General features: G+C 48.9%; 1 protein-coding gene across 5 annotated transcripts; it reads left to right on the top strand.

The window, feature by feature from the left end:
* The first annotated feature begins 16,645 nt into the window (after positions 1-16,645).
* slc5a1 (solute carrier family 5 member 1) lies at positions 16,646-76,953 on the top strand. Of its 5 annotated transcripts, XM_060844085.1 has the most exons (13): positions 16,646-16,750; positions 23,854-23,959; positions 43,899-43,979; positions 48,665-48,885; positions 55,160-55,295; positions 58,680-58,787; positions 61,159-61,309; positions 64,221-64,389; positions 69,569-69,784; positions 70,239-70,347; positions 73,553-73,560; positions 75,320-75,330; positions 76,346-76,953. In XM_060844085.1, the coding sequence occupies exons 1-13, from the start codon at positions 16,655-16,657 to the stop codon at positions 76,536-76,538; spliced, it is 1,605 nt and encodes a 534-aa protein (XP_060700068.1). In that variant the 5' UTR covers positions 16,646-16,654; the 3' UTR covers positions 76,539-76,953. The 5 variants fall into 5 exon arrangements, with proteins under 5 accessions (XP_060700068.1, XP_060700066.1, XP_060700067.1 ...); XM_060844083.1 differs by lacking the exons at positions 73,553-73,560; positions 75,320-75,330 and adding an exon at positions 75,484-75,525 and having other exon boundaries at positions 70,239-70,297; positions 76,313-76,953; XM_060844084.1 differs by lacking the exons at positions 73,553-73,560; positions 75,320-75,330 and adding an exon at positions 76,250-76,255 and having other exon boundaries at positions 76,339-76,953.
* The last annotated feature ends 55,547 nt before the right edge of the window (positions 76,954-132,500 follow it).

Genomic DNA, 132,500 nt, shown 5'->3' with positions numbered 1-132,500 from the left:
CATTAAGTGTATAAGTCCTGCTGAGATTTGCTTTCCCAAAATGTAGCACCTCGCATTTATCTGAATTAAACTCCATCTGCCACTTCTCAGCCCATTGGCCCATCTGGTCCAGATCCTGTTGTAATCTGAGGTAACTGTCTTTGCTGTCCACTACACCTCCAATTTTGGTGTCATCTGCAAACTTACTAACTGTACCTCTTATACTCCCAATAACTTTAGCAACAATGTCTCTGTAGCTAATGGAACTTCTCTTTAATTGCTATCGTGAAATAAACTACTCCCTGTTTAGATAAGAGCCTGCTGTTTAAACATTCTAGTTGCTCTTTATCTCAAGCATAAACCATAGCAGGCTCTTAGAAAATTTGAATGTAATCAGGCAAAGTCAACATGACTTAGTGAAAGAGAAATCACTTTCACTAATCTATTATAGTTTTTTGAGGAAGTGAAAAGTAATCTGTGGTTAGATGTGGTGTGTTCGGATTTCCAGAAGATATTTGATATCAGAGCTGAAAATGTGTTGCTGGAAAAGTGCAGCAGGTCAGGCAGCATCCAAAGAGCAGGAGAATCGACGTTTCAGGCATGAGCCTTTCTTCAGCCTTTCCTGAAGAAGGGCTTATGCCCGAAACGTCGATTCTCCTGCTCTTTGGATGCTGCCTGACCTGCTGTGCTTTTCCAGCAACACATTTTCAGCTCTGATCTCCAGCATTTGCAGTCCTCACTTTCTCCTCGCAGATATTTAATATCATCAAAGGTTAGCTAAAAGGAAAGGAACGGTAGACATTTCTGGGTCTGTAACAAGTGGACTGTCACCGGGATCATCACTATCAATAAGGGACCAAAACTGGGATTAAATTTACTGATGACACAATGATAGGTGTGAGCAGAAGTTGTAATGAGGATACAAGGACCTGCAAAGGGATTTAGATATTTTAAGTTAGTTGGGAAAATAAGTGACAAAGTACACTTCAGAGGATGTGCATGGCAGAAGAATTGCAATGTAACATTTAATTAAGGAGAGAGAGAGAGAGAGATAGAGTGACAAAGGATTTCAGAGGTACACAGGGATGTGGTTTCCTGGTATGTGTTATCCATTGCAAGAGGTATTGAATACAAAAGTAAAAATGTTTTGCTATCTCATGTTTTTGATTCATTCATGGAGTGTAGGTGTCACTGACAGGGTCAGTTTTTATTGGCTGGTGGGAAAGTGGTGGTGAGCTGCCGTATTGCAATTCAAAATCTCAATATTGCTTTGGTCGACATTGTTAAGAAAGGACTGGGCAAGGCAGCATCATTGGGAAATCTGAACACTGAGGAGAGCGGAAAGGTCAAACAGGAAAATGAAACCTGGTGTCAGACATCCCTCTCACAGTGTATTCTATGATACCACAGTGTCTGAGCTCTCTGAGGGGTCAAATATATGCCAATTGTATGATATGTACTGGGTGGGAAGCATAAGGGTTCAGTTAGAGCACAGTTCCTGCTTCTCGTGGTGCTGACAGTAACACTGGCCCTTGATAATCCACCAGCCCCCAAGGTAAGATTTCCACCTTAATCGGGAATCTTCATAAACGCAAACACATCGATGAGGTTCGGAAAAAGGCAAGCAAAGAGCAAATTTCAGAGGATGACCAAGCTTTCCCTGTTGCAGTGGTATTGTGGGAATGTCACTTGCAAGCTGCAGTCCCATGCTAATGTCCTGGAGGGCATGGTGTCAAATCCCACCATGGTGAAATTGGAAAGATCTGAAACTAAAAGTCAGCTAGGAGGTGACGCAGTGGTCAGCACTGCTGCCTCATAGCGCCAGGGACCTGGGTTCGATTCCAGCCTCGGGTGATTGTCTGTGTGGAATTCACACATTCTCCCTGTATCTGCGTGGGTTCCCTCCTACAATCCAACGATGCGCAGGTTCGGTGGATTGGACGTGGGAAATGTAGGGGGGGTGGGTCTGGGTGGGGTGCTCTTTGGTAGTTAGGTGTGGGCTGAATGGCCTGTTTCTGCACTGCAGGAATTCTAACAATACATTTTTTTATTAATGGTAGCCATGTATTAATCGCGGTGGATGCAGCTTAAAAGAGGAATTCTGCTATCATTACCTGGTCTGGTGACTCCAGACAAGTCAAATCTGAAATGGCCAAGCAAGCCATTCAGTTCAAGGGCAGTAAGGCAATCAGGGCTGATTCACATTCTACAAATGAATAATAAAAACATACCACGTTAACAGCGGGAGGTAATCACAGTCATTAATATGATAGCGATGATTTATTGACACTTGTACTCTGTAACGCACAACACGATAAAATACAGTGGAAAGCTTCAACCACCTCAACCACAGCCAGGAGTCCCCACTCCGGGCCCTACCACAGCCAGGAGACCCCTCTCCGGGCCCTACCACAGCCAGGAGTCCCCTCTCCGGGCCCTACCACAGCCAGGAGTCCCCTCTCTGGGCCCTATCACAGCCAGGAGTCCCCTCTCCAGGCCCTACCACAGCCAGGAGTCCCCTCTCCGGGCCCTACCACAGCCAGGAGTCCCCACTCCGGGCCCTGTCACAGCCAGGAGTCCCCTCTCCAGGCCCTACCACAGCCAGGAGTCCCCTCTCCGGGCCCTACCACAGCCAGGAGTCCCCTCTCCGGGCCCTACCACAGCCAGGAGTCCCCTCTCCGGGCCCTATCACAGCCAGGAGTCCCCTCTCCAGGCCCTACCACAGCCAGGAGTCCCCTCTCCGGGCCCTACCACAGCCAGGAGTCCCCTCTCTGGGCCCTATCACAGCCAGGAGTCCCCTCTCCAGGCCCTACCACAGCCAGGAGTCCCCACTCCAGGCCCTACCACAGCCAGGAGACCCCGCTCTGGGCCCTACCACAGCCAGGAGACCCCACTCCGGGCCCTATCACAGTCAGGAGACCCCTCTCCGGGCCCTACCACAGCCAGGAGTCCCCTCTCTGGGCCCTACCACAGCCAGGAGTCCCCTCTCTGGGCCCTACCACAGCCAGGAGTCCCCTCTCCAGGCCCTACCACAGCCAGGAGTCCCCACTCCGGGCCCTATCACAGCCAGGAGTCCCCTCTCCAGGCCCTACCACAGCCAGGAGTCCCCTCTCCGGGCCCTACCACAGCCAGGAGTCCCCTCTCCGGGCCCTACCACAGCCAGGAGTCCCCTCTCCAGGCCCTACCACAGCCAGGAGTCCCCACTCCGGGCCCTATCACAGCCAGGAGTCCCCTCTCCAGGCCCTACCACAGCCAGGAGTCCCCTCTCCGGGCCCTACCACAGCCAGGAGTCCCCTCTCCGGGCCCTACCACAGCCAGGAGTCCCCTCTCCAGGCCCTACCACAGCCAGGAGTCCCCACTCCGGGCCCTATCACAGCCAGGAGTCCCCTCTCCAGGCCCTACCACAGCCAGGAGTCCCCACTCCGGGCCCTATCACAGCCAGGAGACCCCACTCTGAGCCCTACCACAGCCAGGAGTCCCCACTCCAGGCCCTACCACAGTGAGGAGTCCCCACTCCAGGCCCTACCACAGCCAGGAGTCCCCACTCTGGGCCCTACCACAGCCAGGAGTTCCCACTCTGGGGGCAACCACAGCCAGGAGTCCCCACTCCAGGCCCTACCACAGCCTGGAACCCCCGCTCTGAGCCCTACCACAGCCAGGAGTCCCCGCTCCGGTTCCTAACACAGCCTGGAACCCCTGCTCTGAGCCCTACCACAGCCAGGAGTCCCCACTCCAGGCCCTACCACAGCCAGGAGTCCCCACTCCAGGCCCTACCACAGCCAGGAGTCCCCTCTCTGGGCCCTACCACAGCCAGGAGTCCCCACTCTGGTCTCTCACAGCCAGGAGCCCATGGCTCCGCTGAAGTTGCTGCCTCACCAATACAGGATGACACGGACTAAAAACCAAACTTAATATGGAGTCGTACCAACTTATTACCCCTAAATACTGTGCAAGGTGTGTACCTCAGCAATTGTCACAGCCTCCATGATATGATCTCACAGCAAGTGGGCGGCACGGTGGCACAGTGGTTAGCACTGCTGCCTCACAGCGCCTGTAGACCCGGGTTCAATTCCCGACTCAGGCGACTGACTGTGTGGAGTTTGCACGTTCTCCCCGTGTCTGCGTGGGTTTCCTCCGGGTGCTCCGGTTTCCTCCCACAGTCCAAAGATGTGCGGGTCAGGTGAATTGGCCAAGCTAAATTGCCCGTAGTGTTAGGTAAGGGGTAAATGTAGGGGTATGGGTGGGTTGCGCTTCGGCGGGTCGGTGTGGACTTGTTGGGCCGAAGGGCCTGTTTCCACACTGTAAGTCTAATCAAGTAACTGCTCACCAATAAATGCTGATAAACCTGCTCATCTCGGATTCCCAAAAGCTTCGACCTGGCCGATGCCAGTGGTGCAGTGGTGACAGGATTACCGGTCAGCTTAGATGTCAATGTCGTCTCAATTCAAACTTTACCCACTGTCGTGGAAGGGACCACCAGTGACACAATCGAATCAGTCAACGTACTCAAACACACACCTAACCAGGTGGATTTGACACAGTTAGCACTTTTGAGGGTGTTGCGGACATGCGTCTTTAAAGATGATGCATCCCCAAGTCTTGGCCCTGTGAAGGTGAATGGTCAGGGGATGTCTCAAGCAGAACGGAACAAGGAGGAGTAAAATCCACCACACAGAATGGGATAGCTCCATCATAAGCATTTGAAAGGGGAACCATACAGAATTCCGAGGTTCGACGCATCTCAACATTAAAGGAGCCCACGTCAAATTCCAACCCTGGGAGATTAAATCCTCCATGTTCTGAAGCTAGCTTCTTGCCCAAGTTAGAGAACAGCATTGTTGCTGGTCTGTCCACTTAGCAGGAGAAAGTGAGGACTGCAGATGCTGGAGATCAGAGCTGAAAATGTGTTGCTGGAAAAGCGCAGCAGGTCAGGCAGCATCCAAGGAACAGGAGAGTCGACGTTTTGGGCATGAGCCCTTCTTCAGGAAGAAGGGCTCATGCCCGAAACGTCGATTCTCCTGCTCCTTGGATGCTGCCTGACCTGCTGCGCTTTTCCAGCAACACATTTTCAGCTCTGTCCACTTAGCAGTGGAGACCCAAGCGCTCACGACCTTTCAGGTGCTGTTCGGATAGTATTTTTACCTATGGCTTCCATTTGACCTCTCAGTTCACCAAGGCCTAGTCCAACAGGAGATGGAAACAAGTATTGAGAACATAGCTGGCTGTACGTTTCTAATGTTTGTACATCACTGTGGAGGGTAAGACAACAGCACAGGGGCGATAATGTTTCACTGACCGACGGCAGTGGTATGATGACAAGCACTGGAATTTATCTGTTCCTAAGTCGCACGTCTAACAAAGAAATGTTGAGGGGGGGCGAGGGATTTTCTCATTGGTGTGAAGAAGGATGAGCAGTGACTTGTTAGAGGTGTACCAACTGGTGAGAGGCGTAGATAGAGTGTGTAGCCAGAGACTTGTTCCCAGGGTGGAAATGGCTATCACAAGGGGGGCATAATTTTAAGGTGAATTGGATGAAGGTTTAGGGGAGATGTCAGAGGTGGGTTCTTTACACAGATGGTGGGTGCATGGAATAGACTGCCAGTGGTGGTAGTACAGTCAGATACGTTAGGGACATTTAAGTGACTCTTGGATAGGCGCATGGAGGATAGTACAATGAAGGGTATGTAGGTTAGTCTGAACTTAGAGTAGAATAAAAGGTCAGCACAACATTGAGGGCTGAAGGGCCTGTACTATGCTGTACTGTTCTATGTTCTACGTTCTGTGTTCTATGCACTATGTTCTATGTTCTGTGTTCTGTGTTCTATGTACTATTTTCTACGTTCTGTGTTCTATGTTCTACGTTCTGTGTTCTATGTTCTGTGTTCTATGTACTATGTTCTGTGTTCTGTGTTCTATGCACTACGTTCTACGTTCTGTGTTCTATGTTCTGTGTTCTATGTTCTGTGTTCTATGCACTATGTTCTATGTTCTGTGTTCTATGTTCTACATTCTGCGTTCTGTGTGCTATGTTCTACGTTCTGCGTTCTGTGTTCTATGTACTATTTTCTACGTTCTGTGTTCTATGTTCTACGTTCTGTGTTCTATGTTCTGTGTTCTATGTTCTACGTTCTGTGTTCTACGTTCTGTGTTCTATGTTCTACATTCTGCGTTCTGTGTGCTATGTTCTACGTTCTGCGTTCTGTGTTCTATGTACTATTTTCTACGTTCTGTGTTCTATGTTCTACGTTCTGTGTTCTATGTTCTGTGTTCTATGTAATATGTTCTATGTTCTGTATTCTATGTTCTACATTCTGTGTTCTATGTTCTGTGTTCTATGCACTATGTTCTATGTTCTACATTCTGTGTTCTATGTCCTACGTTCTGCATTCTGTGTTCTATGTATACATTCTACGTTCTGTGTTCTATGTTCTGTGTTCTATGTTCTGTGTTCTATGCTCTACGTTCTGTGTTCTATGTAACACGTTCTACGTTTTGTGTTCTACGTTCTGTGTTCTATGTACTACGTTCTATGTACTATGTTCTATGTTCTGTATTCTATATTCTACATTCTGTGTTCTATGTACTATGTTCTATGTTCTGTGTTCTATATACCATGTTCTATGGACTATGTACTATGTTCTATGTTCTGTGTTCTATGTTTTATGTTCTATGTTCTGCGTTCTGCCTTCTGTGTACTATGTTCTGTGCTCTATGTTCTATGTTGTACATTCTGTGTTCCATGTTCTATGTTCTGTGTTCAATGTACTATGTTCTATGTTCTGTGTTCTATGTTCTGTGTTCTATGTACTATGTTCTATGTTCTGTGTTCTATGTACTGTGTACTATGTTCTACGTTCTGCGTTCCATGTTCTATGTTCTATGTACCGTGTAGTATGTACTATGTTCTGTGTACTGTGTACTATGTTCTATGTTCTGTGTTCTATGTACTATGTTCTACGTTCTGTGTTTTAAGACAATGATTTGAAAAGCAAATTGAATGGGTTCTTGAGGGAACCATTGGCGCATAGAGCAGGAGAATTCAACCGAGGGAGGATGAGGCAACTATGGCTGACAAGGGAACTCAGGGACAGCATCAAAGCAAAAGGAAAAACATACAACGTGGTAAAGCTCAGTGGGAAGCCAGAGGATTGGGAAGCCTTTACAAACCAACAATCTAAGAAGCAAATAAGGAGGCAGAAGATGAAATATGAGATTAAACTAAGCGGAGATGGGTAGTGCAGATGCTGGAGATTAGAGTCTAGATCAGAGTGGTGCTGGAAAAGCACAGCAGGTCAGGCAGCATCCGAGGAGCAGGAAAATCGATGTTTCAGGCAAATCCCTTCATCAGGAATTGAGATTAAACTAGCTAGCAATATAAAAGCAAATTGCAAGAGTTTTTTTAGATGTATTAAAAAGGTGGACGTTGGGCCTGTGGAAAACAAAGCTGGAGAATAGGGAACAAAGAAATGACAGAGGAATTTAATGGGTACTTTGCATCAGGTTTCACAGTGGCAGTCACCAGCAGCATTCCAGAGCTTCCTGAGAGAGGCACGGGCCAGAGGTGAGGGCAGTGACCATCTCTGAGGAGAAAGTGTTGGGGAAGCTGAAGGTGGATAAGTCATCTGGACCAGATGAACTACACCCCAGCGTTGTGAAGGAGATCGCTGAGGAGATTGTGGAGATATTGGTGGTGAACTTTCAGGAATCAGTGGAGTCAGGGAGGGTCTCAGAGGAATGGAAAATTGCTAATGTAACACCCCTGTTTAAGAAGGGATGAAGGCAGTAGATGGGAAATTAGCCTGATCTCAGTAACAAACACAGAAATTGCTGGAAAGCTCAGTAGTCATGGTTATAGAGTCATAGAGATGTACAGCATGGAAACAGACCCTTCAATCCAACTGGCCCATGCCGACCAGATATCCCAACCCAATCTAGTCCCACCTGCCAGCACCCGGCCCATATCCCTGCAAACCCTTCCTATTCAAATACCCATCCAGGTGTCTTTTAAATGTTGTAATTGTACCGGCCTCCAACACTTCCTCAGGTAGCTCACTCCGTACACACATCATCCTCGAAATGAAACAGTTGCCCCTTATGTCCCTTTTATATCTTTCCCCTCTCACCCTAAACCTATGCCCTCTAGTTCTGGACTCCCCCACCCCAGGGAAAAGACTTTGCCTATTTACCTTATCAGATGGTTGTGACAATCACCTGATGAAGGAGCAGCGCTCCGAAAGCTAGTGCTTCCAAATAAACCTGTTGGACTATAACCTGGTGTTGGGTGATTTTTAACTTTGTACACCCCAGTCCAACACCAGCATCTCCAAATCATCACTGCCAGAAGGCAGAGAGTGGGGATAAAGGGGTCTTTTTCAGGATGGCAGCTGGTGCCTAATGGAGTTCCGCACAACTATTGGGACCACAATTATTGACGTGATACGTGAACCATCAGGACTGAGGGCATTGATGCTTCGTATGCAGATGGCACAAGGATAGCTGGAGGGACAGGTTGTGTTGAGGAAGCGGGAGACTGCAGAAGAACTTGAACAAGTGGGAGAGTGGGCAAAGCAGTCACAGAAGGATATGATGTGGAAGCGTGTGAGGTTATGCACTTTCGTAAGAAGATTAGAGGCATAAGCTATTTTCTAAATGGGGAAAGGCTTCAGGAACCTGAAGCGCAAAGGGACTTGGGAGTCAATTCAGGATTCCCTTCAGGTTAACATGCAGGTTCAGTTGGCAGTTAGGAAGGTCAGTGCAATGTCAGTATTCACTTTGGGAGGGATGTACTGCTGAGGTGTGTAAGGATCGAGTCAGACGGTATTTGGAATACTGTGAGCAGTTTTGGGCCTACGGAAGGCTATGCCGGTGTTGGAGTGGGTCCAGACGGGGTTTACAGGAATGATCCGAGAGATGAAGGAGTTACTTGTATGGGTAGGAGGGAGCAATGTTGTGATCCCATTGACTTGCCTCAGGACCACCCACCCCTGACTGAGAGCTGGGCTGGAAAACCAGAGAGTGACCTTGCTACCCACATGCCAACTGAGACCCTGAGGTGGGTGTTTAACACTCATGTGAGGAAAGGGGCAGGCAGACCGGGCAGAGGTGGGAGGGCACTGGTTCACGGGCACTCAGTATCTGTCTGAGAAACCTGTCATTGGAAAATTGGGGAGGGGAGCGGGCACACACAAGGGACTAATTCTCTGCCCTTTCATATAACATACGGGTGGCATGGTGGCTCAGTGGGTAGCACTGCTGCCTCACAGTAACAGGGACCTGGGATGATACCCGCCTTGGGCAACTGTCTGTGTGGAGTTTGCACATTCTCCCCCTGTCTGCGGGGCTTCCTCCAGGTGCTCCAGTTTCCTCCCACAGATGGTATTAGCAATAACAATAACATTAGCAAACTTGCTGATGATACTAAGCTGGGTGGCAGGGTGAAATGTGAGGAGGATATTAGGAGATTACAGGGTGACCTGGACAGGTTAGGTGAGTGGGCAGATGCATGGCAGATGCAGTTTAATGTGGATAAATGTATGGTTATCCACTTTGGTGGCAAGAACAGGAAGGCAGATTACTACCTCAATCAATTTAGGTAAAGGGGCAGTACAAAGAGATCTGGGTGTTCTTGTACACCACTCAATGAAGGTAAGCATGCAGGTACAGCAGGTAGTGAAGAAGGCTAATAGCATGCTGGTCTTCATAACAAGAGGGATTGAGTATAGAAGCAAAGAGGTTCTTCTGCAGCTGTACAGGGCCCTGGTGAGACCACACCTGGAGTACTGTGTGCAGTTCTGGTCTCCAAATTTGAGGAAAGACATTCTGGCTATTGAGGGAGTGCAGCGTAGGTTCAGGAGGTCAATTCCTGGAATGGTGGGATTACCTTACACTGAAAGACTGGAGCGACTGGGCTTGTATACCCTTGAGTTTAGAAGACTGAGAGGGGATCTGATTGAGACATATAAGATTATTAAAGGATTGGACACTCTGGAGGCAGGAAACATGTTTCCGCTGATGGGTGAGTGACGAACCAGAGGACACAGCTTAAAAATACGGGGTAGACCATTTAGGACAGAGATGAGGAGAAACGTCTTCACCCAGAGAGTGGTGGCTGTGTGGAATGTTCTGCCCCAGAGGGCAGTGGAGGCCCAGTCTCTGGATTCATTTAAGAAAGAGTTGGATAGAACTCTCAAGGATAGTGGAATCAAGGGTTATGGAGATAAGGCAGGAACAGGATACTGATTAAGGATGATCAGCCATGGTCATATTGAACGGCGGTGCAGGCTCAAAGGGCTGAATGGCCTACTCCTGCACCTATTGTCTATTGTCTATTGTCCAAAAATGTGCAGGTCAAGTGAATTAGCCATACTAAATTGCCCATAGTGTTAGGTGCATTAGTCAGGGATAAATTGAGGGTCAATATGGACTTGATGGGGTAAAGGGCCTATTTCCTTACTGTAGGGAATCTAATCTAATGTAAACCACTTCCCAACACCTGCACACCATTTCCTTTCCCTGGGATGTAATGGTGAATCCATACTAGTGAACCCAACACTAATAAGGACGATGAACTTAGAGCATGAATCAGTGCTTGGAGCTACGGTATTGTGGCTGTTACAGGGATTTGGATAGCACAGGGGCAGGGATGGCTGCTGGATGTTCCAGGGTTTAGATGTTTCAAAAGGAATTGGGAGGGAGGTAAGAGAGGTTGGGGGGGGGGGGGGGTGTGGCATTGTTAATCAGGGCTAGTATCAGCTGCAGAGAGGGAGGATGTTGAGGAGGGTTTGTCAGCAGAGTCAGTCTGGGTGGAAGTCAAAAACAGGAAAGGAGCAGTCACTTGATTGGGAGTTTTCAATAGATCCCCCACTCGCAACAGAGACACAGAGGAGCAGACTGGGGGACAGACAGAGTCATAGAGGTGTACAGCATGGAAACAGACCCTGCGGTTGTGGAAAGGTGCAGAAGTAACAGGGTTGTTGTTGTGGGTGAATTCAACTTCCCCAATATTGATTGGAACCTCCTTAGTGCAAATAGTTTGGATGGAGTATATTTTGCCAGGTGTGTCCAGGAAGGATTCCTGACTCAATATGTAGATAGGCCGACTAGAGAGGAGCCATATTGGATTTGGTGCTTGGCAACAAACCAGGCCAGGTGTCAGATCTCTCGGTGATAGTGATCCCAACTCCCTGACCTTTACTATAGGCATGGAGGGGGATGGGAGCAGACGGTATGGGAAAGTATTTAATTGGGGGAGGGGGAATTACAATGCTTTTAGACAGGAACTGTGGAACATAAACTGAGAGCAATATTCTCAGGGAAGTGCAGGGCAGAAATGTGAAGGTTGTTTAGGGAACACTTGCTGCAAGTGCTGGATAGGTCTGTCCCACCGAGGCAAGGAAGGGATGGTAGGACGAAGGAACCTTGGGTGACAAGGGATGTGGAACATCAAGTCAAGAGAAAGAAGGAAGCTTCCTTAAGGTTGAGGAAGCAAGGATCGGACAGGGCTTTAGAGGGTTACAAGGTAGTCAGGATGGAACTGAAGGATGGACTTAGGGGAGCTAGGAGGGGGCATGAAAAACCCTTGGCAGATAGGATTAAGGGAAACCCTAAGGCAATTTACACTTATGTGAGGAACAAGAGGATGGCCAGAGTGAGGGTAGGGCCAATCAGGGATAGTGGAGGGAACTTGTGCCTGGAGCTGGAGGAGGTAGAGAAGGTCCTTAATGAAAACTTTGCTTCAGTATTCACTAGTGAGAGGGACCGTGTCATTTGTGAGGACAGTGTGAAACAGACTGATATACTCAAACATTGTTGATGTTAAGGAGGAGGATATCCTGGAAATTTTGAAAAACATGATGGATAAGTCCCCTGGACCAGATGGGGTGCATCCAAGGTTTCCACGGGAAGTGAGGGAAGAGGTTGCTGCGCCTATGGTGATGATGTTTACATCCTCACTGTCCACTGGAGTAGTACCAGACCATTTGAGGGTGGAAAATGTTATTCCCTTGTTCAAGAAAGGGAATAGGGATAATCCTGGGAATTACAGACCAATCAGTCTTACATCAGTGGTGGGCAAATTATTGGAGAGGATTCTGAGAGACAGGATTTATGATTATTTGGAAACACAAGTTTGATTCGAGATAGTCAGCATGGCTTTGTAAGGGGCAGGTCATGTCTCACAAACCTTATTGAATTCTTGGAGGATGTAACAAAACACATTGATGAAGGTAGAGCAGTGGAAGTGGTGAACATGGATTTTAGCATGGTATTTGATAAGGTTCCCCTGGTAGGCTCATTCAGAAAGTAAGGAGATATGGGATACAGGGAAATCTGGCTGTCTGAATACAGAATTGACTGGCCCCCAGAAAACAGAGGGTGGTGGTAGATGGAAAGTATTCAGCCTGGAACTTGGTTATCAGCGGTGTTCCGCAGGGATCGGTTCTTAAGTTTGCCAATGACACGATGGTTGGTGGAGCTGTGGATAGTATGGAGGGCTGTTGTAGGTTGTAATGGGACATTAACAGGATGCAGAGATGGGCTGAGAAGTGGCAGATGGAGTTCAACCTGGAAAAATGTAAAGTGATTCACTTTGGAAGGTCAAATGCGAATGCAGAATACAGGGTTAAAGGCAGGATTCTTGGCAGTGTGGAGGCACAGAGGGATCTTGGGATCCACGTCCATAGATCCCTCAAAGTTGCCAGCCAATTCGATAGGATTAATAAGAAGGTGTATGGTGTATTGCTTTCATTAGCAACGTTTAAGAGCGGCAGGGTTATTCTGCAGCTCTATAGAGCCCTGGTCAGACCATACTTGAAAAACTGTTCAGTTCTGGTCACTTCATTATAGGAAGGAGGAAGCTTTAGAGAGGGTGCAGAGGAGATTTGCCAGGATGAGGCCGAGACTGGAGGACATGTCTTATAAAGAAAGGTTGAGGGAGCTGGGGCCAAATCTTAATGAAGTGAAGAAGGATGAGGGGGGACTTGTTCGAGGTGTACAAGATGATGAGAGGCATGGACAGAGTGTGTAGCCAGAGACTTTTTCCCCAGGATAGAAATGTCTATCATGAGGAGGCATAACTTTAAAGTGATTGGAGGAAGGTTTAGGGCAGACGTCAGAGGTCGGTTCTTTACATAGAGAGCGGTGGGTGCATGGAATGCTCTGCCAGCAGTGGTTGTAGAGTCAGATACATTAGGGACATTTAACCAACTCTTGGATAGGCACATGGAGGAAAGTACAATAAAGGGTATGTACGTTAGTCTGATCGTAGAGTCAGGTAAAAGGCTGGCCCAACATTGAGGGCCGAAGGGCCTGTACTGTGCTGTACTGGTCGATGTTCATACGAAGCCCCGAGTGTGTTCCACGCAGGGACATAAAGATACTGGGAGGGTCTGTCAGTGAAGTCAAAATGGTGACACTGACGGGTTAGCCATCATTAACTTCAAAATCTGGGCCGCTTCCGGTAGATGGCTGGATTTTAAATAATAGTAAAAGCATAATTCATGTGGGAGTGTACCTGCAGGTGTGTGCCTGAACTGTAACCCTGTTTCTTTCCCCCCTCAGATTGGAGCCTCTCTGTTTGCCAGTAACATTGGCAGTGGCCACTTTGTCGGATTGGCTGGGAACGGTGCAGCTGGAGGGATAGCCACCGGAGGATTCGAATGGAATGTACGTACCCATTAGATTTTCTTCAGAGAATCCACGCTATCAGTACACTCAGTCATAGTTAACCCAGAAACAGGCTGGGACAGGAGATAAGAGGCTGTAACCAAGATAGCCTGATAGTTCCAAAGAACAATGAGTCATAGAATGTTAGAGATGTACAGCATGGAAACAGACCATTCAGTCCAGGTCATCCATGCCAACCTGATATCCTAACCTACTCTCTTCCCATTTGTCAGCATTTGGTCCACATTCCACTAAGTCAAAACGTGTGGTGCTGGAAAAGCGCAGCCAGTCAGGCAGCATCCGAGGCACAGGACAGTCGACGTTTTGGGCGTAAGGTCTTCATTGGAATGAAACATCGATTCTCCTGCTCCTCGGCTGCTGCCTGACCTGCTGTGCTTTTCCAGCGCCACACTCTCAACTCTGATCTCCAGCATCTGCAGTCCTCACTTTCTCTATAACCCTCCAAACCTTTCCTGTTCATATACCCAGTCATTGGCTTTGCTCAGAGATAGCAAGATGGTGGAGGATTCAGTATTTTCTGATCTCTTTAACGAAGCGCTGATTGACGTTGGGAGCAATGGCCGTCATTGCGGCCCTGCTGATGGGCATTTTCCAAAAGTGAGCACACCAATTAGAGTGGTCAGGATATATGACATTCCACATTCCCCAGACCACTCCCAATCAATGTCAGCACTCAGGCCTCTCAGTGAGATATCGATGAACAGGATGGTGAGGTAAAGTCAGAACCAAAACACTGAAGTGAATAAAGTCTGGTTGAAGATTTGTAGCTCGGGTGTCCGTTGTTGTGGTTCTGTTCGCCGAGCTGGAAGTTTTTGCTGCAAACGTTTCGTTCCCTGGCTAGGGAACATCATCAGTGCTATTGGAGCCTCCTGAGAAGCTTCTCAGGAGGCTCCAATAGCACTGATGATGTTCCCTAGCCAGGGAACGAAACGTTTGCAGCAAAAACTTCCAGCTCGGCGAACAGAACCACAACAACTGAAGTGAATTTTCACACAATTCCCTGTGGATTGTAACAATCCTGATTGGCCAGCTCAGGGTTGTATGTGACCTTTAAACTCTCACATCTGAGCATTGGCACATCATAGAATCCCTACAGTCTGGAAACAGGCACTTCAGCCCATCAAGTCCACATCGACCGTTCAAAGAGTAACCCACCCAGAACCATCCCCTGTGGGCGGCATGGTGGCACAGTGGTTAGCACTGCTGCCTCACAGTGCCTGAGACCCGGGTTCAATTCCCGACTCAGGCGACTGTCTGTGTGGAGTTTGCATGTTCTCCCCGTGTCTGCGTGGGTTTCCTCCGGGTGCTCCGGTTTCCTCCCACAGTCCACAGATGTGCGGGTCAGGTGAACTGGCCATGCTAAATTGCCCGTAGTGTTAGGTAAGGGGTAAATGTCGGGGTATGCGTGGGTGGCGGGTCGGTGTGGACTTGTTGGGCCGAAGGGCCTGTTTTCACACTGTAAGTAATCTAATCTAATTATTCTAAATTTTCCACTGACTAACACCTAACCTACACATCCCTGAACACTGTGATGCAGCAGTGCTAACCACTGAGCCATCATGCTACCCCAAGTCTTAGATTTTTCTTTCTGTGGAATGTGACCATCGCTGCTAACGCCAACCGTTGACCCTTGAGCTGAGTGGCTTGTTGGGCTAAGACTCCGAACCAGAACTGGCAGATTCCTGTTCCTAGTTGGACCTGAGGGAAACAAAGCTGTCATCACTGAGACTGGATTCCCATTCCCAGATCAATTCATGAAATTCCACAAACTGCCCTGGTGGGATTTGAACTTCCAGACCATTAGCCTGGGGCCTGTCAGTCTATGTGCCCAATGACAGTCCGACTGGGCCACCATCGGCCCCCTTCAGGTGGTGTCAGCCCACCCACTCCCCCCCACCCAGCAACGCACACTCTCCTACTCCCCACCTTCCCTTCACCGCCTCACCATTGACCCTTGCCCCCCTGCTGACCAGAACAGACAGGCCACACCAAAAACAACAGGAACGGCTCTCAATGAAAGGCCTGAGATGTAGCTCTGGGTAACTGATACTTTAAACAGTTTCACAGTCTGCAAACCAAACAACAAAGACCGGGGATGGGGGGTGGGGGGGGGGATAGGCGACGGTCAGAGAGAAACACCAGAGATTGGGAAGAATCTAGACACTGAAAACATGTTAGGGCTTACACATTAAATAAAAACATAATGAACAATTAAGCAACAAAGCAAACCACAGACTGAGCTCGTTCCTACAAATGTTTCTTTATTCATTCATGGGATGAGGGTGGCACTGGTCAGGCCCAATGTTTTTTATGCCCAGAGTCACCCACATTGCTGCAGGTCGGGAGGCGAGAGTAGCTTCCTTCCTTAAAGGTTAGTGAATTCCAGAGGGCCGTTTCCCATGACAGTTGACGATAGATTCACGGTCATCATTCGACTCTTAATTCCCCCATCTGCCGTTAGCTGGGTGAGCAGTGCAACAATAATACCACAAGCCCATTGTCATCACGACTTCTCAACCAGACGAAACACGTTGGAAGTTAGTTTGGAACTCGAGAAGGCGATCTAGAACTGGCTGTGAGACTCGATCTGCTGGGTCTCATTATTTCTGCAAATTAAATTACATTCTCTGAACCCATAAATGTTTCCAAATGGTATATTGCTGCCATTTTGTTAGAAGGAGTTGAAGCAGAAGCCACAACACCTTCAAAGTTCAGGACAGAAATAAAGATGGATTAAACAGGGTACCTCATTTGTTTTTGAGTGCAGGGATTCCTATATATCAATACAATCGTTATGTCCATTCGGCAGTACTGTAACCTTTCATTGCTCTCCCTGTACCAGGCCCTGGTCATTGTCATTATTCTGGGATGGCTGTTTGTACCAATCTACATCAGAGCTGGGGTGAGTAGCTTCTCATTTTGATCCTTTCCTGTGACGGTCTTGTGCTGTGGTATTTTCTCCTGACTGTCTCCTCTCCTCAAGGTGGTGACCATGCCAGAGTACCTGAAGAAGCGATTTGGAGGGAATCGGATCCGGATTTATCTCTCTGTGCTCTCGCTTTGCCTCTACATATTCACCAAGATATCGGTGAGTTCCCAGCCCCGTCCTTGAACCATGCTCGAGCTCAGTAAGTTGGGAAGTTTGATGGTTAAACGGGGCACGAGCAAACCCTGGGACACTGCGCAGGAACAGGAGATTGGGCTGCACCATTATCATTTTCATGTGACATAGGCCAGGCCATCCCTAATGGTGCAGAGGGTTGTAAAGAGTCAACCACATCACAGTGGACCTGGACTCACTGTCCTCCCCTCAAGGACATGAGTGAACCAGATGGGTTTTGACACGGTCACCATTAGGTCAGCTTTTAACTCCAGATTCTTGTTTATTGGGTTTAAATTTCTCCAGTTGTGACAGTTAGAATCCAATCCAGGTTCCCACTGTAGGGCAGGACTCCACTGCTCCATCACTGCCTCCCCATACTGCCAACCCACCTTCCTGCTCTGCTATATTCCACACTCGGAGCAGGGGAGTATTGACAGGGAAAGTTGCAAGATCCATCCCATATCACAGCCTTGCGCATGACTGTGCACTGAACCTTTCAGCCCCCCGCAGGAAATGTGTCAAGAGGAAGGATTGGCTTCCACTCATCCACCAATCAGGAATGGAGGGCAAAGATTTAAAGTAATTAGTAAAAGTGGGATGAGGAAGAACTTTTTCGCACAGTGAAGAGTCTGGAATGCTTTCCCTGAGGGAGGGAAAAGGCCTTGAGGTGAGATATTTATTCCAGTGTAGAAACAGGCCATTCGGCCCAACAAGTCCACACCAACACTCTGAAGAGTAACTCACCCATTCCCCGATTACTCTACATTTACCCCTGACTAATCCACCCTAACCTACACATCCCTGAACACTATGGGTAATTTAGCATGGCCAATCCACCCTAACCTACACATCCCTGAACACTATGGGTAATTTAGCATGGCCAATTCACCCTAACCTACACATCCCTGAACACTATGGGTAATTTAGCATGGCCAATCCACCCTAACCTACACAACCCTGAACACTATGGGTAATTTAGCATGGCCAATTCACCCTAACCTACACATCCCTGAACACTATGGGTAATTTAGCATGGCCAATTCACCCTAACCTACACATCCCTGAACACTATGGGTAATTTAGCATGGCCAATTCACCCTAACCTACACATCCCTGAACACTATGGGTAATTTAGCATGGCCAATCCACCCTAACCTACACATCCCTGAACACTATGGGTAATTTAGCATGGCCAATCCACCCTAACCTACACATCCCTGAACACTATGGGTAATTTAACATGGCCAATTCACCCTAACATACACATCCCTGAACACTATGGGGTAATTTAGCATGGCCAATCCACTTAACCTACACATCCCTGAACACTATGGGTAATTTAGCATGGCCAATCCACCCTAACCTACACATCCCTGAACACTATGGGTAATTTAGCATGGCCAATTCACCCTAACCTACACATCCCTGAACACTATGGGGAATTTAACATGGCCAATTCACCCTAACATACACATCCCTGAACACTATGGGGTAATTTAGCATGGCCAATCCACCCTAACCTACACATCCCTGAACACTATGGGGAATTTAGCATGGCCAATTCACCCTAAGCTGCACATCTTTGGACTGTGGGGGGAAACCCACGCAGACAATGTGCAAACTCCACACAGTCGCCCGAGGCTGGAATCAAACTTGGGTCCCTGGCGGTGTGAGGCAGCAGTGCTAACCACTGGGCCGCCGTGCCACATCGGAACCGTTATGTGATTGTGCAACAAAGTGAAATGGCGAGTTACTCTGCAGATCCACTCAGGGGCAGACGTTTAATAATCACGTCGAATATAAAATGGTAAGTGTAAGAGTATAAAGCACGAATGTGAGAATTTGGACTGAATAGTGTTGAGGGTAAAATAACTCCCCAGAGATCGGTTTCTGGTCTTTAAGATCCCCTTTCTTTACACAGGGAGAGTCCTTGACACTCATCCAGCTCCTTCAGAGCCAGCTCTCAGAGTGAACAGGATGTCTGACCTGCCTGTACTTACCTGTCAGCCAGGGCTCCCTGATTAGACCAGATGAATAAACCCCAGTCAGGGAACCCATGTTCTATGTCGTGCACCTTGCTGACTGTGTTACAATCATGACACAGGGCATCGCAACGTCTTTTAGCTGAGACTGCTCTCAGGAGGTGAAGGAGCTGGAGTAAGATCCACAATGGGGGGCCTGTGTGTATGGCCAGAGAATAGCATGAACTTGATAACCCCTCAGCCTGGGCGGCATGGTGGCTCAGTGGTTAGCACTGCTGCATCCCAGCGTTAGGGACGTGGGTTCGATTCCAGCCTTAGGTGACTGTCTGAGTGGAGTTTGCACATTCTCTGCGTGGGTATGGTCCAGTTTCCTCCCACAAAGATGTGGGGAGCTAGCTGTGGTAAGTTGCCCATCACATGCAGGATAGATGAATTAGCCATTGGAGATTCAGGAATAGGGTGTGGGTCTGGGTGGGATGCTCTTCAGAGGGTCACGATGGGCTGAATGGCCTACTTCCACACTGTAGGAATTCTATGACAGGTCAAACAGCTTACTTGTGGCATTAACGTGCGAGAATAAGACCCTGAAGGAATTCAGTGGTTTGTTTTGTGACCAGATTGCTCACATTCCTTGAACATTCCTCTGTATCTGTGCCACCTTCTCCATCCCCACCCTAAGGCCTTCCAATTCTGGCCTCCTACTGTGCTCCAAGTTCACGTGACCCACCACTGATGGCCATCCCTGCAGCCACTGAGGTCGCCATTAGCTAACCGAAGCTTCTCACCTCTCCCTCTCCCTTCTCCCTTAAAATCTGCTCAAGATCCGAACGTTTTGTTCTCACTGCTCTAACATCTCTGTCTCGGTGAAGTATTTTGTCATCCCCCTTTCACTCTGTGAGAGCTGCGTTATTGTCGCTGCTGTAAATGACGACGCAGCATGTTTCACAGATTCCCTTCCCCGTTGCTAAGTCTTTGTCAGACTTCAGCTCACTCAGCTCCTTGAGCAGTGTTTGTTTGAGCTGTCAACAATGGCTGGAGTGATCAGCAAACAGTGCCAAGGCCCATTTGTGTCACTGCTGCACACACTCAACTTTATGGCTCCTGTATTTGCTGACAGGTATAATAAGGTTTAAATCTTCCAGAAGGGGTGTGGTATATAAATCAGTGGTTAACAAAGTTTCACAAGCAAGGGCACAAAGGTCACAGATCCTATTCGGAATGCTGCCTCGCTGTAATAATATTAATAATGATAATTACTTTCAGTGTGACTGTAGTGAACAAGTCACGACTCAGCCATAAATGGCCCATACACCAACTCCTAACAGTGCAAGCAGTGGAGACTCATCACATCCAATCTGTGTTCGTTTTGCTTCTGTTTACTCGCTGGGCTGAACTCACAGGATCCTGACAGTGTGCAACCAGGCTATTTGGCCCATCATGTCCATGCTGACCCTCTGAAGAGCACCCCTCCCAGGCCCCCCTCTATAACCCTGCATTCCCTGCAGCCAACCCTCCTTTGGACTGAGGGAGGAAACCGGCGGATATACGCACGCACAATGTGGTGTTAACTCGCCGGAATAAAACTTCAAAGGAGTTCAACTGTGTTTTTTTAAATCAGAAAGCACAAGTTCCTTGAACATTCCTCTGTACCTGTGTGACTTCTCCAGCCCTCTAAACCCCCTCCCTAAGATATCCAATTCTGGTTTGCTGCCGTGCTCCAAGTACCTTTGACCTGTCATTCAAGTCGTTGAGTACGCTTACAACCAAGATAAACAGATTCTAGAGTATCAAGGGTGACAGGGAGAAAATGGGGTTGAGGAACCTATCAGCTGTGATTGAATGGTGCAGCAGACTCAATGGGCTGAATGGCCTAATTTCTGCTCCTGTGTCTATGGTCTTAATGTGCAAGTTCCACACAGGCAGTTACCCAAGGGTGGAATTGAACCTGGGTCCCGGTGTTGTGAGACAGCAGTGCTAACCACTGAGCCGCCTCTGAATTGTCTGCAGGAAATGTACGCACTAATTTCAGCTTCACCCAGAGTACTGGGCACAGATTTGGTCTCCTTATCTCAGGAAAGATTGTCCCGGAGGGAGAGTTCCCAAGGTGCTGGGACTGTCCTATGAAGAGAGATTCAGGCCTGTATCCTGTAGCAGTTTGAAGAATGGGTGGCTCAGTGGTTAGCACTGCTGCCTCACAGTGCTAGGAATCTAGGTTTGATCCCAGCCCTGGGGTGACTGCCCTGTGTGGAGTTGTATGTTCTCCCCTGTGTCTGGTATGGGTTTCCTCTGGGTGCTCCAGTTTCCTCCCACAATCCAAACATGCGCAGGTCAGGTGAATTGGCTGTGCTATATTGCCCATTGTTCAGGGATGTGTAAGTTAGGTGCATTAGTCAGGGGTAAATGTAGGGGAATGGGTCAGGGTAGACTTGTTGGGCCAAAGGGCCTGTTTCCACAAGGTAGGGATTCTATGGGTAGCAGAGATGCGGGTAAGATATTTCCCCTGAATGGAGAACCATTTAAGAAGGAAGGGGCTGCAGACATGAGGAGATTTTATTTTAAATCAGAAGGTGATGAACATTTGGAATTTTCTACCACAGGGAGATATGGAGGCTCAGTCTTTGAGGAAGTTTCAGACAGGCTGAGAGATTTCTGATGACCAGTGGGAAAAGGGTTATGGGTAAAAGTGTTCAATCAGCTCTGGCCATATTGAATGGTGGACCAGGCTCGATGGCCCACTCCTGTTTGTACGTTTGGAGGGATATGAGCCGGGTGCTGGCAGGTGGGACTAGATTGGGTTGGGATGTCTGGCCGACAGGGACAGGTTGGACTGAAGGGTCTGTTTCCATGCTGTACATCTCTATGACTCTATGACTCTGTGTGGGTGCCAAAAAATGGTCTGCATTTTTAAGAAGCATATACCAGCACCAAGTTCTCCCAGATTGGTTTTAGTACATTGAGGAAAACAGCAGCAATCTGAGGGGTATGTACCAATCAGGGAGGCCATTGGCCTATTCTTCTCATCCTTATTATCTCTCTTCCCAATATCTCTCTCTGACCTTTCTTTTCTGGTCATTCATGGGATGTGGGCATCACTGGTTGGGCCAACATTCATTGTCCATCTTTAATCAGAGTGGTTAGAGTCCTAGAGACGTACAGCATGGAAACAGACCCTCCAGTCCAACCCGTCCAAGCCGGCCAGATATCCTAAATTAATCTAGTCCCATTTGCCAGTATTTAGTTCATATCCCTCCAAACCCTTCCTATTCATATACCCATCCAAATGCCATTTACATGCTGTAATTGTACCAGCCTCCACCACTTCCTCTGGCAGCTCAGTCCATACACGTACCACCCTCTGTGTGAAAAAGTTGCCCCTTATGTCCCTTTTATATCTTTCCCCTCTCACACTAAACCTATGCCCTCTAGTTCTGGACTCCCCCACCCCCAGGAAAGGACCTTGCCTGTTTATCCTATCCATGCCCCTCATAGTTTGATAAAGCTCCATAAGGCTCCCCCTCAGCCCCCAGCACTCCAGGTTGCCCTGAGGAAGATGGTGAGCTGCCTTCCTGAATCACTGTTGTCCTTGGGGTGCAGAGGGACTCGTGGTAATGTAAGGGAGAAAGCTGCAGAACTCTGATGGTGAAGGAACAAGCGATGGGGTCTGACTTGGAGGGGAACGTGCCATTGATGATGTTCCCATCCATTTGCAGTCCTTGTCCATGTCAGTGATTGAGGTCATGGGTTTAAAATGTGCTGGAGAGAGAGCCTTGGTGTGGTACTGCTTCAGTGTAACAGCTTCAAACCATTTCCACATCCCTCCATACTCACCAGCGCTGTGTATCAATCACAAACGTATTATCTTATCATTTTTATTTATTCATAGACAGGATGTAAGTGTTGCTTGCAAGACCAGAATATATTGTCAATACTTATTTGCCCTTGAGAGGGCAGTGATGAAAAAACATGAGTAGAATCCCTGCAGTGTGGAAACAGGCCATTCGGCCCAACAAGTCCACACTGACCCACTGGAGAGTAACCAACCCAGATCTATTCCCCTACCCTATTAGTCGATATTTCCCCTGACTAATGCACCGAGCCTACACATCCCTGAAGGAGCAGGAGAGTCGACGTTTTGGGCATGAGCCCTTCTTCAAGAATGATTCCTGAAGAAGGGCTCATGCCCGAAACTTCGACTCTCCTGTTCCTTGGATGCTGCCTGACCTGCTGCACTTTTCCAACAGGTGTAACCCAGTCTTGTTGACTTTGTAACCCAAGTAGACGGGGGTTTGGAATATACATTCTCTGTTTCTAAGGTGCATGTGAGACCCATCTAAAGACTGTGGCCAACTTCTCTGAGTGCTCCTTATTGATCTTGCCTGTTATTAGCACACCTTCTCAATAAATAGTGGCCTGGGATAGACCTTGTAAAATGGTCTCCACCATCTGCTGAAGGACTGCACAGGCTGATGAGACCCCAAAAGCTCTCTCTCACATAATGATACAAACCCTTATGGGTATGAATTGTAGTACACTTCATGGAATCCTCACCTAACCACATCTGCAGTTAACACATGTCTCATGTCCAGCTTGTGTGAAGGACAACTCTACCCACAACCATCACCCCCCCCCCACCCCACCCCACCCCTCCCCACCCCTCCCCAGCCCCCAGGTTTGAGCACAGGGTGTTAGAGGTTAGGCATTTATTCCAATCACCAATTCATCGCCACCAAGACATTTCAAGGATAATTAGGGGGTGGGCAATAAATGCCGACCCAGCCAGCGACGACCACATCTCATCAGTGAATGAAGGAAAATCAGCTTGCTCTGTGTCGCAGGGTCACACTCCTGAAGCTATCATCCTAACAGCATTGTGGGTTTACCTACACTCACACGGACTCAGTCAGGCAGCTTACTTTCTCCAGTGATCTGCGATCAGATTTCCATTTGGTAACTGTCACATATGCCAACAGCTGGTTTTGGAGGGACTGGCAGAGAGGGCATTACCCATGCGCTCACCCTCACACACAAAGGGGATCATTTTGTGACAGCAAAAGGAGAAATGTCAGAATATTTACTGAGTATCCTTTCTTCATCTGTTTCTTCCAGGCGGACATGTTTTCAGGAGCCATATTTATTCGGGAGGCACTGGGATTGAACTTGTATGTTGCCGTGGTGATCCTGCTTTCCATCACTGCACTGTATACTGTGACGGGTAAGAGCATGCATCAGGAGAGATCGGCTCTGTAAACCTTGACTTCTCCGCAGTCAGCGAGGATAATTAAAGGTTAATCCCCCCCAGAGTCAGGAGGAATGGGGGTGGGGGAGGTGTGGCAGGGGTAGGGAGAAGTGGAGATGCTTTTTGGTGATGCTGATCCTGTAATCACTGGCAACCCGATGTGAATATTAAGCAGATTGAAGGTGTAGGGGCAGTGGGAGGCGGACAGATGCAATCTTGCACATGGCGTGACATGAGGCGTTCGGCGAGATGGGGCACGGATTCATCAGAATGGTGTTTACCCATTGAGGGGAGGTGGGCCAACGTTTCTTACCCATCCCTAATAGCCCTGGGAAAGTAGTGGTGAGCTGCCTGACTGAGTCCGTGTTGGTGTAGGTAAACCCACAATTCTGTTAGGATGGAAGTTTAAGGTGTGTGACCCAGTGACAGTGAAGGAGTAGCGACATATTTCCAGGTCAGGATGGTGATTGGCTTACGGGGGAACTTGCAAATGGTGGCATTTCCATGCGTGTCTTGCCCTCTGGTTGTTTGTATATGTTCTAGTTGGTGGGTGTTACAGTCGGTGCGTGTTATATTGGATAGTGTTCATTTAAGAGGTGGGTCAAATGACATTAGTGAGTCATTAGCCAGGTTCATGGGCTTGTCCAGACTCTTACAGAGTCCACGGTTTCAGAATAAAACATTCCTGTTGAGTTCCAGCAAACAATGAGTTTGTCTGTTCTTTAATTCTGACTGGAGCCAAGTAATTGTGCAGTCCAGAATAGTTGTGCGTTTGGAAGGTGCTGGCGAAAGAGAGTTGATGAATTTCTAATGCCTCTGATTGATGGTAAACTCTGCTGCTGCTCAGTGTTGGTGCTGGAGGGACTGGATGCCTGTAGATGTAGTGCCAGTCAAGCAGACTGCTCTGTCCTGGATGGTTTGGCGCTCCTTTGTCAGACGTTGGGGTAGGAGTACCCATCCCTCTCTTTCGTCAACTCAAGTGTCTCCGTCTCCATGGGGGTCAGGTTCAAATGAGCGGCTTGTCTCCTTCGATCTTCACACTTTGTTTATTATTGGGGTTCCCTTTACTCCCCCAGGAGAAGGGGAAGGGAGCGTGAGGAATCCCTTCCTGCTGACCCTAGCCCCTGGGATCAGTTTCCATGCACCGCGGTTCTCCCCAGCTTACCGGATGGCATGAGGAAGGTGGATGTGGGGAAGCAGATAGCTGGAACAGCGATGCAGCTAGAAACCCATGGTGAGGGGACAGTGTGTACGTCATTGACCATCTGATGCCTCCACAATGTCTCTGGATTGCACATCAGACTCACCGCTCGGGGACTGAGGAGGTTATTCATTCCTCGCTCTCTCTGATGAGAGAGCAGCGCTATGGTCTGGTAAGACTATGCTGACTTGGATGGTACGGTGGCTCAGTGGTTAGCACTGCTGCCTCACAGCGCCAGGATTCTAGGTTTGATTCCAGTGGAGTTTGTACATTCTCCCCGTGTCTGCGCGGGTTTGCTCCGGTTTCCTCCCACAGTCCAAAGATGTGCGGGCCAGGTGAATTGGCCATGGGAAATTGCCCAGAGTGATAGGTGCATTAGTCAGGGGTAAATGTAAGGGAATGTGTCTGGGGGCTGCTCTTCGAAGAGTCAGTGTAGACTTCTTGGGCTGAAGGGTCTGTTTCCATACTGCAGAGAATGTAACCTAGTATGAGTATGCATGTATCTGTGAGTATGTGCCAAACTGCACGTGTGTGTGTGCATGATTCTATCTCAGGGTGTGGGGTATCTGTGATAGTGGCTTTCAATGGTTCTGTGTATGTATTGCATTCTGTAGGTGAAGCAGTTCCAGTTTCAACACAATTAAGTTCCAAAGGGTGAATTCCACACATTTGTTACAAGATTAATTCCCCTCTGCAACAGAGAGGAATGTTGCTGGAGCCCAGTGTGTGTGGAATAGCGGGGAGTAATTCGGTTAGCCAGTAAGCATTGGCTAACTAAACCAGAAAACAACATGAAACTATAAAATTATGTCAATACTATCAAGCTCCAGACAATTCCATACTGTTCCCCTTTGAGTGTAAATGTCAGAGCTTTAGGCTAATGCTGCACTGAGCTGTCATGACTCAGTGTCAGGCGTGACGCTGTTAACAGGGCAACCTCGGTCCAAATTCCAATCCTCCCACCCTATATCAGATTAACTGGTATTAACAACATGCATTTAATAATCCTTTCAGTCCAGTAAAGGCATTTCACAAGAATGTCATCAGGCAAAATAATAAGATACTGAGGGAGATACCTGGACAGGTGATCAAAGACATCGGTCATTGGGGGCAGATCTGAAGGGAATCTTGAAAGCGGGCGAGGCTGTTTACAAAGGGAATTCCAGAGCTTGGGAGCTGGATGGTGAAGGCCTGGTTCAGTAAAGATTTACAAGGATGTTGCCAGGGTTGGAGGGTTTGAGCGATAGGGAGAGGCTGAATAGACTGGGGCTGTTTTCCCTGGAGTGTCGGAGGCTGAGGGGTGACCTCACAGAGGTTTATAAAATCATGAGGGGCAAGGACAGGATAAATAGACAAAGTCTTTTCCCTGGGGTGGGGGAGTTCAGAACTAAGAGAGTACAGGTTGAGGGTGGTGCGTGCCAGAGGAAGTGGTGGAGGCTAGTACAATTGCAATATTTAAAAGGCATCTGGTGGGTGCGTGATTAGGAAGGGTTTAGAGGGATATGGGCCGAGTGCTGGCAGGTGGGACTAGATTAGGTTAGGATATCTGGTCGGCATGGGCGAGTTGGACTGAAGGGTCTGTTTCCGTGCTGTACATCTCTATGACACTATGACTGGCAGCCAATGTATTGAGGGGAAGGAAGTCAGACTATTGGTGATACAATATACATTAGCACCATCAGTTAGGACCAGGGCTGGGAAATCAGGCTCGGTTCCTCCTTCAGTTTATAACTCGGTTCTCCCTCTTTGAAAGCACTCATGCATAAATAGGCAAAGACGTGAACTAAATCTCACCCTCATTTTATACTCTGACCTGCTGGATACAGGTTTGTTCACATTCAATGAATAACACTGGTGATGTGACGTGAGTCCATGTTGCAGCCAGTGAGTGCTCCAAGGGAAGGTGTTGTGATATGGTGAATAAGGTACCTGCCTCTGGGACTGTGATCTGGATTCAAGTCTCACACCATAGCAGAGAGATCTACACCACAGGATAAAGGCCCTGTGGCCCATCGTTTCTGTACTGGTCAAAAACAACCCCCTAACTATTCCAATCCCATCTAGCACTTGGCTCATTGTCTTCTAGGCCTTGGCATTGCAAATGTATATCTAGATACTTCTAAAACGTTATGAGAGTTTCTGCCTCCAACACCCTTATAGCAGTGGCTTCCACACTCCCACCATTCTCTAGGGAGATAATAACTTCCTCACATCTCCTCAACCTCTTGACCCTTACTTTAAATCCATATCTCCGGTCAATAATTCCTCCATCAAGAGGTTTCCGCTCATCCCTTACAGTTTTACACATCTCAATCACAGCCCCTCGCAACCTCCTCTGCTTGAAGGAAAACAACCCCGGTCCGTCCAATCGCTTTTCATCAGGTGGAATAGGGTGGGGGCACTTGCAGCACAGGTTGGTACCTGGGATTTCGATGTTGTGGCCATTTTGGAGACATGGATAGAGCAGGGACAGGAATGGTTGCTGCAGATGTTTCAGTAAGAACAGAGAAGATGGTAAAAGAGGGGGAGGTGTGGCATTGTTGGTCAAGGACAGTATTAAGGTGGCAGAAAGGATGTTTGAGGATTCATCTATTGAGGTAGTTTGGGCTGAGGTTAGCAACAAGATAGGAGAGGTCACCCTCTTAGGAATTTTCTATAGGTCTCTGAATAGTTCCAGAGATGTAGAGGAAAGGCTAGCAGAGATGATTCTGTATAGGAGTGAGAGAGACAGGGTAGCTGTTACAGGAGGCTTTAACTTTCCAAATATTGACTGGAAATACTATAGTTTGAGTACTTCAGAAGGGTAAATTGTTTGTCAATATGTGCAGGATGGTTCCCTGACACAGTATGTAGACAGACCAACAAGGGACGATGCCACATTAGATTTGGAACTGAGGAATGAACCAGGCCAAGTGTTCAATTTGGAGGTAGGTGAGCATTTTGGTGATAGTGACCACAATTTGGTTGTGTTTACTCTAGCGATGGAAAGGGATAGGAATATACCACAGGGCAAGAGTTATAGCTGGGGGAAAGGCAATTACGATGCGATTAGGCAAGATTTAAGATGCATAGGATGGGGAAGGAAACTGCAGGGGAAGGGCACAACTGAAATGGGGAGCTTATTCAAGGGACAGATACTGCATGTCCTTGATAAGTGTGCACCTGTCAGGCAGGAAGGAGGTGATCGAGAAAGGGAGCCATTGTTTACTAAAGAAGTTGACTCTCTTGTCAAGAGGAAGAAGGAGGCTTCTGTTAGGATGAGACATGAAGGCTCAGTTAGAGCGCTTGAGAGATACAGGTTAGCCAGGAAGGACCTAAAGAGAGAGTTAGGGAGAGCCAGGAGGGGACATGAGAAGTCATTAGCAGATAGGATCAAGGAAAACCCTTTCTATAGGTATATCAGGAATAAAAGAATGGCTCAAGAAAGATTAGGGCCAATCAAGGACAGTAGTGGGAAGCTGTGTGTGGAGTCAGAGGAGATAGGGGAAGCCCTAAATATTTTTCATGCACATTGGAAAAAGACAATGTTGTCGAGGAGAATACTGAGATACGGGCTACTAGACTAGACAGGATTGAGGTTCATAAGGAGGAGGTGTTAGCAATTCTGGAAAGTGTGAAAATAGATAAGTCCCCTGGGCCAGATGGGATTTATCCTGGGATTCTCTGGGAAGCCAGGGAGGAGATTGCAGAGCCTTTAGCTTTAATCTTTGTGTCGTCATTGTCTACAGGAATAGTGCCAGAGCCTGGGGGACAGCCAATGTTGTCCCCTTGTAATGAAACAATTACAACCCTGGTAATTATAGACAAGTAAGCCTTACTTCAGCTATGTGTAAAGTGTTAGAAAAGGTTATAAGAGATAGGATTTGTAATCATCTCCAGAAGAATAAGCTGATTATGGGTTGTCAACATGGTTTTTGAAGGGTAGGTCATGACTTATTGAGTTCTTTGAGATGGTGACCAAACAGGTGGATGAGGGTAAAGTGGTTGATGTAGCGTATATGGAGTTCAGGAAGGTGTTTGATAAGGTTTCCCAGATAGATTATTGCTCAAAATACGGAGGCATGGGATTAAGGGTGACTTTGTGCTTTGGATCAGAAATTGGCTAGTTGTAAGAAGACAGAGTGGTGGTTGTTGAGAAATGTTCACCCTGGAGTTCAGCTACTAGTGATGTACCACAAGGACCTGTTTTGAGGCCACATCTGTTTGTCATTTTTATAACTGACCTGGATGAGAGTGTAGAAGGATGGGTTAGTAAATTTGCGGATGACACTTAGGTCGGTGGAGTTGTGGACAGTGCTGAAGGATGTTGCAGGTTACAGAGGGACTTGGAAAAGCTGCAGAGCTGAGCTGAGAGGTGGCAAATGGAGTTTCATGTGGAAAAGTGTGAGGTGGTTCACTTTGGAAGGAGCAACAGGAATAAATAGTACTGGGCTAGATTCCTAAAAGTTACCACCCAGGTTGATAGGGTTGTTAAGAAGGTATCCAGTGTGTTAGTTTTTATTGGTAGAGGGATTGAGTTTCAGAGCCATGAGGCCATGCTGCAGCTGTACAAAACTCTGGTGGGGCCACACTTGGAGTATTGCATACAGTTCTGGTCACCGCATTATAGGAAGGATGTGGAAGCTTTGGAAAGGGTGCAGAGGAAGTTGCTGGTATGGAGGGAAGGTCTTATGAGGAAAGGCTGAGGGACTTGAGGCTGTTATCATTAGAGAGGAGGAGATTGAGAGGTGACTTAATTGAGACATATAAGATAATCAGAGAGTTAGATAGGGTGGGCAGGGAGACCCTTTTTCCTCAAATGATGATGGCTAGCACGAGGGGGCAGAGCTTCAAATTGAAGGATGATAGGTATAGGACAGATATCAGAGGTAGGTTCTTTATTCAAAGAGTAGAAGGGATGTGGAACGCACTGCCTGCAACAGGAGTAGACTCGCCAACTTTAAGGGCATTTAAATGGTTATTGGATAGACATATGGATGAAAGTGGAATAGTGTAGGTTAGATAGGCTTCAGATTGGTTCCACAGGTCAGCACAACATCGTGGGCTGAAGGGCCTGTACTGTTCTATGTTCTATAACTGAAACTCCCCAGCCCAGGCCACACCCTGGTAAATCTCCCTTTGCACTCTCTGCAGTGCTATCGCATCTCTCACATAATATGGATTCCAGAACATCACACAATACTCTGGCTATGGCCTAAGATCTGTTTTATACTGTCCTAGCACAACCACACTGCTCTTAAACCCTGAGTGATGTGGTGGCTCAGTGGTTAGCACTGCTGCCTCACAGCGCCAGGGGCCTGGGTTTGATTCCAGCTTCAGGCAACTGTCTGTGTGGAGTTTGCACATTCGCCCCGTGTCTGTGTGGGTTTCTCCTGGTGCCCTGGTTTCCTCCCAGAGTCCAAAAGTGTGCAGTTTAGGTGGATTGGTGATGGGAAATTGCCTGTAGTGTTCAGTGGTATACAGAATAGGTGGATTATCCACAGGAAATGCAGGGTACCTTAGGTAAGGGGATGGGTCTGGGTGCAATGCTGTCTGGATGGTCATTGTGGACTAAATGGGGTGAGCGTAGGATTCTATTAACTCTATACCTCAACTAATAAAGGCAAGTATTCAAATGGCTTCTTAACCACTTGTTTCCTCTTGCCCTGATACCTTGAGGATTCAGTGGGGCATGCACACCAACATCCCTCTGATCCTCAGTACTTCCTGTTGATCATGTATTCCCTTGTTTGTCCTGTCTATGTGCATCACCTCACATTTATCTGGATTGAAAACTGAACACCCGGGCTCAGTCTTGAGGCCAGTGCCTTATCTCTTGGAGCTCCGATGTTTAAGGTCTTGATGTTCAAGGGGGAGTTGCATTCATCATGTGTCCTAACGGGTTTAGTATCAACCTGCAGACCCTTCTGGTATCCGCTGGTACAAGCTACAGAGCTTCGTTTTCAGCCAAAAACACGTGGTAGCTGGAGACAAACAGCTTGCCCCATGTTACAAACCCCCAGGTTCACTGTGAGGAACAGGCAGAGTGTAGCTCACTCCCAGCCAACAGTGTTCGGGATGAGTGACAGGTTAATTTGGCCTTGGCTCATTTGATCACAGCAGCCTCGTTGTTCTGTCGGGTTGAAACTATTTTGAACACAATGCCTGCATTCAAACCCAGCAGCAATCGATCTATCACACACTGGCTCCCTCACTCAGTTTGTTAACTTATTAATGCAATGCTGTTGGATATGGGTCTGAAAGGGTTAATTCCTGACTGAGTGCTCGACCCAATGTGCTGACATCGTCAGGGCTTAGGGCAGAGTAAGGCAGGTGGGAGATGGATCAACACTGACCTCCCAACAGTCTTTGTAGTAATCTGGAACCGATTCTTATAACCTGTGTAGAGATGCAATTCTCATTAAAACACACGCACTTGGCCACGTAAACAATCCACACAATTGAAAGATACAAAAGATATGACTGATTTGGAAACATTTTCGAACACTGTGGGAGTGTAGGTTTCAGTACGAGCACAGTGACACTCGAGAAACTTGACCTCATCCAGGTCAAACCAGCTCCTTGATCGACACCACACCCTCAAGCACCCCCTCCCCCCACCACCGGTGCTCAGTAGCAGCAGTCTGTACTGTCTACAAGATGCATTTCAGACATTCACCAAAGATCCTCAGACAGCACCTTCCAAACCCACCACCACTTTCACCGAGAGGGACAAGGGGAACACCACCCCCTGCAAGTTCCCCTCCAAGCCACTCACCACCCTGACCTGGACATATTCTGTTATTCCTTCACTGTCAGTGGAACAGTGTCCTGGAATTGAAAAACGTGTTGCTGGAAAAGCGCGGCAGGTCAGGCAGCATCAAAGGAGCAGGAGAATCGACGTTTCGGGCATAAGCCCTTCTTCAGGCAATTCTCCTGCTCTTTGGATGCTGCCTGACCTGCTGCACTTTTCCAGCAACACATTTTTTCAGGCAGCATCTGCAGTCCTCACTTTCCCCTCGTGTCCTGGAACTCCCTCCCTCACTGCGGTGGGTCAAGCAGGCAGCTTCTCAAGGGCAACAAGGGACAATAATAAATGCTGACCCAGCCACATCCCACAAAAAGCAAGTCCGACCTCCATGATGTCCCTGTTGTCTCACTCCTGCTTCTGCCCTGTTCTTTACAAGAGATACAGCTCCAGTCTGAGTCTGAGTCCCTGTGGCTCCTCACAGGACCTTGTTCTTCATGTACAACTTTCCACCATCACTCATGGCGTCCCCCACCACCTCCCAACCCCACCCCCCACCCCCCCCACCCCCTCACCTCCTCTCCCCACCTACACATTCTAGGGTTTCTGTGATCTTCGAGTGTCAAACCACTGAGAGATCCAACAGCCCTTCACAGGACAAGATGGGGGGGGGGCGGGTGTGGGGGTGGTTGTTGAACGTGAGGCACCTCCCTTTGAAGCGATGGCTGAGTCTGATCCATTTCCTGAGAGATTCTCCCACTGTTGTTACTAACTGCGAAGGTTTTCAGGGTCTTTATGAATTAAGGCTGAAGCTGAAAAGAACAACTCTCGGAGCAACCAGAGACAAATAAAGATGCTCCCTCTTCTGAATGAAATGTCAATGAGTATTCAATCACAGAAACCTGATCGTTAAACCCAGCTTATCCTCATGTTCAAATCAGAAGATGGAGGAACACAAATAGGCCGTTCAGCCCATCAAGTCTGTGCTGCCATTCAGTGAGATCCAATGATTCCTTCGACCCCCATGGGCTCTGACCTTTCGGATCAGCCTTCCCTGTGGGACTTGACCAAGGCCTTACAGAATTCCACATAAACGACATCAACTGCACTGTCCTCATCAATATATCCAGTCACCTTTTCAAAAAACTCAGCTAAGTCACACAGGATCTCACACGAACAAATCTGTGCTAACTGTGATTTGGGCCCTGGGGATTTGTCCCCATCTAACACCACCTCCTTATTAATCTTTACATATTCCAGAACCTCACCATCCCCACTGAAATCCCCGGCTACAATGTCTTTCTCCTCTGTGAATACCGATGGGAAATATCCATTGAAGACCTCACCCAAACTCAATGCTTGGATTCCCCCTAATACATCCCACCCTTTCCCTAGTAATCCTCTTATTCTTAGGATAATTATAAAAATATAATTATAAAAATTATATAAACCACTATAAATACTGGAAGAAACATCAAAGCAGCGCTTCACAGGAGGCTCCAATAGCACTGATGATGTTCCCTAGCCAGGGAACGAAACATTTGCAGCAAAAACTTCCAGCTCGGCGAACAGAACCACAACAACGGGCACCCGAGCTACAAATCTTCAACCAGACTTTAAATAATTATAAAAAGCCCTGGTGTTTTTCACAATGCCATCTGCCAACGATATTTCATAGTCCTTCTTCACCCTCCTAATTTCCGCTTTAAGTAAATGCTTCAACTCTCAATAGGTTTGAAGGGCCAGTCCTGTTTGTAATGCACTGTACCTGACATATGCTCCCATCTTTCTCTTTAAGAAATTTTCCATATTCTGTGATATCCACGGTCCCTAGACCTGCTGCTGAACACACTGAAATCTCACTATCCTACTTTTAAAAGGCTCCCACTTGCCAGTGTAGATTTACCTGCAATAGCTCCTCCTAGTCTAGGCCAGATCCTGTGTAATACTATTGAAATTGACCTTCTGCCAATTTAGAAACTTAACTTCTGCACTGCCCTTATCCCTTTCCCACAGTGGTTTTGAAAGTTACGGTCACCATTCCCAAACTGCACACCCACTGAAACTTCGACCACTTGATTGTCTTCATTTCCTTGCAGTAGGACTCACACTGCTCCATCTCTAATGGGGCTATCTACACACTGACACAAAACTCTTTCCTGGGTACACTTCAACAAATCCACACCGTCTAAACCTATGGCAATCCCAGCTAACTTTAGGAAAGTTGAAGTCCCCGACAACTATAACCCTGTTTCTCTCAGATCTTTCTATGATTAGTTTACAAATCTTCCTCACAGTGTTAGGAGGCCTGCAGTATAATCCGAGCAATGTATTTGATTAGATTACTTACAGTGTGGAAACAGGCCCTTCGGCCCAACAAGTCCACACCGACCCGCCGAAGCGCAACCCACCCATACCCCTACATTTACCCCTTACCTAACACTATGGGCAATTTAGCATGGCCAATTCACCTGACCCGCACATCTTTGGACTGTGGGAGGAAACCGGAGCACCCGGAGGAAACCCACGCAGACACGGGGAGAACGTGCAAACTCCACACAGTCTGTCGCCTGAGTCGGGAATTGAACCCAGGTCTCAGGTGCTGTGAGGCAGCAGTGCTAACCACTGTGCCACCGTGTCGCCCAAATGTACTTAATCCTTTGACAATGTCCTCTTTCATTCCTGCCATGATAGGTTCCTTTATCAAGAATGCAATGCCCCTACCTCTGTCGCTTCACTCCCTATCCCTTACATACCCTGGAATGTTGAGCTGTCAATTCTGTTCTTCCTTCAACCACACCTCTGTGACAATATCATATTCTCACGTGCTCTAAGTTCATCCACTGACTCACTCAGGATTCTTGCATTAAAATTGGTATGGTTTAGCTTCCCCGACCTCCCATGTGCCTTATCCACCTTCTGGAATGCCCTGGCCTTCCTTCTGCATCTGACTGGACCTTGCTCCCAGCTCTCACTCTGGCCCCTCTGCCCAATCAGTTGAAGACCTCCCTGACAACATGAGCAAACCCGCCAGCAAGGTTATTGGACCCATTGTGATTCAGGTACAACCCATCCAGTTTGTACAGGTCCTGCCTACGTAGTTCAGAGACTAACCCAATGACTCAGAAAGAACATCTGCCTTACTGCGCCATCCCTTTTGCCATGCATTCATAGCAACCGAAGAACATAAGGAGCAGGAGTAGGCCATCTAACCCTGGGCTGGCGCTGGGTGGCTCAGTGGTTAGCACTGTTGCCACCCAGCACCAGGGACCCGGGGTCAATTCCTGTCCTGTGTGACTGTCTGTGTGGAGTTTGCACATTCTCCCCGTGTCTGCGTGGGTTTCCTCTGGGTGCTCCGGTTTCCTCCCACAATCCAAAGATGTGCAAGTTAGGTGAGTTGGCCATGCTAAATTCCCCATCGTGTTAGGTGCATTCGTCAGGGGTAAGGGGTCTGAGTGGGTTGCTCTTCAGAGGATTGGTGTGGACTTGTTGGGCTGAAGGGTCTGTTTCCATACTGTAGGGAATCTAATCTAATCAGTCAATAAGATCAGGCTGATCATGTTGTACACTCAGCACGACTTACCATCAACTTACCTGCCTGCTCACCACAATCTTTAATTCCTTCACTGATTAAAATCTATCTATCTTTACCTTAAAAACATCTTCATTGAAAACCTATCTTCCTCTATTTGGTAACACTTGGCACTATAAGTTACCTGGAGATTGCAACCTGATTAGTTTACTTACAGTGTGGAAACAGGCCCTTCGGCCCAACAAGTCCACACCGACCCACCAAAGCGCAACCCACCCATACCTCTACATTTACCCCTTACCTAACACTACAGGCAATTTAGCATGGTCAATTCACCTGACCCGCACATCTTTGGACTGTGGGAGGAAACCGGAGCACCCGGAGGAAACCCACGCAGACACGGGGAGAACGTGCAAACTCCACACAGTCAGTCGCCTGAGGCAGGAATTGAACCTGAGTCCCTGGTGCTGTGAGGCAGCAGTGCTAACCACTGAGCCACCCACAAATTAGTCTCGTCTTTACACACTTCCTAACTCTCAAAACTCCCGTTGCAAAACTTCATTTCTGTTTGACCCAACTCAATGATTTTCGCTGTCGAATACTCTAAATGTTTTACTTTGGAAAGATTTGTTCAATTTTCTTTCTCCTTCCCATGAGAGATTTCCACTCACCGACTCAAACTTTAACCCGAAGGGAAGACAGGGCAGCCTCTGTATCATTTTGAAAATGTTCAGAGCAGCAAACAATGGCAGGGAAAGGAACCAGGAGGAGAGGAGATGGAACTGCACAGAAAATCAATCACGGTTCCTAAACAGCCACACAGCTCCCCTCAAACCCTGCTCAGTCAGTTACTCATTCACAGCTGGCACCTGAGATAGTTTCCAAGCGAACATCAGTCACAGTTAACAATATCCTACTGAGATCTTCGAATTAAATCAAATAATTAAATCAGGTCAACGTAATCAGAGTTAAATAGTAGCTTTGAGTTTAAAACCTTTCTGTCTTATCAAACTTCAGTATAACCCGATGAGAAAAGTGGTCCAATTCAGTATGCAATTTCCACCAAACCAAACTCTCTCATCATCTATTCCTTCAGACACCAACTCACTGACCCCAATCCTGAGCCTCACTCTCTCACTGACCCCAATCCCGACCCAATCCCGACCCTCACTCTCTCACTGACCCCAATCCCGACCCTCACTCTCTCACTGACCCCAATCCCGACCCAATCTCGATCCTCACTCTCTCACTGACCCCAATCCTAACCCTCAATTTCTCACTGACCCTAACACTGACTCTCACTGTCCCCAAACCGGACCCTCACTCTCTCACGGACCCCAATCCCGACCCTCACTCTCTTACTGACCCCATTCCTGACCCTAACTCTCTCACTGACCCCAACACTGACCCTCAATCTCTCACTGACCCCAATCCCGACCCTCGCTCTCTCACTGACCCCAATCCCGACCCTCACTCTCTCACTGACCCCAATCCCGACCCTCACTCTCTCACTGACTCCAATCCCGACCCAATCCCGACCCTCACTCTCTTACTGACCCCATTCCTGACCCTAACTCCCTCACTGACCCCAACACTGACTCTCAATCTCTCACTGACCCCAATCCTGACCCTCACTCTCTCACTGACCACAATCCCGACTCTCACTCTCTCACTCACCCCAATCCTGAGCCTCACTCTCTCATTGACCCCAATCCTGACTCTCTCACTGACCCCAATCCTGACCCTCACTCTCTCACTGACCCCAATCCTGAGCCTCACTCTCTCATTGACCCCAATCCTGACCCTCATTCTCTCACGGACCCCAATCTCGATCCTCACTCTCTCACTGACCCCAATCCTAACCCTCAATTTCTTACTGACCCCAACACTGACTCTCACTGTCCCCAAACCGGACCCTCACTCTCTCACGGACCCCAATACTGACCCTCATTCTCTCACTGACTCCAATCCCGACCCTCACTCTCTCACTGGCCCCAACACTGACTCTCAATCTCTCACTGACCCCAACACTGACTCTCAATCTCTCACTGACCCCAATCCTGACCCTCACTCTCTCACTGTCCCCAACACTGACTCTCAGTCTCTCACGGACCCCAATCCTGACCCTCAATCTCTCACTCACCCCAATCCTGACCCTCACTCTCTCATTGACCCCAATCCCAACCCTCACTCTCTCACTGACCCCAATACTGACCCTCACTCTCTCACTGATCCCAATCCCGACCCTCACTCTCTCACTGACCCCAATTCTGACCCTCACTCTCTCATTGACCCCAATCCCAACCCTCACTCTCTCACGGACCCCAATACTGACCCTCACTCTCTCACTGACCCCAATCCCGACCCTCACACTCTCACTGACCCCACTCCGACCATCACTCTCTAACTGACCCCAAACTCAACCCTCACTCTCTCACTGACCCCAATCCTGACCCTCACTCTCTCACGGACCCCAAACCCGACCCTCACTCTCTCACTGTCCCCAATCCTGACCATCACTCGCTCACTGACCCCCAAACTCGACCCTCACTCTCTCACTGACCCCAATCCTGACCCTCACTCTCTCACTGACCCCAATCTTGACCTTAACTCACTGACACCAATCCTGACCCTCACTCTCTCACTGACCCCAACACTGACCCTCACTGTCTCTCACTGTCCCCAATCCGGACCCTAACTCACTGACCCCAATCCTGACCCTCACTCTCTTACTGACCCCATTCCTGACCCAAACTCTCTCACCGACCCTAACACTGACCCTCACTGTCTCTCACTGACCCCAATCCCGACTCTTACTCTCTCACTGACCCCATTCCACCCTCACTCTCTCACTGACCCCAACACTGACCCTCATTCTCTCACTGACCCCAATTCTGACCCTCACTCTCTCACTCACCCCAATCCTGATCCTCATTCTCTCACTGACCCCAATCCCGACCCTCACTCTCTCACTGTCCCAATCCGGACCCTCACTCTCTCACTCACCCCAATCCCGCCCCTCGTTCTCTCACTGACCCCAATCCTGACCCTCACTCTCTCACTCACCCCAATCCTGATCCTCATTCTCTCACTGACCCCAATCCCGACCCTCACTCTCTCACTGTCCCAATCCGGACCCTCACTCTCTCACTGACCCCAATCCCGCCCCTCGTTCTCTCACTCACCCCAATCCTGACCCTCACTCTCTCACTCACCCCAATACTGACCCTCACTCTCTCACTGACCCCAATCCCACCCCTCAATCTCTCACTGACCCCAATCCTGACCCTCACTCTCTCACTCACCCCAATTCTGACCCTCACTCTCTCACGGACCCCAATACTGACCCTCACTCTCTCATTGACCCCAATCCCACCCCTCATTCTCTCACTGACCCCAATCCTGACCCTCACTCTCTTACTGACCCCAATCCCAACCCTCACTCTCTCACTGACCCCAATCCCGACCCAATCCCGACCCTCACTCTCACACTGACCCCCTTCCCTCCTCATTTCCCATTAAATCCTTCGTTTTCCTCTGGATAAACTTGTAGAAGTTAGGATCTAGGGCAAGGGAGGTTAGATCAGCGATGGTGGAGTGATTGTAACTGGAGTTAGTCAGGTGACCAAAGGAGAGAAACACAGAAAAGATGATGGAGTGTAACAGGGATCCAGAGAGAAAGCGAGATGATGCTTCTTGTATATTCCCAAACAATCTCCACTCTGTGTTTTGGCCCGGGTTTGACTGTTTCGATTATCTCAGCTCAGATTTCCAACTATTATGACAACACTTGTTGACACACAATATGCAGCAGCTAAAAAGCAGACATTGTTCCCCAATTACTGACTCCATTTCTCTCCCTGGTAACAATCTAAGCTGCCTTTTTGCAACCTCAGTGTTATATTTGGCGCTGAGATGACCTGCTTAGCTCATATTACCAGCATCATTAAATCGCCTATTTCCACAAAGAATCATAGAATTCTGACGGTCTGGATGGAGTCTCTTCAGCCCATTGAGTCTACCCCCAACCCTCCAAACAGTATCCTAATCTGATCCACACCCCCACTACCCTATTTGTGTACATTGATTAATATGCATGAGATCCCCCTGACAAGATCCTGCTCTTTATCTTCAATCTTGTTCTTTGTTCAGTTGACATGACCAACAGCAACTTGCCCACGACGCCACGAGATTCTGCAATTGCACAACATCATCATTAGTTACTTAAATAAAGTCTTCATAAGCAGAAAGTGACTGTAACTAAGGCTCACTGGTGAAATCTTTCTCATCTCTGTTGATGAGGGAGGAGATGTCCTCTCCCCAATCACACCTGAAGAGGTGAAACACAGAAACATAGAAAATAAATGCAGGTATAGGCCATTCGGCCCTTCGAGCCTACACCACCATTCAGTACAATCATGGCTGACCGCGCAATCTCAGAATCCCACTCCTAGTTTCTCTCTATACCCCTAGATCCCTTCAGGTGCAAGGGTCATGTCCAGCTCCCGCTTGAATGTATCTGACAAACCTTTCCCAACAGCTTCCTGTGGGAGAGAATTTCACAGGTTCACCCCTTATTCTTAGTTAAAAATCACACAACACCAGGTTATAGTCCAACAGGTTTAATTGGAAGCACTAGCTTTCGGAGCAACGTTCCTTCATCAGTTGATTGTGGAGGACACAGTTGTAAGACACAGAATTTATAGCAAAAGCTTACAGTGTGATATAACAAACAATTAAGGTATTTGTCAATGTATAATTTCAGTTACATCACACTGTTAATGTTTGCTATAAATTCTGTGTAAGGATTGAGCCTTCCACAACCACCTGATGAAGGAGCGTCACTCCAAAAGCTAGTTCTTCCAATTAAACCTGTTGGACTATAACCTGGTGCTGTGTGATTTTTAACTTTGTCCAGCCCAGTCCAACACCAGCATCTCCAAGTCATGACCACCCTTATTCTTAGGCTGTGTCCCCTAGTTCTGGACTTCCTCAACATTGGGAATATACCTCCTGGCATTGAGCCTGTCCAGTCTGATCAGGGGTTTATATGTTTCTGTGAGATTCCCTCATTTGTCTCAATCCCAGTAAAAGCTCCGTCGATCCACTCTTTCCTCATATGCCCGTCCTGGCATCCCGGGATCAGTCTGGTGACCCGTCACTGGGCTCCCTCAATAGCAATGTCCTTCCTCAGACTAGGAGGCCAAACCTGCACACAGTACACGGGGTGTGGCCTTCCCAAGGCCCTGTCTAACTGCAGCAAGACATCCTCACTCCGATACTCAAATCCTCTCACTGTGAAGGGCCAGCATGCCATTAGCTTTCCTCAGTGCCTGCTGCCCCGGCGTGGCAACCTTCAGCGACTGTCCCACCATGACACCCAGGTCCCACTGCACCTCACCTTCTCTTAAACTGACAACATTCACATCAGAATCTGTTTTTGCGACCAAAGTGGAAAACTTAAGACCCTGTCCAAAAGACAGGAATCATCTTATTGACAGCAAAATTGCAGATTCAAATTATTATATCATGCTTTTTACTTTGGCATTATCAGCAAATTTGGAAACACCTTCCCCCAGGCCTCGATCCAAATCACTCATCTACCGAATTGTCTTGGAAAATAGCAACATGGGGAACAGTGACCATACAGTGTCTTGTATCTGTTCCGTGGGTCAGGGCTGATCAGGAGGTCATGCCTGACAAATTTGTTCGAATTCTTTGAGGAAGTAACAAGCAGGTTAAACCAAGGAGAACCAATGGATGTTGTCTACCTGGACTTCAAGAAGGCCTTTGACAAGCTGCTGCACAGGAGACGACTGAGTAAGATAAGGGCCCATGGTGTTAGAGGCAAGGTGCGAACATGGATAGAAGCTTGGCTGTCTGGTAGAAAGCCGAGAGTGGGGATAAAAGGGTTCTTCTCAGCTGGTGACAAGTGGTGTTCTGCAAGGCTCAGTGTTGGGACAACAACCTTTCACTTTACAACATGAACGATCCAGATGGAGGAACTCAGGGCATTCTGGTGAAGTTTGCGGACATACAAAGATAGGTAGACTGACAGGTAGCATTGAGGAGGTGGGGAGGCTGCAGAAGGATTTGAACAGGTTCGGAGGGTGGGCAGAGAAGTGGCAAATAGAGTACAATGTGGGAAAGGGTGAGGTCATGCACTTTGGTCGGAAGGATAGAGACATGAACTATTTTCTAAGTGAGGAGAAAATTCAGAAATCTGAAGTGCAAAGAGATAGCCCAATATTCTCCCAAGGGAAACTTGCAGGTTGAGCCAGTAGTTAGGGAGGCAAATGCAATGATGGCATTTATTTTGAGAGGACTGGAATATAAAAGCAAGGGATGTACTTCCGAGGCTCTGTAAGGCTGTGGTCCACATTTGGAATATTGTGCACAGCTTTGGGCCCCATATCTCAGTAAGGGTGTGCTGGCCCTGGAGCATGTTCAGAGGAGGTTCATGAGAATAGTCCTAGGAATGAAAAGCTTAAGATATGAGGAACATAGGAGGACTCTGGGTTTATACTCAATGGATGAAGAGGGATCTAACTGAAACATACAGAATGAAGGGTGATCTGATTGAATGACCTGTACAGAGTGAATGTTTGGAAGATGTTTCCCTTGGTCAGAGAGACTGGAACCCAAGGGCACAACCTGAGATTAAAGGGAACAGAGATAAGGAGAAACCTCTTCAGCCCGGGAGTGGAGAATCAATGGAACTCACTGCCACAGAAGGCTGTGGGGGCCAGGTCACTGGGTGTATTTAAGTGATACAGATAGGTTCTTGATTGTCAAGGTGATCAAAAGATACAGGGAGAAAGCAGGAGAATGGGATTGAGAAACGTATCAGCCAGGATTGAATGGCGGAGCAGACCTGATGGGCTGAATGGCTTAATCTTTGCTCCTGTATCTTATGGTCTTATGGACACATTGCTCACCTCAATTCCTCAGAGAAACCACTCTTAGCTCTTACTCTCCGATGTGACCCGAGCCAGTCAACTCCAAATTACTATCCTTCCCATTTTTCTCTTCCTCTTCCCATATCAAATCCCTCATCCCATTCCCTCATCTCACGTTTTTCCCAAATCCAACTGAAAGACCTCAGTCCCACAGCCCTAATATCCCTGAGTGCACCATCAAAATGCAAAACTAGTGTCAAGAGGAATCAGAGGGCCATCTCTCTACTATTTGGAGTCAGACCAGGCAGTTAGGCAGATGGCTGTGGTTGTTGGAGATCAGTCATCTCAGCTCCAGGACATCTCTGCAGGAGTCCCTCAGGGTAGTGTACGAGGCCCAACCATCTTCAGCTGTTTCAGCAATGACCTTCCCTCCATCAGAAGCTCAGACATGGGGATGGTCACTGATGACTGTACAATGTTCAGTGGTCAGCATGGATTGGTTGAACAGTAAGCTGTGTTTCTGTGCTGTATAACTCTATGACGATCTCCCACAAACTGCTCCAGGAGACTCTTGTGTATAATACCTTGTCAAAAACCGTCTGAAAGACCATGTACCACCTCAATCTCCCCCCGCTGCCCACATCGATCACTTCCTCCACTTTACCCAAATTGTTTTTCTCAATATTTTCTGGAGTTTAGTATTCCTTGTTGCCTGGTAGTGGGGCAGATCGTGATTTGCAGGAGGCTTGGTTGTTGCAAACATGACCAGATGTACAGAAGCAGGAGTAGGCCATTCGGCCCTTCGAGACCAAAACTACTCAAAATGCACCAACTGTGATCTTACCAAGGCCCTGGACAACTGGAGCAATGCATCCCTGCTCCTGTATTCCAATCCATTTGCTATGAAGGCCGATGTGCCAGTTACCTTCCTCATCACCTCCTGCACCTGAAATGCTGACTTCCAGTGACTGAACATGGTCAAGACGCATGATGTCCAAGACTGGACTTGATGGGAAATGTCCAGAAAGTCATTGTGCCCCAAGATATGATCTCCTGTTGCATCTACATGGTCATATTAACCTTTATTTACTCTGAGATGTGGTTAGAGGCATTGATTCATACAGCACGGAAACAGACCCTTCGGTCCAACCAGTCCATGCTGACCATAATCCCCAAACTCAACTGGTCCCACCTGCCTACACTTGGCCCATAGCCCTCCAAACATTTCTTATTCACCTACTTATCCAAATGCCTTTTAAACATTTTCCACCACTTCCTCTGGCAGTTCATTCCCACACGTGAACCACTCTGTGTGTAAAAACATTGTCATTTTAAAATCTTTCCCCTCTCACCTTAAAAGTATACCTCCTCGTCTTAAAATCCCCGACCCTGGGGAAAAGACCTTTGCTCTGCACTTTATTATCTATATCCCTCATGATTTTACAAACCTCAATAGGGTCACCCTGTGCTTCTGTTACCACTGTGACAACATGAATGGTCTCTTTGTCCTCGTTGTTTCATTATTAATGGAAAGTTATTCTGTGTGTTGCTGGCAGGTGGCTTGGCGGCTGTGATCTACACGGACACGTTGCAGACCATCATCATGGTGGTGGGGTCCTTCATTCTGATGGGTTTCGGTGAGTCAACTGCTTCACTGCCCGCGATGTTAATGTATTGCCTCATTCCCTCGCAGCTCCCAGCTCACAGTCTCCATAAAAGGAACCAGAGACAAACATTCCCATACAGCTGACAAAAGGGGAGGTCGAATCTCAGGCCTTTGCTCCAAAGTCGTTTTGTACAGAGCGTAGAGGACTCGGTCAGGAAGGTGGCTCTTTCCCCATAGGACACACTGCCTTTTTCTCTTCATGTTTCCGGGGGTAATGGGCCAGACCAGCACCTGTCACCCCTCCCGACCTATCCTTGGACTGAATGGCTTGCTCGGGCACCTCACGGGGCAGAGGAGAGTTAACCATGTTGCTGTGGGCTTGGGGTCACACGTAGGCCGGGCCAGGTCAAGGCAACATGTCTCCCTCCTCAAAGGCCGCGAGTGATCCAGATGGGTTTTTACAATAATTGGTCATAGTTATCCTGGTCACCATCACTGAAGTTATTCCAGATGTCCAAAGTGAATTTTAATTCCAACAGTTGCCATTGTCATTCGCCTTCCCCCAGTATTCAATCTAAAAATAATCCAAACGTGTGAAGCAATGGTGGTGTCCATTCTATGCGCTAAATCAGACAGAATTACCAGCAGCAAGCAAGGACGTTTTGACTTGCTTATTCTTTCAATTGTAAATGTCTCCAAGGTAACCATCTCTACCAACCGCTCCAAGTCGTTTGAATAAGACATTAAGCCAAGTAGATCTTGACTCAGGTGGACATAAAAGAGACTACAGCATTAGTTTGAAGAGGAGGCAGAGTTCCTTCTGGTGTCCTGACCTAATTCTATCCATCAATTAACACTGCACAGACCTATGAGCGGAGGAGTCGGGAGGACATGTTGAGGTTGTACAGGATGTTGGTGAGGCAGCATTTGGAATACTGTGAACAGTTCTAGTTGCCCTGCTATAGGATAGATATTATTCAATTGGAGAGGGTTCACAAAAGATTGACAAGGATGTTACAGGGACTGGAGGGCTTGAGTTATAAGGAGAGATTGGTACATTTTCACTGTAGCATGTGAGGTTAAGGGGTGACCTTCTAGAGGTTTATAAAATCATGAGGGATATAGATAAGGTGAACAGCCAAGGTCCTCGCCCTAGGTTACTTTAAGACCAGGGACATACTTTTAAAGTGAGAGGAGAAAGTTTTAAAAAGTACATGAGGGGCAAATCTTTTACACAAAGGTAGTTCATGTGTGGAATGAAGTGTGAATATGAGGACAGTTACAATGTTTAAAAGACATTTAGATAAGGAGGTGAATGAGAAATGTTTGGAGGGATATGGGCCAAGGGCAGGTAGGCGGGACTAGTGTAGTTTGGGGATTATGGTCAGCACGGACTGGTTGGACCGAAGGGTCTGTTTCCGTGCTGTGTGAATCAATGACTCTTATCTCAACAACAAAGGTACCTAGTTACTAATTCATTGCTGTTTGTCGGACTTCGCTCTGGACAAATTGCCTGTTGTGTTTCCTGTGTGATACAGTGACAGACAAGTATTGTCTGTAAATTCTTTGAGATGTCTTGAGATTACAACAGGACCTTTATAAATATATTACAATCCCAGGCTATTGTTTTGTGGATGTGAGTTTGAATCCCACCACGGCCGATGTTATTGAATTCAATTTTTAATTGAATGAAAGTCTCCTCATTCAAGAAAATCACTGCTCTGATGGTGGCTCCAATTCCCCTGCCATCATCTGTGAGTGATCATCTCCGTAGCAACGGCTAGTTCTGGGTGGTTTAGGAAGGTGGGAGTGTTCTCTTGGCTTCCATCAGCCAGGGTCCGGGGCTGGAGCTGGGGGTTTCCATTAGCTGTGATTGTCTGTGATTTAAGAGAGTTTGGGATTACAGTTACCTAATACAGGCAACTGCTGATTTGTAGCAAGTTTCTGATAGTTTATTAAAACTTGTTAAGAAGCAAGAGTTTAGATGTGATACATTGGTTAACTTTTTTGGAATGGCAGCTGGTGACGCACGGTGTCCCGCAGGGTTCAGTGTTGGGGCTACAGCTGTTCACTTTATATATGAATGATCTGGATGAAGGGACTGGGGACATTCTAGCGAAGTTTGCCAATGATACGAAGTTAGGTGGACAGGCAGGTAGTACTGAGGAAATGGGGAGGCTGCAGAAGGATCTAGACAGTTTGGGAGAGTGGTCCAGGAAATGGCTGATGGAATTCAATGTGAGCAAATGCGAGGTCTTGCACTTTGGAAAAAAGAATACAGGCATGGACTATTTTCTTAACAGTGAGAAAATTCGTGAAGCCAAAGTACAAAGGGATCTGGGAGCGTTCATCGAGGGTTCTCGCAAGGCTGACTTGTAGGTTGGGTCTGTGATTAAGAAAGCAAATGTAATGTTGCTATTTATCTCAAGAGGGTTGGAATATAAAAGCAGAGATGTGCTTCTGAGACTTTATGAAGCTCTAGTTAGGCCCCATTTGGAGTACTGTGTCCAGTTTTGGTCCCCACACCTCAGGAAGGACATACTGGCACTGGAGCGGGTCCAGCGGAGATTCACACGGATGATTCCTGGAATGGTAGGTCTAACATACGAGGAACAGCTGAGGATCCTGGGATTGTATTCATTAGAGTTTAGAAGGATGAGGGGAGATCTAATAGAAACTTTCAAGATAATGCATGGCTTAGAAAGGGTGGATACTGGGAAGTTGTTTCTGTTAGGTGGAGAGACTAGGACCCATGGGCACAGCCTTAGAATTAGAGGGGATCCATCTAGAATGGAAATGAGGAGACGTTTCTTCAGCCAGAGAGTGGTGGGCCTGTGGAATTCATTGCCAAGGAGGGCAGTGGAGGCTGGGACGCTAAATGTGTTCAAAGCAAAGTTAAAAATCACACAACACCAGGTTATAGTCCAACTGGTTTAATTGGAAGCTCACTAGCTTTCGGAGCGACGCTCCTTCATCAGGTGGTTGTGGAGGGTTCAATCCTAACACACAAATTCTGTGGAGTTGAAATGCCCATCAGCCATGATTGAACGGCAGAGTGGACTCGATGGGCCGAATGGCCTTGCTTACCCTCCAATATCTTATAGTCTAACAATTAGAGGTGGCCTCACTAATGCCAGAGGATAAAACAGACTATTGACATGGAATGTGTTGTTCTTGTGCTCTCAAACTGAGGTTTTAGAGAATTCTTCGCTGAGTCTCCTTTGTAGTCTCGGGATGTACAGGCTCAGTGGGTTAGCCACGTGAAATGCAGGATGACAGGGTCTTGGGTAGGGAGGGTGGGTCTGGATGGGCTGCTCTTTGGAGGGTCAGTGTGGACTCAATGGGCCGAATGGCCTGCTTCCACACCGATGGAATTCTATGATTCTGGTCCGGCTTCCATTCCCAGCACTCTGGGAACGATCCTGCCGAGAACTCCTGGAAGAGAACCTTTCCACTGGAAGTACTTAGAAAATTCCGTTTTTAAGGGACTCCAATTTCCAACGCATTCCATCGTGGATCACAGCTCAAAATTCAGAGCTGTGTTCCTGCTCTTTGCTCCCTGGTTTTTCCATGTGGCCAAATCACATGTCTCATGCCTCAAGTCAGGAAAATGCTTGAGGCGAGTCTGGAAAAGCACGGCCGCTCAGGCAGCATCCAGGGAGCAGGAGAATCGACACTTTGAGCATAAACCCTTCACCAGGATGTTTATGTTTGAGGAAGGTATGCTCGAAACGTCGACTCTCCTGCTCCTGCCTGATCTGCTGTGCTTTTCCAGCTTCGATTCAGATCTCCAGCAACTGCAGCCCTCACTTTCTCCTCGTGAGGCTGGGATATAAAGACCAGACACAGTGCTGCTGTCAGTCTCCATGGTGACCGTGTGACTGGTTGCATTTAGCCCACTGTCAACATAGAGCGGAAGATGGTGGTCCCATTATCGGTTGTGTTCCTCAGGAAATTGCTGTCAGTGAGAGCAGCAAGTGTCAGACAGTTTGAGGGAAAGCGAGGTGCAGGCTGCCCACGAGTGCGCCCGCCAGGTCAGATTTCAGGCCCGGCCTACTTTTGATTCCTGGCCTCATCCCCGCTTATCCTGAGAATAGCAACTGGTCGGCTAGAATCATTTGGAGGTTGGCCCGTGGGAATGTCAGAGAGAGAGTCAAATGGAAAAGTGGCTAAAAGGGTGAAGAGGCCATCGTGGACAAGGGAGGTTTGGTGAGAGATTCGGGCCTACCTTCAGCTGACAGGAACACCACGGCAACCATATTGTTCAAGCCTGAGTTAAAATCTTAATGGACTCCCAGATCTCATACAAATTTGGTCTGTATCACCAAATTAGATTTTAGATTTAGACTTCATTGTCATATATGTACCAAGCACAGTGAAAAGTTTTCAATCCCACCAGACTCTGCACCATTTTAGGTACAAGTACCTAGTAACAAAACCTTCAAACAAGGCAGAAAGAAATAAGGAACAAAGTTAAAAGTTAAACATTACGGGTCGCTCTCAGAATAATATAAAGAAATAAAGTTAAAAGTTAAACATTATAGCAGTTAAAATGGCAGGCAGAAGGCTTCCAGAAAGATTTAATGGACTTGTTTCTGCTGTGGAGGATGGCTTAAAATTATACTCCAGTCAAGGACTTCCTTATTTCTGTGCTGTCACCAATCGAGAGAAGCTTTTGCGTTGCCAAGAACTAAGGTTGGATATTTTGTGTTACAGCATTCAATGAAGTGGGCGGCTATGACACCATGAAGGAGAAATATATGAATGCCATCACTAGCCAGACTACTGCTCCCAATCTGAACATCAGTGCAAAATGTTACACACCCCGTCCAGACTCTTTCCACTTGTTCCGAAATCCCATCACTGGTGATATTCCTTGGCCAGGCCTGATCTTCGGCCTGTCAATCCTGGCAATCTGGTATTGGTGTACCGATCAGGTGAGAGATAGTCACACCAGATGCTAAGTTTCTCATTCCTTTTGGCTTTGTTCCCCATTATTTCTGCCGCTTTCTTTTTATTCCACCTTTGTGATCAAGTGTGTAACTAAGATGGCGTTAGTCATGTCAGCGGAGGCAAGATGGCGCTGACACAGCGAAGGGGACTCATGTCTGGCCATCACGCTCATGCCCCATGGTGGAACATTTAACAAGAAGGGCTGTAAAGTATGCACATTCTCCCTCTATCATCATTCTTCTGCCTTAATATTCTATGTTTTGGTTTATTTTTCTGTGTTTTAAGATGGCTGCCAGACTGTGGCAACACTACACAACACTTTTCACTGCATTTTGTAACAAGATACATATGACTCTAAAAAATCAAATCAGACAGGTGAAAACCACATACACTGTGTCGATTTTAGCTATGACTGAGTCTAGGCATTGGACCCTTCTGTAAAGGTCGCTCCATAACTGGACCCGGCGTTTAAACATTGCAAAAAAAAACTGTTAGTGTAATGGTTGTCCTTTTTGAACAACGCTTTTAGATTCTAATATTTCATTCAGTGTGATCTTGGCAAGTTGAACGGGCGTCCAATTGCATAGGAGAAAGTAAGGAGTGCAGATGCTGGAGATCCGAGTCAAAATTCCTGATGAAGAGCTTATGCTCGAAACATCGACTCTCCTGCTCCTCGGATGCTGCCCGACCTGCTGTGCTTTTCCAGCACTACACGTTTTGGTCAATTGATTAGCACATGCTTGATAATGTGGGTGAAATGTGAGGTAATCACTTTGGCAGCAAACTAAGAAGATAGATTATGATCTGAATGACTATAAATGGAGAGGGGTATCCATGCAATGAGCCCTGGGCGTCGTTCCACATCAGCCACTGAAAGGAACATTGCAGGTGCAGCAGGCAGTGAGGAAGGAAATTAATGTGTTGAACTTCATAGTGAGAAGATTCAAGTACAAGAGCAAGAAGCAAAATCACTGTGGGTGGCATGGTGGCTCAGTGGTTAGCACTGCCACCTCCCAGCACCAGTGTCTCAGCTTCGATTCCAGCCTCGGGTGACTGTGTGGAGTTTGCACATTCACCCCGTGTCTGCGTGGGTTTGCTCTGGGTGCTCTGGTTTCCTCCCACAGTCCAAAGATGTGCAGGTTAGGGTGAACTGGACACGCTAAATTGCCCGTAGTGTTAGGTGCATTAGTTAGAGGAAGGAGGGTTGGTGTGGACTGGTTGGGCTGAAGGGCCTGTTTCCACACCGTAGGGAATCTAATCTAACATCTTGCTGCAATTGTACTGGGCCTTGGTAAGACCACACCTGGAGAACTGTGTGTAGCTTTGGTTTCCTTAGAGAATCCCTACAGTGTGGGAACAGGCCATTTGGCCCAACAAGTCCACCCGACCCTCTGAAGAGTAACCCAACCCAACCCATTCCACACTCCATTACTCTGCATTTACCCCTGACTAATGCACCTAAATTACACATCCCTGAATACTATGGGTAATTTAGCATGACCAATCCACCCTAACCTACACATCCCTGAACACTATGGGTAATTTAGCATGACCAATCCATCCTAACCTGCACATCCCTGAACACTATGGGTAATTTAGCATGGCCAATCCACCCTAACCTACACATCCCTGAACACTATGGGTAATTTAGCATGGCCAATTCACTCTAACCTACACATCCCTGAACACTATGGGTAATTTAGCATGGCCAATTCACCCTAACCTACACATCCCTGAACACTATGGGTAATTTAGCATGGCCAATTCACCCTAACCTACACATCCCTGAACACTATGGGTAATTTAGCATGGCCAATTCACCCTAACCTACACATCCCTGAACACTATGGGTAATTTAGCATGGCCAATCCACCCTAACCTACACATCCCTGAACACTATGGGTAATTTAGCATGGCCAATTCACTCTAACCTACACATCCCTGAACACTATGGGTAATTTAGCATGGCCAATCCACCCTAACCTACACATCCCTGAACACAATGTGTAATTTACCATGGCTAATTCATCCTAACATACACATCCCTGAACACTATGGGTAATTTAGCATGGCTAATTCATCCTAACCTGCACATCTTTGGATTGTGGGAGGAAACCGGAGCACCCGGAGGAAACCCACGCAGACATAGGGAGAATGTGCAAGAGGAAAGATGTTCTGACTCTGGAGGGAATGCAGTGAAAGTTTATCCGACTGAATCCTGGGATGGCAGGACTAGGGGATGAAGACAGACTGGGATCAGTTCGGACAACATTCACTCGAGTTTCGAAGAAGGGGAGGGGGTTGAGATTTCATCAAAACCTATAAATTTTAATGACTTGACAGAGTAAACACAGGAAGGATATTCCCAACAAACAGGAAGTTCAGAACCAGGGGTCACAGTCTGAGGATTCAGGGTAGACCATTCCAGACTGGGATGAGGAGAACAGTCTTCATCCAGAGAGTGGGGAGCCTGTGGAATTCTCTGTCACAAAAAGCAGTTGAGGCCAAAAATAGATAAGTCCCCTGGGCCTTATGTGGGATTTATCCTCGGATTCTCTGGGAAGCCAGGAGGAGATTGCAGAGCCTTTACTTTTAATCTTTATGTCATCATTGTCTACAGGAATAGTGTCAGACGACTGGAGGAAGCAAATGTTGTCCCTTTGTTCAAGGAGGGGAGTGTGGACGACACTGGTAATTATAGACCAGTGAGCCTTACTTCGGTTGTGGGAAAGTGGTGGAAAGGATTAAAAGATGATTTATAATCATCCAGAAATTAATAAGTTGATTAGGGATAGTCAACACAGTTTTGTGAAGGGTAGGTCGTGCCTCACAAACCTTACTGAATTCTTTGAGATGGTGACCAAACAGTTGACTGAAGGCAAAGCAGTTGATGTGGTGTATATGAATTTCAGGAAGGCATCTGATAAGGTTCCCCACAGGAGGTTATTGTACAAAATATGGAGACATGGGATTGAGAATGATTTGGATCAGAAATTGGCTAGCTGAAAGAAGACAAAGGGTGGTGGTTCATGGGAAGTGTTCATCCTAGAGTTCAGTTACTAGTGGTGTACCACAAGGATCTGTTTTGGGGCCACTGCTGTTCGTCATTTCTATAAATGACTTGGATGAGGGTGTAGAAGGATGGGTTAGTAAATTTGTGGGTGACACTAAGGTCGGTGGAGTTGTGGATAGTGACGAAGGATGTTGTAGGTTACAAAAGGACATAGATAAGCTGCAGACCTGGGCTGAGAGGTGGCAAATGGAGTTTAATGTGGAACAGTGTGTGAGGTGATTAACGTTGGAAGGAGTAACAGGAATACAGAGTACTGGGCTATTGGTAAGATTCTTGATAGTGTAGATGAGCAGAGAGATCTCTGTGTCCACGTACATAGATCCCTGTGAAAGTTCCCACCCAGGTTGATAGGGTTGTTAAGAAGGCATACGGTGTGTTAGCTTTTATTGATAGAGGGATTGAGTTTCTGAATCATGAGGTCATGCTGCAGCTGTACAAAACTCTGGTACGGCCACACTTGGAGTATTACGTACAGTTCTGGTCACCACATTATAGGAAGGATGTGGAAGCTTTGGAAAGGATTCAGAGGAGATTTACTAGGATGTTGCCTGGTATGGAGGGAAGGTCTTATGAGGAAAGGCAGAGTGACTTGAGGCTATTTTTGTTAGAGAGCAGAAGGTTGAGAGGTGACTTACTGGAGACGTATAAGATAATCAGAGAGTTAGATAGGATGGACAGTGAGAGCCTTTTTCCTTGGATGGTGATGACTAGCACAAGGGGTTTAGCTTTAAATTGTGGGGTGATAGTTATAGGACAGATGTCAGAGGTAGGTTCTTTATTCAAAGAGTAGTAGGGGCATGGAGCGTACTGTCTGCAACAGTAGTAGACTCGTCAACTTTAAGGGCATTTAAATGGTCATTGGATAGACATATGGATGAGAATGGAATAGTGTAGGTTAGGTGGGCTTCAGATTGGTTCCACAAGTAGGCACAACATCGAGGGCCGAAGGGCCTGCATTGGGCTGGAATGTTCGATGTTCTGTTGTTTTCAAGAAGGAGTTTGATAGAATTCTTAGATCTAAAGGGGTCAAAGTCACGGGGAGAAAACAGGAACAGAAGACTGAGTTGGATGATCAGCCATGATGGTATTGAATGGTGTAGCATGTTCAAAGGGCTGAATGGCCTGCTCCTATTTTCTACATTTTCATGTATTATGCAAGTGTGTTTGTGGAAAGCGTATCAACATACAAAGGCCAATAACAGGTGAGGATTGTATTCGCAAGATGAAATGAATGCGAGATCAGTTATTACTTACCTCCACCACTTTAGGTGGGAAGGGGAAATACTTTTGCCCGTTGTTTGTTTGTCTGTGTATAATATATCCCAAATCCTAACGGACAAATTTCAACAGGGCTTGTCACACAGATAGGATATTGGCCCAAGGAAAAACTGCTGACTCTGGTAAAAACGTAGATCTGATCTGGATCCTGCAATCTTTAATCCATTGACATCAGGAGATAGAGAAAATTGACTTTGCTTTCGAATGTTGTGGGTTGGTTTATGGTAACTGCTGTTGATAGTTGAAGAGCATTATGGACTATCTGAAATTGCCGCAGCTGTAAAGAGGTGAGCAGAGTTTTCAGAGCAGGTTATTGGATGGAGATTGGCCTGAAGCCTCCTCATTCAGGTCGAAGCTCTGAATGAAATTATTCGTTCCTTTAGCTTTTATTTCTTTCATGGAATCTGGGTGTTGCTGGCAAGGTGAGCATTTATTGGCTATCTCCAATGGCCCTCCTAATGAGGGTTCACTAGGTCATTTCAGAGGACACTTAAGGGTCATCACAGGAGTCAGATGTCAGCCAGACCAGGTAAGGGGAGCAGATTTCCTCCCCGAAAAGGCATTAGCGAACTAAATGAGTTTTGCAACAATCAGAGATGACCATCACAGACAACGTCTAGTTTTCAATTCCAGACCTGTTCATTGAATTTAAATTCCACAATTTTGTCACGTTCACATCCCAGGACCCCAGAGCATGAGTCTGTCCTTTCAGGATTATGAACACAGTGATATTACCAGGACACCATTATTACAGTATATCTAACAGGCAGGAAAAAGGCTCAAGAAAGAGCCATTTCATTGGGCTAAGAGTGTTGTGAATCAGTGAGAACCGTGCAGTATGTGTGGTGGGAGGCAATTTACTGAGTCTCCTCTTCATTAGTTTTAATGCTGACCTTGATGGATTTTCATTAATCATAGCTGGCCTTGGACATGGGGGTGAAAGGCAGGACTAGGACGAACTCTTTAAGGGGCAGAAAAAAACTCAGGGAAAGGGACCCAAGGGGTAAACCTTTCAGGCAGAGGGTGGTGTGTCTATGGAATGAGCTGCCAAAGGAAGTGGTGGAGGCTGGTACAATTGCAACATTTAAGAGGCATTTGGATGGGTATATGAATAGGAAGGGTTAGGAGGGATATGGGCCGGGTGCTGGCAAATGGGACTAGATTGGGTTGGGATATCTGGTCAGCATGGATGAGTTGGACCAAAGGGTCTGTTTCCGTGCTGTACATCTCTATGACTCTATGACCAACTGCTTTGCTGCATTTCTGTGTCTTATATGTCTCCCATTCCTCCACATGTCCTTCATTTCTCGGTGTGTCACCCTTTTTAAACAGCTAGACCACTCAATAACCGGTAAAGTGAGCTCACCTTGAGTGGCCACGGAGAATATCCAAAGGACAATGGAAAGCCCGACTTCCCCTTGGATTCCCCCTCTCCTTCACTATCAAAGGGGCAGCTGGGGAGTGGTAATGTCACTAGACTAACACTGAAGACCAATAATCTGGGGACATGGGTTGAAATCCCAACAGGCTGGTCTGATGGTTGCATTTTGTCATTAAAAACCCCTCCAGGCCATGACGGGAAGGAAATCTGCTGTCCTTACCCGGTCTGGACCATGTGACTCCAGGCCCACTGTAATATGGTTGACTCTGGGCAGTTCGGGATGAGCGTTAAATGCTGGCCAAACCAGCGACACATTTTGCCCAGAACCTGTAAGTTGCTGGGAGCAGACAATGGCTCCAAAACGCGAGTCTATCATTTTAGCTCCACCTTCAACCCAACGGTTCAACGGGAGCTCATGATTGGTCCAGAACAAACCAATGGGGGTCTCCAGAATGAGGGTTTTTACAAGGTTGAACGTGAAAGGCTCAGTTCCAGCAGTAACGTGCTCCTCTCTGTCACATCGCAGGTCATCGTTCAACGCTGTCTCTCTGCAAAGAATATGAGTCATGTCAAGGCTGGTTGTATCCTTTGTGGCTACCTCAAGCTGTTACCCATGTACCTTATGGTCTTCCCAGGAATGATCAGTCGGATTCTGTACACAGGTACGGATTATCATGGAATTCTTTGAGGAAGCTTTATCGGATAGCTTCCCACCTAACTTCCCGCTCTCTTTCACAAGAACAAGGAACAGGAGCAGACCCGTGACTCTGGTTTTGCTAATTTCAACAAAGTGCTGGAGACATTAATGGGACTGAAAGCTGATATATCCCAAGGTCTTAATAATCTCCATGTGCCCGATGGTGGCTGCGTCCAGAACCGGGGTCACAGTCTGAGGATTCAGGGTGGACCATTCAGAACAGAGATGAGGAGACATTTCTTCACCGAGAGAGTGGTGGGCCTGTGGAACTCATTACCACAGGAAATAGTTGATGCCAAAACATCAAATGTATTCATGGGGTGACTAGATAAAGCGCTGGGGTCAAATGGGACCAAAGATAATGAGGGGAATGCAGGATAAGGCTGCTGAGTTGGATGATCAGCCATGATTGTGATGAATGACAGAGCAGGTTTGAAGGGCTGAATGGTCCCCTCCTGCTCCTATCTTCTGTATTTCTACATCCCAGAGCACGAAAGGAGGTGCCCATGGAAATAGTGGATGCTTTAGTTCTCGTCTTTTAAAATTCTATGGATTCTAACGCAGTGTCAGCAGATTGGAACTGGCAAATGGAATTCTGTTTATTTCTGTCCTTTCTGTTGAAACAGCAGAGTGTTTAACGTAAAATCAGTTGTAGGCAAAATGCTGGAGTTTATTATAAGGGATGTGGTGACAGTGAGAACCAGTGATTTTACACAAAGTCCCCATGGATTTACGAAAGGGAAATTGTGTCTTACTAACCCACTAGAAGAGTCGTTGAGGGAGAGCCAGTGGCATTTTCAGAGAACTTCAGCTTAAGTCCCCCAACTCAGAGGGTGTGCGTTATTAGCGGGGCGGGAGGGACAGTGGTGCTGTGGGAAGAACTTTTATTTTAAGGTCACAGGTGGGCATCACTGGCTAGGTCAGCATTCATTGCCCATCCCTAGCTGACCCGGAGAAGATGGTGGGGGGGTGGTGGGGAGCTATCTTCGAGAACCGCTACAGTCCATGTTCTGTAGGCCGACCCACAATGCCCTTAGGGATTGAGTTCCAGGACTTTGACCCCGGGACACTGAAGGAACCAAAACGTACAGGTAGAAGGTCATTTATCCGAAACGCTCAGGACCAGCTGATTTTCAGAATTCGGAATTTTCAAAATGTGACAGTTTAATGGTGAAATTTTAAAAAATCTAACGTGAGAAATAGAGTTCTAACTAAGAACCTGCTGGGCCACACCCCACCCCACGGTTACATCTGAATGACATGCATCGAGTGGCTGTCGATGTGGGTTACCTGTTTGCCGGCCAAACTTGTTAATGAGAAAAAAACTTCACAAAAACATTCAGATTTCGGAGCTTTTCGGTTTTTGGATGTTCGGATAAAGGATCTTCGACCTGGATTTCCAAGTCAAAGCCTCAGAATTAGGGGGAGCAGATTCAGGACTGAATTGAGAAGGAACCTCTTCATCCAGAGGGCTGTGAATCTGTGGGATTCACTGTCCAGTGAAATGGTTGACGCGACGACAGTAAACATTTTAAAATCTTATTTTCTTGAACAATAAAGGAATTAAGGGATGCGGTGGGAGTGTGGGTAGGTGGATCTGAGTCCACGAGAAGATCAACTTGAATGGCGGATCATGCTCGAAGGGCTGAATGGCCTACTCCTGCTCTCAGTTTGTATGTGAGTGGTTTGGAGGGGAATTTGCAGATGGTGGTGATGTTCCTATGCCATCTTGAGAATGGCAGAACATGAGCCTGAGTGGGAGGTGGGTGCGGTAACAGAGATAGTGAGTGTGGATGACCTTGGACCAGGTTGCCAAGATTTGGTGAGCTCCTCTGCTCGTCCTCTGGGAAAGAAGGCTCCTCTCCACTGCACCAACCCTTTCAACCAGTTCCATTAGGGCCCCTGTAGGGGAATCATGGGACCCCATTCCCCTTCTGCAATGCATTCAGATTCCGTCCTTGACTAAGCTGGGGCAGCTTCGGAATGCCAGTGCCCACCCAGGGGTGCACAGCGGCCTTTTTAAAGATGGCATGGATGTAAGGGATGTGACATTTCAGTGGATATGGCTGAGCGAGGATCTGTTCCAAGAACAGCATGTGGTAAGATGGGACGAGAATTAGATATGGGGGACACCACGGAGGTAAGGTGGGGAGTTAATGAGACACATTTGGCGAGAAAACCCGCCAGTCCTTGTGGAGGGAATCCCTGCAAAAAGGCTTAATACAATTCCAACTCAGCCAAGAAAGGTAAGATTCGGCTCAGTATTTCAACAGGATCACAGTTGGTGATGGGCTGGGGTGTAACTTTCTTACCCTCTCTTCAGATTCAACTGTATCAGTGTTCAGTACATTCAACATGGAGTGCCCAGGTCTCCATGGGCTAAAAACAAAGATTGACAACTCTGAGTGAAGTCATTTCTCCTCATCTCAGTCCTCGTTTCATTTCTCTCTGCCGTAGCTCACTGTGACACTGCCCGACGTTGAGTCAGAGGATTGTGTCGCTCTTTGCCAACTCTGGTTGGAAATATCTGGAATGTTGACTGATTTGACCCCTGACCTCAGATTGGTAACCTGACGTGGCTATTGTACCCTGCCCTCCTGCGATGAACCTTGCAATCACAGCTGAACCTTGAGCATCAGTCCAGACAGTGCTGGCGGAGGGCAGCACTGTCAGAGGTGCTGTCTTTCATTGTAGTACTGCCTGCTCTCTCAACTGGGCATGACAGAACCCATTGCGCAGTTCGGAGGAGACCAGAAGGTGTTCGCCTCAGCATTCTGGCCAACGTCTCAACTCAATGACACCAAAAAAGAAACAAATCATAGAATCCCTACAGTGTGGAAACAGGCCCTTCGGCCCAACAAGCCCACACCAACCCTCTGAAGAGTATCCCACCCAGACCATCCTCTATTTATTTTTAGCTAACACACCTAACTTATACATCCTTGACCTCTATGGGCAACTTAGCATGGCTAATTCTCCTGACATGTACAACAGTTGTCTGTGGGAGGTAAGCAAAGCACCCAGAGCAAACCCACAGAGAGGATGTGCAAACTCTACACAGATGGTCATCCAAGGCTGGAACCTGGCACTGTGAGGTGGTGGTACGAGCCACTGAGCTACCCTGCTGCCCCATATCATCACCACTTGGTCAGATGGCTGTTTGTGGGATTTTGTTGTGCACCCATTGACCGTCACCATTGCAATTGCAATAACAACTCCAAAGGAGTGTTCCGTCAATGGGCTGTAACGCCTTGGGGTTTGTGACAGGTCCTGGCAAAGTGCCAGACGTTCGTTTTGATCACAATGGGGAAAAGCCCGTTGATATTCTCTTGATCTCAACTCGTTGCAGATGTCGTAGGTTGTGTTGTGCCCAGTCTTTGCAAAGAGTACTGCGATGCTGATGTTGGGTGCACCAACATTGCCTACCCCCGGCTGGTGGTGAAGCTGATGCCAAAGGGTGAGTCCCGGTCTGCAAAGACACAATGTAAAAATAACATGGAAAAGGTACGGGTGTGGAATTTGCTAACGGCATCGAATACGTGCCTGGGTGGACATAAGAAATAGGAGCAGGAGTAAGCTACTCGCCCCTCTGCCAGTTAATAAGGTCATGGCTCATATGGACAGTGCCTTCTACCCCAGGTCCCTGATGGCACGGTCTCCCTACGTTCCTTAGACCAGGGTCCTCCACCAAGGGGAGGTGATGGTGTAGTGGTATTAACACCAGCTTGTTTATCCAGCGACCCAGCTAATACTCTGAGGGCACGGGTTCAAATCCCATTATGGCAGAGGGTGGAATTTGAATTTAATGTTTTTTAAAAAAAAATCTGAAGTCTCATGATGACCACAAATCTGTTCTTGATGGCTGGGTTCACTAATGCCCTTGAGGGAAGGAAACTCCCATTTGTAACTGGTCTGGCCTACATGTGACTCCAGGCCCACAGCAATGTCGTTGACTCCTCAGGTGCCCTCTGCGCAATAAATCCTGTGCTGCCCTCATTCCATGAATGAATAAGATGATGGAATGGAATGCCCAATGATGGGTGAAGGTGACCAATTGAAGGAAAGTCCTCCACATGAACTGGAGGATTTGGACAAGTGATGGTGGGAGTGAGTGAGCCACAGGCTGAGAACCTTGGTGCACCTTTTCAAAGGGTCAACGAGACTGATTCCTGGGATGGCAGGACTGACTATGACGAGAGCCTGGATTGGTTCAGGTTATATTCACCGGGGATGGGGGACAATCTCAGAGAAACCTATCAAGTTCCACCCTGTGGAATTTGTTTTAATTCATTCATGGGACAGACCAGCATTTCTTGCTCATCCCTCATTGGGCAATTGAGAATCAACCACATTGCTGTCAGTTTGGAGTCATGCGTAGGCCAGACCAGGTGAGGATGGCAGGTTTGCTCCCTGAAGGACATTAATGAACCAGAGGAGCTTTTCCTGACAGTGGATTCGTGGTTACCATTTGGCTTGTAATTCCAGATTGTCATTGTGATTCATATTTCACTATCTACAAGGCGGGATCTGAATCCACGTCCCTGGAATACTACCTGGGCCTCTGGATGAACAGGCCAGTGATAATACCACGAGGCCATCACCACTGCCTCACAGAGTAAGCAGTTGTGAGAAACAAAGATCACTCACTTCAATAATTTCAGTCCGAGACAAGATCTGAATCAGTAGTGTCATTTAGTTCACACTTGCAAGTGGGTGTGGTGTCCACTGTCCACAAGGCAGGGACAAAACACACTGAATTCAACAAATACTCGATAGTTATATAATTTGGTTCCTACATTTTTTAATTTCATTGTTCCGCCCCCCCCATTTACATCCTCCACTTCCCTAAGACCGGGACCCATTGCTCCTGTTTATCTCTTGTCTTATCCGGCCTTGTCTGTGACAAAATGCTTATTCCTGGCCTCACAAGGCCGTTTGACCTCATCCCATCCTTTGCCTTACCATTATCCACTCCCTCCATCTGTGCCGCCCCTCACAGCATCTTATCATTAAGACTCTTTTAATTGAGGTTTGTTCCTGTGTTTCTGTAAAAGTGGGAAACAGATGTTTATACCTACTGTTTGTACAGGCATATCTAGTTTAACTGCCTCCCCTCACAGCATCTTATCTATTCGTCTGTAATACCTACCATTGTTTTGCAGTCCCGTTTCTTTCTTGCGTACATTTTTAGCTAATACAAAAAAAATTATGCATTTCCTCCACATAGTTTCCATTCTTGCTGACTCAGCTCTTGGCTGAAACAATTACACACTGCAATTATAATTGCAGAAGTAACATTAATTTACCTATATCCCACACAGTTGAGGCCAAAACATTAAACGTTTTCAAGAAGGCGTCAGATCAGGCTAAAGGGATCCCGGGATAATGGAGGAGAAAGAGGGAACAGGGGATGGAGTTGGATGATCATATTGAATGGCAGAGCAAGCTCGAAGGGCCGAATGGCCTACTCCTGTTTCTGGAGTCATATGTATGGACGGATGGGTTTTTAAACATCAATTTTGCCTTCAGGTCATAATGACTGATTTTGGCTTTCAGGAAGTGTTCAAATTCTGCCAGGGACCTTAATGGGACTTGAATCCTTACCTCTGAGGGCCTGCCCTTAGAGATCCTGATGCAGTGGCATTACCAGCAGCTCCTTTGGACAGGAAGTCAGCCAGGAAATATAAAAATAGGTCAACAATTGGAGCTCTTTGCTGGAGTTTGCCTTGATATTTACATAGAGCAATGTGTAATGGTAGATGGTATTGTAAAAGGCTTGTAACAGTGATGATAGATTGTGGTCTGAACTGTTTCTTATTTTCTGTTAGGTCTGCGTGGCTTGATGCTGTCTGTCATGTTGGCATCGTTGATGAGTTCCCTGACATCCATCTTTAACAGTGCCAGCACACTTTTTACCATGGACATCTGGACCAAGATCAGACCCAAAGCAACAGAGAAGGAACTGATGTTAGCAGGAAGGTAAGGATCACGCATTCACCTTCAAATAGGCCATACTCCCAGCCTTCAGCAGGTGACGTTGTCTGAAGAAGGGATAGAGGTACAGAATGTTGTGTTGTCCTGTTCCACTTTGCACCACAAACTGTGATCGCGGGCGATGCCATCTAATAAGCCCCATTAACACGTCAGGGTGGCACTGCTGCCTCCCAGCGCCAGGGACCCGGCTTCGATCCCAGCCTCGGGCGACTGTTGGTGTGAAGGTTCCACATTCTCCCCGTGTCTGAGTGTCCCCAGATCCATTCCCCTACATTTACCCCTGGCTAATGCACCGAACCCGCACATCCCTGAACACTGTGGGGCAATTTAGCACGGCCAATTCACCTGACCTGCACTGTGGGACTGTGGGAGGAAACACAGGGAGAATGTGCAAACTGCATATAGTCAGCTGAGGCAGGAATCAAACCCAGGGCCCTGGTGCTGTGAGGCAGCAGTGCTAACCACTGAGCCACCGTGCCACCTACTATCTGCATGAATTGTCCATTAAAAGGTGTTAGTGGGGGGAGGGAAGACCATGTTTGTGGTGAACGTTGACAGCTACACCAACAGCTGGCTGGAGCCTCATTCACGAGCTGGTAAAAAACAGCTTTACCTCATTTCGGCTTGCCCTGAATCCACTGCCAGATGCATCTCAGGTGCATCACTGCATTTCCATTTTTGCTCTGTTTATACATTCCTTTCTCTTCGTCCCTTCTAGAACCTTCTCTTTTATTCTCATATGTCCTTTCACTTCTCCATTCACTCCCACTGAAGTTTGTATCATATTTGACTCCGGGATAGGTTGCTAATCCCAGAATTGTTTAGAGACAAAAAATCCTGAAGATGCTGGAATCCAGAGTAGACAAGCAGGAGGCTGGAAGGACACAGCAAGGCCAGGCAGCATCAGGAGGGGGAGAAGTCAATGTTTCAGATGTAACCCTTCTTTGTATCATCACTAAGACTGTCATATTCCACCTCAACTCATCAACCAGTGAAACCCTCATCTAGGACTTTGTTACATATTCTCAACATGATATCCCCCCGCATTCTCCACTCTTAACATACAATCAGCCAGAACAACATTTCCTGGATTAAACTCAAAGCAAGTTCCATTCCCTCACTCACTCACTCACCAGCCCTGTACTCTCTCACCCTATAAGCCCCAGTTAAGCAACAATAGAATTTTAAAATCTTCAGAGAGTCACAGAGTCACAGAGTCATACAGCACAAAATAAGACCTGACAGTCCTACTCGTACATTCGGACTAGATTTCCTAAATTAACCCAGTCCCATTTTCCAGCACTTGACCCATATCCACATCCATCAAAGTTTTACCTGCACATCCATCAATATCATTTATTGTATCCGTTGCTCCCGATGCGGTGTCCTCTACATTGGGGAGACTGGGCGCCACCGAGCAGAGCGCTTTAGGTAACATCTCCGGGACACCCGCACCAATCAACCACACCGCCCTGTGGCCCAACATTTCAACGCCCCCTCCCACTCTGCCGAGGACATGGAGGTCCTGGGCCTCCTTCACCGCCGCTCCCTCACCACCAGACGCCTGGAGGAAGAACACCTCATCTTCCGCCTCGGAACACTTCAACCCCAGGGCATCAATGTGGGCTTCAATAGTTTCCTCATTTCCCCTTCCCCCACCTCACCCTAGTTCCAAACTTCCAGCTCAGCTTTGTCCCCATGACTTGTCCAACCTGCCTAGCTCCTTTTCCACCTATCCACTCCACCCTCTCCTCCCTGACCAATCACCTTCATCCCCTCCCCCACTCACCCATTGTACTCTATGCTGCTTTCTCCCCACCCCCACCCTCCTCTAGCTTATCTCTCCACCCTTCAGGCTCTCTGCCTTTATTCCTGATGAAGGGCTTTTGCCCGAAATGTCGATTTCTCTGCACTTTGGATGCTGCCTGAACTGCTGTGCTCTTCCAGCACCACTGATCCACATCCCTCTAAACTCTTCCTATTCATATACCCATCCAGATGGCTTTTAAATGTTGTAATTGTACCAGCCTCCACCACTTCCTCTGGCAGCTCATTCCATACACGCATCACCATCTGTGTGAAAAAGTTGCCCCTTAGGTCTCTTTTATATCTTTCCCCTCTCACCCTAAATCTATGCCCTCTAGTTCTGGACTCCCTGACCCCAGGGAAAAGACTTTGCCTATTTATCCTACCCATGCCCCTCATGATTTTGTAAACCTCTATAAGATCACCCCTCAGCCTCCGACGCTCCAGGGAAAACAGCCCCAGCCTGTTCAGCCTCTCCCTATAACTCAAATCCTCCAACCTTGGCAACATCCTTGTGAACCTTTTCTGAACCCTTTCGAGTTTCACACCATCCTTCCAATAGGAAGGAGACCAGAATTGCACGCAATATTCCAACAGCGGCCTAACCAACATCCTTTATAGCCACAACGTGACCTCCCAACTCTTGTACTCAATGTTCTGACCAATAAAGGAAAGCGTACCATATGCCGCCTTCACTATCCTGTCTACCTGCGACTCCACTTTCTCTGATGAAGGGAGTGAATTCTCAGTGGACCCTCTGCTCAGAAGTGCCCTCCCAATTTAATAACTAACAGTCTGCAATTCATGAAGTTGAATAACCTGCTGTGTGTTCCAGACAAAGATAGCACGAACTGACCATCCTTCTCACTGCAGTCAGTAATATTGATGTGTTCCATTGTCCTGTTGACATCTGGCAAATATCTGCACTGCTCAGACAGGAGTGTGGTGATGCTTGGAGCAGTTACAGGGAAATCAGTCCATATTGTTCAGGGCAGCTGACAATTGCTGTGCTCAATTTGATGGTGAAGTGGCAATGGAGGAGCCTGGCATTTCTTTCATTCCTTATGATCTGTTCCTTCTGCCTCCTCAGGGTGTTCACCTTGGTCCTGATTGGGATCAGTATTGCCTGGATTCCGATCGTACAAACCGCACAGAGTGGGCAGCTCTTTGACTACATCCAGTCGATCACCAGCTACCTGGGTCCTCCGATAGCTTCTGTCTTCCTGTTGGCCATCTTTGTCAAGCGTGTCAACGAGCCAGTAGGTTTCTGCTGTCTTTTATTGATATCACATGGCCTGCGCATCTCATAGAGTCAGACAGCACAGAAACAGACCCTTCAGTCCAGGCCAACCATAATCCCAAACTGAACCAGTCGCACCTGTCTGTGCTTGGCCCATATCCCCCCAAACATTTCCTATTCATGTACTTATCCAAATGTCCTTTAAACGTTGTAACTGCACCTACATTCCTCTGGGAGTTCATTCCACACATTAATCACTCCCTGTGTAAAAAGGATGCCCCCACATCCTTTTTAAATCTTCCTCCTCTCACCTCAAAAATATGCCCCCTGGTTTTGAACTCCCCCACCCTCAGGAAAAGACCTTTGCTATTCACCTTATCTATGCTCCTCGTGATTTTTATAAACTCCTATAAGATCACCCCTCAACCTCCCACGCTCCAGTGAAAAATGTCCCAGCCCATCCGGCCTCTCCCCATAACTCAAACCCTCCGCTCCCAGCAACATTCTGGGAAATGTCTACTGAACCTTCTCCAGCTGAGCAATATCCTTCCTATCAGCCTGGTCAAGTCCATCCTCAGACTTTGTGGGAGGCGAGGGAAGAAATTACAGAGGCCCTTGCACAGATTTTTGCTGTATTTTTAGCTACTGCTGAAGTTTGGGAAGACTGGAGGGAGGCTAATGTTGTTCCATTGTTTAAGAAAGGTAGCAAAGACAAGCCAGGGAACTACAGGCCAGTGAGATTGACATCAGTGGTAGGCAAGCTGTTGGAGAGGATACTAACGGACAACATTTAGACTGTCAAGATCTGATCAGGGACTGTCAGCATGGATTTGTGTGCGGGAAGTCATGTCTGACAAATCTTTTAGAGTTTTTCAAACAGGTAATCAAGATGATAGATGAGGGTAGGGCAGTGGATGTTGTCTATGTGGACTTTAGTAAGGCCTTTGCATGGCAGGCTGTTTATGAAGCTTAGGTCGTATCGAATCCAGGGAGAGCGAGCTAACTGGATTCAAAATTGGCCCGACAGCAGAAAGCAGAGGAAAGTGGTTGAGGGTTGTTTCTCTGATTGGAGGCCTGTGACTCGTGGTGTACCACAGGGGTCAGTATTGGGACCTTTGTTATTTGTCATTTACATTAATGATCTGGATGTGAATGTACAAGGCATGATTAACAAGTTTGTGGATGATACAAAATTAGGAGGTATTGTTGCTAGCGAGGAAGGTTATCAAAAATTACAGGGGAATTATAGGGGATCAGACAGGGAAGTGGGCTGGGGATTGGCAAGTGCAATTCAACACAGATAAGTGTGAGGTGTTGCACTTTAGAAAGTCAAAGGTAGGACTTTTACAGTAAATGATAAGATCCTGAGGAGTGTTCTGGAACAGAGGGACCTGGGAATACAAATACATAGTTCATCAACAGTGACATCACAGGTAGACAGGGTGGTGAAAAACGCACTTAGCATGCTGGCCTTTATCAGTTGAGGAATTGAGTATAGGAACTGGGATGTTGTATAAATGATTGGTGAGGCCGCACCTGGAGTATTGCGTAGAGGTTTGGTCACCCTGTTATAGGAAAGACATAGTAAAACTGGAAAGAGTGTAAAGAAGATTTACGAGGATGTTGAAGGACTAGTAGGCCTGAGTTATAGGAACAGGTTGGCCAGGATAGGACTTTATTCCTTGGAACATAGGAGAATGAGGGGTGACCTTATTGAAGTGCATAAAATCACGAGGGGCGTGGACAGGATGAATGCATGTAGCCTTTTTTCCAGGGATGGGGAATTAAAAACTCGAGGGCATAGGTTTAAGGTGAGAGGGGAAAGATTTAAGGAGCACCTGAGGGGGGAACTCCTTCACACAGAGAATGGTGTGTACATGGAATGGGCTGCCAGAGAAAGCCGTTGAGGCAGGTACAATTGCAACACTTATAAAACACATGGATGGGTACATGGATGGGAAGGGTTTAGAGGGATATAGGCCAAATATAGGTGATTGGAACTAGCTGAGTGGGCACGATGGTCAGCATGGACCAGTTTGGGCTGAAGGGCCTGTTTCCATGCTGTATTACTCTGTGACTGTAACACCAGGCGACCAGGCCAGGACACACTACTCCAGAAGAGGCCTCACCAACGTCCTGACCAACCTCATCATAACATTCCAACTATTTCTCTTCGGTCTTCCTCACCCCCTTCCTCATCCACCTGATCTCAGCAATGTTTCTTTTACTGCTCCTGTTCAGACTTTCACTCTGACACCCTATTACTGCAGAAGCAAGAAAAAGGCCTGATCTGTTCAGGAAGTGAAGCAGGGGGCTCGACTGGTAGGTTAAATGAGCTTTGCATTGTCTGTAACCAGTCCCATCCCATTCAGTGCCTGCTGATCCACATTGACTCACACTCCTTGGCAGTCTGACCTCCCAATGCATCCTTCAATAACCGAGACCACAAGCTCTGGAATTCCCTCTGTCCCCTCTCCTTCACTTTCCTCTTTAAAAACATTCCTATTACCCAAAAACTTTGACTCAGAAGAGATTTACCAGGATGTTGCTGGGACTGAAGGGTTTGAGTTGTAAGGTGAGGCTGGACAGGCTGGGACTGTTTTCCCTGGAGCATCGGAGGCAGAGGGGTGACCTTATAGAGGTTTACAAAATTATGAGGGGCATGGATAGAGTAAATCAGCAAAGTCTTTTCCCCCTGGGGACTGGAGTCCAGAACTAGAGGGCATAGGTTAAGGGTGAGAGGGGGAAGATATAAAAGAGACCTAAGGGGCAACATTTTCAGGCAGAGGGTGGTACGTGTATGGAATGTGCTGCCAGAGGAAGTGGTGGAGGCTGGTACAATTACAGCATTTAAAAGGCATCTGGATGGGTATATGAATAGGAAGGGTTTGGAGGGATATGAGCCGGATGCTGGCAGGTGGGACTAGATTGAGTTGGGATATCTGGTCGGCATGGACGGGTTGGACTGAAGGGTCTGTTTCCATGCTGTACATCTCTATGAGTCTATGACTCGATGATAAGGTGAATAGCAGGTGTGTTTTCCCTAGGGTAGGGGATTACAAGGCTACAGGACATATTTTTAAGGTGAGAGGTGAAAAATTTTAAAAGGACTTGAGGGGCAATTATTTTTACACTGCGAGTGGAATGTACTTCCAGAAGAATAGTTGTTGCAGGTGCAGTTACAACATTTAAAGGATATTTAAATACCTACGTGAATAGGAAAGGTTTGGAGGGATTTGGGCCAATCACAGGCAGCAGGAACGAGTTTAATTTGGGATGATGGTCTGCATGGACTGGTTGGACTGAAGGATGAATGGCTTTTGCCCGAAACATTGACTCTCCTGCTCCTCGGATGCTGCCTTTCCCAACACCACAGTCTCGACTCGGATCTCCAGCATCTGCAGTCCCTGCTTTCGCCTTGTGAAGGGTGTGTTTCTGTGCTGTATGACTCCATAACTACGTTTTTGGTCACCTGACTGAATCTCTCTTTATGTGACTAGCTGTCAAATTTTCTCTCACGATGCTCCTGCAAAGCAGAAGAACAAGAATATGCCATTCGGCCCATCAAGCTGGCTTTGCTGTTCAATACACAATCATGGCCGATCGTTCACAGAGTCAGAGAGATGTACAGCACAGAAACAGACCCTTCAGTCCACCTCGTCTATGCCAACCCAATCTAGTCCCATTTGCCAGCACCTGGCCCGTATCCCTCTAAACCCTTCCTATTCATATACCCATCCAGATGCCTTTAAAATGTTGTAATTGTATCAGCCTCCACCACTTCCTCTGGCAGTTCAGCCCATCAAAACTGTTACCTGAAAGCAATTTTCCCCCACTATCCTTCGATCCCTTTGCATCATCGGATTTTGGTTTTGGTTTTAGTCTGTGGACATGCGTCCATCACTATTTTAAACATTCTCCGTGATTGAACTTCTGCAGCCCTTTGGGGCAGAGAATGAAAGATTTACAACTGTCTGAGTGAAAATGTTCTGCTCATTTCTGCCCGAAGTGACTTATTTTGAAATGGAGAGCTCCCCCAGTTCTGGACTCTCCAGCCAGAGGACACAGCTGACCAACATCTCACCCGTTACTCCCTTTCAGTACTTTCCCGTTGTGTTGTTCAAGCAGCTATCAAACGATGTTGTAAAGACTCATTTCTTTTTGTCTTTCCCCACTGAGTCTGATCACAAGCAGCACATTCAAGGTGAATGTTGAAGTGAGAATTAGACAGTGCATGGTGGGGGTGGGGTGGGGTGGGTGGGGGAAGCGTTAAAATGGGACACCCTTCTAGAAAGATGCCTGGAGATCCAGTTTGTCCACGCACTGTGAAGTTTTAAAATCCACGGTGCACCTTTGTTTTCCTCACGGCATCGCTGCGGCCTAACCGACAGGCCTGGCTCCCAGGCCAGGTGAGGAACATCTGGGAGAGTCACCCAACAGCACATCAGGAACCCGTTGCCAAGATGGGTTCCTCCATCCCATTGGCATCTTTAAATTTGGGAGAGAGAAGGCGAGAAAGTGAGGACTGCAGATACTGGAGATCAGAGCTGAAAATGTGTTGCTGGAAAAACGCAGCAGGTCAGGCAGCATCCAAGGAACAGGAGAATCGACATTTCGGGCATGAGCCCTTGCTTAGAAAACAAACTTGGTGTCCTGACGGAGGAGGGGCTCTCCGTTCTCCCTCGTCCATAAGCAGCGCTGTAAAGATAACCACCTTCTCCACAGAGCTCTGCTCACCTCACTTGATCTCCTGTGGTCTGAATTAAACCTGTCACCTCCACAGAGTACTACTTTCTCTGCGGTAAACGGAGAAATGATTAACTTGAATCAGGTAGAATTCTGAGAGGGCTCAAAGAGGATGTTCCATCAAAACTACAGTACCTACAACTACAAGGCATGGTCTCAGAATGACTGGAGGTGGAAATGCATTCTGACATTCAGAGGATTGTAATCTTGCCCAGAGAGGTTGGACGTTCAGTCATTGGGTGTTTTCAAGCAGAGGCTGATTGGTTTTGGGACTCCATTGGAAACAGGGGATCAGGCAGGAAAATAGAATTGTGGCCAAACACCACTTGATTTCACTAAAGTGTAGGCTCCAGCAGAATTCCTGACACGATGACAGACGTGCATACTGTGTGAAACAGGCGGCTGATTGGTTGCTCTCCCTATGATGTATTAATGTGATCTTGTTATTGTAGGGTGCATTTTGGGGCTTGATATTTGGCCTTGCCACTGGCTTGTCTCGGATGATCCCGGAGTTTGTGTATGGAACGGGCAGCTGTGTGAGTCCGAGCAACTGTCCCAAGATTATTTGCGGCATCCATTACCTGTACTTTGCCATCATCCTCTTTGTCGCCACCATTGTGATGGTACTCATTGTGTCTTTCCTGACAAAGCCAATTGATGATGTTCATGTGAGTATGGGCTTCATTACAGCACTATCCCTACCCCTGCAATCTCACTGCTAACCATGGCATGGTGGGGATAATCCATGTGTTTGAGATGATCCAACTTTATTGTGTGTTAATCAATATCTTTGGGATAATGCCTGGTTTTTGGATAATTCAGGACTTCCAGTGTGCTTGGAATGTTCTGGGATAATCAGTTGGGATGATACGTGTTTTTGGAATGATCCATGTGTTTGGAATGGTTTGTGTGTTTGGAATATTTGGGTGAGGCATGTGTCCGGAATGGTTGGGAGGAGCCAGTGTTTGGGATGGTTACAGTGCTGCACACACTGTGACACCCATGTTCCACAGCCTGAGTGTAGGACACACGCAGTTGCAGGTACTATTCTTGTTTGAAGATTTGAAAATGAATGTTTGTTTCACAGTTGAATTATAGTCATAAATGTCATTTTTATTTTAGCTTTACCGACTGTGTTGGAGTTTACGAAACAGCAAAGAGGAACGTGTCGATCTGGATAACGATGATTGGAAGAATGAAGATACTGATAGCAAAATGGATATTGATGAAGGTAACATTGCAAAACATTTTCACACAGCAGATAATGACTGTATCCACCTTCCCGGAGCTATCTCCCAGTTTGACTCCTACTTTTTTAATACCTTCTTTCTCTTTATACATATACTGTATACATACTTCCAGAACAACCTCAGTTATCTGAACATCAATTATCCGAATTTCGGATTATCCGAACAAGATCTCAAGGTCCCATAAAAACATTATCCGAACAATCAGTCATCTGAACCAAATAGTCCCTGCCCGTCCCATTTGGATAATTGAGGTTGTCCTGTGAAAATATTGTGTATATATACACGTACACACACTTACACACGCGCGCACACACATAAACAACAGACTCACACACACAGACACACACTCTCACACACAGAGACACACACACTCACACACAGACACACACACTCACTCACATATACACGCACAGACACACACTCTCACACACAGACACACACAGAGACACACACAGACACACGCTCACACACACGCATACACACACAGACACACACACACACACACATATTCACTCGCACATACACATACACATAAACACAGACACAGACATGCTGACATACACATACAGAAGACACGCAAACACATACAGACACACACTCACACACACACACTCACTCACACATACACACAGACACAGACATGCTGACATACACACATACAGAAGACACACAAACACATACAGACACACACACAGATACACAAACACATACATACGCAAACACACAGACACACACTCACTCACACACGCTGACACACACACACACACAGATACACATGCACATACACACACACAGACATGCAAACACACACAGACACATAGCGGTGGCACAGAGCTATATGTTCTGGGAGTGTGGAATAGGTTGTTAAATACATTTTACGATAACAATGTTTAAGAGGCAGCTTGATAGACACTCAAGTAGGTAGGGAATGAAGGGATCTGATCACATGGAGGCAAAAGGTTTTTTGTTTAGAGGCCTCATGAGTCGATGCAGGGTCTGTGGGTCGAAGTGACTGTTCCCCTGCTCTGCTCTGCTTTGTTTAAAGCAGATGGTGAGGTGTGAAACTGAATAGGACTCCTTTTCTTGGGAGTTGGTTTACTGACAGAATGTGACATTACTCACATCGGCCTCGAACCTACAAACACTGTAGTTGTCCAACATGCTTCATACTTGATGCGTGATTCTCCCTTCGCCACCAGGTCAGAAATGGTGGTGCTACCAAATGATTGCACAGTGTTCAGCACCATTCGAGACTCCTTCAAATACTGGAGCTGTCCGTGTTCAAACGTAGCAAGACTGGGACAATATCTAGGCTTCAGCTGATTAATAAAATTAACACCAGCCAGGGCATGAACCAGCTCCAAAGGTGGATGCCACAAATATTCAATGCCCCTGATATTCAATGGAATTATCATCACTAAATCCTGCACTAGCAATATCTTGGGATAGGATTGACCAGAGACTGAGTTGGACTAGCCATATAAATACTATGACTACAACAGCAGGTCAGAGGGTGGAATACTGCAGTAAGTAACTCACTTCCAGACTTCCCAAATCCTGTCCACAAACTACAAAGCACAAGGCAGGAATACGATGGAAGCGTACAGCTCCACAAACATTCAAGAACTAGGACAAAGCAGCTCTCTTGATCTTCAAAAGCCACTCCCTCCACCATTGACACTCAGCAGCATCCAATCGATGCACTGCAAAAATTCACCAAATCTCCAGAAACACACATTCCAAATCCTCAACTACTTCCAACGAGAAGGACAAGGGCAGCAGGTACATGGGAACATCATCACCTGCAAGCTCTCCCCCAAGCCACTCACCATCCTGACTTGGAAATATATCCCTCTTCCTTCACTGTGGCTGGGTCTAAATCCCAGAATTCCCTCCCCAAGAGCATTGTGGGTCTAACCACAATGCAAAGACTGCAGTGATTCAAGAAGGCAGCTCACCACCATCACCTCCTCGCAGGGTATCGGGATTGAGGTCACACCTTGTGTCTGCAGTCAGCTGCTTCATGCCAGGGTCAGCGATGGAAGGGAATGGTGGAAACGACAATAAAAATGAACATCTATTTATGTCTCTTTGCCCAATGAAGTGTGACACGAGAGCTGCTTTTCAGTCATTCCTGAAAAACCGAATGCAAACCTTATAATAAAACCCACCCCTATTGCGAAGTAGAATTGAACGTAACTGATGTTTTGGAACAGTCCAATGTAACAAATCTATCGAACTCCCTCGTCCTTAAATGTGAACCATTTTTCACAACACGAAGTCTGAACAAATTGTATCCAACTAAAGGAGGATTCACCATAACATTAACAATCATATCCTCCACGGTCAAATAATTTCCCAATACACTTTACCAATATTCAGGGGATAGCCTTCACATCATCAATAACAGTAGCATCCATCAAAAGCTTGAGTTAAATAGATACTATTGCCATACCCACTTGAAATCTTATCCCAAACCCAGCTTCTAGTATACCCGCCTCGCTGATCTAACGCTCTACCCTTACATCCACAAGATATCCTGCCCCTCTCCCCTCAGGAACCCAATCCGTTAGCCACCTCGCATCCTATCCCATCTCTCACCTGTTGTCCTATCCCATCACCCATGTGGCATCCTAAACCATCAGCCACCTGGCATCCTATCCCATCACCCACCTGTCATCCTATCCCATCAGCCACCTGTTGTCCTATCCCATCATCCACCTGTTGTCCTATCCCATCATCCACCTGTCTTCTTATCCCATCAGCCACCTGGCATCCTATCCCATTAACCACCTGTCATCCTATCCCATCAACCACCTGGCATCCTATCCCATCATCCACCTGGCTTCCTATCCCATCAGCCACCTGGCATCCTATCCCATCTCCCACCTTCATCCTATCCCATCACCCACATGACATCCTGCCCCTTTCCCATTTGGAACTCTATCCATTACCCATCTAGCGTCCTATCCCAGAAGCCACCTGCATCCGTACTCCCTCTCCAACTTCTTACAGTCACTGGCAAAATGGCTGCCCAAAATACAAACATCTTGCTTCCCGGAATAGAGCAGCTATTGTCGTAAAAAAAAGTAGACATATTTTCAGCTCGAGTACTGATCCTGCACTCAATGGATCCTGGCCTAGTTTCCTCGGACAGAGATGCCCAGGAAAGGCCAGACTCTTTAGTCAGATCTGTTCCAACGGTCACCACATGATCTGGACCAAATCTTGTCTTCAGTCTAACATCCAACTTCACAGATCCAATAATAGATCCCCAGGAGTGAGTTCCAGACTGGAATCTAATTGAGGGGTTTATGCACCCCCCACCTTTTCCTCCGCTACATCGATGACTGTATCGGCGCTGCCTCGTGCTCTCATGAGGGGGTTGAACAGTTCATCAACTTTACCAACACCTTCCACCCCGACCTCAAATTGACCTGGACCGTCTCAGACTCCTCCCTCCCCTTCCTAGACCTCTCCATTTCTATCTCGGGCGACCGAATCAACACGGACATTTACTACAAACCGACCGACTCCCACAGCTACTTAGACTACACCTCCTCCCACCCTGCCCCCTGTAAAAACTCCATCCCATATTCCCAATTCCTTCATCTCCGCCGCATCTGCTCCCAGGAGGACCAGTTCCAATACCATACAACCAAATGGCCTCCTTCTTCAAAGACCGCAATTTCCCCCCAGACGTGATCGACGATGCTCTCCACCGCATCTCCTCCGCCCTTGAGCCCTGCCCCTCCAACCGCCACCAGGACAGAACCCCACTGGTTCTCACCTACCACCCCACCAACCTCCGTATACAGCGTATCATCTGTCGTCATTTCAGCCACCTCCAAACGGACCCCACCACCAGGGATATATTTCCCTCCCCTCCCCTCCCCTTATCAGTGTTCTGAAAAGACTACTCCCTCCATGACTCCCTCGTCAGGTCCACACCCCGCACCAACCCAACCTCCACTCCCGGCACCTTCCTCTGCAACCGCAAGAAATGCAAAACTTGCGCCCACACCTCCTCCCTTACCTCTCTCCAAGACCCCAAGGGATCCTTCCATATCCGCCACAAATTCACCTGCACCTCCACACACATCATTTACTGCATCCGCTGCACCCGATGTGGCCTCCTCTGTATTGGGGAGACAAGCCGCCTACTTGCAGAACGTTTCAGGGAACACCTCTGGAACGCCCGGACCAACCAACCCAACCACCCCGTGCTCAACACTTCAACTCCCCCTCCCACTCCACCAAGGACATGCAGGTCCTTGGACTCCTCCATCGCCAGACCATAGCAACACGACAGCTGGAGGAAGAGCGCTTCATCTTCCGCCTGGGAACCCTCCAGCCACAAGGGATGAACTCAGATTTCTCCAGTTTCCTCATTTCCCCTACCCCCACCTTGTCTCAGTCTCAACCTCGAACTGAGCACTGCCTTCCAAACCTGCAATCTTCTTCCTGACCTCTCCGCCCCCACCCCACTCTGGCCTATCACCCTCACCTTGACCTCCTTCCACCTATCGCATTTCCAACGCCTCTCCCCCAAGTCCCTCCTCCCTACCTTTGATCTTAGCCTGCTGGACACACTCTCCTCATCCCTGAAGAAGGGCTCATGCCCGAAACGCGATTCTCCTGCTCCTTGGATGCTGCCTGACCTGCTGCGCTTTTCCAGCAACATATTTTCAGCTCTGATCTCCAGCGTCTGCAGTCCTCACTTTCTCCCTTAAATGAAAGGCCAGCCATTGAGAAAAGAGCCCACCCCCAGGGATATATTTCCCTCCCCACCCCTTTCCACCTTCCGCAAAGACCGTTCCCTCCGTGACTACCTGGTCAGGTCCATGCCCCCATACAACCCACCCTCCCATCCTGGCACCTTCCCCTGCCACTGCAGGAACTGTAAAACCTGTGCCCACACCTCCTCCCTCACCTCTATCCAAGGCCCTAAAGGAGCCTTCCACGTCCATCAAAGCTTTACCTGCACATCCACTAATATCATTTATTGTATCCATTGCTCCCGATGCGGTCTCCTCTACATTGGGGAGACTGGGCGCCTCCTAGCATAGCGCTTTAGGGAACATCTCTGGGACACCCACACCAATCAACCACACCGCCCCGTGGCCCAACATTTCAACTCCCCCTCCCACTCTGCCGAGGACATGGAAGTCCTGGGCCTCCTTCAACGCCGCTCCCTCACCACCAGACGCCTGGAGGAAGAACGCCTCATCTTCCGCCTCGGAACACTTCAACCCCAGAGCATCAATGTGGACTTCAACAGTTTCCTCATTTCCCCTTCCCCCACCTCATCCTAGTTCCAAACTTCCAGCTCTGCACTGTCCCCATGACTTGACCGGACTTGTCCGACCTGCCTAGCTCCTTTCCCACCTATCCACTCCACCCTTTCCTCCCTGACCAATCACCTTCATCCCCTCCCCCACTCACCCATTGTACTCTATGCTACTTTCTCCCCACCCCCACCCTCCTCTAGATTATCTCTTCACGCTTCAGGCTCTCTGCCTTTATTCCTGATGAAGGGCTTTTGCCCGAAACATCGATTTCGCTGCTCCTTGGATGCTGCCTGAACTGCTGTGCTCTTCCAGCACCACTGATCCAGAATCTGGTTTCCAGCATCTGCAGTCATTGGTTTTACCTCAGACATTGAGAAGCAGAGTCAGGAGGCCATTTCACACACAAACAGATTTGAGTGTGTGAGGGAGAAAATAGTTTTTTGATCTTCATGGAAGTCAAAGATTATGAGTGGGGGGTGGGGGAGTGACCTAATTTGTATGTTAAGTTTTGAAATCCGTTATGAATGTTGTGGATGCCGGGGGATGATTGGAATGTTCACCATTGAGGGGTGTTGATTAGCTGCAGACAGAGGTCGAGGTGAACTGGCCTTGAATTGAGTGGCCTCCTCCACCTTCCTCACCCACTGTGCTCTGTTCTTTTTGTCTCAGAGTCTGTCCAAGATGTGAGCTGCTGGAAGAAAACCTACAACTGGTTCTGTGGATTCGACCAGAAGACCAAAAAGCTGAGCAAAGAGGAACAAGAAGCCCTTCAACAGCAGCTGACGGACATCTCAGAGGTGCCCCTGTGGAGAAATGTCGTCAACATGAACGCCATCATTCTGCTGGCCGTCTGCATCTTCTTCTGGGCGTTTTACGCATAACACGAGGGGTCAAAGGTGACCTCCGACTGACTGACCTCTCTCAACCATTTTAACCAAACCCATGATGCACTGCTTTCACAGTCTTCACAAACGAGTGCGCTCAATGCTGTCTGATTTGTACTTCTTAAAAAACAAAACGGTGTTTCTAAAATAGACACTTCCTTTCTTATCAAACAATAGGATGAAACTGGTGGCCCAGTTTTTACAAAGAGATCTTGAGAAATTTTGAGAATCCCTGCTGGATCCTGAGGCCTTTGCTTCACTGAGCTGCAAATTTGCACACATTACGTCAGCTACAAGTTTGATGACAGCAAGCTGGCAGAAGTTTGTAAGAGGCGCTTATAGAAACAATACCTGAAGACAATTGTTTCAAAAATGGATAATTTATTATGTTTTTAAAGAAATAAGTGCAATAATAATGCTGAGAGAAATAAGATGATAATCAGAGATAATAAAGTCCAACTTTCTGTTTTCTCTCTTGTCTGTCAGATTCCACAGATTATCTCAATGTTCACTTTCACTCATTCAGAATCCCGACAGTATGGAAACACGACATTCGGCCCAACAAGTCCACACCGACCCTCTGAAGAGTAACCCACGCAGACCCATTCCCCGACCCTATTACTCTACATTTACCCCGAACTAACCTACTTAGGTTGAGTACTTCTTCATAAAGTAAACGGAAGTTGAATTTCCACATGGCCTTTCAGACTTTCAAAAGCTCTTGTTGTGTTTCACCAGTCAAGTGCAGTACATTGGAAGTGGAATCATGGCTGTAAGGTGTGGAAGTGCAGTCACTAAACTCCCACAAGTGAGTAAACACACGACTTAGTCCACAGCTGGGAGACTGGGAACAGTTTTGGGGCCTTGATCTGAGGAAAAATATGTTGGTATTGAAGGTTCACCTGGCTGGTATCATGTATGGCCTTATGGGGAGAGGTTGAGTAGACTGGGCCTGCACTCGTTGGAATTTAGAGGAATGAGAGACAACTTTATTGAAACGCACACAATGATTATTGGGCTGGGCAGGGGAGGTGTGGAGAGGATGCGCCCCTTGTGGGAGAGTCCAGAACCACAGGGCATCATCTCAGAATAAGGGGACACACATTTCAGGCAGAGCTGAGGAGGAATTTCTTCTCTCATAAAGTGGTAAGTCTGTGGAATACGTCGCTGCAGAGGGCTGTTCGGTACCTTCAAGATTGAGATAGTCAGATTTTAATTCAGTCAGGGACGAGAGAGAAACAGGAGATGGAGATGAACAGATCCAGATCCACCGTGATCTTGTTGAATGGCAGAACAGATTCATAGAATCACTGCCCCCCCTCCCCCCACTGCATTAGAACATAGATAGAACATAGAACAATACAGCACAGAACAGGCCCTTCGGCCCACGATGTTGTGCCGAACATCTATCCTCGATTAAGCACCCATCCATGTACCTATCTAATTGCCGCTTAAAGGTCGCCAATGATTCTGACTCTACCACTCCCATGGGCAGCGCATTCCATGCCCCCACCACTCTCTGGGTAAAGAACCCACCCTTGACATCTCCCCTATACCTTCCACCCTTCACCTTAAATTTATGTCCCCTTGAATTGCATTCAGAAGACATTCAGCCCCTCAAGTCCACACTGACCCGCTGAAGAGCATCCCTGCATGTCCCATGGCGAATGCACCCAGCCTGGACAATTTCCCACAACCAATCCACCTGACCTGCATGTCTTTGGATTGTGGGAAGAAATCGGAGCACCCGGAGGAAACCCCAAACAGACACAGGGAGAATGTGCAAACTCCAGACAGATAGCACCCGAGGCTAGAATCGAACCTGGGTCCCGAACACTGTGAGGCAGTAGTGTTAACCACTGAGCCACCGTGCTGCACCACGGCTGAATGGATTCTCCATTAAAGGGGATTGGTGAGACCATGTTTCTGGTGAACTTTGACAGCGACATAGACCACTGGTTGGAGCCTCATACACCAGTTGGTGAAGTGAGTTTTGGGAAGATTTGTTGCTCAGGTAGAGGTCCTGGATGTAGGTTTACTCACTCAGCTGGAAGGTTCCAGTTCACTGAACAAACCGACATTCAGAACCAGCTGTTAAAGCCAGGCTAACCACTGAGCCACCATGCCACCTTATGGGCTGAATGGCCTATTCTGCTCCAACATATTATGGTCCTAAGTATCCAAACAGTGTGGTGCACTGTGCTTTGTTAAGTGATAATGATCTGGAACACACTGTCTACGAGGTAAAGGACGTTGATTCGCAATGAAATTACACAGACATTTAAAGGCACAGACTCTCAAGGCCATTGGGAGAAAATGGTGGAGTGAGTCTGAGTGGATTACTCCTGTGTCTAGGAAAACACTCTGGTCATGGGAAGAATCTCTGGCACTAAGAGTCATCAGAGCCAAACAGCACAGAAACAAACCCTTCGGTCCAACCAATCCATGCTGACCATATCCCAGACTAAACTATCCATGTACTTAGCTGAAAATGTGTTGCTGGTTAAAGCACAGCAGGTCAGGCAGCATCCAAGGAACAGGAAATTCGATGTTTCGGGCATAAGCCCTTCATCAGGAATGAGGAAAGTGTGTCCAGCAGGTTAAGATAAAAGGTAGGGAGGAGGGACTTGGGGGAGGGCGATGGAGATGTGATAGGTGGAAGGAGGTCAAGGTGTGGGTGATAGGCCGGTGTGGGGTGGGGGCTGAGAGGTCAGGAAGAAGATTGCAGGTTAGGAAGGCGGTGCTGAGTTGAGGGAACCGACTGAGACAAGGTGGGGGGAGGGGAAATGAGGAAACTGGAGAAATCTGAGTTCATCCCTCGTGGTTGGAGGGTTCCTAGGCGGAAGATGAGGCGCTCTTCCTCTAACCGTCGTGTTGTTATGTTCTGGCAATGGAGGAGTCCAAGGACCTGCATGTCCTCGGTGGAGTGGGAGGGAGAGTTAAAGTGACTCCTCCAACGGCTCAACACTTTAACTCTCCCTCCCACTCCACCGAGGACATGCAGGTCCTTGGACTCCTCCATTGCCAGAACATAACAACACGACGGTTGGAGGAAGAGCGCCTCACCTTCCACCTGGGAATGCTCCAACCTCAAGGGATGAACTCAGATTTCTCCAGTTTCCTCATTTCCCCTCCCCCCACCTTGTCTCAGTCGGTTCCCTCAACTCAGCACCGCCCTCCTAACCTGCAATCTTCTTCCTGACCTCTCCACCCCCACCCCACACCAGCCTATCACCCTCACCTTGACCTCCTTCCACCTATCACATCTCCATCGCCCCTTCCCCAAGTCCCTCCTCCCTATCTTTTATCTTAGCCTGCTGGACACACTCTCCTCATTCCTGAGGAAGGGCTTATGCCCGAAACGTCGAATTTCCTGTTCCTTAGATGCTGCCTGACCTGCTGCGCTTTAACCAGCAACACATTTCCAGCTCTGATCTCCAGCATCTGCAGACCTCACTTTTTATCCATGTACTTATCAAAATACCTTTAAACTTTGTAACTGTGCCTTCCTCCACTACTTCCTCATTCCACACACGGACCACTCGCTGCGTATAAAGGTTGTTCCTCCTGTCATAGAGTCATAGAGATGTACAGCACGGAAACAGACCCTTCGGTCCAACCCGTCCATGCCGACCAGATATCCCAACCCGATCTAGTCCCACCTGCCAGCACGGTTCTTTTTAGAACTTTCTCCTCTCGACTTGAAAATATGCCCCCTCATCTTGAAAACCCACCATTCACCTTATCTCTGTCCCTCATGATCTTACAAACCCCCCAAAAGGTCACCTCATGACTTCCTACGCTCCAGTGGAAAATAAGGCCCAACCTGTCCTTGAAACTCAATCTCCCAGTCCTGGCAACATCTTTTCTGAACCCTCCCCAGTTTAATAATATGCCCCCTGGCAGCAGGGCGCGTTACTGAAGCAATCCCATCTTCAGCCGAGCCAGCAGCTGAGCCAATCCAATCGTGTCAGTCCGCAAGCCTCCGCTCCGAGGGAGCGAGGATTGACTGGGCTGAGGAAGGGCTCAGTGACCCTTGAACATAACTGTTGTCAGTTTTACCCCCTTTTCAGCAGGCTTACAGTTCAATGAAACGGAGTTGTGACGTGTGGCTGTTCGAACAGTCACACACCATCCAAAAGGGTTTGTATATATTCCTCATTGTCACTGATTCGATTCCCTCTGGAACAGCATATTCACCAGATAGACTGCAGCGGTTCAAGATGTGGAGGTGCTGGTGTTGGACAAGGTCAGGAGTTATCCCATCGTCCAACAGGTTTATTTGAAATCACAAGCTTCCAGAGCGCCACTCCTTCATCAGGAGAAGGGGCAGCACTCCGAAAGCTTGTGTGATTTCACATAAACCTATTGGACTCTAACCTGGTATCGGGTAACTCCTGACGTGATTCAGGAAAGCAACTCACCACCACCTTTTCCAGGGTAACTTAGGGATGGGTCATAAATGCTGAACCAATCAGCGACACCCATATCCTGGGAATATGTGACAGAAGTGCGATGAAGCAGAATACCCTTTCCTGGAAACAAATGGAAAACAAAGCTTTGTTTATATGAAGGGGAGAATAATGTGAACGCTGGAAATGTGAAATAAAAACCGAAAGGGTGAGAGAATCTCAGCCCGTGGCACAGTGGTTAGCACTGCTGCCTCACAGCGCCAGAGACCCAGGTTCAATTCCCGCCTCAGGCGACTGACTGTGTGGAGTTTGCACGTTCTCCTCGTGTCTGCGTGGGTACCCTCCGGGTGCTCCGGTTTCCTCCCACAGTCCAAAAATATGCAGGTTAGGTGAATTGGCCATGCTAAATTGCCCATAGTGTGAGGTGAAGGGGTAAATGTGGGAGTATGGGTCTGGGAGGTATACACTTCGGCGGGTTGGTGTGGACTTGTTGGGCCGAAGGGCCTGTTTCCACACTGTAAGTAATCTAAAAAAAAGGGTCTGGCAGTGTCTATGAAGTGAGAGACAGAGGTTAATGTTCCTGGTCAGCGACCCTCTATCAGCAGTTGGTTAGTGTGTTCTTTCATTGATTTCCCCACCGTGAGCTATCTATGTCCCAGTTATGTTGCACAATTGAACATTTGAGAAGCATGATGATTTTTAAGAGAATGGGATATCGGGGAGAGGTTTGGCCTTCAGGATTGTGAGGTTTCAGATTCCCAATTGGAGGAAAAAACAAACAAACTACATTAAAATGGAACATAAACAATAAAAAAAGCCACAAGATAAATTGTCCATGGTTAGGGGAATATTTACAAACCTGATGATTCACATCAATCCTGTGCAAAGAACTTATTTGCCAAAGAGTGCAATTTAACCTGAAGCAAATAAACTGCTTTGAAAAACAAATCATAAAACTATACAATAAAACAATCATTGGATGTTTACCACTTCCCGATAAGATCTCTACTGATTCCAGTTCTCTTACAGAAAGAGAAAAACCTGCATTCACGTAGCGTCTTTCCCATCCCTCTGGATGTTCCCAGTGAAGTGCTTTGAAAATTTAGTCCCCGCTGACAAATGGAGAAATGAGGCAGCTGATTTGCATACAGGAAGCTCCTGAAAACATATGATGGTAGAAAAGACATACCTCTGACAAGAGTGACATTTGGCACTCAGCGTGAACTGCTCGGCTGCTTCACAGGACAGACGATTCAAACCCATCGCTGTGTGTTTGGGGTCACATACAGACCAGGCCAGGGAAGGTCAGCAGATTCCCTTCCCTGAAGCACATGAGAAGATAGGAACAGAGAGCAGGAAGAAGCAATTCAGCCCCTCAAGCCTCCTCCACCATTTAATACGATAATGACTTGCCTCATCTCAGCCTCAACTCCACTTTCCTGCCCACTCCCCATAACCATTTAACCCATTCAATGGGGCATTGAATTCTAAAGCAACATGATCCTTTGAGAGAAATTATTCCTCCTCATCTCTGTTCAAATTCTGCCACTTAAAGCTATGATGTCTTACTCTAGACTGACCTTCAAGAGGACACATCTTTTCTGTATCTATTTGGTCAATCACCTTTAACACCTTGTACACCTCATTTAGATCTCCTCTTGTTTTTCTAACCTATAGTGAATACAGACCTAAACTAACTTCAGATGGCTACAATGATCACCTCAGCACATCAAGCCAAAATCGTGATACCTTCAATAAATAAGTTCGGTCTGAATTGAAGTTAATGTCATCAAAGTCAACAAAAGTAGTCACTCTGATCTGTAACTTCTATTCGATTGAGACCGCTTTGGAAGTCAAACATATTGGGATGAATGACTCACATAAAGAATATCCAGTTTGAGAAATAAAACAATTGAGTCAGACACAGGAATGCACAAATGAACTATATTTGAGGCAACAGCTTTTGAGCAGAGCAGGGAGAGGGAAGCAAATGGCTTTGTGACAGCAGAACTGCAATGCTTTTGTTCTCTCTGGTTCTCAGTCTCTTGAGAAACCGGGCCCAGGGAACAAAGCAAATTAAAGCCTCATCCATTCACAGGAAACTGTGAATATATCTGCAAATCTCCCTAATGCTGCGGTCGCATCGATGAAGCAACTGTCTCAGGTTAAAACCTAACATTTTGAGGATTCTAAGGACTTTTTAAAACTGATCTTTTTTCATCTTCTGCTTTGTGCTGAATGTTGTTCGCTTTTTAAAAACTTCATTCTTGTGTATCTGTGTGTGTGAGTTGGATCATTTCATCATTTTTGTTGATATTAAATTCCTCCTTTTTCACTCAAAAATCCTTGCAATTAGTTCTTTCTCTTTATTAAGAATGAGTGAACTGCATTGCATGGAAGTCTAATATAGTTGTGTGCCAAGAAGAAGGAAAAATAAATCTTTGCAAAGGTCAAATGAGAAGTTAGATAGCAGCTGATTACTACTTCCTTGTGGGGTCATATTCGGAGATAAATAAATGTGCAGTCCCCTTGGGAAATGGCAAAGCGTAGCATTAGCTGAGTGACTCTTATAATGGGCTAGCATAGGCACAATGGGCCAAATAGAGACACAGAGTTGCACAGCATGGACAAAGACCTTTTGGCCCAACCCGTCCATGCTGACCAGATATCCCAACCTAATCTAGTCCCACCTGCCAGCACCCAGCCCATATCCCTCCAAACCCTTCCTATTCATATACCCAGCCAAAAGCCTTGTAAATGTTGTAATTGTACCAGCCTCCACCACATCCTTTGGCAGCATATTCCACACACGTACCACCGTCTGCGTGAGAAAATTGTTCCTTAGATCCCTGTTATGCCTTCCACCCATTGTACTGCTCCCATTGTACAGTCCCCATTGTACAGTCCCCATTGTACTGTTCCCATTGCACTGTCCCTATTGCACTGTCCCCATTGTACTGTCCCCATTGCACTGTCCCTATTGCACTGTCCCCATTGTACTGTCCCCATTGCACTGTCCCCATTGTACTGTCCCCATTGTACTGTCCCCATTGCACTGTCCCCATTGCACTGTCCCCATTGCACTGTCCCCATTGTACTGTCCCCATTGCACTGTCCCCATCGCACTGTCCCCATTGCACTGTCCCTATTGTACTGTCCCCATTGCACTGTCCCCATTGCACTGTCCCCATTGCACTGTTCCCATTGCACTGCTCCCATTGCACTGTCCCTATTGCACTGTCCCCATTGTACTGTCCCCATTGCACTGTCCCCATTGCACTGTCCCCATTGTACTGTCCCCATTGTACTGTTCCCATTGTACTGTCCCCATTGCACTGTCCCCATTGCACTGTCCCCATTGCACTGTCCCCATTGTACTGTCCCCATTGCACTGTCCCCATTGCACTGTCCCCATTGCACTGTCCCCATTGTACTGTCCCCATTGCACTGTCCCCATCGCACTGTCCCCATTGCACTGTCCCTATTGTACTGTCCCCATTGCACTGTCCCCATTGCACTGTCCCCATTGTACTGTCCCCATTGTACTGCTCCCATTGCACTGTCCCCATTGCACTGTCCCCATTGCACTGTCCCTATTGTACTGTCCCCATTGCACTGTCCCCATTGCACTGTCCCCATTGCACTGTCCCCATTGCACTGTCCCTATTGTACTGTCCCCATTGCACTGTCCCCATTGCACTGTCCCCATTGCACTGTCCCTATTGTACTGTCCCCATTGCACTGTCCCCATTGCACTGTCCCCATTGCACTGTCCCCATTGTACTGTCCCCATTGTACTGCTCCCATTGCACTGTCCCCATTGCACTGTCCCCATTGCACTGTCCCTATTGTACTGTCCCCATCGCACTGTCCCCATTGTACTGTCCCCATCGCACTGTCCCCATTGTACTGTCCCTATTGTACTGTCCCCATTGTACTGTCCCCATTGTACTGTCCCCATTGCACTGTCCCCATTGTACTGTCCCCATTGCACTGTCCCCATTGCACTGTCCCCATTGTACTGCTCCCATTGCACTGTCCCCATTGCACTGTCCCCATTGCACTGTCCCTATTGTACTGTCCCCATTGTACTGTCCCCATTGTACTGTCCCCATTGCACTGTCCCCATTGCACTGTCCCCATTGTACTGCTCCCATTGCACTGTCCCCATTGCACTGTCCCCATTGCACTGTCCCCATTGTACTGCTCCCATTGCACTGTCCCCATTGCACTGTCCCCATTGCACTGTCCCTATTGTACTGTCCCCATTGTACTGTCCCCATTGCACTGTCCCCATTGTACTGTCCCCATTGCACTGTCCCCATTGCACTGTCCCTATTGTACTGCTCCCATTGCACTGTCCCCATTGCACTGTTCCCATTGCACTGTCCCCATTGTACTGTCCCTATTGTACTGTCCCCATTGTACTGTCCCCATTGTACAGTCCCCATTGCACTGTCCCCATTGTACTGTCCCCATTGTACTGCTCCCATTGCACTATCCCCATTGCACTGTCCCCATCGCACTGTCCCCATTGCACTGTCCCTATTGTACTGCTCCCATTGCACTGTCCCCATTGCACTGTCCCCAATGTACTGTCCCCATTGCACTGTCCCCATTGCACTGTCCCCATTGCACTGTTCCCATTGCACTGTCCCCATTGCACTGTCCCTATTGCACTGTCCCCATTGCACTGTCCCCATTGCACTGTCCCCATTGTACTGTCCCCATTGCACTGTCCCCATTGCACTGTCCCCATTGCACTGTCCCTATTGCACTGTCCCCATTGCACTGTCCCCATTGTACTGTCCCCATTGCACTGTCCCCATTGTACTGTCCCCATTGTACTGTCCCCATTGTACTGTCCCCATTGCACTGTCCCCATTGCACTGTCCCTATTGCACTGTCCCCATTGCACTGTCCCCATTGTACTGTCCCCATTGTACTGTCCCCATTGTACAGTTCCCATTGTACTGTCCCCATTGTACAGTCCCCATTGTACTGTCCCCATTGTACTGTTCCCATTGTACTGTCCCCATTGTACAGTCCCCATTGTACTGTCCCCATTGTACTGTCCCCATTGTACAGTTCCCATTGTACTGTCCCCATTGCACTGTCCCCATTGTACAGTCCCCATTGCACTGTCCCCATTGCACTGTCCCCATTGTACTGTCCCCATTGTACAGTCCCCATTGTACAGTCCCCATTGCACTGTCCCCATTGTACTGTCCCCATTGTACTGTCCCCATTGCACTGTCCCCATTGTACTGTCCCCATTGTACTGTCCCCATTGTACAGTCCCCATTGTACAGTCCCCATTGCACTGTCCCCATTGCACTGTCCCCATTGTACAGTCCCCATTGTACTGTCCCCATTGTACAGTCCCCATTGTACAGTCCCCATTGTACTGCTCCCATTGTACAGTCCCCATTGTACAGTCCCCATTGTACTGCTCCCATTGTACTGTCCCCATTGTACTGTCCCCATTGCACTGTCCCCATTGTACTGTCCCCATTGCACTGTCCCTATTGTACTGTCCCCATTGTACTGTCCCCATTGTACTGTCCCTATTGCACTGTCCCCATTGCACTGTCCCCATTGCACTGTCCCCATTGCACTGTCCCCATCGCACTGTCCCTATTGTACTGTCCCTATTGTACTGCTCCCATTGCACTGTCCCCATCGCACTGTCCCCATTGCACTGTCCCCATTGCACTGTCCCCATTGTACTGTCCCCATTGTACTGTCCCCATTGCACTGTCCCCATCGCACTGTCCCCATCGCACTGTCCCCATTGCACTGTCCCCATTGCACTGTCCCCATTGTACTGTCCCCATTGCACTGCTCCCATTGTACTGTCCCTATTGTACTGTCCCCATTGTACTGTCCCCATTGCACTGTCCCCATCGCACTGTCCCCATCGCACTGTCCCCATTGCACTGTCCCCATTGCACTGTCCCTATTGCACTGTCCCCATTGTACTGTCCCTATTCTACTGCTCCCATTGTACTGTCCCTATTGCTCTGTCCCCATCGCACTGTCCCTATTGCACTGTCCCCATCGCACTGTCCCCATAGTACTGTCCCTATTGTACTGCTCCCATTGCACTGTCCCCATTGTACTGTCCCCATTGCACTGTCCCTATTGCACTGTCCCCATTGCACTGTCCCCATTGTACTGTCCCCATTGTACTGCTCCCATCGCACTGTCCCCATTGCACTGTCCCCATTGTACTGTCCCTATTGCACTGTCCCCATTGTACTGTCCCCATTGCACTGTCCCCATTGCACTGTCCCCATTGCACTGTCCCCATTGTACTGTTCCCATTGCACTGTCCCCATTGCACTGTCCCTATTGTACTGCTCCCATTGCACTGTCCCCATTGTACTGTCCCCATTGCACTGTCCCCATTGTACTGTCCCCATTGCACTGTCCCCATTGCACTGCTCCCATTGTACTGTCCCCATTGCACTGTCCCTATTGTACTGCTCCCATTGCACTGTCCCTATTGTACTGTCCCCATTGCACTGTCCCTATTGCACTGTCCCCCTTGCACTGTCCCCCTTGCACTGTCCCCATTGTACAGTCCCCATTGTACAGCCCCCATTGCACTGTCCCCATTGTACTGTCCCCATTGCACTGTCCCCATCGCACTGTCCCCATCGCACTGTCCCCATTGCACTGTCCCCATTGCACTGTCCCCATTGTACTGTCCCTATTGCACTGTCCCCATTGTACTGTCCCTATTCTACTGCTCCCATTGTACTGTCCCTATTGCTCTGTCCCCATCGCACTGTCCCTATTGCACTGTCCCCATCGCACTGTCCCCATTGTACTGTCCCTATTGTACTGCTCCCATTGCACTGTCCCCATTGTACTGTCCCCATTGCACTGTCCCTATTGCACTGTCCCCATTGCACTGTCCCCATTGTACTGTCCCCATTGTACTGTCCCTATTGCACTGTCCCCATTGCACTGTCCCCATTGTACTGTCCCCATTGTACTGCTCCCATTGCACTGTCCCCATTGTACTGTCCCCATTGCACTGTCCCTATTGTACTGTCCCCATTGCACTGTCCCTATTGCACTGTCCCCATTGCACTGTCCCCATTGTACTGTCCCCATTGTACTGTCCCTATTGTACTGCTCCCATTGCACTGTCCCCATTGTACTGCTCCCATTGCACTGTCCCCATTGTACTGTCCCCATTGCACTGTCCCTATTGTACTGTCCCCATTGCACTGTCCCTATTGCACTGTCCCCATTGCACTGTCCCCATTGTACTGTCCCCATTGTACTGTCCCCATTGCACTGCTCCCATTGCACTGTCCCTATTGCACTGTCCCTATTGCACTGTCCCCATTGTACTGTCCCCATTGTACTGTCCCCATTGTACTGTCCCCATTGCACTGTCCCTATTGCACTGTCCCCATTGCACTGTCCCCATTGCACTGTCCCCATTGTACTGTTCCCATTGCACTGTCCCCATTGCACTGTCCCTATTGTACTGCTCCCATTGCACTGTCCCCATTTCACTGTCCCCATTGCACTGTCCCTATTGTACTGCTCCCATTGCACTGTCCCCATTGTACAGTCCCCATTGCACTGTCCCCATTGCACTGTCCCCATCGTTCTGTCCCCATTGCACTGTCCCCATTGCACTGTCCCCATTGTACTGTCCCCTTGCACTGTCCCCATTGCACTGTCCCCCTTGCACTGTCCCCATTGTACTGTCCCCTTGCACTGTCCCCCTTGCACTGTCCCCATTGTACCGTCCCCATTGCACTGTCCCCATTGCACTGCTCCCATTGCACTGTCCCCATTGTACTGTCCCCATTGTACTGCTCCCATTGCACTGTCCCCATTGTACTGTCCCCATTGCACTGTCCCCATTGTACAGTCCCCATTGCACTGTCCCCATTGCACTGTCCCCATCGTTCTGTCCCCATTGCACTGTCCCCATTGCACTGTCCCCATTGTACTGTCCCCTTGCACTGTCCCCATTGCACTGTCCCCCTTGCACTGTCCCCATTGTACTGTCCCCTTGCACTGTCCCCCTTGCACTGTCCCCATTGTACTGTCCCCATTGCACTGTCCCCATTGCACTGCTCCCATTGCACTGTCCCCATTGTACTGTCCCCATTGTACTGCTCCCATTGCACTGTCCCCATTGTACTGTCCCCATTGCACTGTCCCCATTGCACTGTCCCCCTTGCACTGTCCCCATTGTACTGTCCCCATTGTACTGCTCCCATTGCACTGTCCCCATTGTACTGTCCCTATTGTACTGCTCCCATTGCACTGTCCCCATTGTACTGTCCCCATTGCACTGTCCCCATTGCACTGCTCCCATTGCACTGTCCCCATTGCACTGCTCCCATTGCACTGTCCCCATTGTACTGTCCCCATTGTACTGCTCCCATTGCACTGTCCCCATTGTACTGTCCCCATTGTACTGTCCCCTTGCACTGTCCCCCTTGCACTGTCCCCATTGTACTGTCCCCATTGCACTGTCCCCATTGCACTGTCCCTATTGTACTGCTCCCATTGCACTGTCCCTATTGCACTGTCCCTATTGTACTGTCCCCATTGCACTGTCCCCATTGTACTGTCCCCATTGCACTGTCCCTATTGTACTGCTCCCATTGCACTGTCCCCATTGTACTGTCCCCATTGTACTGTCCCCATTGCACTGTCCCTATTGCACTGTCCCTATTGTACTGTCCCCATTGCACTGTCCCCATTGTACTGTCCCCATTGTACTGTCCCCATTGTACTGTCCCCATTGCACTGTCCCTATTGCACTGTCCCTATTGTACTGTCCCCATTGCACTGTCCCTATTGTACTGCTCCCATTGCACTGTCCCCATTGTACTGTCCCCATTGTACTGTCCCCATTGCACTGTCCCTATTGTACTGCTCCCATTGCACTGTCCCCCTTGCACTGTCCCCCTTGCACTGTCCCCATTGTACAGTCCCCATTGTACAGCCCCCATTGCACTGTCCCTATTGCACTGTCACCATTGTACTGCCCCATTGCACTGTCCCTATTGTACTGTCCCCATTGCACTGTCCCTATTGCACTGTCCCCATTGTACTGCCCCATTGCACTGTCCCTATTGCACTATCCCCATTGTACTGTCCCTATTGTACTGTCCCCATTGCACTGTCCCCATTGTACTGTCCCCATTGTACTGTCCCCATTGTACTGTCCCCATTGCACTGTCCCTATTGTACTGCTCCCATTGCACTGTCCCCCTTGCACTGTCCCCCTTGCACTGTCCCCATTGTACTGTCCCCATTGTACTGTCCCCATTGCACTGCCCCCATTGCACTGTCCCCATTGCACTGTCCCCATTGCACTGTCCCCCTTGCACTGTTCCCATTGCACTGTCCCCCTTGCACTGTCCCCATTGCACTGTCCCCATTGCACTGTCCCCCTTGCACTGTCCCTATTGCACTGTCCCCATTGTACTGCCCCATTGCACTGTCCCTATTGCACTGTCACCATTGTACTGCCCCATTGCACTGTCCCCATTGCACTGTCCCTATTGTACTGTCCCCATTGCACTGTCCCCATTGCACTGTCCCTATTGCACTGTCACCATTGTACTGCCCCATTGCACTGTCCCCATCGCACTGTCCTCATTGCACTGTCCCCATTGCACTGTCCCCCTTGCACTGTCCCCATTGCACTGTCCCCCTTGCACTGTCCCCATTGTACTGTCCCCTTGCACTGTCCCCCTTGCACTGTCCCCCTTGCACTGTCCCCATTGTACTGTCCCCTTGCACTGTCCCCATTGCACTGTCCCTATTGCACTGTCCCTATTGCACTGTCCCTATTGCACTGTCCCCCTTGCACTGTCCCCGTGCACTGTCCCTATTGTACTGCTCCCATTGCACTGTCCCCATTGCACTGTCCCTATTGCACTGTCCCCATTGTACTGTCCCCATTGCACTGCTCCCATTGCACTGTCCCCATTGCACTGTCCCCCTTGCACTGTCCCCATTGTACTGTCCCCATTGCACTGTCCCCATTGCACTGCTCCCATTGCACTGTCCCCATTGCACTGTCCCCATTGCACTGTCCCTATTGCACTGTCCCCCTTGCACTGTCCCCATTGTACTGTCCCCTTGCACTGTCCCCATTGTACTGTCCCCCTTGCACTGTCCCCATTGTACTGTCCCCATTGCACTGTCCCCATTGCACTGCTCCCATTGCACTGTCCCCATTGCACTGTCCCCATTGCACTGTCCCCATTGTACTGTCCCCATTGCACTGTCCCCATTGTACTGTCCCCATTGCACTGCTCCCATTGCACTGTCCCCATTGCACTGTCCCCCTTGCACTGTCCCCATTGTACTGTCCCCTTGCACTGTCCCCATTGTACTGTCCCCATTGTACTGTCCCCATTGTACAGCCCCCATTGCACTGTCCCTATTGTACTGTCCCCATTGTACTGTCCCCATTGTACTGTCCCTATTGCACTGTCCCCATTGCACTGTCCCCATTGCACTGTCCCCATCGCACTGTCCCTATTGTACTGTCCCTATTGTACTGCTCCCATTGCACTGTCCCCATCGCACTGTCCCCATTGCACTGTCCCCATTGCACTGTCCCCATTGTACTGTCCCCATTGCACTGTCCCCATCGCACTGTCCCCATCGCACTGTCCCCATTGCACTGTCCCCATTGCACTGTCCCCATTGTACTGTCCCCATTGCACTGCTCCCATTGTACTGTCCCTATTGTACTGTCCCCATTGTACTGTCCCCATTGCACTGTCCCCATCGCACTGTCCCCATCGCACTGTCCCCATTGCACTGTCCCCATTGCACTGTCCCTATTGCACTGTCCCCATTGTACTGTCCCTATTCTACTGCTCCCATTGTACTGTCCCTATTGCTCTGTCCCCATCGCACTGTCCCTATTGCACTGTCCCCATCGCACTGTCCCCATAGTACTGTCCCTATTGTACTGCTCCCATTGCACTGTCCCCATTGTACTGTCCCCATTGCACTGTCCCTATTGCACTGTCCCCATTGCACTGTCCCCATTGTACTGTCCCCATTGTACTGCTCCCATCGCACTGTCCCCATTGCACTGTCCCCATTGTACTGTCCCTATTGCACTGTCCCCATTGTACTGTCCCCATTGCACTGTCCCCATTGCACTGTCCCCATTGCACTGTCCCCATTGTACTGTTCCCATTGCACTGTCCCCATTGCACTGTCCCTATTGTACTGCTCCCATTGCACTGTCCCCATTGTACTGTCCCCATTGCACTGTCCCCATTGTACTGTCCCCATTGCACTGTCCCCATTGCACTGCTCCCATTGTACTGTCCCCATTGCACTGTCCCTATTGTACTGCTCCCATTGCACTGTCCCTATTGCACTGTCCCTATTGTACTGTCCCCATTGCACTGTCCCTATTGCACTGTCCCCCTTGCACTGTCCCCCTTGCACTGTCCCCATTGTACAGTCCCCATTGTACAGCCCCCATTGCACTGTCCCCATTGTACTGTCCCCATCGCACTGTCCCCATCGCACTGTCCCCATCGCACTGTCCCCATTGCACTGTCCCCATTGCACTGTCCCCATTGTACTGTCCCTATTGCACTGTCCCCATTGTACTGTCCCTATTGCTCTGTCCCCATCGCACTGTCCCTATTGCACTGTCCCCATCGCACTGTCCCCATTGTACTGTCCCTATTGTACTGCTCCCATTGCACTGTCCCCATTGTACTGTCCCCATTGCACTGTCCCTATTGCACTGTCCCCATTGCACTGTCCCCATTGTACTGTCCCTATTGCACTGTCCCCATTGCACTGTCCCCATTGTACTGTCCCCATTGTACTGCTCCCATTGCACTGTCCCCATTGTACTGCTCCCATTGCACTGTCCCCATTGTACTGTCCCCATTGCACTGTCCCTATTGTACTGTCCCCATTGCACTGTCCCTATTGCACTGTCCCCATTGCACTGTCCCCATTGTACTGTCCCCATTGTACTGTCCCTATTGTACTGCTCCCATTGCACTGTCCCCATTGTACTGCTCCCATTGCACTGTCCCCATTGTACTGTCCCCATTGCACTGTCCCTATTGTACTGTCCCCATTGCACTGTCCCTATTGCACTGTCCCCATTGCACTGTCCCCATTGTACTGTCCCCATTGTACTGTCCCCATTGCACTGCTCCCATTGCACTGTCCCTATTGCACTGTCCCTATTGCACTGTCCCCATTGTACTGTCCCCATTGTACTGTCCCCATTGTACTGTCCCCATTGCACTGTCCCTATTGCACTGTCCCCATTGCACTGTCCCCATTGCACTGTCCCCATTGTACTGTTCCCATTGCACTGTCCCCATTGCACTGTCCCTATTGTACTGCTCCCATTGCACTGTCCCCATTGCACTGTCCCCATTGCACTGTCCCCATCGTTCTGTCCCCATTGCACTGTCCCCATTGCACTGTCCCCATTGTACTGTCCCCTTGCACTGTCCCCATTGCACTGCTCCCATTGCACTGTCCCCATTGTACTGTCCCCATTGTACTGCTCCCATTGCACTGTCCCCATTGTACTGTCCCCATTGCACTGTCCCCATTGTACAGTCCCCATTGCACTGTCCCCATTGCACTGTCCCCATCGTTCTGTCCCCATTGCACTGTCCCCATTGCACTGTCCCCATTGTACTGTCCCCTTGCACTGTCCCCATTGCACTGTCCCCCTTGCACTGTCCCCATTGTACTGTCCCCTTGCACTGTCCCCCTTGCACTGTCCCCATTGTACTGTCCCCATTGCACTGTCCCCATTGCACTGTCCCCCTTGCACTGTCCCCATTGTACTGTCCCCTTGCACTGTCCCCCTTGCACTGTCCCCATTGTACTGTCCCCATTGCACTGTCCCCATTGCACTGCTCCCATTGCACTGTCCCCATTGTACTGTCCCCATTGTACTGCTCCCATTGCACTGTCCCCATTGTACTGTCCCCATTGCACTGTCCCCATTGCACTGTCCCCCTTGCACTGTCCCCATTGTACTGTCCCCATTGTACTGCTCCCATTGCACTGTCCCCATTGTACTGTCCCTATTGTACTGCTCCCATTGCACTGTCCCCATTGTACTGTCCCCATTGCACTGTCCCCATTGCACTGCTCCCATTGCACTGTCCCCATTGCACTGTCCCCATTGTACTGCTCCCATTGTACTGTCCCCATTGTACTGCTCCCATTGCACTGTCCCCATTGTACTGTCCCCATTGCACTGTCCCCATTGCACTGTCCCCATTGTACTGTCCCCATTGTACTGCTCCCATTGCACTGTCCCCATTGTACTGTCCCCATTGTACTGTCCCCTTGCACTGTCCCCATTGTACTGTCCCCATTGCACTGTCCCCATTGTACTGTCCCCTTGCACTGTCCCCATTGCACTGTCCCCCTTGCACTGTCCCCATTGTACTGTCCCCTTGCACTGTCCCCCTTGCACTGTCCCCATTGCACTGTCCCCCTTGCACTGTCCCCATTGTACTGTCCCCATTGCACTGTCCCCATTGCACTGTCCCTATTGTACTGCTCCCATTGCACTGTCCCCATTGTACTGTCCCTATTGTACTGCTCCCATTGCACTGTCCCCATTGTACTGTCCCCATTGTACTGTCCCCATTGCACTGTCCCCATTGCACTGTCCCCATTGTACTGTCCCCATTGCACTGTCCCTATTGCACTGTCCCTATTGTACTGTCCCCATTGCACTGTCCCCATTGTACTGTCCCCATTGTACTGTCCCCATTGTACTGTCCCCATTGCACTGTCCCTATTGCACTGTCCCTATTGTACTGTCCCCATTGCACTGTCCCTATTGTACTGCTCCCATTGCACTGTCCCCATTGTACTGTCCCCATTGTACTGTCCCCATTGCACTGTCCCTATTGTACTGCTCCCATTGCACTGTCCCCCTTGCACTGTCCCCCTTGCACTGTCCCCATTGTACAGTCCCCATTGTACAGCCCCCATTGCACTGTCCCTATTGCACTGTCACCATTGTACTGCCCCATTGCACTGTCCCTATTGTACTGTCCCCATTGCACTGTCCCTATTGCACTGTCCCCATTGTACTGCCCCATTGCACTGTCCCTATTGCACTGTCCCCATTGTACTGCCCCATTGCACTGTCCCCATTGCACTGTCCCTATTGTACTGTCCCCATTGCACTGTCCCCATTGTACTGTCCCCATTGTACTGTCCCCATTGCACTGTCCCTATTGTACTGCTCCCATTGCACTGTCCCCCTTGCACTGTCCCCCTTGCACTGTCCCCATTGTACTGTCCCCATTGTACTGTCCCCATTGCACTGCCCCCATTGCACTGTCCCCATTGCACTGTCCCCATTGCACTGTCCCCCTTGCACTGTTCCCATTGCACTGTCCCCCTTGCACTGTCCCCATTGCACTGTCCCCATTGCACTGTCCCCCTTGCACTGTCCCTATTGCACTGTCCCCATTGTACTGCCCCATTGCACTGTCCCTATTGCACTGTCACCATTGTACTGCCCCATTGCACTGTCCCCATTGCACTGTCCCTATTGTACTGTCCCCATTGCACTGTCCCCATTGCACTGTCCCTATTGCACTGTCACCATTGTACTGCCCCATTGCACTGTCCCCATCGCACTGTCCTCATTGCACTGTCCCCATTGCACTGTCCCCCTTGCACTGTCCCCATTGCACTGTCCCCCTTGCACTGTCCCCATTGTACTGTCCCCTTGCACTGTCCCCCTTGCACTGTCCCCCTTGCACTGTCCCCATTGTACTGTCCCCTTGCACTGTCCCCATTGCACTGTCCCTATTGCACTGTCCCTATTGCACTGTCCCTATTGCACTGTCCCCCTTGCACTGTCCCCATTGTACTGTCCCCTTGCACTGTCCCTATTGTACTGCTCCCATTGCACTGTCCCCATTGCACTGTCCCTATTGCACTGTCCCCATTGTACTGTCCCCATTGCACTGCTCCCATTGCACTGTCCCCATTGCACTGTCCCCCTTGCACTGTCCCCATTGTACTGTCCCCATTGCACTGTCCCCATTGCACTGCTCCCATTGCACTGTCCCCATTGCACTGTCCCCATTGCACTGTCCCTATTGCACTGTCCCCCTTGCACTGTCCCCATTGTACTGTCCCCTTGCACTGTCCCCATTGTACTGTCCCCATTGTACTGTCCCCATTGTACTGTCCCCATTGCACTGTCCCCATTGCACTGCTCCCATTGCACTGTCCCCATTGCACTGTCCCCATTGTACTGTCCCCATTGCACTGTCCCCATTGCACTGCTCCCATTGTACTGTCCCCATTGCACTGTCCCCATTGTACTGTCCCCATTGCACTGCTCCCATTGCACTGTCCCCATTGCACTGTCCCCCTTGCACTGTCCCCATTGTACTGTCCCCTTGCACTGTCCCCATTGTACTGTCCCCATTGTACTGTCCCCATTGTACAGCCCCCATTGCACTGTCCCTATTGCACTGTCCCCATTGTACTGTCCCCATTGTACTGCCCCATTGCACTGTCCCTATTGTACTGTCCCCATTGCACTGTCCCCATTGTACTGTCCCCATTGCACTGCCCCCATTGCACTGTCCCCATTGCACTGTCCCCATTGCACTGTCCCCCTTGCACTGTCCCCATTGCACTGTCCCCATTGCACTGTCCCCCTTGCACTGTCCCTATTGCACTGTCCCCATTGTACTGCCCCATTGCACTGTCCCCATTGCACTGTCCCCCTTGCACTGTCCCCATTGCACTGTCCCCCTTGCACTGTCCCCATTGCACTGTCCCCATTGCACTGTCCCCCTTGCACTGTCCCTATTTCACTGTCCCTATTGTACTGCCCCATTGCACTGTCCCCATTGCACTGTCCCTATTGTACTGTCCCCATTGCACTGTCCCCATTGCACTGTCCCTATTGCACTGTCACCATTGTACTGCCCCATTGCACTGTCCCCATCGCACTGTCCCTATTGTACTGTCCCCATTGCACTGTCCCCCTTGCACTGTCCCCATTGTACTGTCCCCATTGCACTGTCCCCATTGCACTGTCCCCCTTGCACTGTCCCCATTGCACTGTCCCCTTGCACTGTCCCCCTTGCACTGTCCCCCTTGCACTGTCCCCATTGTACTGTCCCCTTGCACTGTCCCCATTGCACTGTCCCTATTGCACTGCTCCCATTGTACTGCTCCCATTGCACTGTCCCCATTGCACTGTCCCCATTGCACTGCTCCCATTGCACTGTCCCTATTGCACTGTCCCCCTTGCTCTGTACCTATTGCACTGTCCCCATTGTACTGTCCCCATTGCACTGCTCCCATTGCACTGTCCCCATTGCACTGTCCCCATTGCACTGTCCCTATTGCACTGTCCCCCTTGCACTGTCCCCATTGTACTGTCCCCTTGCACTGTCCCTATTGTACTGCTCCCATTGCACTGTCCCCATTGCACTGTCCCTATTGCACTGTCCCCATTGCACTGTCCCTATTGCACTGTCCCCCTTGCACTGTCCCCATTGTACTGTCCCCTTGCACTGTCCCTATTGTACTGCTCCCCTTGCACTGTCCCCATTGCACTGTCCCTATTGCACTGTCCCTATTGCACTGCTCCCATTGTACTGCTCCCATTGCACTGTCCCCATTGCACTGTCCCCATTGCACTGCTCCCATTGCACTGTCCCTATTGCACTGTCCCCCTTGCACTGTCCCTATTGCACTGTCCCCATTGTACTGTCCCCATTGTACTGTCCCCATTGCACTGTCCCTATTGCACTGTCCCTATTGCACTGCTCCCATTGTACTGCTCCCATTGCACTGTCCCCATTGCACTGTCCCCATTGCACTGCTCCCATTGCACTGTCCCCATTGCACTGTCCCCATTGCACTGTCCCTATTGCACTGTCCCCCTTGCACTGTCCCCATTGTACTGTCCCCTTGCACTGTCCCTATTGTACTGCTCCCATTGTACTGTCCCCATTGCACTGTCCCTATTGCACTGTCCCCCTTGCACTGTCCCCATTGCACTGTCCCCATTGCACTGCTCCCATTGCACTGTCCCCATTGCACTGCTCCCATTGCACTGTCCCCATTGCACTGTCCCCATTGTACTGTCCCCTTGCACTGTCCCTATTGTACTGCTCCCATTGCACTGTCCCCATTGCACTGTCCCTATTGCACTGTCCCCCTTGCACTGTCCCCATTGTACTGTCCCCATTGCACTGTCCCCATTGCACTGCTCCCATTGCACTGTCCCCATTGCACTGTCCCCATTGTACTGTCCCCTTGCACTGTCCCTATTGTACTGCTCCCATTGCACTGTCCCCATTGTACTGTCCCTATTGCACTGTCCCCCTTGCACTGTCCCCATTGTACTGTCCCCATTGCACTGTCCCCATTGCACTGCTCCCATTGCACTGTCCCCATTGCACTGCTCCCATTGCACTGTCCCCATTGCACTGTCCCCTTGCACTGTCCCTATTGTACTGCTCCCATTGCACTGTCCCCCTTGCACTGTCCCCATTGTACTGTCCCTATTGCACTGTCCCCATTGTACTGTCCCCATTGCACTGCTCCCATTGCACTGTCCCCATTGTACTGTCCCCATTGCACTGTCCCCATTGCACTGCTCCCATTGCACTGTCCCCATTGCACTGCTCCCCATTGCACTGTCCCCATTGTACTGTCCCCATTGCACTGTCCCCATTGCACTGTCCCCATTGCACTGTCTGCATTGCACTGTCCCCATTGTACTGTCCCCATTATACAGTTCCCATCGTTCTGTCCCCATTGCACTGATGTCATTGTGTCAGGAATGATCTTGAATGCCTCTCTCAGGGAGTAGGACGACTCCCGAGCTGACAGGGGAGAAAGGGAAGCGACTGGCTGATGCTGAGTTGACTTTTCTCTTCTGAACTTGGTCATTTTATAGAGATTCGGGGAGAGGCCGCAGTCCTGCCTTTTGTTTCTATTCAGCAGGCACCCAGTTGCTCACTGTCAGGACAAAGCAGGCCCATGAATCTGCCTGGTATCCCTGTGGAACTGTTGCTCCATTCCCGCAGTCCTGCTCATTAAACTCTGAACAAACCCCGCAGCTAAAAGGTCTGAGGGCTGAGCAATTTCCGGATGTGAGTTGTCTTCGTCTGCGATTCTTTACTGCTTAATACAGACGGTTCCTGCAAATCAATGGTGCGTGATTCCCAAAGGACAATAAAAGATATACACATAAAAGGTTAACTGTATTTGCACACCGACTACAGTCTCCTGCTGAATGAGTGAGCTGGGATGTCTGACAGACCTCGCTATGAGTTCAGGCAGCAGACCATTGCCTGACCTCCAGCCCTTGGGGATTGTTCCACCTTTTACTCTGGTCACATCATCATCATCACTGCCCAGGTTCACAACAATTGCTCGCCTTTCTCGAATTCACTGGTTTGGCTTCAGCAGACCCGAAATGATTTGGAGATGCCGGTGTTGGACTGGGGTGGATCAAGTTAAAAATCACCCAGCACCAGGTTAGAGTCCAACAGGTTTATTTGGAAGCACACTAGCTTTCGGAGCGACGCTCCTTCACCAGGTGGTTGTGGAGTATATTAACATAAAACCCATAGAAATTGGAAAGGCTTTGGTTATAAACGGTTTGTGCCTTGCTATATCACATTAGGGGAGGTGAGACCCTAGTGGTGTTATTGCCGGACTGTTGTTCCAGGGATGACCCAGGTCATGTTCTGGGGGAGCTGGGTTCAAACCCCACCAAGGCTGATGGTGGAATTTGAATTCAGTATAAATCTGCAATTCAGAGTCTAATGGTGACCGTCTGAAAAACCCAGCTGGTTCACTCATGTCCTTTTGGGAAGGAAACACCCATCTGCACCTGGTGTGGCCTAAATGTAACTCCAAACCCACTGCAACGTGGATGACTCTTTACATTCCCAATAGCCATCCTCCCACCGAGTGAATTCCCAATCGGAGTCCTGCATTCAAAAAATAACCCGGAGCCCCTCAGAGTCTTCCCTCTGCCCAGATTCTGGACAGTACTTGTTCAGAAATACGAACACACATCTCTGGAGCAGGTCGGATTTGAACTTGTTTGTCCTAGTTCAGAGGTTGGGACAAGACCACTGTACCACAGCAGCTCCCTGAAAGGGATTGCAAACAGTATACCTTCTGCGTCATAATGTGAAGCCCCGTTTTGGAGTTTCTCTCTAACTCTGACACTTCAACACAGGGCAAATTCCTGGTGTATCTCATCGCAAAATCCTGATAAGGTGGAAGCAGGCGCTATGACCCACTGGGTCCACACTGACCCTCCAAAGACCATCCCACCCAGAATTTCTCATGGCTAACCCACCGAGCCTGCACATCTCTGAAAACTACAAGAAATCTATCACGGCCAATCCATCTAACCTGCACATCCTTGTCTGAGTGAGTGTCCTCCCAAAATCCCATGTGCAAACTCAACACAGGCAGTGGCCTGAGGCTGGAATTGAATGTTGATCCCTTGCGCTAAGGGCAGCAGAGTGCTAACCACTGAGCTACCCTGTCACCCAATAGTCCTTAAACAGTTTAGATACTTGTTATGTGAAAGTATTATTGTGCTGACCAATCTATTCGTCCTGATGGATTGGTTGAGTCTGGGTGTAGTCTTAGAGCAAAGGAAACAGAGAGCATGGAGGATATGAAAAGCTGAATTGTAACCAGGATTGCAGACATTTTGGAATGTTTCTCCCTTGAATTTGTTGCTGATAGGTCTATCATTAGCCTATCAGCATCAAGCACAGGAGAGAACTAGCTTATGATTGGAGCAGCAGTTTCTCATCATTCTCTTCTATTCTATTTGAGAGACGAAGAATACAAGAATGACAGATTACAAACTGCACTGAAATGCCACAGATTACAAAAAAACGTTTTAGTCTTATACCTAAAGAAACATATTAAATAGGAATGGATTGAGAAATAATGCTACCAAAAGATTTAATGTCCAAGATTGGCCAAACATAATGTGAGATTGGACAACTTTGAGAAAACAGTGCTTGAAATATAAAATAAGTTTAATTTTGAAGTAAAGTCTGAAGCTAAAAAACATACAATATAGAACCTATTAAATACAATAGTATGATATAACTGACTGAAATATCAATGAGGGTACAGATACTTCAAAGGTTTGCAAGCCTTTGATAATTACTTCAATTTAAGCGCAATAAAATTCTAGCTTTTTTCAGAGTTCAGCATGCTGGGGTATTTACCGATGATTTCTCACCTTCACTGACCTAGGAAGATCATTAATGAAATAAAGATTTGTTCCAAACAGAATTGGTCTCGGAATTACTGATGAGCCTTTGTCAGATTCCTTCCAATCAAAGGAAGATTCGACTTTCAAGAAAGTCAAGTCAGATTGGAAGCAAAAAACGCATCCAGAACCGAGGTCACTTCCAGAAGCTGTGGAGGAACAGGATACCATTTCAGAGCGCGAACCAAAAAGACAAATGTTTGTGCATGGAAAGTGGCAAACACAATGGCATCGTCTTCCTTCGAAAGGAACTGTGCTCAGAAGTTGAGATGGGCTCCTCTCATTGAGAGTTGAGACAGTCTTCTGGCTATAGTGGCAGCTGAAGTATCAGCAGCGATGAGGCAGCCTTGGCAGAGGCAATGTCTGGGTCTCTTTGACGGCGAGGTCTGCTTTAGTATGCCGACTCCCTGGTGTTGCAGCCTCGGAATGGTTTGGCAGCTGTGTAGTATCATGGTATCCAGTATTCACTTCGGAAATCAAGGAGGTGGGAATAGCACTAAAGATGAAATCTGTCCTAAAATTTATGTGATTTATTTATTTTTATAAAGTATGTAATGGTGCTGGCTTATGGCAATGTATACACGTAACAATAAATTACCAGCTCAACTAGTTTACTGTATTTTCATAAAAACTTTTAAGATAGCCAAGGCACTCTGTTTTTTTCCTAAGATTCAAACAATCCATGTCCAGCAATATTTGGTTACACCAATAGGTATCTCAGTGACGCTATTACAAGTGTCACTGTCCGATCAAACCAAGAGGGAACACCCAATGAACAGGAGAGACAGCTGCCCAGAGCATGGACAGACTGAAGCAAGTCACCCAAGGAGCACAGTTGAGATGTTGATGTCATTCCCAACCAGCCATTCTCACACAGGTCTTGGCCTCAACATCCTCAGGGCAAGAGGCCAACCACTTCAGGTCCATCCTCAGCCCACCCAGCCATCAGCAACCCAGAGATTCCATTGGGATTCCTAGAGTCCACAAGACCATAAGATATAGGAGCAGAAATGAGACCATTCAGTCCATCGAGCCTGCTCCACCATTCAATCCTGGCTGATCACTTTCTCAACCGCATTCTCCCACTTTTTCCCTGCAACCCTTGATTCCCTGAATACTCAGGAACCTATCTATCTCAGTCTTAAATATACTCAATGACCTGGCCTCCACAGCCTTCTGTGGGAGTGAATTCCATAGATTTATCACTCTCTGGCTGAAGAAGTTTCTCATCTTCCCTTTACTCTCAGGCTGTGCCCTCGGGTCCTAGTCTCTCCTACCAATGGAAACATCTTCCCAACATCCACTCTGTCCAGGCCATTTAGTATCTGTATGTTTCAATTAGACCCCCTCATCCTTCTCAACTCTGGGTTTATACTTGATAGAGTCCTCAAACATTCCTCATATCTTAAGCTTTTCATTCCTGGGACCATTCTCGCAAACCTTCTCTGAACACAGTAGATTAAATTAGATTACCTAAAACCAACACACTGCAGGGTCAGTCCATCCTTCCTGAGATATGAGGCCCTAAACTGCACATAGTATTCCAAATGTGGCCTTCTCGAGCCTCAGTGGTAAATCCCTGCTTTTATATTCCAGTCCTCTCAAAATAAATGCCATCATTGCATTTGCCTCCCTAACTACTGACCTAAGGTACATTTGCAGGTTCAGAGAATCCTGGATGAGAACTCTCAAATCTTTTTGCACTTCAGATTTCTGAATTTTCTCCCCATTTGGAAAATAGTTCAAGTCTCTGTTCTTCCGACCAAAGTGTATGACCTCACACTTTCCCATATGATATTCCACTTCTTTGCCCACTCTCCTAACCTGTCCAAATCCTTCTGCAGCCTCCCCACCTCCTCAATACTACCTGTCCCTCCACCTATTTTTGTATCATCAGCAAACTTTGCTGTCAGTTCCTTCATCTTTCTGGCTGTAACTGACTGCCATCCTGAGGACACTTTAATCCCCACTCTCTGCATCCTGCCAGACAGCCAAGCTTCTATCCATGCTAGTACCTTGCCTCTAACACCATGGGCCCTTTATCTTACTCAGCCTCCTGTGCAGCAGCTTGTCAAAGGCCTTCTTGAAGTCCAGGTGGATAATATCCATTAGCTCTCCTTGGTCTAACCTGCAGCAGATTTGTCAGGCAGAACCTTCCCCTTGACGAAGCCATGCTGACTTTGCCACACACTTCCAAGTATTCAGAAATCTCATCCTTCCCAACGGATTCCAGGAATGTTGCCCATGACTGATGTTAGACTAACCAGTCTGTAATTTTCTGTCCTTTGCCTTACTCCCTTTTTTAAGCAGGGGTGTGACATTAGCAATTTTCCAGTCCTGTGTTACCCGCCCTGATTCTAACGATTCCCGAAAAATTACCAAGACTGCCTTCGCTATCTTTTCAACCTTCTCCCTGTGAACTCTTTGGTCTAAGATGAATCTCACCTGGACGGAATAGAATACACCCCTTGGTGATGTCCACCCTCTGCCCTCCTCACTCTCTTGACTTTTTGGGATTTTCCTCATGTCTTTCACCATGAAGACGATATAAAGTAATTATTCTGTTCCTTGGCCGTTTCCTTGCTCCCCACTTCGATCTCTCCAGGGTCAATTTCCAGCAGTCCAATGTCCACTTTTGCCCTTTCTTAATCTAAAGAAACTCAGTCTTCCTCAAAGTATGAGGGGAAGCTAGCCAGTAAGATAATCTTCTCCCTCCTGATTCTTGCGTGGTTTCTCTCGGTTGGTCTTTGTCAGCTTTATAAGCCCTTCGCCACATTATATGCTCTCCCTTTCACTTTGACGCTGTCCCTGACCTCCCTGGTCAGTCATAGTTGCCTCATCCTCCCTGGAGTAAAAAGTGAGGACTGCAGATGCTGGAGATCAGAGTTGAAAATGTGTTGCTGGTTAAAGCGCAGCAGGTCAGGCAGCATCCAAGGACAGGAAATTCGACGTTTCCTGATGAAGGGCTCCGGCCCGAAACGTCGAATTCCCTGTTCCTTGGATGCTGCCTGACCTGCTGTGCTTTAACCAGCAACACATTTTCAGCTCATCCTCCCTGGACCTTGCTTCCTCTTCTTCATTCAGAATCTCTGCCGTGTCTCCTGAATTACTCCCAGAGACCCCTGCCATGACTGCTCCACTGTCTCTCCTGCTAAGCTCCTCTCCCAGTCAGTTCTCCCCAGATCCTCCTCCAGGCCTCTGCAGTTGCCTTTATTCAGCTGCAGAACTCCTTTGATTCCACCTTCCCTCTCTCAAACTGCAGAGTAAATCCAAACGCATTGACAGCCTCTCCGTTCACCAGCGATCACAGTGAGGTGAGGGTGGGGGGAGTGAGGTCAAGGGTCAGTGTGAAAGGTGCGAGTCAGTGAGGGGGGTGAGTGTCAGTGAGGGGGGGAGAGTGTCAGTGAGGGGGGGTGAGTGTCGGTGAGAGGGGGGAGAGTGTCAGTGAGGGGGGTGAGTGTCAGTGAGGGGGGGGTGAGTGTCAGTGGGGGGGTGAGTGTCAGTGAGGGGGGAGTGTCAGTGAGGGGAGAGTGACAGTGAGGGGGGGTGAGTGTCAGTGAGGTGGGGGAGTGTCAGTGAGGGGGGGAGAGTGACAGTGAGGGGGGGAGTGTCAGTGAGGGGGGGTGAGTGTCAGTGAGGGGGGGGAGAGTGTCAGTGAGGGGGGGAGAGTGTCAGTGAGGGGGGGAGTGTCAGTGAGGGGGGGAGAGTGTCAGTGGGGGGGGGAGAGTGACAGTGAGGGGGGGAGAGTGTCAGTGGGGGGGGAGAGTGACAGTGAGGGGGGGTGTCAGTGAGGGGGGGTGAGTGTCAGTGAGGGGGGGAGAGTGTCAGTGAGGGGGGAGAGTGACAGTGAGGGGGGAGAGTGTCAGTGAGGGGGGGAGAGTGACAGTGAGGGGGGGAGTGTCAGTGAGGGGGGGGGGTGAGTGTCAGTGAGGGGGGGAGAGTGTCAGTGAGGGGGGGGAGAGTGTCAGTGAGGGGGGAGTGTCAGTGAGGGGGGGTGAGTGTCAGTGAGGGGGGAGTGTCAGTGAGGGGGGGTGAGTGTCAGTGAGGGGGGAGTGTCAGTGAGGGGGGGTAGAGTGTCAGTGAGGGGGGAGAGTGTCAGTGAGGGGGGGAGTGTCAGTGAGGGGGGGGTAGAGTGTCAGTGAGGGGGGGAGAGTGTCAGTGAGGGGGGGTAGAGTGTCAGTGAGGGGGGAGAGTGTCAGTGAGGGGGGGAGAGTGTCAGTGAGGGGGGTAGAGTGTCAGTGAGGGGGGGGTGAGAGTCAGTGAGGGGGGGAGTGTCAGTGAGGGGGGGAGAGTGTCAGTGAGGGGGTGTGTGTGTCAGTGAGGGGGGGGAGAGTGTCAGTGAGGGGGGGGGAGTGTCAGTGAGGGGGGGAGAGTGTCAGTGAGGGGGGGGAGAGTGTCAGTGAAGGGGGGAGAGTGTCAGTGAGGGGGGGTGAGTGTCAGTGAGGGGGGGGTGAGTGTCAGTGAGGGGGGAGAGTGTCAGTGAGGGGGGGAGAGTGTCAGTGAGGGGGGGGAGAGTGTCAGTGAGGGGGGAGTGTCAGTGAGGGGGGGTAGAGTGTCAGTGAGGGGGGAGAGTGTCAGTGAGGGGGGGAGTGTCAGTGAGGGGGGGTAGAGTGTCAGTGAGGGGGGGAGAGTGTCAGTGTGAGGGGGGTAGAGTGTCAGTGAGGGGGGAGAGTGTCAGTGAGGGGGGGGAGAGTGTCAGTGAGGGGGGTAGAGTGTCAGTGAGGGGGGGGTGAGAGTCAGTGAGGGGGGGAGTGTCAGTGAGGGGGGGGGAGAGTGTCAGTGAGGGGGGTAGAGTGTCAGTGAGGGGGGAGAGTGTCAGTGGGGGGGGGGAGAGTGTCAGTGAGGGGGGGAGTGTCAGTGAGGGAGGAGTGTCAGTGAGGGAGGAGTGTCAGTGAGGGGGGGTAGAGTGTCAGTGAGGGGGGGAGTGTCAGTGAGGGGGGGAGTGTCAGTGAGGGGGGAGTGTCAGTGAGGGGGGGTAGAGTGTCAGTGAGGGGGGAGAGTGTCAGTGAGGGGGGAGTGTGTCAGTGAGGGGGGGAGTGTCAGTGAGGGGGGGGACTGTCAGTGAGGGGGTGAGAGTGTCAGTGAGGGGGGGGTGAGAGTCAGTGAGGGGGGGAGTGTCAGTGAGGGGGGGGAGAGTGTCAGTGAGGGGGGAGTGTCAGTGAGGGGGGGGGGGGAGTGTCAGTGAGGGGGGAGTGTCAGTGAGGGGGGGAGAGTGTCAGTGAGGGGGGGTGTGTGTCAGTGAGGGGGGGGAGAGTGTCAGTGAGGGGGGGAGTGTGTCAGTGAGGGGGGGAGTGTGTCAGTGAGGGGGGGAGAGTGTCAGTGAGGGGGGAGTGTCAGTGAGGGGGGGGAGTGTCAGTGAGGGGGGGAGTGTCAGTGAGGGGGGGAGTGTGTCAGTGAGGGGGGGGAGAGTGTCAGTGAGGGGGGGAGAGTGTCAGTGAGGGGGGGAGTGTCAGTGAGGGGGGGTGTGTGTCAGTGAGGGGGGGAGTGTGTCAGTGGGGGGGAGTGTCAGTGAGGGGGGAGAGTGTCAGTGAGGGGGGGAGAGTGTCAGTGAGGGGGGGAGTGTCAGTGAGGGGGGTGAGTGTCAGTGAGGGGGGATGTGTGTCAGTGAGGGGGGAGTGTGTCAGTGAGGGGGGAGAGAGTGTCAGTGAGGGGGGGGAGAGTGTCAGTGAGGGGAGAGTGTCAGTGGGGGGGGAGTGTCAGTGAGGAGGGGAGAGTGTCAGTGAGGGGGGGTGAGAGTCAGTGAGGGGGGGTGAGTGTCAGTGAGGGGGTGAGAGTCAGTGAGGGGGGGTGAGTGTCAGTGAGGGGGGGAGAGTGTCAGTGAGGGGGGGAGTGTCAGTGAGGGGGGGTGAGTGTCAGTGAGGGGGGGGGGGAGTGTCAGTGAGGGGAGGTGAGTGTCGGTGAGTGGGTGGGGGGTGGGGGCAGATTTCCAGTCACTCTAATCTCTGTTACCCCTCCTGTACCTGGTCCTCTGCTCCTTATTAAATTGTGATAAATTCTGGGATGGACAATCTTCCAACAACGGGCACAGTTTGATGAAGGCGTTGTCTACATCCAGCCTGGAATTTCCAAAGCCCCAGAAGCTGGTTTAATCATTATTTCTCACCATCGGTGTTCTCTCTCTCACACACACACACACACACACACACACACACACCACACACACACACACACACACACACACACACACACACACACACACACACACACACACACACTTCGTTTTCCCATCACCAACAATAATCAGTCTGTGGTGGTTCCTGGTGGGTTGAATTCTGTGTCAGGACTCTGCGCATTTGCTCTGTCAGTGTTTGTTCCCAATGAAGTTATTTTGGAAATGAATGTGTTCATAAAAACTGGACAAAGTTGTGCCAGGAGAAAGTGAGTGTAGGATTTGTAACGAATTACTTACAGCACAGTGAACAGAGGAATGGAGTGTGAGTCCGGGAGGTTGGAGGTTCCAACCCCAACACAGGATTGATTTACAACCTTCTTATTGTTCCTTCAGTGAGACCTGAAGGAAATAATGGGACCATTCTGGAAGGAACACCTCCAGGTGACATTAAGCCGAGGTTCCATCTGCCCTCCCTGAGGGTGTATCCCTCAACTCTATCACCAAATGAGGTGGAGAGCTATCTGGGGGGCAGGAACAGTTTCCTGCAGATGCTGGAATCAATCCTGAAAACTGAAAACAAATGCTGGAGGTCACAGGCAGCGTCCGCGGAGAGAGAACGAGCTCACATTTCGAGTCAAGATGATTCTTTGTCAGAGCTGGAGCGTCCTGGCCAATATTTAGACTTCACCGAAAGAGACTGACTTGTCGTTGTTGTGTGGGACAAAGTGAGAACTGTATATCAGAGTCGAGAGGGTGTTGCTGGAAAAGCACAGCAGGTCAGGCAGCATCCGAGGAGGAGGAGAGTCGACGTTTCGGACAAAAGCCCTTCATCAGAACAGTCATCATTCCTGGTCATTATTATCTGGCTGTTTGTGGGGGCCTGCTGTGCAGAAAGTAGGTGTCCTATTTGTCACAGATTGACATTTTGAAAAACATTGAGGCGGCTGAAAAATGCATTGGGCCCCGAGTTGCAAAAGGTTCTGACAGGCAGGAGAAATTTCAGGGAGAGAAGCCAACCAAGAATCACCTTGTGGCATGGTGGCTCAGTGGTTAGCACTGCTGCCCCACAGTGCCAGGGACCCAGGTTTGATTCCAGCCTCAGGTGACTGTCTGTGGAGAGTTTGCACATTCATGCAGACACAAGGAGAAAGTCTTTGTGAAAACGTGATCAGCACATTCTTGTAATGACAGCATACAACCACAGGATGTCAGTGTTGTCCACATTTTGAAAGAGGAGGTGTGTTGCACTGGGGAGTGAGTCCTTACCCTACTGTCTGCAGATGGCAGTTTGACTGAGTGATGCAGTCTCAGTGCCTTCTGCTCTCACAGCCAGAGCACAGCACCAACTCCTCACTCCTCCCGAAGCTGAGTGGGATTCAAAGGCACACAGCTGTCATTCATCTCCAGCATCAGGAATCCTCACATTCGCCTCAGAACAGAGTGGAGAGGGTGGTGCTGGAAAAGCACAGCAGTTCAGGCAGCATCCAGGAGAATCAACATTTCGGGCAGAAGCCCTTCAACTGGAACTTTTCCCATGGATTACTCTCTCACTGACACTCTCTCTCTCGCTCTCTGACACTGTCTCTCGCTCTCCCTCTGTCTATCACTAACACTGTCTCGCTCTCTCACTGACACTCTCTCTCTCTCTCTCTCACTGACACTGTCTCTCTCTCTCTCTGACACTGTCTCTCTCTCTCTCTCGCTCTCTGACACTGTCTCTCGCTCTCCCTCTCTCTCTCACTGACACTGTCTCTCTCTCTCTCTCACACAGACACTGTCTCTCTCACTGACACTGTGTCTCTCTCTCACTGACACTGTCTCTCTCTCTCTCTCACTCACTGACACTGTCTCTCTCTCTGTGACACTGTCTCTCTCTCTCTCTCTCTCACTGACACTGTCTCTCTCTCTCTCTCACTCACTGACACTGTCTCTCTCTCTGTGACACTGTCTCTCTCTCTCTCTCTCACTGACACAGTCTCTCTCTCTCTCTCTGTCACTAACACTGTCTCTCTCGCTCTCTCTCTCTCTCTGTGACAATGTCTCTCTCTCTCTCTCTCACTGACACTGTCTCTCTCTCTCTCACTGACACTGTCTCTCTCTCTCTCTCTATCACTAACACTGTCTCTCTCGCTCTCACTCACTCTCTCTCTCTCTGTGACACTGTCTCTCTCTCTCTCTCTCTCTCACTGACACTGTCTCTCTCTCTCTATCACTAACACTGTCTCTCTCGCTCTCACTCTCTCTCTCTGTGACACTGTCTCTCTGTCTCTCTCTCTCTCACTGACTCTGTCTCTCTCTCTCACTGTACTGTCTCTCTCTCTCTCTCTCTCTGTGTGACACTGTCTCTCTCTCTCTCTCTCTCTCACTGACACTGTCTCTCGCTCTCCCTCTCTCTATCACTAACACTGTCTCGCTCTCTCACGGACACTGTCAGTGAGAGAGAGAGAGAGAGAGAGACTGTCTCTCTCTCGCTCTCTGACACTGTCTCTCGCTCTCCCTCTCTCTATCACTAACACTGTCTCGCTCTCTCACTGACACTCTCTCTCTCTCTCTCACTGACACTGTCTCGCTCTCTCTCACTGACACTGTCTCTCTCTCTCTCTCTCTCTCACTGACACTGTCTCTCTCTCTCTCACACAGACACTGTCTCTCTCACTGACACTGTCTCTCTCTCACTGACACTGTCTCTCTCTCTCTCTCTCACTGACACTCTCTCTCTCTCACTGACACTGTCTCTCTCTCTCTCACTGACACTAAATCTCTGTCTCTATCTCTCTCATTGACAAACTCTCTCGCTCTCTCTCACTGACACTGTCTCTCTCTCTGTGACACTGTCTCTCTCTCTCTCTCTCTCTCACTGACACAGTCTCTCTCTCTCTCTCTCTGTCACTAACACTGTCTCTCTCGCTCTCTCTCTCTCTCTGTGACACTGTCTCTCTCTCTCTCTCTCTCTCTCTCACTGACACTGTCTCTCTCTCTCACTGACACTGTCTCTCTCTCTCTCTCTATCACTAACACTGTCTCTCTCGCTCTCACTCTCTCTCTGTGACACTGTCTCTCTGTCTCTCTCTATCACTGACACTGTCTCTCTCTCTCACTGACTCTGTCTCTCTCTCTCACTGACTCTGTCTCTCTCTCTCACTGTACTGTCTCTCTCTCTCTCTCTATCACTAACACTGTCTCGCTCTCTCACTGACACTCTCTCTCTCTCTCTCACTGACACTGTCTCGCTCTCTCTCACTGACACTGTCTCTCTCTCTCTCTGACACTGTCTCTCTCTCTCTCTGACACTGTCTCTCGCTCTCCCTCTTTCTATCACTAACACTGTCTCGCTCTCTCTATGACACTGTCTCTCTCTCTCTCACTGACACTAAATCTCTGTCTCTATCTCTCTCACTGACAAACTCTCTCTCTCGCTCTCTCTCACTGACACTGTCTCTCTCTGTGACACTGTCTCTCTCACTGACACAGTCTCTCTCTCTCTCTCTGTCACTAACACTGTCTCTCTCGCTCTCTCTCTCTCTCTCTGTGACACTGTCTCTCTGTCTCTATCTCTCTCTCTCACTGACACTGTCTCTCTCTCTCTCTCACTGACACTGTCTCTCTCTCTCTCTCTTTGTGGGCGGCACGGTGGCACAGTGGTTAGCACTGCTGCCTCACAGCGCCTGTAGACCCGGGTTCGAATCCCGACTCAGGCGACTGACTGTGTGGAGTTTGCACGTTCTCCCCGTGTCTGTGTGGGTTTCCTCCGGGTGCTCCGGTTTCCTCCCACAGTCCAAAGATGTGCGGGTCAGGTGAATTGGCCACGCTAAATTGCCCATAGTGTTAGGTAAGGGGTAAATGTAGGGGTATGGGTGGGTTTCGCTTCGGCGGGTCGGTGTGGACTTGTTGGGCCGAAGGGCCTGTTTCCACACTGTAAGTCTAATCTAATCTAATCTAATCTCTCTATCACTAACACTGTCTCTCTCTCGCTCTCTCTCTCTCTCTCTCTCTCTATCACTGACAATGTCTCTCTCCCTCTCACTGACACTGTCTCTCTCTCTCTCTCTCTCTGTGACACTGTCTCTCTCTCTCTCTCACTGACTCTCTCTCTCACTCACTGACACTGTCTCTCTCTCTCTCTCTGACACTAAATCTCTCTCTCTCTCACTGACACAGTCTCTCTCTCTCTCTCTCTGACTCTCTCTCTCTCTCTCTCTCTCTCTAACACTGTCTCTCTCTCTCTCTCTCACTGACACTCTCTCTCTCTCTCACTGACACTGTCTCTCTCTCTCTCTCTCACTAACACTGTCTCTCTCGCTCTCTCTCTCTCTCTCTGTGACTCTGTCTCTCTCTCTCTCTCTATCACTGACAATGTCTCTCTCTCTCTCTATCACTGACAATGTCTCTCTCTCTCTCTATCACTAACACTGTCTCTCTCGCTCTCACTCTCTCTCTCTGTGACACTGTCTCTCTCTCTCTCTCTCTCACTGACACTGTCTCTCTATCACTAACACTGTCCCTCTCGCTCTCTCTCTCTCTCTGTGACTCTGTCTCTCTCTATCACTGACAATGTCTCTCTCCCTCTCACTGACAATGTCTCTCTCCCTCTCACTGACACTGTCTCTCTCTCTCACTGACTCTGTCTCTCTCTCTCTTACTGACACTGTCTCTCGCTCTCCCTCTCTCTATCACTTACACTGTCTCGCTCTCTCACTGACACTCTCTCTCTCTCGCACTGACACTGTCTCGCTCTCTCTCACTGACACTGTCTCTCTCTCTGTCACTAACACTGTCTCTCTCGCTCTCTCTCTCTCTCTCACTGACACTGTCTCTCTCTCTCTCACTGACACTGTCTCTCTCTCTCTCTCTATCACTAACACTGTCTCTCTCGCTCTCACTCTCTCTCTGTGACACTGTCTCTCTCTCTCTCTCTCTCTCTCTCACTGACACTGTCTCTCTCTCTCTCTCTCTATCACTAACACTGTCTCGCTCTCTCACTGACACTGTCTCTCTCTCTCTCACTGACACTGTCTCTCTCTCGCTCTCTGACACTGTCTCTCGCTCTCCCTCTCTCTATCACTAACACTGTCTCGCTCTCTCACTGACACTCTCTCTCTCTCTCTCACTGACACTGTCTCGCTCTCTCTCACTGACACTGTCTCTCTCTCTCTCTCTCTGACACTGTCTCTCTCTCTCTCTCTCGCTCTCTGACACTGTCTCTCTCTCGCTCTCTGACACTGTCTCTCGCTCTCCCTCTCTCTATCACTAACACTGTCTCTCTCTCTCACTGACACCGTCTCTCTCTCTCTCTCTGACACTGTCTCTCTCTCTCTCTCTCGCTCTCTGACACTGTCTCTCACTCTTTCTATCACTAACACTGTCTCGCTCTCTCACTGACACTGTCTCTCTCTCTCTCTCTCACTGACACTGTCTCTCTCTCTCACTGACACTGTCTCTCTCTCTCTCTATCACTAACACTGTCTCTCTCGCTCTCACTCTCTCTCTCTGTGACACTGTCTCTCTGTCTCTCTCTCTCTCACTGACTCTGTCTCTCTCTCTCACTGTACTGTCTCTCTCTCTCTCTCTCTCTGTGTGACACTGTCTCTCTCTCTCTCTCTCTCACTGACACTGTCTCTCGCTCTCCCTCTCTCTATCACTAACACTGTCTCGCTCTCTCACTGACACTGTCTCTCTCTCTCTCTCTCTCACTGACACTGTCTCTCTCTCGCTCTCTGACACTGTCTCTTGCTCTCCCTCTCTCTATCACTAACACTGTCTCGCTCTCTCACTGACACTCTCTCTCTCTCTCACTGACACTGTCTCTCTCTCTCTCACTGACACTGTCTCTCTCTCTCTCGCTCTCTGACACTGTCTCTCGCTCTCCCTCTTTCTATCACTAACACTGTCTCGCTCTCTCACTGACACTGTCTCTCTCTCTGTGACACTGTCTCTCTCTCTCACTGACACTGTCTCTCTCTCTCTCTGTCACTAACACTGTCTCTCTCTCTCTCACACAGACACTGTCTCTCTCACTGACACTGTGTCTCTCTCTCACTGACACTGTCTCTCTCTCTCACTGACACTGTCTCTCTCTCTCTCACTCACTGACACTGTCTCTCTCTCTCTTTCTCTCTCTCTATGACACTGTCTCTCTCTCTCTCTCATTGACACTAAATCTCTGTCTCTATCTCTCTCACTGACAAACTCTCTCTCTCGCTCTCTCTCACTGACACTGTCTCTCTCTCTGTGACACTGTCTCTCTCTCTCTCTCTCTCACTGACACAGTCTCTCTCTCTCTCTCTCTCACTCTGTCACTAACACTGTCTCTCTCTCTCTCTCACTGACACTGTCTCTCTCTCTGTGACACTCTCTCTCTCTCTCTCTCACTGACACTGTCTCTCTCTCTCACTGACACTGTCTCTCTCTCTCACACTCACTGACACTGTCTCTCTCGCTCTCTCTCTCTCTCTCTGTGACACTGTCTCTCTCTCTCTCTCTCTCTCTCTCTGTGACACTGTCTCTCTCTCTCTCTCTCACTGACACTGTCTCTCTCGCTCTCTCTCTCTCTCTCTCTGTGACACTGTCTCTCTCTCTCTCTCACTGACACTGTCTCTCTCTTTCTCTATCACTAACACTGTCTCTCTCGCTCTCTCTCTCTCTGTGACACTGTCTCTCTGTCTCTCTCTATCACTGACAATGTCTCTCTCCCTCTCACTGACACTGTCTCTCTCTCTCTCTCTCTCACTGTACTGTCTCTCTCTCTCTCTCTGTGTGTGACACTGTCTCTCTCTCTCTCTCTCTCTCACTGACACTGTCTCTCGCTCTCCCTCTCTCTATCACTAACACTGTCTCGCTCTCTCACTGACACTGTCTCTCTCTCTCTCACTGACACTGTCTCTCTCTCGCTCTCTGACACTGTCTCTCGCTCTCCCTCTCTCTATCACTAACACTGTCTCGCTCTCTCACTGACACTCTCTCTCTCTCTCTCACTGACACTGTCTCGCTCTCTCTCACTGACACTGTCTCTCTCTCTCTCTCTGACACTGTCTCTCTCTCTCTCTCTCGCTCTCTGACACTGTCTCTCACTCTCACTCTTTCTATCACTAACCCTGTCTCGCTCTCTCACTGACACCGTCTCTCTCTCTCTCTCTCTCTCTCTCACTGACACTGTCTCTCTCTCTCTCACACAGACACTGTCTCTCTCACTGACACTGTGTCTCTCTCTCACTGACACTGTCTCTCTCTCTCTCTCTCTCTCTCACTGACACTGTCTCTCTCTCTCACTGACACTGTCTCTCTCTCTCTCACTCACTGACACTGTCTCTCTCTCTCTTTCTCTCTCTCTATGACACTGTCTCTCTCTCTCTCTCATTGACACTAAATCTCTGTCTCTATCTCTCTCACTGACAAACTCTCTCTCTCGCTCTCTCTCACTGACACTGTCTCTCTCTCTGTGACACTGTCTCTCTCTCTCTCTCTCTCACTGACACAGTCTCTCTCTCTCTCTCTCTCTCTGTCACTAACACTGTCTCTCTCGCTCTCTCTCTCTCTCTCTCTGTGACACTGTCTCTCTCTCACTGACACTGTCTCTCTCTCTCTCACTGACACTGTCTCTCTCTCTCTCTATCACTAACACTGTCTCTCTCGCTCTCACTCTCTCTCTCTGTGACACTGTCTCTCTGTCTCTCTCTCTCTCACTGACTCTGTCTCTCTCTCTCACTGTACTGTCTCTCTCTCTCTCTCTCTCTCTGTGTGACACTGTCTCTCTCTCTCTCTCTCTCACTGACACTGTCTCTCGCTCTCCCTCTCTCTATCACTAACACTGTCTCGCTCTCTCACGGACACTGTCTCTCTCTCTCTCTCTCTCTCTGACACTGTCTCTCTCTCTCTCTCTCGCTCTCTGACACTGTCTCTCACTCTTTCTATCACTAACACTGTCTCGCTCTCTCACTGACACCGTCTCTCTCTCTCTCTCTCTGTGACACTGTCTCTCTCTCTCTCTCACTGACACTGTCTCTCTCTTTCTCTATCACTAACACTGTCTCTCTCGCTCTCTCTCTCTCTGTGACACTGTCTCTCTGTCTCTCTCTATCACTGACAATGTCTCTCTCCCTCTCACTGACACTGTCTCTCTCTCTCTCTCTCTCACTGTACTGTCTCTCTCTCTCTCTCTCTCTGTGTGACACTGTCTCTCTCTCTCTCTCTCTCTCACTGACACTGTCTCTCGCTCTCCCTCTCTCTATCACTAACACTGTCTCGCTCTCTCACTGACACTGTCTCTCTCTCTCTCACTGACACTGTCTCTCTCTCGCTCTCTGACACTGTCTCTCGCTCTCCCTCTCTCTATCACTAACACTGTCTCGCTCTCTCACTGACACTCTCTCTCTCTCTCTCACTGACACTGTCTCGCTCTCTCTCACTGACACTGTCTCTCTCTCTCTCTCTGACACTGTCTCTCTCTCTCTGTCTCGCTCTCTGACACTGTCTCTCACTCTCACTCTTTCTATCACTAACCCTGTCTCGCTCTCTCACTGACACCGTCTCTCTCTCTCTCTCTCTCTCTCTCACTGACACTGTCTCTCTCTCTCTCACACAGACACTGTCTCTCTCACTGACACTGTGTCTCTCTCTCACTGACACTGTCTCTCTCTCTCTCTCTCTCTCTCACTGACACTGTCTCTCTCTCTCACTGACACTGTCTCTCTCTCTCTCACTCACTGACACTGTCTCTCTCTCTCTCTCTCTCTCTCTATGACACTGTCTCTCTCTCTCTCTCATTGACACTAAATCTCTGTCTCTATCTCTCTCACTGACAAACTCTCTCTCTCGCTCTCTCTCACTGACTCTGTCTCTCTCTCTGTGACACTGTCTCTCTCTCTCTCTCTCTCACTGACACAGTCTCTCTCTCTCTCTCTCTCTCTCTGTCACTAACACTGTCTCTCTCGCTCTCTCTCTCTCTCTCTCTGTGACACTGTCTCTCTCTCACTGACACTGTCTCTCTCTCTCTCACTGACACTGTCTCTCTCTCTCTCTATCACTAACACTGTCTCTCTCGCTCTCACTCTCTCTCTCTGTGACACTGTCTCTCTGTCTCTCTCTCTCTCACTGACTCTGTCTCTCTCTCTCACTGTACTGTCTCTCTCTCTCTCTCTCTCTCTGTGTGACACTGTCTCTCTCTCTCTCTCTCTCACTGACACTGTCTCTCGCTCTCCCTCTCTCTATCACTAACACTGTCTCGCTCTCTCACGGACACTGTCTCTCTCTCTCTCTCTCTCTCTGACACTGTCTCTCTCTCTCTCTCTCGCTCTCTGACACTGTCTCTCACTCTTTCTATCACTAACACTGTCTCGCTCTCTCACTGACACCGTCTCTCTCTCTCTCTCTCTCTCTCACTGACACTGTCTCTCTCTCTCTCTCTCACTGACACTGTCTCTCTCTCTCACTGACACTGTCTCTCTCTCTCTATCACTAACACTGTCTCTCTCTTTCTCTATCACTAACACTGTCTCTCTCGCTCTCTCTCTCTCTGTGACACTGTCTCTCTGTCTCTCTCTATCACTGACAATGTCTCTCTCCCTCTCACTGACACTGTCTCTCTCTCTCTCTCTCACTGTACTGTCTCTCTCTCTCTCTCTGTGTGACATTGTCTCGCTCTCTCTCTCTCTCTCACTGACACTGTCTCTCGCTCTCTCTCACTGACACTGTCTCTCTCTCTCTGACACTGTCTCTCTCTCTCTCTCGCTCTCTGACACTGTCTCTCGCTCTCCGTCTTTCTATCACTAACACTGTCTCGCTCTCTCACTGACACTGTCTCTCTCTCTCTCTCACTGACACTGTCTCTCTCTCTGTGACACTCTCTCTCTCTCACTGACACTCTCTCTCTCACACAGACACTGTCTCTCTCTGTCTCTCTCACTGACACTGTGTCTCTCTCTCTCTATGACACTGTCTCTCTCTCTCTCTCTCACTGACACTAAATCTCTGTCTCTATCTCTCTCACTGACAAACTCTCTGTCTCGCTCTCTCTCACTGACACTGTCTCTCTCTCTGTGACACTGTCTCTCTCTCAATCTGACACTGTCTCTCTCTGTCTCTCTCACTGACACTGTCTCTCTCTCTGTGACACTCTCTCTCTCTCTCTCACTGACACTGTCTCTCTCTCTCACTGACAATGTCTCTCTCTCTCTCACTCACTGACACTGTCTCTCTCGCTCTCTCTCTCTCTCTCTGTGACACTGTCTCTCTCTCTCTCTCTCTCACTGACACTGTCTCTCTCTCTCTCTCTCTCTATCACTAACACTGTCTCTCTCGCTCTCTCTCTCTCTCTGTGACACTGTCTCTCTCTCTCTCTCTCACTGACACTGTCTCTCTCTCTCTCACTGACACTGTCTCTCTCTCTCTCTCTCTATCACTAACACTGTCTCTCTCTCTCTCTCTCTCTCTGTGACACTGTCTCTCTCTCTCTCTCTCTCTCTCACTGACACTGTCTCTCTCTCTCACTGTACTGTCTCTCTCTCTCTCTGTGTGACACTGGCTCTCTCTCTCTCTCTCTCTCTCACTGACACTGTCTCTCTCTTTCTCTATCACTAACACTGTCTCTCTCACTCTCTCTCTCTCTCTGTGACACTGTCTCTCTGTCTCTCTCTATCACTGACAATGTCTCTCTCCCTCTCACTGACACTGTCTGTCTCTCTCTCTCTCACTGACTCTGTCTCTCTCTCACTGTACTGTCTCTCTCTCTCTCTCTCTCTCTGTGTGACACTGTCTCTCTCTCTCTCTCTCTCTCTCTCACTGACACTGTCTCTCGCTCTCCCTCTCTCTATCACTAACACTGTCTCGCTCTCTCTCTGACACTCTCTCTCTCTCACTGACACTGTCTCGCTCTCTCTCACTGACACTGTCTCTCTCTCTCTCTCTGACACTGTCTCTCTCTCTCTCTCTCGCTCTCTGACACTGTCTCTCACTCTTTCTATCACTAACACTGTCTCGCTCTCTCACTGACACTGTCTCCCTCTCTCTCTCTCACTGACACTGTCTCTCTCTCTCACTGACACTGTCTCTCTCTCTCTCTATCACTAACACTGTCTCTCTCGCTCTCACTCTCTCTCTCTGTGACACTGTCTCTCTGTCTCTCTCTCTCTCACTGACTCTGTCTCTCTCTCTCACTGTACTGTCTCTCTCTCTCTCTCTCTCTCTCTGTGTGACACTGTCTCTCTCTCTCTCTCTCTCACTGACACTGTCTCTCGCTCTCCCTCTCTCTATCACTAACACTGTCTCGCTCTCTCACTGACACTGTCTCTCTCTCTCTCTCTCTCACTGACACTGTCTCTCTCTCGCTCTCTGACACTGTCTCTTGCTCTCCCTCTCTCTATCACTAACACTGTCTCGCTCTCTCACTGACACTCTCTCTCTCTCTCACTGACACTGTCTCGCTCTCTCTCACTGACACTGTCTCTCTCTCTCTCGCTCTCTGACACTGTCTCTCGCTCTCCCTCTTTCTATCACTAACACTGTCTCGCTCTCTCACTGACACTGTCTCTCTCTCTCACTGACACTGTCTCTCTCTCTCTCTGTCACTAACACTGTCTCTCTCTCTCTCACACAGACACTGTCTCTCTCACTGACACTGTGTCTCTCTCTCACTGACACTGTCTCTCTCTCTCACTGACACTGTCTCTCTCTCTCTCACTCACTGACACTGTCTCTCTCTCTCTTTCTCTCTCTCTATGACACTGTCTCTCTCTCTCTCTCATTGACACTAAATCTCTGTCTCTATCTCTCTCACTGACAAACTCTCTCTCTCGCTCTCTCTCACTGACACTGTCTCTATCTCTGTGACACTGTCTCTCTCTCTCTCTCTCTCACTGACACAGTCTCTCTCTCTCTCTCTCTCACTCTGTCACTAACACTGTCTCTCTCGCTCTCTCACTGACACTGTCTCTCTCTCTGTGACACTCTCTCTCTCTCTCTCACTGACACTGTCTCTCTCTCTCACTGACACTGTCTCTCTCTCTCACACTCACTGACACTGTCTCTCTCGCTCTTTCTCTCTCTCTCTCTCTCTGTGACACTGTCTCTCTCTCTCTCTCTCTCTCTCTGTGACACTGTCTCTCTCTCTCTCTCTCACTGACACTGTCTCTCTCGCTCTCTCTCTCTCTCTCTCTGTGACACTGTCTCTCTCTCTCTCTCACTGACACTGTCTCTCTCTTTCTCTATCACTAACACTGTCTCTCTCGCTCTCTCTCTCTCTGTGACACTGTCTCTCTGTCTCTCTCTATCACTGACAATGTCTCTCTCCCTCTCACTGACACTGTCTCTCTCTCTCTCTCTCACTGTACTGTCTCTCTCTCTCTCTCTCTCTGTGTGACACTGTCTCTCTCTCTCTCTCTCTCACTGACACTGTCTCTCGCTCTCCCTCTCTCTATCACTAACACTGTCTCGCTCTCTCACTGACACTGTCTCTCTCTCTCTCACTGACACTGTCTCTCTCTCGCTCTCTGACACTGTCTCTCGCTCTCCCTCTCTCTATCACTAACACTGTCTCGCTCTCTCACTGACACTCTCTCTCTCTCTCTCACTGACACTGTCTCGCTCTCTCTCACTGACACTGTCTCTCTCTCTCTCTCTGACACTGTCTCTCTCTCTCTGTCTCGCTCTCTGACACTGTCTCTCACTCTCACTCTTTCTATCACTAACCCTGTCTCGCTCACTCACTGACACCGTCTCTCTCTCTCTCTCTCTCTCTCTCACTGACACAGTCTCTCTCTCTCTCTCTCTGTCACTAACACTGTCTCTCTCGCTCTCTCTCTCTCTCTGTGACACTGTCTCTCTCTCTCTCTCTCACTGACACTGTCTCTCTCTCTCACTGACACTGTCTCTCTCTCTCTCTCTATCACTAACACTGTCTCTCTCGCTCTCACTCTCTCTCTGTGACACTGTCTCTCTGTCTCTCTCTATCACTGACAATGTCTCTCTCCCTCTCACTGACACTGTCTCTCTCTCTCACTGACTCTGTCTCTCTCTCTCACTGTACTGTCTCTCTCTCTCTCTCTATCACTAACACTGTCTCGCTCTCTCACTGACACTCTCTCTCTCTCTCTCACTGACACTGTCTCGCTCTCTCTCACTGACACTGTCTCTCTCTCTCTCTGACACTGTCTCTCTCTCTCTCTGACACTGTCTCTCTCTCTCTCTGACACTGTCTCTCGCTCTCCCTCTTTCTATCACTAACACTGTCTCGCTCTCTCTATGACACTGTCTCTCTCTCTCTCACTGACACTAAATCTCTGTCTCTATCTCTCTCACTGACAAACTCTCTCTCTCGCTCTCTCTCACTGACACTGTCTCTCTCTGTGACACTGTCTCTCTCACTGACACAGTCTCTCTCTCTCTCTCTGTCACTAACACTGTCTCTCTCGCTCTCTCTCTCTCTCTCTGTGACACTGTCTCTCTGTCTCTCTCTCTCTCTCTCACTGACACTGTCTCTCTCTCTCTCTCACTGACACTGTCTCTCTCTCTCTCTCTTTGTGGGCGGCACGGTGGCACAGTGGTTAGCACTGCTGCCTCACAGCGCCTGTAGACCCGGGTTCGAATCCCGACTCAGGCGACTGACTGTGTGGAGTTTGCACGTTCTCCCCGTGTCTGTGTGGGTTTCCTCCGGGTGCTCGGTTTCCTCCCACAGTCCAAAGATGTGCGGGTCAGGTGAATTGGCCACGCTAAATTGCCCATAGTGTTAGGTAAGGGGTAAATGTAGGGGTATGGGTGGGTTTCGCTTCGGCGGGTCGGTGTGGACTTGTTGGGCCGAAGGGCCTGTTTCCACACTGTAAGTCTAATCTAATCTAATCTAATCTCTCTATCACTAACACTGTCTCTCTCGCTCTCTCTCTCTCTCTCTCTCTCTCTCTCTCTCTATCACTGACAATGTCTCTCTCCCTCTCACTGACACTGTCTCTCTCTCTCTGTGACACTGTCTCTCTCTCTCTCTCACTGACACTCTCTCTCACTCACTGACACTGTCTCTCTCTCTCTCTCACTGACACTAAATCTCTCTCTCTCTCACTGACACAGTCTCTCTCTCTCTCTCTCTGTCACTAACACTGTCTCTCTCGCTCTCTCTCTCTCTCTCTCTGTGACACTGTCTCTGTCTCTCTCTCTCACTGACACTGTCTCTCTCTCTCACTGACACTGTCTCTCTCTCTCTCTATCACTAACACTGTCTCTCTCGCTCTCACTCTCTCTCTCTGTGACACTGTCTCTCTCTCTCTCTCTATCACTGACAATGTCTCTCTCTCTCTCTATCACTGACAATGTCTCTCTCTCTCTCTATCACTAACACTGTCTCTCTCGCTCTCACTCTCTCTCTCTGTGACACTGTCTCTCTCTCTCTCTCTCTCACTGACACTGTCTCTCTATCACTAACACTGTCCCTCTCGCTCTCTCTCTCTCTCTGTGACTCTGTCTCTCTCTATCACTGACAATGTCTCTCTCCCTCTCACTGACAATGTCTCTCTCCCTCTCACTGACACTGTCTCTCTCTCTCACTGACTCTGTCTCTCTCTCTCTTACTGACACTGTCTCTCGCTCTCCCTCTCTCTATCACTTACACTGTCTCGCTCTCTCACTGACACTCTCTCTCTCTCGCACTGACACTGTCTCGCTCTCTCTCACTGACACTGTCTCTCTCTCTCTCTCTCTCTCTGTCACTAACACTGTCTCTCTCGCTCTCTCTCTCTCTCTCACTGACACTGTCTCTCTCTCTCTCACTGACACTGTCTCTCTCTCTCTCTCTATCACTAACACTGTCTCTCTCGCTCTCACTCTCTCTCTGTGACACTGTCTCTCTCTCTCTCTCTCTCTCACTGACACTGTCTCTCTCTCTCTCTCTCTATCACTAACACTGTCTCGCTCTCTCACTGACACTGTCTCTCTCTCTCTCACTGACACTGTCTCTCTCTCGCTCTCTGACACTGTCTCTCGCTCTCCCTCTCTCTATCACTAACACTGTCTCGCTCTCTCACTGACACTCTCTCTCTCTCTCTCACTGACACTGTCTCGCTCTCTCTCACTGACACTGTCTCTCTCTCTCTCTCTCTGACACTGTCTCTCTCTCTCTCTCTCGCTCTCTGACACTGTCTCTCTCTCGCTCTCTGACACTGTCTCTCGCTCTCCCTCTCTCTATCACTAACACTGTCTCGCTCTCTCACTGACACCGTCTCTCTCTCTCTCTCTGACACTGTCTCTCTCTCTCTCTCTCGCTCTCTGACACTGTCTCTCACTCTTTCTATCACTAACACTGTCTCGCTCTCTCACTGACACTGTCTCCCTCTCTCTCTCTCACTGACACTGTCTCTCTCTCTCACTGACACTGTCTCTCTCTCTCTCTATCACTAACACTGTCTCTCTCGCTCTCACTCTCTCTCTCTGTGACACTGTCTCTCTGTCTCTCTCTCTCTCACTGACTCTGTCTCTCTCTCTCACTGTACTGTCTCTCTCTCTCTCTCTCTCTGTGTGACACTGTCTCTCTCTCTCTCTCTCTCACTGACACTGTCTCTCGCTCTCCCTCTCTCTATCACTAACACTGTCTCGCTCTCTCACTGACACTGTCTCTCTCTCTCTCTCTCACTGACACTGTCTCTCTCTCGCTCTCTGACACTGTCTCTTGCTCTCCCTCTCTCTATCACTAACACTGTCTCGCTCTCTCACTGACACTCTCTCTCTCTCACTGACACTGTCTCGCTCTCTCTCACTGACACTGTCTCTCTCTCTCTCTCGCTCTCTGACACTGTCTCTCGCTCTCCCTCTTTCTATCACTAACACTGTCTCGCTCTCTCACTGACACTGTCTCTCTCTCTGTGACACTGTCTCTCTCTCTCACTGACACTGTCTCTCTCTCTCTCTCTCACTAACACTGTCTCTCTCTCTCTCACACAGACACTGTCTCTCTCACTGACACTGTGTCTCTCTCTCACTGACACTGTCTCTCTCTCTCACTGACACTGTCTCTCTCTCTCTCACTCACTGACACTGTCTCTCTCTCTCTTTCTCTCTCTCTATGACACTGTCTCTCTCTCTCTCTCATTGACACTAAATCTCTGTCTCTATCTCTCTCACTGACAAACTCTCTCTCTCGCTCTCTCTCACTGACACTGTCTCTCTCTCTGTGACACTGTCTCTCTCTCTCTCTCTCTCACTGACACAGTCTCTCTCTCTCTCTCTCTCACTCTGTCACTAACACTGTCTCTCTCGCTCTCTCACTGACACTGTCTCTCTCTCTGTGACACTCTCTCTCTCTCTCTCTCACTGACACTGTCTCTCTCTCTCACTGACACTGTCTCTCTCTCTCACACTCACTGACACTGTCTCTCTCGCTCTCTCTCTCTCTCTCTGTGACACTGTCTCTCTCTCTCTCTCTCTCTCTCTGTGACACTGTCTCTCTCTCTCTCTCTCACTGACACTGTCTCTCTCGCTCTCTCTCTCTCTCTCTCTGTGACACTGTCTCTCTCTCTCTCTCACTGACACTGTCTCTCTCTTTCTCTATCACTAACACTGTCTCTCTCGCTCTCTCTCTCTCTGTGACACTGTCTCTCTGTCTCTCTCTATCACTGACAATGTCTCTCTCCCTCTCACTGACACTGTCTCTCTCTCTCTCTCTCTCACTGTACTGTCTCTCTCTCTCTCTCTCTCTGTGTGACACTGTCTCTCTCTCTCTCTCTCTCTCACTGACACTGTCTCTCGCTCTCCCTCTCTCTATCACTAACACTGTCTCGCTCTCTCACTGACACTGTCTCTCTCTCTCTCACTGACACTGTCTCTCTCTCGCTCTCTGACACTGTCTCTCGCTCTCCCTCTCTCTATCACTAACACTGTCTCGCTCTCTCACTGACACTCTCTCTCTCTCTCTCACTGACACTGTCTCGCTCTCTCTCACTGACACTGTCTCTCTCTCTCTCTCTGACACTGTCTCTCTCTCTCTCTCTCGCTCTCTGACACTGTCTCTCACTCTCACTCTTTCTATCACTAACCCTGTCTCGCTCACTCACTGACACCGTCTCTCTCTCTCTCTCTCTCTCTCTCACTGACACTGTCTCTCTCTCTCTCACACAGACACTGTCTCTCTCACTGACACTGTGTCTCTCTCTCACTGACACTGTCTCTCTCTCTCTCTCTCTCTCTCACTGACACTGTCTCTCTCTCTCACTGACACTGTCTCTCTCTCTCTCACTCACTGACACTGTCTCTCTCTCTCTTTCTCTCTCTCTATGACACTGTCTCTCTCTCTCTCTCATTGACACTAAATCTCTGTCTCTATCTCTCTCACTGACAAACTCTCTCTCTCGCTCTCTCTCACTGACTCTGTCTCTCTCTCTGTGACACTGTCTCTCTCTCTCTCTCTCTCACTGACACAGTCTCTCTCTCTCTCTCTCTCTCTCTGTCACTAACACTGTCTCTCTCGCTCTCTCTCTCTCTCTCTCTGTGACAATGTCTCTCTCTCACTGACACTGTCTCTCTCTCTCTCACTGACACTGTCTCTCTCTCTCTATCACTAACACTGTCTCTCTCGCTCTCACTCTCTCTCTCTGTGACACTGTCTCTCTGTCTCTCTCTCTCTCACTGACTCTGTCTCTCTCTCTCACTGTACTGTCTCTCTCTCTCTCTCTCTCTCTGTGTGACACTGTCTCTCTCTCTCTCTCTCTCACTGACACTGTCTCTCGCTCTCCCTCTCTCTATCACTAACACTGTCTCGCTCTCTCACGGACACCGTCTCTCTCTCTCTCTCTCTCTGTGACACTGTCTCTCTCTCTCTCTCACTGACACTGTCTCTCTCTTTCTCTATCACTAACACTGTCTCTCTCGCTCTCTCTCTCTCTGTGACACTGTCTCTCTGTCTCTCTCTATCACTGACAATGTCTCTCTCCCTCTCACTGACACTGTCTCTCTCTCTCTCTCTCTCACTGTACTGTCTCTCTCTCTCTCTCTCTCTGTGTGACACTGTCTCTCTCTCTCTCTCTCTCTCACTGACACTGTCTCTCGCTCTCCCTCTCTCTATCACTAACACTGTCTCGCTCTCTCACTGACACTGTCTCTCTCTCTCTCACTGACACTGTCTCTCTCTCGCTCTCTGACACTGTCTCTCGCTCTCCCTCTCTCTATCACTAACACTGTCTCGCTCTCTCACTGACACTCTCTCTCTCTCTCTCACTGACACTGTCTCGCTCTCTCTCACTGACACTGTCTCTCTCTCTCTCTCTGACACTGTCTCTCTCTCTCTGTCTCGCTCTCTGACACTGTCTCTCACTCTCACTCTTTCTATCACTAACCCTGTCTCGCTCACTCACTGACACCGTCTCTCTCTCTCTCTCTCTCTGTGACACTGTCTCTCTCTCTCTCTCACTGACACTGTCTCTCTCTCTCTCTCGCTCTCTGACACTGTCTCTCACTCTTTCTATCACTAACACTGTCTCGCTCTCTCACTGACACCGTCTCTCTCTCTCTCTCTCTCTGTGACACTGTCTCTCTCTCTCTCTCACTGACACTGTCTCTCTCTTTCTCTATCACTAACACTGTCTCTCTCGCTCTCTCTCTCTCTGTGACACTGTCTCTCTGTCTCTCTCTATCACTGACAATGTCTCTCTCCCTCTCACTGACACTGTCTCTCTCTCTCTCTCTCTCACTGTACTGTCTCTCTCTCTCTCTCTCTCTGTGTGACACTGTCTCTCTCTCTCTCTCTCTCTCACTGACACTGTCTCTCGCTCTCCCTCTCTCTATCACTAACACTGTCTCGCTCTCTCACTGACACTGTCTCTCTCTCTCTCACTGACACTGTCTCTCTCTCGCTCTCTGACACTGTCTCTCGCTCTCCCTCTCTCTATCACTAACACTGTCTCGCTCTCTCACTGACACTCTCTCTCTCTCTCTCACTGACACTGTCTCGCTCTCTCTCACTGACACTGTCTCTCTCTCTCTCTCTGACACTGTCTCTCTCTCTCTGTCTCGCTCTCTGACACTGTCTCTCACTCTCACTCTTTCTATCACTAACCCTGTCTCGCTCACTCACTGACACCGTCTCTCTCTCTCTCTCTCTCTCTCACTGACACTGTCTCTCTCTCTCTCACACAGACACTGTCTCTCTCACTGACACTGTGTCTCTCTCTCACTGACACTGTCTCTCTCTCTCTCTCTCTCTCTCACTGACACTGTCTCTCTCTCTCACTGACACTGTCTCTCTCTCTCTCACTCACTGACACTGTCTCTCTCTCTCTTTCTCTCTCTCTATGACACTGTCTCTCTCTCTCTCATTGACACTAAATCTCTGTCTCTATCTCTCTCACTGACAAACTCTCTCTCTCGCTCTCTCTCACTGACTCTGTCTCTATCTCTGTGACACTGTCTCTCTCTCTCTCTCTCTCACTGACACAGTCTCTCTCTCTCTCTCTCTCTCTCTGTCACTAACACTGTCTCTCTCGCTCTCTCTCTCTCTCTCTCTGTGACACTGTCTCTCTCTCACTGACACTGTCTCTCTCTCTCTCACTGACACTGTCTCTCTCTCTCTCTATCACTAACACTGTCTCTCTCGCTCTCACTCTCTCTCTCTGTGACACTGTCTCTCTGTCTCTCTCTCTCTCACTGACTCTGTCTCTCTCTCTCACTGTACTGTCTCTCTCTCTCTCTCTCTCTCTGTGTGACACTGTCTCTCTCTCTCTCTCTCACTGACACTGTCTCTCGCTCTCCCTCTCTCTATCACTAACACTGTCTCGCTCTCTCACGGACACTGTCTCTCTCTCTCTCTCTCTCTCTGACACTGTCTCTCTCTCTCTCTCTCGCTCTCTGACACTGTCTCTCACTCTTTCTATCACTAACACTGTCTCGCTCTCTCACTGACACCGTCTCTCTCTCTCTCTCTCTCTCTCTCACTGACACTGTCTCTCTCTCTCTCTCTCACTGACACTGTCTCTCTCTCTCACTGACACTGTCTCTCTCTCTCTATCACTAACACTGTCTCTCTCTTTCTCTATCACTAACACTGTCTCTCTCGCTCTCTCTCTCTCTGTGACACTGTCTCTCTGTCTCTCTCTATCACTGACAATGTCTCTCTCCCTCTCACTGACACTGTCTCTCTCTCTCTCTCACTGTACTGTCTCTCTCTCTCTCTCTGTGTGACATTGTCTCGCTCTCTCTCTCTCTCTCACTGACACTGTCTCTCGCTCTCTCTCACTGACACTGTCTCTCTCTCTCTGACACTGTCTCTCTCTCTCTCTCGCTCTCTGACACTGTCTCTCGCTCTCCGTCTTTCTATCACTAACACTGTCTCGCTCTCTCACTGACACTGTCTCTCTCTCTCTCTCACTGACACTGTCTCTCTCTCTGTGACACTCTCTCTCTCTCACTGACACTCTCTCTCTCACACAGACACTGTCTCTCTCTGTCTCTCTCACTGACACTGTGTCTCTCTCTCTCTATGACACTGTCTCTCTCTCTCTCTCTCACTGACACTAAATCTCTGTCTCTATCTCTCTCACTGACAAACTCTCTGTCTCGCTCTCTCTCACTGACACTGTCTCTCTCTCTGTGACACTGTCTCTCTCTCAATCTGACACTGTCTCTCTCTGTCTCTCTCACTGACACTGTCTCTCTCTCTGTGACACTCTCTCTCTCTCTCTCACTGACACTGTCTCTGTCTCTCACTGACAATGTCTCTCTCTCTCTCACTCACTGACACTGTCTCTCTCGCTCTCTCTCTCTCTCTCTGTGACACTGTCTCTCTCTCTCTCTCTCTCACTGACACTGTCTCTCTCTCTCTCTCTCTCTATCACTAACACTGTCTCTCTCGCTCTCTCTCTCTCTCTGTGACACTGTCTCTCTCTCTCTCTCTCACTGACACTGTCTCTCTCTCTCTCACTGACACTGTCTCTCTCTCTCTCTCTCTATCACTAACACTGTCTCTCTCTCTCTCTCTCTCTCTGTGACACTGTCTCTCTCTCTCTCTCTCTCTCTCACTGACACTGTCTCTCTCTCTCACTGTACTGTCTCTCTCTCTCTCTGTGTGACACTGGCTCTCTCTCTCTCTCTCTCTCTCACTGACACTGTCTCTCTCTTTCTCTATCACTAACACTGTCTCTCTCACTCTCTCTCTCTCTCTGTGACACTGTCTCTCTGTCTCTCTCTATCACTGACAATGTCTCTCTCCCTCTCACTGACACTGTCTGTCTCTCTCTCTCTCACTGACTCTGTCTCTCTCTCACTGTACTGTCTCTCTCTCTCTCTCTCTCTCTGTGTGACACTGTCTCTCTCTCTCTCTCTCTCTCTCTCACTGACACTGTCTCTCGCTCTCCCTCTCTCTATCACTAACACTGTCTCGCTCTCTCTCTGACACTCTCTCTCTCTCACTGACACTGTCTCGCTCTCTCTCACTGACACTGTCTCTCTCTCTCTCTCTGACACTGTCTCTCTCTCTCTCTCTCGCTCTCTGACACTGTCTCTCACTCTTTCTATCACTAACACTGTCTCGCTCTCTCACTGACACTGTCTCTCTCTCTCTCTCTCACTGACACTGTCTCTCTCTCTCACTGACACTGTCTCTCTCTCTCTCTATCACTAACACTGTCTCTCTCGCTCTCACTCTCTCTCTCTGTGACACTGTCTCTCTGTCTCTCTCTCTCTCACTGACTCTGTCTCTCTCTCTCACTGTACTGTCTCTCTCTCTCTCTCTCTCTCTCTGTGTGACACTGTCTCTCTCTCTCTCTCTCTCACTGACACTGTCTCTCGCTCTCCCTCTCTCTATCACTAACACTGTCTCGCTCTCTCACTGACACTGTCTCTCTCTCTCTCTCTCTCACTGACACTGTCTCTCTCTCGCTCTCTGACACTGTCTCTTGCTCTCCCTCTCTCTATCACTAACACTGTCTCGCTCTCTCACTGACACTCTCTCTCTCTCTCACTGACACTGTCTCGCTCTCTCTCACTGACACTGTCTCTCTCTCTCTCGCTCTCTGACACTGTCTCTCGCTCTCCCTCTTTCTATCACTAACACTGTCTCGCTCTCTCACTGACACTGTCTCTCTCTCTCACTGACACTGTCTCTCTCTCTCTCTCTGTCACTAACACTGTCTCTCTCTCTCTCACACAGACACTGTCTCTCTCACTGACACTGTGTCTCTCTCTCACTGACACTGTCTCTCTCTCTCACTGACACTGTCTCTCTCTCTCTCACTCACTGACACTGTCTCTCTCTCTCTATCTCTCTCTCTATGACACTGTCTCTCTCTCTCTCTCACTGACACTAAATCTCTGTCTCTATCTCTCTCACTGACAAACTCTCTCTCTCGCTCTCTCTCACTGACACTGTCTCTCTCTCTGTGACACTGTCTCTCTCTCTCTCTCTCTCACTGACACAGTCTCTCTCTCTCTCTCTCTCACTCTGTCACTAACACTGTCTCTCTCGCTCTCTCACTGACACTGTCTCTCTCTCTGTGACACTCTCTCTCTCTCTCTCTCACTGACACTGTCTCTCTCTCTCACTGACACTGTCTCTCTCTCTCACACTCACTGACACTGTCTCTCTCGCTCTTTCTCTCTCTCTCTCTCTCTGTGACACTGTCTCTCTCTCTCTCTCTCTCTCTCTGTGACACTGTCTCTCTCTCTCTCTCTCACTGACACTGTCTCTCTCGCTCTCTCTCTCTCTCTCTCTGTGACACTGTCTCTCTCTCTCTCTCACTGACACTGTCTCTCTCTTTCTCTATCACTAACACTGTCTCTCTCGCTCTCTCTCTCTCTGTGACACTGTCTCTCTGTCTCTCTCTATCACTGACAATGTCTCTCTCCCTCTCACTGACACTGTCTCTCTCTCTCTCTCTCACTGTACTGTCTCTCTCTCTCTCTCTCTCTCTGTGTGACACTGTCTCTCTCTCTCTCTCTCTCACTGACACTGTCTCTCGCTCTCCCTCTCTCTATCACTAACACTGTCTCGCTCTCTCACTGACACTGTCTCTCTCTCTCTCACTGACACTGTCTCTCTCTCGCTCTCTGACACTGTCTCTCGCTCTCCCTCTCTCTATCACTAACACTGTCTCGCTCTCTCACTGACACTCTCTCTCTCTCTCTCACTGACACTGTCTCGCTCTCTCTCACTGACACTGTCTCTCTCTCTCTCTCTGACACTGTCTCTCTCTCTCTGTCTCGCTCTCTGACACTGTCTCTCACTCTCACTCTTTCTATCACTAACCCTGTCTCGCTCACTCACTGACACCGTCTCTCTCTCTCTCTCTCTCTCTCTCACTGACACTGTCTCTCTCTCTCTCACACAGACACTGTCTCTCTCTCTGACACTGTGTCTCTCTCTCACTGACACTGTCTCTCTCTCTCTCTCTCTCACTGACACTGTCTCTCTCTCTCTCACTCACTGACACTGTCTCTCTCTCTCTTTCTCTCTCTCTGTCACTAACACTGTCTCTCTCGCTCTCTCTCTCTCTCTCTCTGTCACTAACACTGTCTCTCTCGCTCTCTCTCTCTCTCTCTCTGTGACAATGTCTCTCTCTCACTGACACTGTCTCTCTCTCTCTCACTGACACTGTCTCTCTCTCTCTCTATCACTAACACTGTCTCTCTCGCTCTCACTCTCTCTCTCTGTGACACTGTCTCTCTGTCTCTCTCTCTCTCACTGACTCTGTCTCTCTCTCTCACTGTACTGTCTCTCTCTCTCTCTCTCTCTCTCTGTGTGACACTGTCTCTCTCTCTCTCTCTCTCACTGACACTGTCTCTCGCTCTCCCTCTCTCTATCACTAACACTGTCTCGCTCTCTCACGGACACTGTCTCTCTCTCTCTCTCTCACTGACACTGTCTCTCTCTCTCTCTCTCACTGACACTGTCTCTCGCTCTCCCTCTCTCTATCACTAACACTGTCTCGCTCTCTCACGGACACTGTCTCTCTCTCTCTCTCTCACTGACACTGTCTCTCTCTCTCTCTCTCACTGACACTGTCTCTCGCTCTCCCTCTCTCTATCACTAACACTGTCTCGCTCTCTCTCTGACACTCTCTCTCTCTCACTGACACTGTCTCTCTCTCTCTCACTGACACTGTCTCTCTCTCTCTCTCTGACACTGTCTCTCTCTCTCTCTCTCGCTCTCTGACACTGTCTCTCACTCTTTCTATCACTAACACTGTCTCGCTCTCTCACTGACACTGTCTCCCTCTCTCTCTCTCACTGACACTGTCTCTCTCTCTCACTGACACTGTCTCTCTCTCTCTCTATCACTAACACTGTCTCTCTCGCTCTCACTCTCTCTCTCTGTGACACTGTCTCTCTGTCTCTCTCTCTCTCACTGACTCTGTCTCTCTCTCTCACTGTACTGTCTCTCTCTCTCTCTCTCTCTCTCTGTGTGACACTGTCTCTCTCTCTCTCTCTCTCACTGACACTGTCTCTCGCTCTCCCTCTCTCTATCACTAACACTGTCTCGCTCTCTCACTGACACTGTCTCTCTCTCTCTCTCTCTCACTGACACTGTCTCTCTCTCGCTCTCTGACACTGTCTCTTGCTCTCCCTCTCTCTATCACTAACACTGTCTCGCTCTCTCACTGACACTCTCTCTCTCTCTCACTGACACTGTCTCGCTCTCTCTCACTGACACTGTCTCTCTCTCTCTCGCTCTCTGACACTGTCTCTCGCTCTCCCTCTTTCTATCACTAACACTGTCTCGCTCTCTCACTGACACTGTCTCTCTCTCTCACTGACACTGTCTCTCTCTCTCTCTCTGTCACTAACACTGTCTCTCTCTCTCTCACACAGACACTGTCTCTCTCACTGACACTGTGTCTCTCTCTCACTGACACTGTCTCTCTCTCTCACTGACACTGTCTCTCTCTCTCTCACTCACTGACACTGTCTCTCTCTCTCTTTCTCTCTCTCTCTGACACTGTCTCTCTCTCTCTCTCATTGACACTAAATCTCTGTCTCTATCTCTCTCACTGACAAACTCTCTCTCTCGCTCTCTGTGTGTGACACTGTCTCTATCTCTGTGACACTGTCTCTCTCTCTCTCTCTCTCACTGACACTGTCTCTCTCTCTCTCTCTCTCACTCTGTCACTAACACTGTCTCTCTCGCTCTCTCACTGACACTGTCTCTCTCT

Source organism: Hemiscyllium ocellatum, chromosome 24, assembly GCF_020745735.1.
Source record: "Hemiscyllium ocellatum isolate sHemOce1 chromosome 24, sHemOce1.pat.X.cur, whole genome shotgun sequence".
NCBI classification, from domain to species: domain Eukaryota; kingdom Metazoa; phylum Chordata; class Chondrichthyes; order Orectolobiformes; family Hemiscylliidae; genus Hemiscyllium; species Hemiscyllium ocellatum.
This window is presented reverse-complemented; position numbering and strand designations above follow the sequence as displayed.

Excerpts from the sequence above, each read along its gene's own strand:
- slc5a1 (XM_060844083.1), top strand. The coding sequence starts at position 16,655 with ATGCCAGAGTACCTGAAGAAGCGATTTGGAGGGAATCGGATCCGGATT. Across the intron at positions 23,960-43,898 it reads TGCACTGTATACTGTGACGG|GTGGCTTGGCGGCTGTGATC; the intron begins GTAAGAGCATGC and ends TGTTGCTGGCAG. Across the intron at positions 69,785-70,238 it reads AGCCAATTGATGATGTTCAT|CTTTACCGACTGTGTTGGAG; the intron begins GTGAGTATGGGC and ends TTTTTATTTTAG.